The sequence below is a fragment of the Haematobia irritans genome, chromosome 2, assembly GCF_050003625.1.
Source record: "Haematobia irritans isolate KBUSLIRL chromosome 2, ASM5000362v1, whole genome shotgun sequence".
In the NCBI taxonomy this organism is placed as follows: Eukaryota; Metazoa; Arthropoda; class Insecta; order Diptera; family Muscidae; genus Haematobia; species Haematobia irritans.
Genome location: NC_134398.1, coordinates 231,264,683 through 231,386,578, shown reverse-complemented (window position 1 = coordinate 231,386,578; position 121,896 = coordinate 231,264,683). Strand labels below are relative to the sequence as shown.

The window sequence follows — 121,896 nt, the reverse complement described above, 5'->3', positions numbered from 1 at the left end:
CTAAAATAATTTTTAAAAGGTTCTTTTACAGTAAACGAAAAATACGAAAATTTGAGACAATTTTTCTACTATAAATATGTTTCTAGTAAATGAACAATCATACAAAAGCTATAGCTGATACTACTTCGGGTTTTTTTTTGTATTTTTTCTCACACTTTGAAAGATATTATAGGCCAAATAGCGCTTATTTTCGTAAGGGTTAAGAAAATGAAAGTTCGATAAATGAGATCTGTATCCTAATTTTATTTGCTCTAAATTTAAGGCCAGGTAGGTATTATTTATTTTTGACTATTCTTAAGGGAAGGTTAAAATCTTTGGATCGAAGTAAACTTTTCTTGACTGAATCCCAACTATGCCTCATAAGAAATGCTTTTTCTGTTTATCATATTGTCACTATTTTTGCATACTCTTGTTTTCTATTGCGTTCATTTTTCACACTACTGAACCCTAAAACTACACTGAAAAAATATTGACCTATTATGAAAGATTATGCAATCTAAATTTAAGGTCACGCAATTTACACAATATTAAAAACCTATTTCTTTCAGATAAAGTAATTTTAATTAAAATATAGTTTGTAATATTTGATTTAAAAATGCCCTTCATTAAATTTGGGACACGAATCTTTGAAATGCACGTCCTTCTGTCAAAGTTGCATGTCTTTGAATTAAGACAACTTTTCCTTAAAGTAAAGAAAAGCATTTTTGATTTATAGAAATAATCCTTAAATTAACTGATGTATTTAATCTTTGGATTAAAGATAAAAACGCTTAAATATAGGCTAAGACTTATGTTAAGGATTTAGCGTTTTTATTTTAAAGTTTTTTTTTTTTGAAATTAGAAAAACAGTTCTTACTTAGAAGTATATGTTATAGTTTTGATTTTTAAACTGAAATTTATTTGTACATGAATAACTTTATTAATATACATATCCCAAAAAGAAAATGAAAATTTGAAAAATCAGATCTGTATCCTAATTTTAGTTTTATAAAGCCTAGGTTTAACGACAGATAACTCTCTAAAAATTGTCTTTATTAAAAAAAAAAAACAAAAAACAAATCTTTGGCTCGGAATCCATACCAAACTCCTTGAGGGAAGGTCAAAATGTTTGATCCAAGTAAACTTTTTTAAAGTGTACTTTGCCCATTATTACGCACTGATGTTTTGATTCAATTACCTGGATGCTGTATTCAATAAAACCTTTCCTGAAAAGGAAAATTAAAGAGTTTGACTTTAATGGTCTCCTATTACTCTCTCTCCCCCTCTCTTAGTTTTTCCTGACTAAGTACTTTCAAATATTAAAGAACTTTCTTTGGGATCGAGGATTTTTGTCACGTTAACCGCCGCTTTTCGGACTCCTTGGTATTGGGCGCCAAAAATCGAAGGAAAAGAGTAATCGTAAATAGCATCCAAATTTAATTGCCCGTTTTATGTTCCTTCCAAGAAGGAAAAATCCAGTTTATAAAAAATGTCTGCATATTTCTATAGTCCGTGAAAAAAATATTGTCGTGAGGCCAAAGATTTCATGTCCTTAAAATACGAATGCAAAATTATCTTAGCGTAGAAGACACATTTTTCTAATATAAAGTGTTTTTCCTTGTCGAAAACTTTTCAATGAAGTCGTGTTGTCCTTATAATTAAGTGATTTGACTTAAAAATGGGTATCATCACATGAAAGAAAAATTTTTTGGGCTAAGGCTAATAACTCAGAAAAATTCTTTAAAATTAATGAAATTGTCTTTAAATTTGTTGTCTTTTTGCATCTTGACTACAAAGCAAAAAATCGTTCAAAAATAGGACATGTTTTTCAACAGTTTATTTTAAAGACGTCTTTTACTTGAAACACAGCATAATTTCTACTGGAAGTCGTGTCTGAATTTGGTAAATAAAGTTGTTGTTAACTTGTTCTTAAAGGACTTTTATAGCATATGAAGAAAAAAAGCTAAAAAAGCGAAAAATTCAAATTTGCTTCCTAGAGTCAAGTACACAAAACCCAAATGTAAAAGAGAATTGTGTCTTAAAAGTATCTTTACTTGAATTCTCCGCTTCTTTGGCTCGGAATCAATACCAAAACCGTTAAAGTAAAGCCAAAATCTTTGGAACCGGGAATGTTTTTTTTCAGTGCACCTTTAATATGCGGCAAAAATACAAGTCAGATCTGGGTAAAATTTGACCAGTAAATGTTAATGAGAATAATAGGAAATTTCCTCGGGCGATACTCATGCATCACACGGTGAGGCTAAGTAGACACAGCATTACCATTGAGAATATCTAAAAAGTGGCACAAATAGTGTCACTCACAAAATCTTTGATCCAAGTAAACTTTTTTAGAGTGAACTTTGCCCATTATTATCCACTGATGTTTTGATTCAATTACCTGGATGCTGTATTCGATAAAACCTTTCATGACAAGGAAAATTAAAGAGTTTGACTTTAATGGTCACCTATTCCTCTCCCTCTCTCTTAGTTTTTCCTGACAATGTACTTCAACTAATAAAGAACTTTCTTTGCTTTCTATGAATTCAAGAGTTTGCTTCATCTTCAGTTCAATGTTTATGGTCTGAAATCCAAAGCAGATACAATGGACCACACCAACAGCATCTACAATTCCATGGAAATTGAGGATGTTTATAAATTTATTAGGAGGAAGAGGGGAGGGGCAAAATATTGTTATGACAGGTTTCCTTTGGTTATTTGTTTTCTTTTGCTATTTCTCCCTCATTGACGTTTTTTATTTTTTGCTGAAATTTCCACAGGAAAGTTATGAATCGAAAGTCAAATGACCATAGCTGCAGAAGCTATCCATAGCTTTTGCTATTGCCAAACAAGGAAAAATTACTACTCTGTCAAGGCAGACTGGCCAAATCAAAACGCATTCTTCCATAACTTCCATATACAGCATTGCAAGCAACACTCCATCCATTTCTATACACCCAGGTGAGGATGTGCTGGAAGAGTAGAATAACTCGAACGCCGATTTTAGCGCCATACCATGACTGGTGTGGAGGTTTAATCACATCTTTGTCATTCGAGTTCTTCCACTACTTATTTGTGTTCATAAAAGTGAGCTTTAGAGATGCATTCCATTAATTGCTACCATTAGTTGACTGTTTTACCAAGAGGTATGGGATTGTGACCAAAAGTGTTCCTCAGTTGGACAAATCACCATTGATTTCTTCCTAGAAATGGAAATAAGCTTTGTGTGGCGAAAATTTGGTTTGACAAATGATGGCGAAATCGGTTTTAATTTCCTTTTCGATAGTTTTATGAGAAATATGGAATGTAGTTTATTTTTGCATAGTTTATATTAGACTGGTTCCTTATAAAATGTTGGAAGTTGGATGACAAATGTTATAAGAATTAAATTTTCATCGAAAGCCGTACGATCGATAAATCAGAATAAAGAGCGGATGGTCTGGCATAATATCCAACATCAAATTCTCCTGAAGAATTGAAATGTCCAACATCACATTATCCTGAAGAAAGGAAGGAGCAAATTTGACAGCATATACAAGTAGAACTACTCTCAGCACAATGCAGATCGCCAATATACAGAAGGGGCCGATCACTTTAACTTGGGTTTGATAGGAAAAATTAGGATAAACTGAAACTTCTGTACCAATCCTGTAATTGGCCGGTCAGTGGCAATTACCAACAATTTTGACTGGTGGTAGGTTAGGTTAGGTGGCACCTAACCTAACCTAGGGCTGCCACCTAACCTAACCTGGGTTCGGTTGCAGCCCGATGTATCAGGCTCACTTAGACTATTCAGTCCATTGGTGAATTTGTCTCTTATCACTAAGTGCTTCCCGATTCTATGTTAAGCTCAATGAAAAGGACCTCCTTTTTATAGCCGAGTCCAAACGGCGTTCCACATTGCAGTGAAACCACATAGAGAAGCTTTGAAAGCCTCAGAAATGTCACCAGCATTACTGAGGTGGGATAATCCACCGCTGAAAAACTTTTTGGTGTTCGGTCGAAGCAGGAATCGAAACCACGACCTTGTGTGTGCAAGGTGGGCATGCTAACCATTGCACCACGGTGGCTCTCACTGGTGGTAATTGCGTATAGTGTCCTCCGTTGTCGAGGTTAATTTCGGGCCGTGATTCTCAGGCCCACGCGTTTGTGTTTAAAACTCCCTCTCACGACGTGAAAAGCCGTACTTACGCCCACACACGAACATTTCTTAAACACTTACTTTTACCCACAATAGGGGACAATTCACGTGCGTCACGACATTTGCAAATCAGAAATAAGCTAAAGTAACAAAAATAGCATATTGCTCGTCAGTCAAACATCATTAGTAGTGAGCAAGAATTTGAATGAAATTTTATATACACCCACACCCATTGAAGCACATTCACAAGAGTTACATTGAAGTGTCTTCACGGTTCCCATGATTCACGCATGAGTCCCGCATGTCGCGACAACTTCGTGTCATTCCCACAACACTTAAAATACCTACAGTCTCAGTTATCTCTCGTTCCAGTAACTTGTCTGCCAATATGAGATCGAGGATTTTTGTCAAGTTATTCTCCATGGTAGCCGCTTTTCGGACTCCTTGGCGTTGGGCGCCAAAAATCGAAGGAAAAGAGTAACCGTAAATAGCATCCAAATACCCGGTTTATGTACCTTCCAAAAAGCAAAAATCCAAAAAATGTCTGCATATTTCTATAGTCCGCGAACACTCCACCTTTAACACGCGGCAAAAATACAAGTCAAATCTGGGTAATATTTGACCAGTCAATGTTAATGAGAATAATAGGAAATTTCTCTAGCGATATTCATGCATCACACGGTGAGGCTAAGTAGACACAGCATTACCGTTGAGAATATCTAAAAAGTGGCACAAATAGTGTCACTCGCAACCTTTCGAAAAAAACTGACAAAATAGGCATTTTTATCAGCTTTTCTAAACAGAATTATGAAAACACTCTTTTTAAATTACATTTGATTTATCCTAATAATCGTTTTAACTCGTTTTCATCGAATTTATCCATTTGAAAACCTTATGGTATACGAAGGAAAAATGTGATCACAAATATACTATTGGTAGCGTATTTTTGTTAAGGCGCCGATCATATTCGTAAGCATACCCTCTTAATTCAGCGGCACGACTACCTTGCACAGGACATAGATACCAAACTACAGCATTGGTGACATTCATTATCATTTTTTGACTTTAATTGATTTAGTGAAATCCAAGAAAAACAGTTCCCCCAAATACAAACTCCCTCTAAATAACTTCAAAGTCATAAATCTGAAAATTGCCGAAAAACCAAAAGGCAATATTAAATTTTGTTGGGAAAATTATGCTGGTATACGCATTTAAAAATACTCTAAAAAGGTATGACACAGGGAGAGTGTGTCTGCCAATCACTTGTGAGTCCAATGAACTCTCAAATATTTAATGCTTCGTAAGATCAAAGCTGACAATTGACTTGAATTATGATTGGAATTGATTTGAAAACTCATAAAATTGAAAATTAAAAAAAACACACACACACATAATTCAGAAACACCAACCAACTAAACAATTTAGGGGATACAGACAACCCACATTCCCATTTCATATTTCCAATTTACAATGAGACAATTTTTTCTAACGATTCCAAATGTCTATATGTTCACATGCTGCTCCCTGTCCCAAGCATTGCGAGCTAGGATGGTAGTTTGAACTTATTTATATTTCCTCCATGGAAATCATATATGGTCAAATTGTCAATATGTGTCCGACAACGAGTCTCTTGGTCTGCCAAGTGAATTATTTGCTTGAAAACGAAACAAAAGAAGGCCATTTATGGTGGCCCATGGATGGTGCAGTACGCAATGGAAGTTGGCTGATGGCGTTGGAGAAACTGCTGCGGCGCTTGCAACATTCCAAATAAGGTGGACAATCGTTGTATCCAATATAAATAAAATTGAAATGATGACTTCGATGAAAAAGGCAACAAATAAAACGCCAAACATCTATAAAAACCTCTAATAACATAATGTTGGTGGTTACCTGGTTAACTAACGACAAACTTGTTCTGCCTTCGTGGCTACTAATATTCCATGAAGACATCGAGAAAATATGAAGGAAAATTCTAGATTAGTTTGGGGATGTGCGTAGGATATTCATTCTTCAAAATGATTTGATGACCACTGGAAGGTTTGACTAGTACTGGTTGGTTTGATAACCACTGGGAAGTTTCATTACCACTGAATGGTTTGAGGATCAATAAGGGATATAACTACCACTGTAACGATATTCATACTTCAGAATGATTTAGTGATCACTGAAAGGTTTTTGATCACTGGAATGTTTGACTAGCACCGGCTGGTTTGATTACTACTGAATGGTTTGACGACCACTGGGTGGTATAATTACCAAGGGTTTGCATTGACTATGAGGTTATGAGGTTTGACTACCACTATGTTATTTGACACCGCCTCTTTGCGAGGCTCACCGTACCTTCCCCAACTGTTTCTGAAAAATAATGTTTGGTTTTTCTCGGTGTACATTTGCAACTCATATCAATAAATTTTCAATGGAATTATAAAGACTTGCAATTTGTGATGGTACTTGATTTCTGCCCAGGATATTCTAAGACATTTCCCCCCGATTGGATTGGATAGCAGTGCCTGTGTTTCCAGAACAATTGCGCTGTTGCAAAACATTTGTCAAACATTTCAATTATTCTGTCCGAGAAGTAGTAGCTCCACCATTTAATATGAGATTTGAGAAGAAAATATGAAAATTATAGGCTTCCTCCTAGGCACACTCAAGTTGACAGTTAGAAGAAATATAGTGTTGGACATGAAGTCAATAATAATGTGGAGGTACGGCATGAAATTATTTCATAAAAATTCAATTTCCATATTAGCTGGAAGCAGATGTACTGTGCTTAAACACCCAGGACTAAAACAAGCCAATCGAAATAATCATATGAGTGATTTATTCAGTTGAAAAGCAAAACATTGAAACTGACAACCAAACTCTTCAAGATGGCATGCTCTGAAGGAAACCTCATTATTGATGGTTGGATTTGCCTGAGTTCAGTACCATGAATTCGATCGATATTGAGAAAATGGGTAGGGTAATTTCACACAGTTCAGGCAAAGATTCGAGTTGATGTGAATATGACAGGCCCATTTGCCTTCTCACAACAGTAACCAAAATCGTTCAGCTTTTGTTCAACTTAGTCCCCTTTTAAATGCATACACATGGACCAGATATTTTGAAACTTTATCACCGAGGACTTCAAAATAGGTCCGCTATTAATTCAATTGTTCGAAAACGAAACGATTTCTCACTTGTCCAAGTCAGGAGAATGTGGTGGTGTGGGTAGCAATTCGTGCCAAATATGACAGTGAAGTGGCAAAAATTTTGGACTAATTCATTGTCATTTTTATCTCCGCAAGGCCTCAGCCTTAAATTCTGAATAGGAGGGGAAAACATTTTCCCTGTGATCACGAACAGCGTTGCCATTTTGGTCCGATCGGATCAAAATGGATACAAAAGATTTTTAATTTTTAAATTTGGTCCAATGATCCGACCAAATTGAAGTAATATTGAATTTCGACATTTGATGTTAACTAAAATTGACTTTAAAAATTCGACCTTTTCAAAAAGTATACTTTTTCAAAAAAGTTGAGAAGTCAATGTTTTGCTTCCGATGTTAACCCCTAAATCATATCAGTTTAATAAAAGCACTATGTACAACAATAAATAATTTTTTAAGACATTTTTCTTTGAAATTGGAAATTTGGTGCTCTGGAGGGAATTTTAGTCCGATTTTGAAAAAAATTGGTCCAGAATAAAAATTTGGTTGTGGCTACGTTGATCACAATCTTCGATATGCCCATTGTCACTTTATCCTCCGTGATGACGGACCAGGACTTTCCAGTAAAAAGGACTTAGCCAACAATACAATAAAACTTTTTAATTTAAAGGCGAGGTACCGATGTTGAATGTGAACCACACCTAAACGCCAATTTTTGAACCATGGAGAGATACACAATCCAAAAACGTTCCAATATTTCCAAGAAATGGCAACAGTGGATGATCAATTTTCGCAGAAAATCATCTTCAGTGATGAGGCACATTTTCACCTCAGTGGATTCGTCAATAAACAGAATCGCCGCATTTGGGCGAATAAGAATCGAAGAGTGATTGTCGAAAAACCAATGCACCCACAAAGAGTGACTGTTTGGAGCGGTTTATGGACTGGCGGCATCATCGGGCAGTATTTTTTCCAAAATGAGGCCGGTCAGACAGTTACTGTGAATGGTGTTCGCTATCGTGAGATGATAACGAACTTTTTATGGCTCGAATTGAAAGATATGGATGTGGACGATATGTGGTTTCAGCAGGACGGTGCCACTTGCCACACAGCTAACGAAACAATGGCTCTTTTGCGCAACAAATTCAATGGCCGTGTTATCTCACGTACTGGCGATATCAATTGGCCGCCAAGATCATGTGATATGACACCGTTGGACTTTTTTCTCTGGGGTTATTTGTACGTCGATAAGCCAGCAACAATTCAAGAGCTAAAGGATGAGATAATTCGGCATAGACTCCATTATGCCTCAGCGTCATCGAAAATGTGGACCATCGGATGAAGGTGTGCCACCGAGGTCGCGGAGCCCATTTGGCCGATATTTTGTTCCATATAGAATTGAGTAATACCAATATATCATAATAAAATAAAATTACAATAATTTCCTAAATAGTTTGTGTTTAATTCAAAATCAACATCGGCCCTTGAAAATTTAACCACCCTTTAGAACCAGAAATACTTTGTCCAAATTTTCATTTTTTTTTTAAATTTATTTATTTAATCAAACCGATCCATTTTGAACTATATGTTGATAGATGAATAAACATTGTAGAACAATTCAAATATTTAGCGTAAACTATGAAAAATAAATTAATCATAAATAAATTTCGCGCATTTTCTAGATCCTTCTTATTGACTGCCTTTTTTGTCTCATATGTTATTTCTAATTTTATCCTTTTATTAATCGAACTTTTCCGTTGTTCTCTTTATTTTCAATTATTTTTTCGAACATTACCACTTAATGAGCCCGCAAATTATTGGTCATTTATTGTGATAAAAACCAATTGAATTTTTCAGCCAAAGGCCTTTAGATGGTTTTCTTTTGTTATTCAAAATAAATGGAAAAAATGCGAAGACCCTTATTTTCCCTATACCATGTTACTAAAGGGAATGCTACCTATAAAAGACTATCGAAAAACAGTGCAGCCAACCAATAACGATGACGGATTGACTGATGAGCTCTGCTAATTAACTTGGCCATTATTCATGTTGCTAAAGTCTTAACGGCAGGAAATAACGTCACAGCATCACCCAAACGACTAGGCCTCTTTGTTTAGACTGCAGATTTTGTGGCTAAAACAAAAACGCACCCCGTTTTTCTTCTTCACCGAAGCCAAAGCACAACGGTAAGAACTATCGGCAAACACAATAAACCCAAGCATTTTCTTTTGTGTGCCACTTTTGTTTGGTCCTCAATTGAGAAATTTAGATTTATGTTCACCTATTGATCTGAGCGTGGCAAAGCCCAAAGGCACACCGCTGAGCAATATAGCCTACTACTCTCAAACATACACCCGACCAACCATATCCATAATTCCCTTGTTAGTATCATTCAAGGTCAAAATCAGAGGCAGGTACCATAAATATTCATCTCATAATTAGCAACAACAAAAAATAACACACAAAGACGACCACGACAATAGAGGCCATAGAGTGCAACATTTCCAAGCGTACTTAAAATCTGTTCAAACAATGATCCCACACAGGTTACAAAGTGACCCTATTGTTGTGCCAAGTGCAATTGAAATCTGGAACAATGCGGAACACACACACACAAATGCTCGTGGCCACCTAAAATTAATGAAATTTTAATGAATCGGCCCAGACACACAATGATGGACTAGCCTAGTTCAGTTCATTGAAATCCTAAAACCAATAGCCAAAGTGTTTTTCTTATCCGCCGGAAGCAGACCAGTATAGGTGGTTAACGTTATTGTTCTTCCAAAAGAATATCAATATCCATTTTACATTAAAAGCAAATGTTTAAAGTCAATTAAAATATTTGGAAACAATATTATCAATAGATGCTAATTTTGAAAAGACTTTTAAAAATATCAATTGGCCTTAAACCATGACATAGTGGCATCGAAAATAAAATTTTAAAATTTGGGTTTTTGTAAAAGAATTCTTTATTAATTCTGTGGGCTTTCCAAACGATAACGAAGGTGTATCTCATATTCAGAATAAATGGTAGCGCGGTCATAAGGTACTGCTTTGTCAGTGCACGTGATTTCAAATTGTCGTTGCTCACAACAATAATCGTGAGTGATCATCAAGTCAACCTTGTGAGTGGCCGTCATGAAACTGAAAAACTTCGTGCGTGAGCGTGTGACACGAAAAAATCTCTCGGTGAGTGAGCGTGAGTATAATTTTTGGAAAAATAAAAAAATAGTCACACTCACGATAGTAATCAGAAAATCACTCACACTCATGAGTTAAATCACGGCCATGATGTCAGTCACTCACGATTTTAATTACATTCACGATGTCTATTACTATAAAACATAGTCCTCGTATAAACCAATACCGTTCAACTTTTAGAAACCACACAAATATAGCGCCCATATTGACCGTTTCCCATTCAATGCAATTGAAATTAAGGCTGTGCGGATGACACGAGAATTTTCTCTTGAATATGTGCCTTCGACAATTTCCACTCGACTCTAAATTTCCTCCTGAATCGACTCTGAATTACCTCCTCCTCCTCCACCGAATCATCATCATTCTAAAACCAATTCATTAAACAGACTTCAAGTACAAATGCATTAACTCAATCCTCATACCCATGCGGCGTTATTGACAGCCCTATACCTGTCATGCATTGCTTCAATCCGATGGCACAATGGATAGTTAAACCTTTTGTTTGTAATATAGACAAAAGCGGAAACCTGCTGAAATGACGACTATCATAAATAAACAACAGCTCTTTTATCGAATGGCCGAAGGATCATGGTAGACATCTGGATAATTGAGACGAGTCATCTGCATATTTTTTGGCTATTCAGTCTAAATGACTTTGCTATTGTTGAGCGTAGCTTGGCATTGAATATTTGGCATTGCTAAATGACCGAGTACCTAAATCGTGGATGACCTATTCGCAAGGAACAAAAGAACGAGAAAGGCAAATGTTGCACTTCCTGTTTTTGGTAGCATAGCCTTGATGGTACACTTATTACCATCAGCAAAAGTCAGAAAACCTTTTTGTGCACGAGTATTTCATACGTGCTAACTATGGCCAATGCCAATGACCAATGGGTTTCCAGCTTATCTCTGTGAAATTTGTTTCATTTCATTTATGACAACACAAAACAATCATCAGACGCCAATCTGAGGAGCCATTATATTTGAAATTTCAGGCAAATGTTTTATTCTGGAATAGTTTGTTTTTCGAAAGAAACGTGACTCACCTTTGGGCGCTAAGTGAAAGATTTATGGAACACATTTTGGGCTCTTCACATTTTCCAAGAACTGTGTTGGTATCACATCTAAATGCGAGATGCAATTAGCAATTAGAGTGGCATGGAGGGCAATTAAATGTAAACTCCTATGATGATATAAATAAATTTAAGAATTGTTTTTAAATGAATCTTTACCTGAGCAGTTCTTTTTGATTTACACGAAACAGTTTTAAGAAAATTTATAACTTTAACCAAACACTTGTATAGTTAGAAATGTATCAATCTCACGAAAATTCCATTAAACACACTGACCCATATTTTCACAAATTAAAGAAGTTGAATATCCAAAAAAACAACAAAATGTTTTTTCCACTTAACTTGCCACTACTTTCAGTTGGAATACATATAACCCATACGACAGTTTTGCATTTGTGATTATTAAAGCCTTTCTTTAAACTTTAACGAAATTTTCTCCCAACCATATTTTTGCTCGTGAAGTTTTCGTTAGGATTGTTCGATTGTTTACATATCCTCCCATAAGAAACATATGGCAAAACTACCTTAAGCTCAGTAGTTGCATATTTTGCTAAATGTGCAAACGGGTCTTTAAAAGATTGCTAAATCCCTTCATATGCGTAAGTAACTATTTCTACCATAGTTATCAATTTATTTTAATAATCTGTTTTATTTCCTTAGTTTTACTCAAATTTGTCTAATTAAATTAACGGTACTCATTAATGTGTTGCCATTCATTAAAGCCTTGTATATGGCAATGCCATTATCGTTTATAATCTAACTGGCAACACTTCCCAATTCTTCGTTATGTTTACAGCTGACATTTGGTTTATCACAGGGCTGCTTTTCGTACCATACGTTCTGTACAAGTGTTTAAACAACCCTGTGTTAATGTTGTAGGTGGTTTTGGTTTGGAAAACAGCCAATAAAATCTCTCAAGGAGTAATCTGGTAGCCCATATTTGTGATACATTTGTGTGGGAAACGAATTCTGGGTTTGATATCAAGCAGAGCACATTGCAGTGGTAAGCGTTGCTCTTATTCCAGCTGTTATTTTGGACACATATATCGGATCCATTTTAATGAGGGGAATATATTGGAAGATTTTATTTTGGACACATATATCGGATCCACTTTAATGAGGGGAATATATTGGAAGATTTTATTTAATTTGGACAAAAGTGTACATCGACTACATATCCAGAGTTGGCTCATTAGTTTTCCACGTTCGAAATGTGTTTTCAAAGTTTCAGAAGTGATAATTTTAATGTGGAAGACAAAGGATGTCCCGGACAACCGAAGTAGTTTATAGATGCTGAATTGGAATCATTACTCGGTGAGGCCTTGTGTTACACGAGCGAAGCTATTGGTAAATCGTTCGAAATAAATGCCAAGCCAATTGCCATCGATTAAAACTATGGGAAATCTTTTCAATGCCAGGAAATTGGGTGTCGTACGAGTTGAAGCCGAGAGACAATGTTTCACTTGCAAACAGCTGCTCCAAAGGCAACAAAGGAAAGGTTTTTGCATCGAATCCCTATTGGTGATAACAAATTTAATCTACTGCGACAATTGAAAATTTTAAGCGGAAACAATGATATTGTTACCCCGGCCATGCTTCAACATCAAAGACAAAGACGAATATCCTCGACGAAACAACACGTACACTGATGTGGCAGCAGCTGGCCTATGGATGGGGCCCATCGGGTTAATCCGGTACACAGAACCCGCCGCCGTGGGAATGAGGAGGGTACTGTATTCCTGGATTCATGAGGATACTGTAGCTGAAGCGGTGAGAAGCTACAAGAATAATCCAGTCCGACCGCCGCCCATAGCACCGGAGGAGAGAGACCTCCCATGGCAGACCAGTAGTTTTGGCTCAACTACGATCAGGCAAGTGCAGCCGCCTCAATTCATACTTATCAGTGATTGATAGCAGCGTAGCTGACGTGTGTCCCATCTGTAATCAAGGGCCACATGACACTTGTCACCTTTTTGCTTGCCCAGCTAAGCCTACCCGTCTCACTACCAGATCACTCTGGACACACCTCATCCTTGTCGCAGAGTTCCTTGATCTGGCTACAAGCTGAACTAAACAAGCATAGAACAAAATGGATGAAACTACATTAAAAACTGTTACAGCGACAACAACAACGAATATCCTGGAGAGAAACTTATGTTGCATTCTATGAGCCTCTATAACCGAGTAAAACGATCACAGGAGGTGTGTATCGATCTCAGTGAAAGCATTTGAACCGAGCAAAGGTTCGACAATATTATTTTGCAGAACAATAATGATCATGTTGCAAAACATGTAAAAACTTATCTGGAAACACTCGAATGGGAAGTCCGAACCCATCCGCTGTATAGCCAGACATTGCCAATTCTGATTACTACTGTTCAGATCGATGTCGCATTAACTGATGGATCGGCATTTTCGTTCTTATGAGAAAGCCACAAATTGGTTCGATTCGCGAATGGAGTCAAAAGATATGCAGTTTTTTTCTTCACGGTATCCGTGTTTACAGAAAAATGGAAAAAGTAGTGGCTAGGATGGATACTTCGAGACTTTTAGATTTTTTTTCGGAAAATCCTGCATTATAAATTTGCACTCCCAAAATATAATCGACGAATTAATTATTTTTTGTTTCTTAATACAATTTTATTAAATATTTCTTCTGTTTTATAGGGACCCAAATAAATTCATCAAGTTGTTTCTAAAATACTAACCTCTTACCAGTAAAGAGGAATTGGATGTTACAATAAATGTTTTACTGTTAAACTTATATTTAATCAGGTATGTATGCAAACTTTCGTGGTATAATTTTTATTTATATTTTTTTTTTCTTAAAACTTTTGGTTTTGCCAGGTGGACGAAGAAAATGTCGATATTAAGACAATGTGGTTCTATGGTCTCGCAGTTGATGCAGCCTCATCGAGTATTAATTCGTGGATCTTTTGGCCTCTTACCGGCAGCCTTAAAACGTACGAGTTTTCCATCGATGGAGAATACGACTCCTTTCAATACACGAGGGCACAAAAATTTTGGCCATAAAAAACAGATTACGCCAAATATTACTAAAGTGTTCCATTTAATTGTGGGCTCTTTATTTCTTGTATCAATAATGGATTGGAAGAAGTGAGTACGAAATCAATCCTGAGAATCAGGAACGTTGCTTGTAAACTAGAGTATTACCTTCAATATATGAAATAGATTATTTAGAAATTTTTTCTACATACGTAATGTCTTTACTTGAAGTAAATTGGTAAAACACAAACCACTCACACTCAGGTCTCTTGCAGAAAATGTTCAATAATACAAGTATTTGTGTTATAAGAATTATCTAAAAAATAATAAGGCTAATTAACGAGTACCGAAAAGTTAAAATTTCATGCAATTTGTGCCCAAAATTATATGGCAAAAAAGGGCATTTCTGGATATTAAGGAATACATACCCTTAAGGTGCAAAGCCTAAGCCAAATAGGATCAAATTACATATACATCCAAACATATAATGTTACACAATAATACCTCTATTATGTCTCTAGCCTTTTTAATTCAATGTGCAAGATCCATATTTTCGTATAGATGGAGATAGGAATAATGCATGCAGTACAATTTCTCTCTCAAATAGGCCACATACCTGCAATTCAGAAAAATTGTTGCAGGATATCGTATTTTCCGTTGAGCCTCATTTTATCTTAAAATATTTGCGATATTTTGAACTATTTAACCTATATAAATCTGTATTAATCGTTTATAATATTGTGTCCACCCCGATTAGACTAAGAAGGCACTCTTCCCTTTCCAATGAAATTAAAATAGTATAGGGCTGCCTTCCATAATTATATCTAATTTACTTTAAATATCCATTGCAATAGCATATGATCCTTGTTTAATTTTTTAATTTTTTTATTATACTTGAACATAACTGTTTTTCCTTTCAGGGTTAAACGTATGATTCTGCCCAAAGTTGATGCTGATGCTGGTGTTGAACAACCCGATGTTGAAAAGAAATCCCGTAAGAAAGAAAAGAAGGCGAAAGAATCAAAGCCTGCTTCTGAATCGGAAAGTGATAGTGAAAGTGAAGGTGAAAGTAGCGAAGGCAGAGACGATGCACTAGAAGAAAAATCTAAAAGCACTCGAGGGGCCAAGGAGAAAGTTGGATTTCGTGAGAGAAAGGTATAGTAGGAGCCTAACAAAATGTACTTTGTTTTTCTGTTTTCTTAGTTTTATTTTTTTTTTAATTATATGTTTTTATTTATTTTCTGTTATAAAGATTATTGAATATGAAAACCGAATTCGTCAATTTTCCACACCCGATAAAATCTTTCGTTATTTTGCCACAGTCCGTTTAACTACGCCTCAAGGAACAACTGTTTGTATGACTCCCGATGATTTTTTGCGTTCTATATATCCGGGAATGAAACAACCTGATGGTAATTTTCCATTGCATTATCAATTAAGCCTTATATTACTAACAGATGCGTATAAGAATCTAACGAAAAATTGTAAATGGTAAAAATACGGTTCAATATATAGGAGAATCGTTCAAACTAAAATGAAAGAAAGCTATCGTTCGATATACAGAAACAGGGCATTATATTCTTTACATACTTTTATGATATCCAAAAGCCTTATGACCCCATTTTCTAAACGGAACCTTCTGAAAATGCCGATAAGTCCAACAAAAAAATTTCAAATATTTAAATAGTCGAGAAATCGAGATTTATGTGTTGAAAGTAAGGCTTTCCAAATACCTCAGAACTGCTTGTTAACTAGTCATGTTATATATATATATATATATATATATATATATATATATATATATATATATATATATATATATATATATATATATATATATATATATATATATATATATATATATATATATATATATATATATATATATATATATATATATATATATATATATATATATATATATATATATATATATATATATATATATATTTAGCAATTGATTAATACAATTTGGCATAACGTTTGTACAAAACTGCACTAATTGAAATGAGATAAATCCCTCTTTTTTCACCTCTTATGGTTCCATGGAATTTGGACATTTTCGAAAGACCACAAATTAAAAATAAATTCAGAGAAATTAAACTAAAACACGTCAGCAATCGCGCTAAAAATTTGTGTTTTAGTTTTGGTGTTTTAGTTTAATATATATTTGTTTGTTTTTTTTTACTTTGGTAAATATTTTATGTCTCCCTTTCATTTGCTACCACTGTAAATTGTTTACAATTTAAAATTGTATTAAATATAAATTCGTAATTAAATTGACTTGTTCTTTTCACATTGCACCGACAGATTGTTGAATACGAAAATCGTATTAGACAATTTTCTACTCCCGACAAAGTTTTTCGCTATTTCGCTACAATTCAAGTAGCGACATCAGATGATCGTCATGAGATTTTTATGACACCAACAGACTTTTTAACTAGCATGACACCCGGTATGAAACAACCAGAGGGTATGTTAATAGAAATGCTTAATTAACATGATAAGCAAGACACATTTTAGCTAGAAAAACTATTTTAATAATTTGGTTTGGTTTCTTTTACATTTTACAGGTTTGGGTCTTGATCAATACCGGCGCTATGATCCCAAGGTATGTTTATATTTCTTGTAGTTATTATGTAAATAATATTTAAGTAAAACTCCTTAAACCCTTTCACATTTTCTCTTTGTACACTCGCTAACCCTTAAAGCAAGCCTCTGGAAAGGTATTTCCATTTTTGTAAAAACAATCGTATTATTTATTCCCATAAATAATGCAACAATACCCTAACATAGATTAGGTATAGGTAGTTCGCCACAGTGGTGAATTTCTCTCTGACATTGTGAGAGAAGTTCACCACTGTAGTATCTAAATGGTGTGAATAGTCTAAATGAGCCTGAAATAACGGGCTGCCACTATACCTAACCGAATGTAGGGTAATGTAGCATTACCCTAAATACAAAACCAAGTATCACCTATACCAGTTGTTAAAGTTAAAAGTATATATAATTGAAATTTAAAAATTAATTTCAACTGAAGACAATGACTCTTTGTTTTGTATTTACTTTAAACGTAAACTAGACAAACATTTTTATTTGCAACACGTTTTGTACTTTTTCAAATTTCTTTAATATGTTTCATTTTCTTATTTCCTATAGTCTGTTGGTGAAAGTCTGAATTTGAATTTGGAGAAAAATAGCATTTTCTATAAACTGGGATCTTATGGCTTAATTACGTTTTCCGATTACATCTTCCTCTTAACTGTATTATCCAGTAAGTATTAAATAACATTCATTATTATAAATTTTTAATCATTTAATTGTTACGTGGGCGATTTTCTTATTGTACATTTCTCTAAAATACACAAAGAAACAATTCTCTGATTTTTTCCTAAAGTTGTCTATCTATTCGATTTCTGAAATGGTAGCCAACAGTCAACACCACTGAAAAGCATTGGTCTAACCACTACCACATAGTCTATACATGGCATTAGTTAGACCTTTGATGTGATATGTTGTTGTAGTCTGGTGAGAAACAAAATAAAATTAGATTTCAAAGTTCAGAGAATGGAGTTGGTATATCTTAGGCGCATTGATTTGTAAAACGATCAACTGCTACAACGATAATATACAAAAGTCGAATATCCACTTTTTGCCACAAAATCTTAACCTTTTTTTAATCGTCAAATGCGGCAAATAAACTAGATTTTTTTAATATCGAGACTACTCGAGTAATCTAACTTTGTTTTTGGCGAGTAATCTAACTTTGTTTTAGGCTAACCACCGACTGCTGCGGACCTCTCAACGAGATGGCTGACTAGTTAATTATTTATCTAATGGGGCGCCATATTAGATAAATATACGATGAAACTGCCTATCGGAGATTCTTCGGTAAAAATTTTATTCTCTTCGATTTAATCTTTGGATGTCAAAATTTACTACCATTGTCTGTCTGAATGGTGTCACTAGGATAGGTTAGGTGGCAGCCCGATGTATCAGGCTCACTTAGACTATTCAGTCCATTGTGATACCACAGTGGTGAACTTCTCTCTTATCACTGAGTCCTGCCCGATTCCATGTTAAGTTCAATGACAAGGGACCTCCTTTTCATAGCCATATCCGAACGGCGTTCCACTTTGCAGTGAAACCTCTTTGAGAAGCTTTGAATCATTCAGAAATGTCACCAGCATTACTGAGGTGGGATAATCCACAGCTGAAAAACTTTTTGTGTTCGGTCGAAGCAGGAATCGAACCCACGACCTTGTGTATGTAAGGCGGGCATGCTAACCTGACTTATCCTTCTCCTAAAATTTGAAATTCGATTTTGTTCTGATCTCAATATCCTACATTTTATAACAAGGGGAATTCAAAATTCTTCTGTTGAAAGTTTCTTGCTTTTTTAACCCTTTGACTACCGATGTCCCCTACAAAGAAAATTTGAAAACGACACCAAAAACCAACCCACTTTGTTTCGATTTATTTGTCGTTGCTATTTTTAAGTAGAAGCTGTAATCTATCTACGCAATAAATATTTTCAATATTGATGGGCACTAAAATGCACTTTTATAAACTTCTTAATAATCAAGGAAAAATAGGGTAAGTGCAGCAAATGTGGTATACCAATTTGTTTTTCGATAGCCAAAGATAAAATCTTAGATTTTTTTTGTAAAATAAGCAAAATATATATGCAATTGCATACATTTTATGATTATTTAGTACTCATCAGTAATTTACATTCGAAAATTAATATATTGAAAATATACCTTCACACAAAACGAAATGATTAAGAACCACAAAAAAAAAACAATCGAGCACAGTTAAATGTGATTTTTTTTTTTCAACTGGCACAAAGAAAGAGTTGTAAAAATCAAACTGATCTTTGATTGCTTCATTCTCTGACAGTCACAATCTATTCAGTTTGATTTAGTTATTCGTATGTTGTTAGAAAGGGAAAAAGGCTACTATACCACATTACCAGCATGTACCACATTTGGTACACTTATTCTACACAATTTTAAGACGTTTTTTATTGTGCGTTCTAGTTAATGGGCATTCATACAAAAACTATAGTCGATATTATTGTAGATTCGTTTTTTAGTTTTTCGCACCCTTCGATATTATGGCGAAATGACGCTTATTTTCGTAAGGCCATTGATATAGGTCCTCAAAATTACAATTTTTATACCCACCACCATAGAATGGTGACGGGGGTATAATAAGTTTGTCATTCCGTTTGTAACATTTCGAAATATCGATTTCCGACTATATAAAGTATATATATTCTTGATCAGGGAGAAATTCTAAGACGATATAAGCATGTCCGTCTGTCTGTCTGTTGTAATCAAGCTACAGTCTTCAATAATGGCGCTTTCGTCCTGAAATTTGGCACAGATTCGTCTTTTGTCTGCAGACAGGTCAAGTTCGAAGATGGGCTATATCGGATCAAGTTTTTATATAGTCCCCATATAAACCGACCTCCCGATTTGGGGTCTTGGGATTATAAAAAACTGTATTTTTTATCCAATTTCCCTGAAATTGGAAATCTAGAGGTATTTTGAGGACCATCAAAAAGTATACCGAAAATGGTGCCTATCGGTCCATGTTTTGATATAGCCCCCATATGGACCGATTTCCCGATTTTGCTTCTTGGGCGTCTAGAAATTGTATTTTCTATCCGATTTGCCCATGTTTTGATATAGCCCCCATATAAACCGATCTCCCGATTTTACTTCTTGGGCTTCTAGAATCCGTAGGTTTTATCCAATTTACCTGAAATTTGAAATCTGGAGGTACTCTAGGACCCTAAAGACGTGTGTCGAAAATGGTGAGTACCGGTCCATGTTTTGATATAGCCCCCATATAGACCGATCTCCCGATTTTACTTCTTGGGCTTCTAGAATACGTAGGTTTTATCCAATTTGGCTGAAATTTGAAATCTAGAGATATTCTAGGACCATAAAAACGTGTGTCGAAAATGGTGAGAACCGATCCATGTTTTGATATAGCCCCCATATAGACCGATCTCCCGATTTTACTTCTTGGGCTTCTAGAAGCCGTAGTTTTTACGCAATTTGCCTGAAATTGGAAATCTAGAGGTATTCTAGGAAATTAAAGAGATGTGCCAAAAATGGTGATTATCGGTCCATGTTTTGATATAGCCCCCATAAAAACCGATCTCACGATTTTACTTCTTGGACTTTTAGAATGCGTAGTTTTTACCCAATTTGTCTGAAATTGGAAATCTATTCTAGGAAAATAAAGAGATGTGCCAAAAATGGTGAGAACCGGTCCATGTTTTGATATAGCCCCCATATAGACCGATCTCCCGATTTTACTTCTTGGGATTCTAGAATCCGTAGGTTTTATCCAATTTGTCTGAAATTTGAAATCTAGAGATATTCTAGGACCATAAAGAGGTGTGCCGAATATATTGAGTTTAACTCATAGGGTTTCTAGAAATTGTAGTTTTTATCCGATTTGCCACAAATTGAAAATATACTAGCATTTTGGACCCATAAAAAAGTGTATGATTTAGTTTTATCGGTCCATTTGGTAAGGACTCCATATAGACCGATTTCACTTATTGAGGGTATAGAAGGCGCACTGATCATGGAAATTGGTTGAAACTGAATGCAAAATGTCCAGATTTTACTTCTCGTAGTTATGTTATTTAAATAATTGGGATGAAAATTCACAGATTTTAGATTTCAAATCAAGGCGTTATTTCATCATTTTCTTGCACACTTACAAGAGATGTTTATGATTCCTCTAAAACTCAAACAAAAAATGGTTCCTATAAATTCAGAATTTGATCTAGTCTTCATCAGGGATGGAAAATGCAGTACGAAAGTACTTTTTTCAGTACTTTTTCACCGCGGTCAGTACCATAGTACCCCCGCGAATGATTTAGTACCTTTTGTGTAGACATTTTTGAGTCGATATCAGATTTATGGTACAATAGCTTTGACAAAATATTTTAATATTTTGAGAAAGGCTTTATCAACCTTATTTGCTAATAATCTTTTACAAATATGGCAAAACAGACATGTTCATGTGGGAAGAAAATCTCGATTTTGTAAAAGACATAGTCAAAAACTTTTTTTTTTTGAACTTCAAGAATGTTTTAGTCGAAAAAAGAATGCGATTCTATATTATCGATTTTTTATTTCGGTAGAAAATGTTGTCAAAATTTTATTTCTACATATATAGAATTTTTGCAAAATTTTATTTTTATAGAAAATTTTGTCAACATTTTATTTCAATTGAAAAGTTTGTAAAAATTTTATTTCTATACATAAATTTTGCAAAATTTTATTTCTATAGAAAAATTTTTGCAAAATTTTTTTCTATAGAATTTTTTTGCAAAATTTTATTTCTATAGAAAATTTTTGCAAAATTTTATTTCTATAGAAAATTTTTGCAAAATTTTATTTATATAGAAAACTTTGTCAAAATTTTATTTTCTTTAAAATTCAGTCTCTTGACAATAATCTTCCAGTGAAATTTTTGTTGAAATTTAGTAAAAAGTACCTTTCCGCTCAAAAAAATACCTTTTTTATACTTTCTTAAAAATTGTATTTTCCATCCCTGGTCTTCATAGGTAAAATCTTTACATTTATCTGTGAGAAGCGTTCTGGTTGAACTGATCTGCTTGGTTAAATATCTGTCATCAAACCCCCTGAATTTTTCAAAGGAAACTATTATATTTGATTCATGGTTGTGGGTATTTAAGATTCGGCCCGGGTGAACTTTCTGCTGTATATACTTGTTTCTACATGTTGTTAGTACAAGTAAGAAAAGAAAAAAACCAAGAATGTGACCATATTCTTGGAAAATTCTAGGCAAATATTTGACCAAAATCAGTATACAACTTTTTTCCACTGGCATTTACTAATTCCCTGGGTATAGTTTTTTTCCTATCGTGATGCTGTGTATCCGATATGAGCTTAAAATGCTTGGTAGTTCGACGGTGGCGACCAATTATTTTTTTTATTTCTGTCAAATATTTGTCCAGTGTGAACGCATCGTAAACATTTTAACATTAGTTTTAAATCGGTAGTGAAAGGGTTATTGAGGAAATTTATGATTCCGTTATTTCTTACATACTTTCGTAATGAACAAATATCTGATATCTGACCGATTTTGATCAATATTCTGTTTTCTTCTACTTAAATGTTTTCCAACTTGACAATGGTGCGCAGGAAAAAATATTTTCTGTGTTCAATTACGAAATTAATTGACCTAATTATTTTTTAATTGAAACTTCTTCAATCACAGAAACTATAATATCAATCTCCAACGTCAATTAAAAAAAATAATTGATGCTATTGTTGTTATTGTTGTTGTAGCCCTTTCGAGTTGGTATTTTCGAGTTTTTCGGGAAATAAGCATACTCAAAATGGGGGTTTGCAGTCCTTAGACAGGGTTGAAAACCCTGTGTCCGCCCCGGGCCGTAGACCCGACTGCAACGAGGGCGGAATTGATGCTATTACTTTTTGTGATTGGTTTTTGTTTTAATTAAAAAGTTTGCTGAACCAATAATAATGTTTATTGAATATTTTTTGAAATTCAATTAAAATTTTAATTGGAAAAATGTGTATGCTTTTATGATACATGAGGGAGTCATACTTAACTCTGAATCAATACGGCTGACATTTTGCACTTCGAAGAAATATAAAGGATTACCCTTTGTCACATTAAAATTTTAAGGAATAATATCTCTAAATAAATTAGGGTTTTATCATAATGTTTATGAAAATCGGTCGACACATGCATATGGAAGTTATACATAACAGGTTGGCTGATAAGTCCCCGGTTTGACACATAGATGGCGTCGCTAGTGAAGCAACTTTTGTTATTGTGAAAAAAATGGAAAAAAGGAATTTCGTGTTTTGATAAAATACTGTTTTCTGAAGGGAAAAATATGGTGGAAACAAAAACTTGGCTTGATAATGAGTTTCCGGGCTCTGCCCCAGGGAAATCAACAATAATTGATTGGTATGCAAAATTCAAGCGTGGTGAAATGAGCACGGAGGACGGTGAATGCAGTGGACGCCCGAAAGAGGTGGTTACCGACGAATACATCAAAAAAAAAACACAAAATGATTTTGAAATACCGTAAAATGAAGTTGTTCGAGATAGCAGAGGCTCAAAGGAACGTGTTGGTCATATCATTCATCAATATTTGGATATGCGGAAGCTCTGTACAAAATGGGTGCCGCGCGAGCTCACATTTGACCAAAAACAACAACGTGTTGATGATTCTGGGCGGTGTTTGCAGCTGTTAACTCGTAATACACCCGAGTTTTTCCGTCGATATGTGACAATGGATGAAACATGGCTCCATCACTACACTCCTGAGTCCAATCGACAGTCGGCTGAGTGGACAGCGACCGGTGAACCGTCTCCGAAGCGTGGAAAGACTCAAAAGTCCGCTTGCAAAGTAATGGCCTCTGTTTTTTGGGATGCGCATAGAATAATTTTTATACATTATCTTGAGAAGGGAAAAACCATCAACAGTGACGATTACATATTGGAGCGTTTGAAGGTCGAAATCGCGGCAAAACGGCCCCATATGAAGAAGAAAAAAGTGTTGTTCCACCAAGACAACGCACCGTGCCACAAGTCATTGAGAACGATGGGGCTTCGAATTGCTTCCCCACCCGCCGTATTCTCCAGATCTGGCCCCAGCCACTTTTTCTTGTTCTCAGACCTCAAAAGGATGCTCGCAGGGAAAAAACTTGGCTGCAATGAAGAGGTGATCGCCGAAACTGAGACCTATTTTGAGGCAAAACCGAAGGAGTACTACCAAAATGGTATCAAAAAATTGGGAGTTCGTTATAATCATTGTATCGCTCTTGAAGGGAACTATGTTGAATAATAAAAACGAATTTTGACAAAAAAAAATGTGTTTTTCTTTGTTAGACCGGGGACTTATCAGCCAACCTGTTATCTAAATTGGCTGCAGGTTTAAGTTGAACAAAAATTTTATAAAATCGTTCCATAAAATAGAAAGTATAAAAAATAGTATTATATCATTCTAATATTTTTTACAATAAAACTTATTTTATAGAACAAAAATAAAATGTTTTTGAATAAAATTTATTAGAATAACTTTTTTTCCTCTTTGAGGTTAGGTTAGAGTGGCAGCCCGATTAAGATTCAGGCTCACTTAGACTATTCAGTCCATTGTGATATCCTCTTTGAGGTAAAACATTCGAAAAATAAAACTCGATTGCAATTTTTAAACTTAGTAAAAATATTGAGATTTTTATTAATATCATAAAAGTACAATATAAATACTTATCGAAATATGTAGCGTAAATATTTTTCTTTTCTTTTCAAGTATGATACACAAACACACATTTTTTTTTGTAATATATTTTTGTTATGGGTAAAGTTTAGAACATTTGTTAAACATCACATCAACAGTTACATTAAAACAAAGGATAAATTTCCTTCGAATTAAAGAAATAATATAATAACAAAAAACAACATTGATTCAATAGAAAAAGCTCTGATGTATGTTAGAATCATACAATACATGGAAATTAAGTGTACCAATTAATTTGTAAAATATTTTTGTCACAGTTTTTCGTAAATAATATTTCAAATTTACAAGTAAATAAAAAATTAATTTGGTATTTAATTTTGGTTTTCATATTTTTTTTATATTTTTAATATGGATATTTGAAATAATTTCAGTACAATACAATAATAAAAAGTATATATGAGTATATAATTCGAAATTACGTCACATATTCTAACTAAGATTAGTCTTTGGCATTTGGTTTTTTTTTTTTTTTTGTTTGGTTTGGTTTGGTTTAAATTTATATTCGTCTTGTTAATAAAAATTTTCGAGTTTTTGTTTTTTTGTAATATCTGGAAAACATTTTGGGTTTCTTTGGCGTGTTTTGTTTTTTGGTTTGGATTGTTTTTGGATTTTAAGTATATTCATATATATATATGTATGTGTATATATATCATAAAACGTAGTGTAGATTGCTTTGGTACTTTCTAAAATTTTGTAAAGAGGTACTTGGGTGGGAGTTTTTGTTTTTGTTTGGGTGGTTTTTCCGAAAAAAAAAATAAATAAGTTGTTTTGTGGCTTGGTGGTGGGAAAAATCGAAGCAGACGATCACCACGGCAAGCAATAAGAGTTTCGCTTTTACTTTTTTTGTCTGATTTAGAGTTGGATCTAATGTTTTATAATGGGTCCCAGGGTGGCGGATATATCGTTTTCCGATTGTATATCATCGGGCATGACATAGCCATAATATTTGGTGTAATCATAGTCGAATAATTCAAAATCTAATTTGTAAATATCAATGAGTTGGTCTAGAGTTGAGCGTTTAATTTGAGAAAAATATCTAAAAAGAAAAACAAAAAACATTGAATTTATGAATATTGGAGACTCTTGCAAGAATTCTAAGAATTCTACTTACTTTTCCAATGAAGTAAAAGTTTTCATTCCCTTCGATAAATTGCCTATACGTTTCAAAGCACTCTTTGGCAATTTACCCAATAGTAGAGATTCTAGACCGGCTTGTCTTATAATATACTCGGAATCACGATTGAAGGTCTCTACTTTGCCAATAATGGTGAAATTTATACTACACGGTGTACAAAAATTATAAATTGGCGCCCAATGTTCATTGAATGCCTTCTGATTGCCATGTTGATCGATTAGATATTGGACAAATTCATCGAAGGTAGGTCCCTTGGGTCTTCCCGGTGTGGCAGAATGTTTTCGAAATCCCTTGATAATACGATTTGCCAACCATTTGTAGTAGGTATTTTTACCACCTTCCAGTTTATTGCGATACCCCGAGACTATTCGCTCAAAGGGGTCTCGGGCGAAGAGAAATGACAATGAGGAGGGCAAACTATCCAATAGGTCTTGCAAATAGGGTCGGGGAAAACGTTGTCGTGCCAGCTCTATGGGAGGAGTTTCAATTTTTTGTAAATATTTGGGATCATATCCACCTGAAGACAGAAAGTTTTTTTTTCAATTTAACTAGGCATTCGATAGTTGATTTTGATCTTACCCAGAATATTGAAATAATACATCCATGTACTACTGGCAGCTTTGAAGACATTACACCATACCAAATTGTGGCCAGGAGATATGAAGAATTCTTTTGGCATCGGTGGGTAAAATGAATAGAGATTATATTTTTCACAAATCTGATGCAGATGTTGGCGCCTTTGTTTCAAGTCATTTTCTGTAGCACTATGGATTTCCTCGGAATACTCATAAACTGGATTTAAAGTGCTAGAGTAAGCCCATGATGATGATGCAGCGGAAGAGGTTGCAGAAGACATTTGACGTTGGGGGTCAGATCTCTCACCCACCACCGACTTTTGAAGACGTTTCGAAAGGGATGGCACATTTTTTATCTGCAATAGATTTTCCATTGGTTACTACTTAAAATTTCAATTTCAATCGTAAACGAATGTGGGTTTTACCTCTCCTTTGGATGGTGATTGTATGAGTCCTACGGCTACTGCAGCTGCTTCTGCTTTATCCTTATTTTGTTCAAATGCATTCATAGACTCACGAAAAAGAAATCCAAAGTAGAATATTGCCGATAAAACACAAGCAATTAATTTCAGGGAAGTCTGCACACGCCTGCCATAACACAGGCGTATTATCATCTTCACAAATGCTGGAATTTAACTAATTTTCAAATATTTTGAATGTTATGCATTGACAATGGTATCCCTGGTGTGGACCTAGGAAAAAATAGAAAAACACATATTTAGATTACATTAAGTTGACAATGTTCTTGATAGATAGCGAATATGGAATCATAGTGACATAGTGCATCCGATTTCCTCCAACTCTTAATGTATTGCAGAGACACAAAAATAACTCCCACTTAATATAATTTCAATTCTTTTATATGCTCGATTTTATAATTTGATGGCGATGGGCCGATGGTTGAATTACAAAATTTGTACCAACTAAAGAAAAAAAAAACATTGCTTTTAAGATGGGATATGTCAAGAGTGATTCGAGTAGACCTTAACAGCAATAAGGACACGTTAAGTCAATTTCTTTTGGTTTCTATTATGAAGCTTTCATATATGTCAGAGATACGCAAATATTGGTATCATTTGTCTGGGTAGTGCTGCCAGCCATGTAAACAGGACGCCCGAGGTTTTATTTTTCACAGTAATACTGGAGACATTTCTGAATATTTCAAAGATTCTCTAAGTGGTTTCACTGCAATGTGGAATCCCGTTCGCATTCGTCTATAAAAAGGAGGTCCCTTGTCATTAAGCTAAACATAGAATCGGGTAGCACTCAGTGATAAGAGAGAAGTTCACCACTGTGGTATAACAATGGACTGAATAGTCTAAGTGAGCCTGAAATATCGGGTTGCCACTATACCTATCCTAAGTCTACTTGTTTTTGTTGTTGTAACATGTCGGATAATCTTAAGATCTGCCGATGGTGATGGATGGAAAACTTTTTTATCACTGGTCCTGTTATCCAAAGTTTAAATTAGAAGTTCGTGGAATTTTATCACTATTCTCCAATAAAAGAACTATCCTAAAGAAAGTTTGTAAGTTTTTCAAGTCTTGTCTACTTGTAAGATGGAAGAGGCATTGGAACAAGGACCGGCACCTTCGTCATACTAGAGGTAAACACCAGACATCCCTTCTACCGGCTTTTGAGAGGTCCTTTTCACTGTTTCGCAGCTTAACTGAGCCGCCTATCTTACGTTGCTTCAAATGCTCGTTGTCGACAATTTTATTGATCTAAAAATTCATTATGGGTCCAATAGAGATTCCCGACAAATCTCATCGCACCTATTACGAGTCTGCTGCCAAGATAGGTAACCGTTTTTCTCTTTTTCCAAAACAAAACAATTAAGTCAAGATAAAGGACCTCCTAATAACTAAACAAATATCTTGTAAAACACTAATTAAAAAATATTTTGCTCATGCATCTCACTACTACGATATCCTTGACTGTAAGAGGCAACATGAACCGTTTATTTTGTCATTGCTGTCGCCATCTCGAAAGTGCTTCCTTCCCGCCTAAAACCCGCAAAGAAATCATTGCATTGACACTTGTTTGGGGAAAGCCACCTTTGTTTATACATCATCATTGTCCTCAGTGGATATGTATGGATGTGTGTAGCCCTTTTCTGCATAGGCACACACAGACACACTTTAAACGCGCACACACACACAGTTCCTTTTAAAACATTCCCCTTGCTTTAGTGGAAGTAACTATGTTCTTGCCTTCTTTCGTTTAAAGTGCCAAAGGTTACCAACTTGTAGCTCGTTCGCCCTTTAAATCCTTTATGGATTCATGAAAACAACGAACACACACACGAAGCAAAAAAACAAGCACCAACACAAGCACCCTCGCAGACAACATAAATATCCTTTTAAGTGATTTCCCTATCAGTGTCTTTTTGCTTTCAAGAGGATGGGGTACAAAGTTGACCCTTCCTTTTGATTTTTTCTTCCATGATTCTGTAGAAGACTGCTGGATGATATAGCCCAGCAAGAGGGGTCTATGTGTGTAAGTGAAAGTGTGAGGTTTTTCTTGTGTTTGTATTGGGAGGGGGACTAGTGTTGGTCTATTCGTGCCATTAAGTGCCGAAACTGATGTTACTTCTCTTGGCAACACATGCCACTGATGACGCAAAATAGCAAAAAACTAGGGCGTCATGTTGAAAAGAACAAAACACCTTGTTGAATGTCCATTTCTGGGCCTGTTCTATTCCCAATGAGAGTTGGAGTGTGTGTTGGTTGGGGAGGGGGCTACACTACATACGTGTCTATATCGCAAGGAAGGTGTATGTGCATTAATTTCTGTTCTGTTCTGGGTACATATAAATGTACCATAATTATATTTGAAATAATTTTTAAAGTGCTTTATAATGACTTTTTACCCAGGAAAACACTAAAGTGTTAAACATTCAGCCACTAATGGGGGTTTATTTAAAGTTTAGTGTAGCTTAGGATAATTTTCTTTATGATTCCTTTGGGTATAACCCACACACACACACGCACCGATAATAATGTTGATATACACTCATTTTAATGATGGAATAAACTTCTTGCAAAATATTTTGCAACTGCCTGTTTTCGGAATTATCCAAGATTTTTGGATACATTTTCCTCTATTTTTGTATTTGATGTATTCCAAGAAATGAAATTCTAAGCTCTTCTCGATTTTTCAATTGATTTCCACCAAGCACTCACACTTACTTTTCAGCTATAAGAAAACTTCTTCTTTGTCTATTTTTGATGTTTTCCTTTAATCCTTGTATTGACTTTAGCCGTACCGCCACCAGTGTTGTCCTTACACGTTAGATGTTTACTGTTAACTGTTTTGTTGCTTTGTGAATTTTTGTTGCAAATCTCAGAACGTTGTGGCGCGCGTTTTTCATTTCTCCTTCAAAGCGTAAAGCTGGCCGACGAAGTGTAGAGTTTATCCTTTCGACAAAAGTACGCAGGCGTTCTCTTTTTTTGGGGGAGTATGATTTTTGGAGATTATTTTTGTAGTGTTCGTTTTTTCTCCTCTCGACAGTTTGTTTTTATCATTGGCGGCTAGCTGGCAAGTGTATTATTCTTTGGTTTGTTTTGGTTTTTCCACATTTCAAGTGGACGTATGTATTTATCATTGGGTTTGTTTTTATCGCAAGATTTCTTCGTTGTTTTTTCTCTCCACTGTTTGCAGTTTTTTTTTTTTTTTTTTGTGGAGTTGTTAGTATGCGGCAAAAGTGATTGTTTTGTATTCCTCGATATTACTAAGCAATTTGTTTATCTCAGCTTACTTTTTCGAAATTTAGACAACCAAAACTAGAAAAAAAGCAAGTAAGGAAAGCCTAAAGTCGGGCGGGGCCGACTATATTATACCCTGCACTTCTTTGTAGATCTAAATTTTCGATACCATATCACATCCGTCAAATGTGTTGGGGGCTATATATAAAGATTTGTCCCAAATACATACATTTAAATATCACTCGATCTGGACAGAATTGGATAGACTTCTACAAAATCTATAGACTCAAAATTTAAGTCGGCTAATGCACTAGGGTGGAACGCAGTATTAGTAAAAAATATGGGAAACATTTAAATCTAAAGCAATTTTAAGGAAACTTCGCAAAAGTCCCTCGATATATATGTATTAGAAGTTTAGGAAAATTAGAGTCATTTTTATAACTTTTTGACTAAGCAGTGGCGTTTTACAAGGAAAATGTTGGTATTTTGACCATTTTTGTCGAAATCAACCAAATTTGACACGCATAGCTACAATGCTAATTATACTCCCTGTGCAAAATTTCAACTAAATCGGAGCAAAAAATTGGCCTCTGTGGTCATATGAGTGTAAATCGGATGAAAGCTATATATGGGAGCTATATCTAAATCTGAACCGATTTCAACCAAATTTGGCACGCATAGCTACAATGCTAATTCTACTCCCTGTGCAAAATTTCACGTAAATCGGACTACAACTTTGACCTCTGTGGTCATATGACGGAAAATCGGGCGAAAGATATATATGGGAGCTATATCTAAATCTGAACCGATTTCAGTAAAATTTAGCACACTTGACTACACTACTACTTGTACTCCTAATGCAAAATGTCAACCAAATTGGGCTAAAACTCTGGCTTCTGGGGCCATATAAGTCCATATCGGACGAAAGATATCTAAGAGAGCTATATCTCAATCTGAACCGATTTCACTCAAATTTGACTCACCTGACTATAGTACTTATTATTCTCCTGGTGCAAAATTTCAAGCAAATTAGGGTAAAACTCTGGCTTCTGGGGCCACATAAGTCCATATCGGGCGAAAGATATATATGGGAGCTATATCTAACTTTGAACCGATTTCAATCAAATTTTGCACACTTGGCTATACGACCAAGAGTTATGTTTGTGCAAAATTTCAAGTAAATCAGGGTAAAACTCAGGCTTCTGGGTCCATATAAGTGCATATCGGGCGAAAGATATATAGGGGAGCTATATCTAAATCTGAACCGATTTCTTTCAAAATCAATAGGGTTCTATTCTGACCCAAAACAAGAACTTGTGCCAAATTTGAAGGCGATTGGACTTAAACTGCGACCTAGACTTTGATCACAAAAATGTGTTCACAGACAGACGGACGGACATGGCTAGATCGACTCAGGGACCCACTCCGAGCATTATTGCCAAAGACACCATGTGTCTATCTCGTCTCCTTCTGGGTGTTGCAAACATATGCACTAACTTATAATACCCTGTTCCACAGTGTGGCGCAGGGTATAAACATTTACTTTTGGAAAAACCGACTTAATTAGAAAATCTCAATACAAATTAGCCGCTTTAATTTTTTGGATTCGTTTATAAATTCCATTTGATTTTAATTTGTAGCCGGAGACAAATTTTCTCGATTCCAATCCCAAATTGTTTTTAATATCGACTCTGCACTCAGAGAAGGAATATGATAACCCCAAACATGTTTCAAGAGCAAAATGTTATTTTTGGACTGTGAACATGGAACATGTTTGTCACAAACATGTTATTTTCTCGAATATTATGTACCTGATTTTGGCAACCATTATGTTTGTTTGCCGAGAAAACAACATTTTTGCGACAAAATTGTTCCATGTTCACCATCCACAAATAATTTTTGCTCATTCATGAAGCTGGTTTGGTGTGACCATATTCCTTCTCTTTTAAGGACCAGAAACTAATCCTCGTTTTCTAATATTCAAAAATGTCCCAAGTTGATTTTTTTACTCTCTTTAAACGGACATTCGATATACTCGAAGAAATTTGTTAGTAGATACAGCAGAAAAGTCTGCCGAAAAAGGAAAAGCAGTCACTGTTTGTTGAAATAGGAAATATTGTCTGCTATTTTTTAAACTTGATCACCCTTAAATATGTTTTAGTTTGGCTGAAACCACCAACGAAATTGTTAAATTTGTTGTCATCGTAACACAATAAAACCAAGATATTAAGAATATGTCTCTTAAAAATCTGTATATTTCTCAAATTAAGGCAAAACAGCACAAAAAATTTTCGCTGATCGTATTTAGAAGCATATTATACGCCTGGAATATACAAGAAATAATTTCTGTTCTTTAAAATATTTTGGGTAAAATTGTAGAAGATAATCACTTTACGAATTGTTGTCCACTATATACTGCAAAAAACACAAATATAACAGCAAACACCGACTACTGTTCTTAATTGACTTTTCTATGAGTATAAGAATCGAAATCGGTTTTTGTGTCCTAAAAACTTCGTTTTTGTTTTTTGTTTTTTGTTTTTTTTTTTTTTATTAAACAAAAAGGTCTCAAATCGACTTTTTCACTCTCTTTAAACTAGCTTTCTATACACTCGAAGAAAGTTGTTTTGCAGACTATTTTCTATTTAGCCTAGGGGATATGGATCAACCCGAGGAGCGGTACAGGTACTACTCCCTGGTGTATGGTTAGGTTAGGTTATGGAGGATGAGACCAGCCCATAGCAAAAACATGGGCTGGCTCCCACTTATACCATTCCATTGTGTTTCCTCATATTTGTTCTTCTTCGTCCTCATCAATCATTTCAGTTTGCAGGCGAGTTCCAAAGAAAGGTTACCTAGGTCTTCCATCCCGAGGCCTTGATGTATGTATGTATGGAAGAGACCGGTCACTTTAACATGGTTTTTGTCATTGAGGGTGTGAATTTACATTTTAGAACACGACTTGGACTCATACAAAAGGACGTTCTGGGACAATTTACAGTTCTTTGTACATAAGAGAGAATAATGGTACTAATCTAATACTTGTTCTCTGTTAATGCTGGCTTAGTAGCCGCTTCTGATAATGAGGACCTATGCCTATTCCTCAAAAATTTTTTTTTCTTGTGAGCATCGTATTTTTTATGAAATTTGAAAATAATGAAGATCATATAAACATTTCTCAGGAGTTCTATACAGTCTCAACTTCAGTTTATCCTTCGTTCAATTGACTTTCTTACATTTTTGGTAGACAATTATTGATTTTTTACACGTATTTCTATGTTCTTCTAGCTTCTCGCCGTCATTTCGAAATTGCTTTCCAAATGTTCGACTTAAACGGAGACGGTGATGTTGATTGTGAAGAATTTGAAATGGTGGCCACTTTAGTCCGCCAACAGACCAGTATTGGTAGTCGCCATAGAGATCATGCCAACACCGGCAATACATTTAAGGTAAGACATTTTTTCCAGAAAACCAGATTTAACCATCTCAAGTCAAAAAACAAAAAAATCTCAATGCTGTTGTACATTTGTAAAATAAATGGATATCAAATACTAACCCTCCCTGACGAAAGTTAATAAAGAAAATTCTGATCCAAGCTATATAGATATTTAATTGTCTACCATTGTTTACTTTCTAATTTACTCTCAATTCTTTTGTAATATAAAACTCCTACATTTTGCTAAAAGTCTAAGGTATTTAATTGTGAAAAAAACAAACAACTTTAGTTTTCTTCTCTTCACTTTTTCTTTAATTCTAGAGATCACCAGTTTTCCTTCCTTAAAACACTAGAACTCACTTTCAATATGCACTTATGTATATAGAGACACCATTTCCAAAAAAAAAAACATTTCTTTCGATGCACGTCAATCTCTCTTCTACACTACACTAAACATCTAAATGTCCAGTGTCATACAACTTTTTATAACATTTTTCTGTCTGTATTATTTTTACAATGTCTCTCTTGCTTTCTGTTGAGCTTTATTCTATGTTATGTGATGTAATGTTAGTGTTTATTGCTTTTAAATTGTTATTTTAGATAGCGATAAATTTGTGATATTAAAAATATTTCTTTTATTTGTTTTTCAAAACGCCTACATATACTCTATAGGGCGTTAATTCAGCTTTGACAACATTCTTCTTTGGTCCCAACTTGGATAAGAAATTAACCATACAAAAATTTTTGGACTTTCAACATCAATTGCAACGTGAAATTCTCTCTTTGGAATTCGAACGTAAACACCCTGATGAAAATGGCCTTATAACTGAAGCTGACTTTGGTGAATTGCTTTTGGCCTATGCCGGATATCCCATAAAGAAGAAGCAAAAGAAATTGAAGCGTGTAAAGAGACGTTTCCGTGACCACGGTATTGGTATATCGAAAAAAGATTATTTGGACTTTTTCCATTTCCTCAATAATATCAATGATGTCGATACGGCCTTGACATTTTACCATATTGCTGGGGCATCTATTGATCAGGCCACACTGAAGCATGTGGCCAAAACTGTGGCTATGGTGGAATTATCCGATCATGTTATTGATGTTGTCTTTACCATCTTTGATGATAACAGTAAGTATTAGCAGAAACTCTTGTAATTTATAGCTCACATGTAAATAAAATCGTATTAAATACTGTTTGTTTTTTGGAGAGGCAAATTCAACTTGTTTTGCAAAGTTCCAATTCTACCAAAAATGATAGATTTTTTACTGTTTGGTAGATTGGTGGAATTTTTGCCGTTTTTGGTAGACTTATCAAAATATTCTCCTCCGACGAAAATAACAGGTTGGCTGATAAGTCCCCGGTCTAACAAAGAAAAACACATTTTTTTTGTCAAAATTCGTTTTTATTACTCAACATAGTTCCCTTCAAAAGCGATACAACGATTATAACGACCTTCCAATTTTTTGATACCATTTTGGTAGTACTCCTTCGGTTTTGCCTCAAAATAGGCCTCAGTTTCGGCGATCACCTCTTCATTGCAGCCAAATTTTTCCCTGCGAGCATCCTTTTGAGGTCTGAGAACAAGAAATAGTCGCTGGGGGCCAGATCTGGTGAATACGGTGGGTGGGGAAACAATTCGAAGCCCAATTCATGAATTTTTGCCATCGTTCTCAATGACTTGTTGCACGGTGCGTTGTCTTGGTGGTTGGTTTTTCTTCTTCATATGGGGCCGTTTTGCCACGATTTCGACCTTCAAACGCTCCAATAACGCCATATAATAGTCACTGTTGATGATTTTTCCCTTCTCAAGATAATCGATAAAAATTATTCCATGCGCATCCCAAAAAACAGAGGCCATTACTTTGCCAGCGGACTTTTGAGTCTTGCCACGCTTCGGAGACGGTTCACCGGTCGCTGTCCACTCAGCCGACTGTCGATTGGACTCAGGAGTGTAGTGATGGAGCCATGTTTCATCCATTGTCACATATCGACGGAAATACTCGGGTGTATTACGAGTTAACAGCTGCAAACACCGCTCAGAATCATCAACACGTTGTTGTTTTTGGTCAAATGTGAGCTCGCGCGGCACCCATTTTGCACAGAGCTTCCGCATATCCAAATATTGATAAATGATATGACCAACACGTTCCTTTGATATCTTTAAGGCCTCTGCTATCTCGATCAACTTCATTTTACGGTCATTCTTTCGGGCGTCCATTGCGTTCACCGTCCTCCGTGCTCATTTCACCACGCTTGAATTTTGCATACCAATCAATTATTGTTGATTTCCCTGGGTCAGATTCCGGAAACTCATTATCAAGCCAAGTTTTTGCTTCCACCGTATTTTTTCCCTTCAGAAAACAGTATTTTATCAAAACACGAAATTCCTTTTTTCCATTTTTTTTTCACAATAACAAAAGTTGCTTCACAAAAGACGCTCTATCTCACAAACTAATTGACTCACAGACGTCAAATTTTAACAGGAATCATTTGAAGGTTGGTACTATATAAAAATAATATGCATTTAATACTAGCGACGCCATCTATGTGTCAGACCGGGGACTTATCAGCCAACCTGTTAAACTTGAATTACTCTTCTATTATCTTTATTTTTGACGAAATCCAGAACAGAGATTATTCCATTTGTGTTTATACTGCACTTTCAACTATATTTGTATGGATATTTTAAAGGGGATTTTTTTGGGGCTACAAAGGCTGCCTTTTATTTCGGAATATTTTAGATTATTTTTACCATCTTTTGATGCACACACAGACTATCAAAGTCCATTGCATTTAAAGTTAAAATGTGATATGAAAACAAAATATTTCTATGCTAGAAAAATGTTTGTTGGGTATGAACACCACGAAAGTTTGATCAAAAACAAAAATGAGATTTTTTGTCTTGGTAGATTTTTGGTAGAATTTTCATAAAATATTTTTTTACTCGAGTGGCAACCGTGCACACAACTCACTCTATTCTGACGTGTTCTTTGCAATCTTTCTACTGACTGATGAATATTTTTTCTTGTATTCATTATAGTGTCAGCGTTCCATGACATCTTTAATTCTTATAGTTAATCACATACTACATCACATACTGATGACATTTTGTACATTTTAATCCATTTGCGTACTGCGTCACTTGTTTAAGACTCAATTCTATATAAACTACCCAGCAAAAAAAGCGTCGCAAAAAAAGTAATGAAAATGTTCTTTTTGGATCCTGAAGTGGTGCAAAATTGACGCAGAAGCGATGAATTTAACATGGGCTTGTCACAGGACGGAAGTCTTCCATTTCAACAGCCGGTTCACTGAATTTGCATCACTTCTTTAGGTGTGACCCGATTTCAATGTTTTGTAATGTAAATTAAAAAATTCTGTGATATTTTGTCAAATAAATAATTTGTAGAATTTTTTATAATTTTTAATGGATTCTAACGCTTGTCTGAAACGTTTGACCTCAAAAAATTTCATAAATGCACAATTTGTTCAGATTGGATTTAGCATTTTTTTCGACAAAATTTAAGTAATTCGTACCATTTTATGAATTCTTTAACTGTTTTTAACCAATTTGAAACAAAAAAAGTACAAATTACCCATTAAAAATATATCGGGAATACAAAGACAATGTAGAAGGTTAGGTTAGGTGGCAGCCCGATGTATCAGGCTCACTTAGACTATTCAGTCCATACCACATTGGTGAACTTCTCTCTTTCAATGTAGAAGACGTAGCCTGGTTCTCTGAAAGAGAGAGAAAACAAATATTAAGGTATAGAGAGTTATGAGAAAAAAAATGCTTTATATACCATTTTTTCCAAGACAGCTCTCTGCAAAAATAAACTAAAACAGCAATATTCTCAAAAACCCACAAATAATATTCGCATTAACACATACCTTCTATTTTTCTATCTATTGCTTTTGTGATTTTTAATTCAGAAATTTATCAAAATCACAAATGTTATTGATATTTTCCGGCGAAAACGCCGGAACATTTAAGAGACACATCGACGCAAACTTCATGATATTATGTTGGCAGAGACCTCTTGTGCTTCAGTTTTGCTATGATAAAACTGCATTTTCTTCTACATTGTCTTTGGGGAATATCAATCCAGTGTTGCCAGTATTTCTCTCTAGCTCTTCGTCCCCAAATTAGGACTATTTCGTCCCCAAATTTAAACGAAAATTTCTCACAAAAATCCGGAATACATTTTTGGCAAGTTTTTTTTTTTGAAAAATCTGATAAATATTTAAATATATAAAATTTTTGTCATACCATCTTGGGTGCTGCAATAAGACGAAGATTTCGGAACACAACTCCATGAAACCGGCGATCGCCTTCTAAATTCTCGAACATTGAAAATGGGAGTACATGTATTTATGAACGAATATTTACAGGGTGGTGGATCAGTATAAAGGTGAACCATCGTCATCATTTTTTTATTTATGGCATATATTGGCCTAATCAGTGATGAACACTGATGAGGCAGCAACATTTACGCCCGAGAACTCATGAAATGATGTCACATTTGTAGAAAAATATCTTATACATGCCGAGTAAAATTATAAATGAGCGCCCCAAAATAAAATCCTGTGGCGATTTCTATTCCAAATGCTCCATTTACCCTCTTTTGTATGAGTGCAAATGCAAATTTTATGGAAATTCCCCTACCGAATCCCCAACTCGCCATCCACGAAAAAAAATATCCCCAATTTGGGGAAAATACCCTATCTGACAACTCTGTATTAACCCTTTCACTACCGATGTCCACTTAGAAGGACATTCGAAAAAGACACTAAATTCTATTTTCCCACTTAGATTCGATTTACTTCTCGATGTTATTTTAAAGTATTGGCTTTAATGTAAATAAGCTATAAATATTTCCCATATTGGTGAGCACTAAAATATATTTTTATAAACTTCTTTAACAATAAACGAAAAATACGAAAATTTGAGACAATTTTTCTATTGTATGTTTCTAGTAAATGGACATTCATACAAAAACTATAGCTGATACTTTTTCCGGTTCTTTTTTATATTTTATCTCACAATTTGAAATATATCCTAGGCCGAATAACGCTTCTTTTCATTTGGTCATTTGGTCACAAATCAAGCATTAAGTTTCCAGAACAAGCTCATATAGTTCTTGAAGTAATTGAGGTAGGATCTCAAAATGACAATTTTTGTTTTACATGCCACCGTGGTGCAATGGTTAGCATGCCCGCCTTGCATACACAAGGCCGTGGGTTCGATTCCTGCTTCGACCGAACACCAAAAAGTTTTTCAGCGGTGGATTATCCCACCTCAGTAATGCTGGTGACATTTCTGAGGGTTTCAAAGCTTCTCTAAGTGGTTTCACTGCAATGTGGAACGCCGTTCAGACTCGGCTATAAAAAGGAGGTCCCTTGTCATTGAGCTTAACATGGAATCGGGCAGCACTCAGTGATAAGAGAGAAGTTCACCAATGTTGTATCACAATGGACTGAATAGTCTAAGTGAGCCTGATACATCGGGCTGCCACCTAACCTAACCTAGTACTAGTAACAACAGAAGAAAAATTAAAGTTTTTAACATTAGGTTTATTTCGGTAGTGAAGGGGTTAGGTTAGGTTAGGTTATGTGGCAGCCCGATGTATCAGGCTCACTTAAACTATTCAGTCCATTGTGATACCACAGTGGTGAACTTCTCTCTTATCACTGAGTGCTGCCCGATTCCATGTTAAGCTCAATGACAAGGGACCTCCTTTTTATAGCCGAGTCCGAACGGCGTTACACATTGCAGTGAAACCACTTAGAGAAGCTTTGTAACCCTCAGAAATGTCACCAGCATTACTGAGGTGGGATAATCCACCGCTGAAAAACTTTTTGGTGTTCGGTCGTAGCAGGAATCGAACCCACGACCTTGTGTATGCAAGGCGGGCATGCTAACCATTGCACCACGGTGAAGGGGTTAATCCCACCGGTTTGATAATATATTCCCTCTCGCAATTGGCAGTCGAACGATACAAAATATTCCTTTATGATACCTTAGATTAAGATATAGCTTTCCAATTTGATCGATATTTGGGACAATATATTCCCTTAAAAATATCAAAAAAAAGTACGTAGCTAAACTAACGCTAGTTTTAACTTTATTGCAAACAAATTATTTGTTTGCAGTTAAATTTTATTATTTTCTACAGTCCAATGAAATATTCTACTTTTTAAGTACAGTCGACTCTCGATAATTTGACACTCGTTAATTTGAATCTCTTGATTATTTGAAGTCTTTTACCGGTCCCTTGAAAAAACTCGATAAATTGAAAACAACATTACGAGTTTGACACTTTGATAATTTGAAGCCGTAGAAATTTGAATTTCTGTTATTTACTCTCTCTATTTTGATGTCGGTGATTCCTCAATTAACGATGAGATGAAAAAGGAAAAAACGCAAAATCTTATTGTTTTTGTGCTCGATAAGACCTGGAAAAATGTCAACTCTTAAAAACTGTTTCAAAAAGTGCGGGATAATGAGCCATAGTTATCAGTACTATCAATATTTTCGAGTACGGACCCTGGGTGGGGACTTCTGGAGCTTTAACTTTTGAGGACTTGGTTCAAGTTGATAATGACATCTGTGTTTATGGAGTTCTTACTGATGCTGAACTTTTCGATTTGGATAAAAACAAGGAGGAAAATGAAGAAGACCAACCGCTGAATCCAGTCACTCTGAGCGAGACAAGGAAAACTATTAATAACCTACGCTCCTACGCCTTTAGAACTGACACAAGTGGCTAAGTAGATAATGATAGATCGCTAACTCAGAAGAAAATAACACATTTTTCTTTTTTCAAAATAATAAATTTCCCTGATTTATTAATACTCTTGTTTATTTGAAATTTTTCGCTGTTCTCTCTCGATAATTTGAACTTTTATTATTTTGAAACACTTGGTAATTTGAACTGTTTCTCTTGTCCCTTGAGTTTCAAATTATTGAGTGTCGACTGTATGTCTCAAACATTCTCTGAACTAAATGTGGGTATAAAGTTCAATGACAACAAAAGCAGAAAAAAAAATTTTCGTACGATTCCCAAAAATAGTAAGAATGTACTACTGTAGGGTTAAAATGGCCATGGTTTGGCGCCAATGATTTTTCTTTACTTTTAGTTCATTTGTTCTTCTATGAGAGGATGTAATTTCGTAAATTGCAGTTAAAAAGTAAATTGTTAAAAATTGTTGAAATCTCAACATGTGGAGTATAATTTAGTTCAATTTTTGTACGACATTGTTGAATTATCCTATAAAGCAGTTTACTTTTTTCGGTGTACACAAATCCCTATATTTCCCCATTTTTGAAATTACAATATTCATACAATCCTTATGTCATTCCAAAGGACACACTCGGCAACTATAGCACTGCCTCTTTTTATAACCTCCTCAAAAGTAATTCAGTGTAGTTGGCGTAGGGTATCATATGGTCGGCTCTCGACTAATTTGGCTCTATGTGTGATGAAGTCAACTGCAGTTAAAAATGCCTCCCACACAAAATTTGTTTCTTCGCATATCTGCTTAATGCATCATATAACGATCTATGAAACAGTGAATTATTATTTTTTACAAAAGTAGTTTTTTTCCACAATATGATAAGTGAACAAGCAAAGTTTCATTGCAAAAGAGTCAGTTTTGTTTTTGGCCGACCATTGCAATTTGTGTGGAATTCTTGTAAATTTGGTACTTGCATTTACAATAGTATTTCGATAATTATTTAATTTTCTATGTCATCCTTGTTTAATCATCAAATCTTTTTGTACTTTTTGAAACTTAATTAAAAAAAAAAATCTTGTTCATTTGGAATATCGTATTAAGGGATCGCTAACTCAGAGACATTTCCAAAGTGAATAATTTTTATTAACTTTGAAAGAGCTAGAAACAACAATTTGGGTTTTAAACCTTTGAAAAATAGACTGTCGAATTATTCATTATTATAAATAATAAAAGGGTAACTGAATTTAATTTAATTCCAAAACACTTTGCCAATTTTCGTCAATATTCTTCCTCTAAATTAGATTCTAACGTGCAATTTTATTATTTATTTTCATAAATCCCGAATCAAGCCGATCGTGATCCATTGCAGATGGAATTAATTTAAATGGTGGACTGTGATGAATAGAACTATGTACTTCCTTCTTGAGTAAAATGGAATTTGTTCTGAATGTCTCACTCCTTATAAAAAGAATCGATTGTAGAAACAGAATGTCAACTAGTGCCAAGAAATTTAGTTGATTCATTTTGGAGTTTTTTGCTGAGTAATGGCTTCATTTCGAATCGGGTATTTTAAAACCAAAAGCATTGTTACATACAAAAAAAAATTCAAATTCAATCAAGTAATTAATTGATCCAATGATTTTTTTAATTAAAATGCCATCAATGACGAAAATGATAGTATCAATCACAGTTTTAATTGGGCAAATTAGTTGATTTGAAAATTTCAATTAAGTTTTTAATTGATTCAATTAAAAATTTAATAGATGTTGATTGCAAAACTGAGTTCATTTTTTGAATTAAAAATCGTAACTATTTTCAATTTTGTGTTTTTAGTTTGATTAAAAAATTGCTTCTTTGAAATAAATTTTTATTTAAAAATGTCCCATCACGTTTTTTTTATATGACGTAGTCTTCCGAGTTTGATTAAAAAGTTAATTTTATCAACTTTTTAATTAAAAATTTAAAAATATTCAATCATTGACTTAATTAACTTAATGCTTCTATCTTGATTAAAAAGTGTATCAATTACTTTTTTTCTTTTTATTTTATATTTTGGTAATATTTTTTGTGTAGGTATAGTGGCAGCCCGATATTTCAGGCTTACTTTGACTATTCAGTCTATTGTGATACCTACCACAGTGGTGAACTTCTCTCTTATCACTAAGTGCTGCACGATTCTATGTTTAGCTCAATGACAAGGGGCCTACTTTTTATAGCCGAGTCCGAACGGCGCTCCACTTAGAGAAGCTTTGAAACACTCAGAAATGTCACCAGCATTACTGAGAGGGGAAAATCTGAAAAAAAACTTTTTGGTGTTCGGTCGAAACTGGGCTGGAACCCACGACCCTGTGTATGCAGGGCGGACATGCTAACCATTGCACCATGATGGCTTCCTTCTAGGTTCATATCAAAATCCGATTATTCGAGTTAAACAAAAATTAAAAGTTTTATTCTCCATCAAAAGTATTCAATTTTAGCCTTTTCTTATGGGCTAAAATCGAATACTTTTGATGGAGAATAAAAATTTTAATTTTTGTCCACATTGAAATGTTTATCATTACTGAGATGGGATAATTCACCACTGAGAACCCCATGACCTTTTATATATTTATTTATTTATTATATATTATTTTTTTATTTATGCTAATTTATGTTTTTTAATCATAACACCAAATCAAATTGAAAACTAATCTTTTTTTTATTTTCAGATGACAACCAATTGAGTAATCGTGAATTCATATCGGTTATGAAGAATCGTGTCCAAAGAGGTTTGGAAAAACCCAAAGATACTGGATTTATAAAATTGATGCGTTCTATGCTGAAATGTGCCAAGGAGACCAAACCTGTTCTACTCGACCTATAAAAAGCAATCAGCTCAAAGCCCATTGAATGCCATAGCATATATAGGATAAATTAACATATATACTTTGCTCTACCATTCTAATTCATTCATGTTTGCCTAGACCTCTTATGAACCTTTAACAAACTAAACTTGTTTTTGCGAAACTAACCAAAATATTTCAACATTATATTTCCTTATTGCTTCCTGTGTATTACACTAATATTTATCTATTTATCACTATTATTATTGTTTTAATTTTATTGCCTATTGATGTAAAACAACGAGTGCTAAGGAAATTCATTATGATAACCATATTTGCATTGTGGTTTGATGGGTTTTCCTTTTTCTAGTTATTAGTATAAGATTTTCATAATTCTTCGATCTATAGTGAATAATGTTTGTTTTTGTATTCCTATTTATCCTAAATATAAAAGTTGATATAACGAATATTTTATATTTTTAAAATTGTTTAAATAAAAATAAAATATTTATTTATATGTTTTTCAATGACTAAACATAATTTTCTTGTACTAAATATAAATAAATAGAAGTCTATTTGATAGACATACAGTCAAGAGATAATCTTTGTGGTTGAAATATGATACCGAAAAGAAATATGATATAAAACAGTTTTTGCTTTATTTCTGCCGACTACACTGGCCTATGAAAGGCTTTATATTAGTGAATTGTTTTATAAAAAAGGGAATAGGAAAAATGTTGAGCTTCCCTATAATTAATTTTATGGGACCAGAATACTTCATTTTCAAAAGCAATGCAATTTGGCCCACTTTTCATTTGAAATAACAAAAAATGTTAAAAAATATTTTTTCTCAACAAACTTATTATATGTAAATATTAATGTTGCTATTATTATTGTTGTACACCGAAAAAATCCGTAGATAAACAACGTTAAATTTATTTTATTTTTATTGCAAAAACAAAAACTTTGTCTACAGTTACAGTTTTTATTATTTTTTTTCGAAATTTTCCACAGTCCAATGAAATTTTCCCTTTTTAAGTACATTTTATGAATTAAACGTGGGTATAAAGTTCAATGACCCAGCAAAAAAAGAGCTTCCAAAAAAGTAGTTTGGATCCCCAATCTGTGATCCGGAAGTAGTGCAAACTTGGATCACCTCCAATGAATTTTACATGGGCTTGTCATAAGACGGAAGTACTCCCTTTTTGGATCCTTTGCATTGCTTTAGAAGTTGTGCCCTGGAAGTTAATTTGAGTGAAGAAATTTAAAAAGCGAAAAAAAATTCAACCAATTTCACTTTTTTCATCAATATGTTTTATTACACAATTATTTTCCTATTATCTAATTTTTACAATTTGAAAAACTTTTTCGCTCCGACCAGGGGTTGAACCTGGGTTTGCTGGCACCATAACAGAACGTCTTAGCACACTCAGCCACAAACGCTATTGAACATAAAGCGTCGAAAGGTCAATTCAAATGTTTGTGATATGATCGTAATACGACACTAAGGGTCCGGTCACACTAGTCAAATATTTGCCCTAAATGAGTGTCAAACTTTTTTCCAAGTGCCCTTTCGAAATATTTGGATACCGTTTTTGGAAAATATTCCTATCGTGATGTAACATATCCAATATGAGATAAAAATGTTTGCTGGTTTAACTGTGGCGACAAATTCTTTTTTGATTTCTGTCAAATATTTGCCTAGTGTGAACGTACATTAAGGAATAACATTCTAATTGCTTCTCGAGATGTTCTTTATTAGTATGAACGAAAAAATAAGAAACGCAGGTTCAAATCTCACCAGTGGCAATTTTTTTATCAAATATTTTTCTAAAAAATTATTTTTTTATGTCATGCATCGTTTTATATTTTTTATTTTCGGCATATATTTTCGTATAAATATATTTTTTCCATTAAAAATCAACAAAAAATTAAAAATTCTCGTAATTTGCAAAACCTTCTCAAAAGAACTTCCATGGAAGCGAAAAAGTCAAAAGGCACATTTTCAAATCCCAGCGGGGATGAAATTTATTTTTTTTTTAAATATTTTTTTACTTTTTTTATTAATTTCTATTTTTTTTAGTTTTTTATTAGTTTTCTATTTTTTTTTTTTTCTTTTTTTTTGTAAAATTTAATTATACAAAATTTGCACTTAAAATAGCCTGATTGCGTTCTTTCCAATACTTATCCACAAGGACTGCATCGGAAGTAGAAAAAAATCATTGGGGGATCCCAAGATGCGCTTTAGAAGAAATGTTTGTGCACTGTCCAAAAGGACTGCATCGGAAGTGGAAAAAAATATTGGGGGATCCCACGATGCGCTTTAGAAGAAATGTTTGTGGACTTGTCCAAAAGGACTGCATCGGAAGTTGATAAAACTCGATTGGGGATTCTGGGATGGGCTTTAAAAGAAATGTTTGTGGAACAACTTCCAATTTTTTTTGCTGGGGACCGTACACATAAGTTCAATATGAGCTAAAGAAAAAGGAAATTTTCGTACGATTCCCAGAAATAGTAAGAACGAACTACAGTATAGTTAAAATGGTGGAAAATAAGCAAGTATAAATTAAACTCCATCTATGAGTATACGTATTGCATAGTATTCCAAGTGAAATTAGAATTTCGACCCCTCTATAGTAACGCACCCGGAATAAGGGAGATTGCCTCCCTTTTCGTTGGTAACATTTGATTTTGATAAGAAATATCGATATATCATGTTTGAAGATATTAGATTGATTGTAAATTTTTTTTTGCCGCAAATTTTCAATTTCCGCCCATAGTGCTAAGTTTAAAATGGTTATGATTTGCGCCAATGATTTTTCCTTTACTTTTAGTTCATTTTTTCTTCGTGAGTTGTAGTTAAAAATTACATCGCTTCTGCGCCAATTTTGCACCACTTCCGGATCCAAAAAGAATATTTGCTTTATTTTTTTCCGACGTTTTTTTTTTGCTGGGTTTGGGAATTCTACTGCTCTGCGTCATTATTGATTTACGAAAAATCTGTATTTGAAATCAACACATTGTAAGAAGTGGTTCAATTAGTAGCAAAGTTTGGTTGTATAATCGAAAAATGTAGTCCAAAGTGTTGAGAAGACGCCTGCTTCAAATTGCCATCAGTTGTCATTGTTGGCAGTGTTGCTAGTATTTTTGTAGCTTTTGTCCCCAAACCAGGACGCTTTCGTTCTCAAACATATCCTATTTAAATTTAATTCCTCACAAACAAAAACCCCAAAAAATGTTTTATGAAAAAAATAATGAAATAGGCTCTACTGTAGAAAATCAGCTTTGCTGCAAGCTACAATAAGATCAAGATAATACAACACCAGGGGGACCGTTGATTGTTTTCCAAATCCTTGAAAGCTTAAATTAGGAGTTTGATCACCATGTATTTCTGAACGAAAAATTACTTTTAAGTACTGAAATAATAAAATTGGGTGATAGATCAATATGAAGGTGAATCATTTCCATCATTTTAATATTATTGGGATATATTGTCCAAATCAGTGATGAATACTGATGTGGGTACAGCATTTAGGCCAAAGTCCTCACGAAAAGATTTCACAGTTATAGAAAAAATTATAAATTAACACTTTGACCTAAAAAATAAAATCCTGTGTCCGTTTCTAGACCAAATGCTCCATTTCCATACTATTGTATGCGTTGTTATAAACCTGATTTTTATAATGAACCGATTTCGAAAAATTCCCAAAGTTATGGAAATTCCCCACAAAAACTTCGTCCCCAACAAAAAAAATCCCCAATTTGGGAAAAATTCCCAATTCTGGCAACACTATTTGTTGGACAAATTATAAAATATATTGGCTTCAAAAGCCAATAAAATTTACAAAAAATAAGGTAGAATCGTTTTTATTTCTCAAATACATCCTTAAGAGTGTATTGACATTGAAAGTCGATTTACTGGAGATTTGTCTAATGCCATGCAATTCCTTGGCCGAGAGCTACCCCTTTTCATTGCTTTTTTCTTGGGTTTTCGTGCTCTATCTGACTTGGTAACTGACTATAACAGCTACTTACTCAAAAGGCTGTAATTCAGAAGCTAATGATCCCAGAGCTGCCAAATTTATACACACGTCTTTTGAAGGTAAGGCTAACTCAGGTCTGGGACTTTTAAATTTAGCCGTTAACAAATAGAATTTATTATTTCAACTTGGATGTTAAAATAGACAATTTTAATCTTAAAAACTAGATTTAAAAAATTTCCAATTGTTGGTCTTAGTTGTGCGCCCAAAAAATTGTCATTATTTAAATCCCATATATTTTCCCTTGAACCAAAACAAAAAAAAAAGATAGTCTTTTAATTTTTTAAATAATTTTTTTTAATGAAAACATTGCTGATTATATATAATTTATATATAAATATAACATTTAAAACTTTCATCTGTCATCCAGGTTTTTGTTGTTTTTTCTTGATTTTTTCCTTAAAAACTACAAACTATTTTACATACAAATATCGCAAATGATTTGGGTCATTTGGATCATTCATAAAATATATATAATATTTGTTTTTAACATTTATAAACATTTAGTATAAGATAAAAATACTTTTGTCTCTCTTTGCACAACATCAACATTAAATGTTTTAATAAAGTTGTCATCTTTTTTACTTTTTTTTTTTTTTGTTTTATAGTAGTAGTAAATCAAGAACTACAAAAATATATTTATATGAGTTTATGTGGATGATAGAATAAAGGGTGGGGCGGAAATAGCAAAAAATTGAACAATATGATCTTAATAAACAAGGAATTTATTTTCTGGGGGTAAACCTTAATAATCTTAGTTATGCGTATATCTCTATAATGTTGGCGAATGAATAAAAACAATTATTTTTTTATAAAAAATATATTCATATCACCAACTTTTCAACATTGTTGAAGTAAAATAGTTTTTTGTTTGTATTTATTTTAACATAATATTGTTTTATTTTAGTTTATTTACATATATCTAAATAAGGAAACTTTTTTTTCTTTTTTCAATATTCTATACATCATAGTATTCTTTGAATTTGTTTCAAAATTGCATGAGAAACTTAAAAATTATTTGTAAGGATTATAATTCCATTCCTCAAAATGATAAAAACTAAACGAATAGAGATAAAAATTTATAATTCTTATTCAAAATATTTATAGGAATTTCATTCATTTTCTTTTAATTTTAATAAATATTAAACTTACTTATTAATATTTTTACATTCAGAAAAACTTATGGAAACAACCGCAAAATGTAGTGGTTGCTGCATAAATAACACAAAATAATTGTAATTATCCACATCATCATCAATATTAAATTATTTTTATCTCCATTTGAATGTTTCCTGCATTTATATGTAAAAGCAAGTAAAACAAATAAAAATTTGTAAAACAGTTGGTTTTAATTTTCCTTTATGTATTAAAAAAACAATTATGAATTCAAATTAATAATAAGAATTATAATTTATATATAGTAATACATAAGTATAGATAAATTCTAATTTTTCTTTTTTATTTTATTTTTTTTTTAATATCTGTATATCCATATACGAAGGGAATGTACCATTTTCTGTAATGGAATTCCCACAAAAATATTTTTGTTTTGTTTTTTGTTTTAATCATAATTTAGTTTTCACAACAACATATAATAAAAAATAACATAAATAAATTTTTGTATAATTTATGAAATGTTGTTAATACCATTTGTGTTTTATTTCTTTGTTTCAAAATGATCTACAAAATTCAAAAGTCAAGTTGATCACTCTCTTTCTCTTAGTAAACATTGAGATCTGGTGTAGGCTTTGATATTGGAAATCGCAAAGCCTACTCCATTTGTTTTTTTTTGTTTTATAATAAAAATTCTGCTCCTTTTGTTGAAAAATTTAACAATGCTTTTTTCGTAAGCTTTATAACAACAGAATAGGAAAAAAAATTAAGTTTCCACAATCTTGCATTCTCTTAACAATCTGTGCTACTACTGTTTGCCATGTTATTGCCTAGCTCTAGCATAACATGTCTAATTATTGTCTATCCTCTCTCTCCTTGAAAATAAAAAGAATATTGTGGCGAAGAGGTGAATAAAGATTTCCAATGTGGAAATTCACCACCCTTAAGATTTGGCTGTAAAATCCTCGCTCCGTAAAAATGTTAACAGTAAAGAACTTTCTCTCTCTCTCTCTGAATCTCTCCGAGTCTCTTTATGTACAGCATTTTGATCGGCTATACAAATCATTCTTAATGGTAGCCACTTCCGATTCCAAACGGGCCAATTTCGATTTCAATATATGCTCTCTTTCCGAAGGGGTCACTGTTACCACAGCATTCGCTGTGCAGCTTTCTTTGCCCGCTACCAAAACGTTGCGCTGAAATTGTGGTGTCCATTCAGGGCTGGGTATTGAGATTCCCGAATCTCTTTCATCACTCGAATTATCTCCCGAGTTATCGGCCCATGCTGGTGGGGAGGCTCTATTGCTTATGGGCTCCTGTTTGATGTGTTGCAGGGCCAATAATGCTGTGGCCGCTGCATCCTTATCGCCCAAATGAGATTTGTGTCTTAACTTTAGGGGCAAGCAATTATTAGAGTCATTACTATGGGGACTGGTGGTGGTACTGGCGAGATTATGTTCACTGGCCTCTTCGGCCATTTCGTTGTCAGCCTCATGGTCATCGTCACCGGACACGGCCCCCGAGGAGGAGGCCGAGGACATGGACGAAGATAGCCGTGATGAGGATGTGGTCGACGAAAGCATATGCTCATAGGCTGTGGGTGTGCTTGCTCGCCTAGACAGATTCAAGACACTGGCTGTGCCCCTTGGCGACGACGAGCTCACAGAATCGGCTGCTGTGGAACTTACAATGGGACCTTCCATAGCCGGCAAATAGCTATGCTCTTCCTTGGAGAATTTTGTGTATAGGGGACTAACATGTTGTGAGGCTCCCACATAGAGGGCCGCCGCAGTTACCGCTGAGGGAGGACTTGCATACAGGCTACTGACTGTGGATGGTAAATCGCCAGCATTACCAGCCACTGCAGCAGCAGCCACCACTTTGCGGATATTCTCAAAGTCACAGCCCCTATTCAAGGCCTGTAGTACATGAAGATTCTGCAGATTTGTGGCATTGGGCTGTTGTGTGGGGACGGCAACGGTTGTTGTGGTAGCTGCAGCAGCTACTACAGCTGCATGATGCTGGTGATGATGGATGTGGTGGGAAGGTGTATTGGGCGTTAGACTGTCATTTAAGTTAGCGGGCACATAGCCAGCATTGGGTGCTGATGCAGGTGGAGCATAGAGAGCTTGAGTGGTTGGTAAACCATTACTGCCATTGCTGCTAGGAACCATAGATTGTTGGACCCCTGTAGGCGATGACTGTAAATGGATAGCAGGAATAGAGGAAACACCAGCAGAACTATTTGGTGGTTTAATAACACTTGGAGTTGTGGTTTTGTCATTATTGGAACTGGACAGGATATCAAGAGGGGCTTTTGGTTGGGGCCCATTGCCCGAGGAACCATATATCAGAGCATTGCCACCATTGGCATTGCCGGTGAAATTGTTTGCAGGAGTGGATATTTTCGATCTTTTAGTGGTACTCAAGACCTGTTCACTGGTGGGTAGAGAGGCCAATATTTGCTCAACACTCACTAAGTTTTCGCCAGAGATATTGAATTTGTCCTTAATGGCATCCAATTGGGCTTTCAATACATGATTCTCCTTGGTCAGTTCCACCACTCTCTGCTCCAATACCATATCGTTATAGCGTCTCTTCTCGCGACTGCGCTTGGCTGCCTCATTGTTGCGTCTGCGTCTATCCCAATAGCTGTCATCTTTCTTACAATCTGGAGTGAATTCACGCTGTTTGCGTTGCGAGAACAATTCCTTGGCAGCATTAACCTGTTGCTTGGTCATGCCCGAGAAGTCACCATTATAGTTCATATAATTTCCATGTTGCATATCGGACATACTATGACCGGAATCGCTGGATTGAGGGCTAACGGGGCCGTTGTACATAGAGAGGCTGTGTACTGTGGAAGATAACAAAAAAACAAAACAGAGGAAGAGGTTAATAATCTCTCGCAAGAGTCTCAAGAAGTGTCAAACCTACCATTTGTGGCCTCATTAGAACTACCGTTCATGGAGAGTGTAGGTGACATGGTGGACATGCGTACCGCTGTATTCATAGCCATGGCCGCCGCTGTGGCTGGTGTCACCAGTGATGCACTGGTATTATTGTGATATTTTGTAGAGCCGTTTGTAAGATTATTGGCTGTCTGTAGGACTTCGGGCATATTTGCGGCAGCGGTTAATAAAAGTTGATGTTGTTGTTGTTGTTGCTGGTGGTGGTATTGCTGTTGTTGTTGCTGCTGCTGCTGTTGATGCAATTGTATTAATTCAGCCGTAGGTGCCAAGGCAGAATTTTGACGTCCAAATTCAGTCAAACGATTTTTGTATTCTTGATTTTTCACCGAATGACCAGGGGTTAAAGCTAAAACGATAATAAAGAGAGAAAAAATAAGTTTTTTTTTTATTCTACTGAAGTAATTGCAAATATATAAATAAATTAGTATCAGTTTGGAATGAATGACGATGCTATTAAAGTTGAGTTCATTACTCCGACAATAATTGCAGATCATTGCTCCCTAAAACAATGCACTTATTTCAGTCTACCAAACCACAGACCATGTTTACCCTGTATGAGTGACTAACTAAGCTAGTGGTTTAATTTCATATCAATTAATATTTGGAAATTCGTATAGTGGAGCGAATACGTAATGGTAATTATAGTGGATTCGTAGTATACGTGTGCGTATACATAATGAAATAAATATTATGTATACGCACCATCGGCTATTTAAAAAAAAACGGCTTCTAAAACGATTTCTTAATAAATTACTATGTGTGTGCGTGTGTGTATGTGCACAATAATAGAAAGCGAATGACTCAATATTTACGATGAATTTGCAGATTATTTTCTTAAAATTATTTGTTTCAGGCTAAGTGAGTGTTTGCTGTATTTTTATCCATTTATAGCTAATTCATTGGCATATTGTTTTCTTAATCAGTATGAAATGATATACAGCAATTAGATTTTTAGTTCAAAGAAATCACCTAACACCTGTTCGAATAGAAAACTTGACTGGTCACAAGTATGCATTTAAAAAAGGCAATCAGAAGAATCAGAAAATGCTTATACGTTATCTATGGCGATTCAGATTTCCCATAAATCAAAGAGTGCTGTTCATTGATACTTCTGCATTTTCTTAGTGTAGCCAAATCCCAAGAACGTGCCATATATACTTTGGAAAAAATTGTTTTTCTAATAACTTCCAAAAAAATTTACAAATGCATTACTATCATAATAACATGTATTTTCTTAAAACTTTTTTTACTTAAAGCTATTGTAAATACTATTAACTTGTTGCTATTAATAACAACAAAATTAAATAAGTCAGTTCTTATCATGAGGAAAATAAAAAAAAAATATAAAGGGAAACACTCTATGTAAAATAAGGAAGAGAGCGAGAGAGAGAGAGAGAGAGTGTGGTTATATGTACGGGTATTTATTGTTTGTTTGATTTCTGTTTTTTTTTTTTCTTATCTCTCTTTGTATGAATATGTTTATGACTACCCCTGTCCTTACTCAACAAATACGAGTATTGTTGGCCAAAGTTAACAGGGGGCTGGGTTGTGTTGTTAACTTTGTGGATTTCAAGGCTATTGTTGGTATGACAAATATAAATATTGAATTATTTGTAAGACAATTATTAGCAAATATAATGTAATCATCAATATCAGAGTTATATCATTGGAAACAACTATATCCAGGTCGATTCAAAGCGGTGTATTAGGTGATACACCATTTGAGGAAATCTCTTATCATTTCGCTTAAAGTAGAATCGGATAGCGTTCTTTTGTTTGTGAGAAGTTTACCATTTGCAAATGAATTCTAAAGATTTACTAAATTAGAATTTCCCACAAAATAGTTCAGAATATCTCAAAATGCGGCCATTTTCAACTTCGTATGTTTTTAAAGAAATGATTGTAATTTTGAACTCTAATTTAGTTTATTCAACACGAAAAAATTTATTAAACCTAATAAATTTTCTTAGATTTGTGAGAAAATATTTACTTATTATTGTGATATCGCCATTTGCAATACAGTTTAGTTAAAATTTTTTAAAATAAACTAATTTTTCTTCTCGGTCGGCTCACTTTTTTTGAGTGTAAAACTGTTTGGCATGTCACTCGTCCTCGGCCATTAGAATTATTTTTATTATTGAGATCAGAAAAGTTCCCATCTTTCCACTCATAATCTTATTTGTTTCTATAAATTTTTGGTTTTGGTTTAAGTTGTAAATACTATTTTTATTATTTATTTTATTTTTTAATAAAACAAAACATATGTAAGTTTTACTTAGTTTTCCAATTTTAGCGGTTTCTTTTCTTCTATTCAGTTGTCGATACTGTATCTTACGTTGAATACTCAAAATACCACTCATTACTACCGTCATTATTCTTTGATCTTTTATCACTCTCTTAGCCTCTCTCATTAACACTTAAAACCCCACATGTACTAATAAAGCCGCAAAAACAAATCACATTAAATAATTATCAAACATATCAAAGAATATAACAAAACTACTGTTTTGGTGAATATAAATGAATGGGAATGAAAATCAAGGATCTATTTTTTTATATTGCTCACAGAAACATGTTTTTTCAATAATTAATTTACTACAGAAATTTAGAAATATTTAGGTTTTATTGATCACGGAAATAGTGTTTTGTTTTCAATAATTATTTTACTACAATTTTGTAATAATTATAGTTTTAGAAATGTTTTTATTGATATACTGATGGAAGTGTCAGTAAAATTGTGTTAACGAAACAAATATGTAAATATACGGGAATGTCATTATTATAAGGCAAAATATTTCGACTAAATATTTCGTACGGTTAATAAAAGTTTTCATTATCACAATTAAAACATTTCGTTATATCAATGAACAACTGTCATGTAGAATTCAGACAGGGATGTGATGACATGACTAAATCGTATCATAAATTCGAATATAAATATGATTTTATAATTGGAAAAAATTAGACCAATTTAAAAGAAAATTTCCAAAAATATATTTATTTTTATTTTTGTTTTTGGAGATGGTAAATTGTAAATATATTAGTTTTGAAAATTGTAAAGTTTATATTGTATATTTATGATTCCAATTTTATTTATTAAATTAGGTTTAAACACGAAAATTTTGTTCAACATATTTATTATCGGTTAAAAATTGGTTTTAATTTTAGATAAGGGAAATGTTTAATTAAATTTAAATTCTATTACCAGTAAAAGTTATGATGAGAGTAATTTTATTTTAATATGACTTTTTATACTTTGTAGGCAAAATTTTATATAAATTTTACAGTTATATTAAAAAAAAACTTAAAATTAAAAATAACAATGTTATAAAAAAATTCCACTTTTTTAATTTAATACAAACTTTAATACTAATATTCTTAATAACATAAATTCTTGGAAATTTCTAAAACATTGGTAAAAATTAATATTTAACACACATTGCCATATATACGTACATTTGTCTTTTAAGGCAATATTTGCCGATGAAGAATTTTTAATATCCGTTAGTAATTTGCCAGAATTAGGCAAAGATGTTGTTGTTGCCGTTTGTTGTTGAATGGACGTTGCTGGAGAATTGGGATTGTTGTTGATATTATTTTTCAAAATAAGTAAATTTTTGGTAGCCACAGGACCTTTAAATAAATTCACTTTTTGTTCCAAAGTGCAGACAATCGACATTGTAGAATTGATTTGCTGCAACTTGGAATTGTTGTTGTTTTTATTTCTTTGTGACTAACTCAAGTTTATATCATCTCTTCTTAATGTTTTTTTTGTAAATTGAATTAATTGTTTTTTCCAAATTTTTAATTATTGCGCATTTTTTTGTTGGGATCTTTTTTTTTTTTTTTGATTAATCAAAGCCTCCACACTTGAATTCAATTTGTATTGTTTTTGTATTTGTTGTTATATTTTTGATTATTTGAAATGTGCTCACAACAAAAAAGTCACATTTTCTAAAGTTCTTTGCACTTTCGAATCAAAAATTCTAAATTTCTCAGCTACTGCAGCTGCTGCTTTTGACTGTTGTCTGCACTCAAATATGAGATTATGGAATATTATTATTATTGCTCTTGCTGCTGTTTTTGTTCTGGATTTAACACAAATAATATTAATAATAATTGTGTGAAATGTGAAAACATATATTTTGTATTTCTTTGTTATTGCAATACACTTTTTAGGTTCTCTATCTCTCTCTGTCTATCTCTTTTGGGTAATGTTAATAGGAATTTGGGATTTTCCTTGTTTGTTTTTATACACGATTTTTTTGGCTTTTATAAACACTCATCATTTATATTATCAATTACTTAGTTGTTATTGTTATTTTTGACAGAATTTACGTTTTAGGCATTCATTGGTATTGCACCATAGTCACCATTCATTTTCTGGGAATTACTCAAATTTAAATATAAATCGTTTCAATTCTAAGAAAAGCTAAACTCTGTTATGCATTCTCGAATCTCTGTCTGTTCTAAATCCATTCATATAAACACTGTAACACGGTGTATGATTATTAGTTGTTTTTTTTTTTTAATTATTGTTATTTCACCGTTCACACTTAAACATTTTTTGAGAATGTTTGGATTTGTTCTATGTTTTAGTTAAATATTTTTTGTGGATTAATCCCGTCTACCACGACAACGATTGATGTTTGTTTTTATTTCTAGATTTCTCTTCTTTTGATATTTCTTCCGCTGTTCAGTTTTGAACACAACCGAACCGTTAGACAGTCAGCAATTGATTGAATAGAAAAGCTTTCTCGGCATCAGCTCTTTCACTTTGGCCAATACTGTTCGAGTTCTTGCCGTATGGCTGTGGTCACGTTGCAGCAACACGTATTTGTGTGTGCAATGACGTTAATGCTGCCCCGTCATCTTCACATACACCGCTGCTATCCAACACACCACCATAATCATTATCGAACTGTATGACAACACCGCTTAATCTTGGTTGGTTGGCGAGAAAGTTAGTTCGAATGGTTGATGCCAACATGTTCGATGAGAACAAAGAAACCAGTTCTCATTGTAGTGGTATGTTTATTCTGTAGGTCATTGAATAAAACAAAGTTTCGTAAACCAAAAGAAAAAAATTAAACAAATTCTATGAAAGCAGAGTAAGAAATGTTGAGGCAGCAACGCCGGCAGCAGTTCTTATTAACACACATACATTGTTGAGTAAACCTAAATGTGAGGGGAGGGTGTTTGTTTGCTTTTAAGACAGACAGTGGTCTGGGATACCGTTTCAGTTATAACGTGACAAATTAGATGAACTAATGTATAAGTAACTCTATCAACAAAATAATAATAAGAAGAAGAATATCGATTAGAGCAAATAAATCGATTTTGTGGCAATGATAAGAATTGTATCGGAAGAGGGTGACTTTCCCACATGCCGGAAAATCGCCATTTCCAACTTTTTACAGTCAAAATTGTCTATGAATAATAACGAATAACATATAATGCAGCTCTCCCTATAAGAAATTGATTTTTATACTTTATTCAAAGACTTTTTACTATCATTGATTTTGTATTATCACAAAACTACTGTGGCCGGCATAGGTTCTTTCTCGTTGTTGCTTTTATTTATCGGATTTTCTAGATTTCAAAATAACATCCATCTTTCGTCTTTCTTTTTATGTGTGTTGTCATTAGTAAACCGCTGCCAGCAAACATATCGAGCCAAATGGTTGCAACCCATATTTTCGGTAAAAGTGAAATTTTCTGCGGCTTGAGTTTGATAATATTGCATACATATACTTACACATTCGCTCACACAAACACACTAAAAAATTCTGCCGGATATAAGAATTTCTTTGTTTGAAAACAACCGTTGTTCGGTTGGTTGGTCTGAATGCATAGTGAAGTTCGAGAGACTGAGAGGGAGAATAAGGAGAATTTTGTTAGCTCGTATGGGGGGCTGTGTGTCATTCATTGAATAAAGAAAGAATCACAAAAACAACAAAATCAACGACATCCAGCGATCACATTGCAGAAACGGCTGTTGAGTAATCACTTGTAACGTATTCCTCCATGTGAATTGGTTGTTATGTGTGTGTGTGTGTGCATGTGTGTTTAGAGCCATATTCGCAAGAATAGATTTTTCTGGTTGTACTCTTAAACTGTATTTTGGGTTATGTTTGCCACCGAGTCACTTCCCCTTTCTCCATCCCTATATAATGATTATAATTTAGCATTATTCTAGGTATGAGGATGCACGAACAAAATAATAAGTTAAGTACAAGTTAATCATAATGACGATTTCTAAAATGTTATGGTACATTCTTTGTTGTCACTAACAGGAATGCTAGCTGCACTCATTGAGTAAATTTCGAAGGTGACATTTAGTCATTATTGCAATGAGAATAACTCTAGCTTTAAAACATAATTTATTCCCTTAGTTTACTGTAATTTTAAAAGGTTAAATAAAATTTTTGGTTTCAAAAAAATTCGGAAAAGTGCTGATTAGTCTATTATTGACACATATTAGGGCATGCCAAACATGTTTAGTTGGAGCAATCACACAAACTTTCATGCCACTTTAATGATCCATCCATTGTTGTAAAGCAAAACGTGATTTTCTTCATCACCATGAAGAGAGTAAGTGTATGAGTGTGATTTATGTGAGTCAAAAATGAGGTGAAATGCGCTATGGTGGGTAATGTGTGGAGGGGGCAGGGGGTGTATGTTTATGATGGTCTCAACCAATGACGCAAACTTAAGAATGGTGTTTTACATTCAAGCTTTGTTGGTTTTTAGAAAATTCTTTTTTTTCTTTAAGTTGTGTTGTTGTTATTTGTGTAAAGTTTGTTTTTCTGCTTAGGTGATGTGTTGTTCACCAAATTTCAATTTCTTAAGTTTATAGCTTTTTTGTGATACAACTAGCTTGATGGTTGGAATTGTTATTGTTAATTGTGTTACTAGCGATCATGATCGTTTTATTAATGTTAATTATTATCATGACTTTCTTTTTAAGTTATAGAACTCCATGATGAGGTTTTGATTGTGTATGTGTGTTCACTTGAAGTCATTTTGTATTTGGGTTAAAATGTTGTTTTTTTTTCAAAGCAAATAAAAGAAAGAGAATAACAAAAACAACACAATATCGTAAATTCACTATTAGCCCACTTTTCCCTCACTACACACTCTACACTCTCGATGGTAATGTGTTTATTGAAGTTGTGCTTTACTCCATTCTGTTTGTCTACTACGCCATTCAATTTCAATTTTCTTCGAGACATAGTGTGTGTGTATGTGAACAACATTATAAAGTTGTGAAGTTCTTATATTTTGAAATTGCCTAGATTTCTATTTCACATTCATGTACAAAGATTACACTCTAAAGACTAACCAACATTCACTTGAATTCAATTCGTGACCCCACGGAGCATTTTATTGTTGATTTTTTTTGCTTAAATAGTATAATTTTGTTTTATTATTGAATTGTTTTTTAGCTTTCCAAAAGCCCGTTATTGAAATTAAAATGCATATAGAGGTCATTGGCTTTATATAAACATTTATGGAATGCAAATTCATACAAAAACACATCACTACAATAACAAAAAAAAAAAATAATAAAAAAATAAACAAATTAATCTAAAACCTTTTCTTTATATAATATTTGTATTTATAAAAAAAAGTCTAGCTAAGTGAATGTATAGCGTATAAGTGTGTGTGTGGGTATGTGAATTGCTGATAATAATAAAAAAATTATTTAAAATTATGCACCTTCTTCTCATTCCTGGTAAATAAAGAACCTTCCAAGTCTTTATGTCTATACGAGGTTTTGTTGATAGAAACACCCTCATACGTTGCAGAAACGTGAGTTAGCACCTGAGTATTCAACGGGTGAGAGCGGAAGGGAGAGAAAGAGAATTGCAATATCAGTTTATAACTGTTGATAATACAAAGAGTAAATACTTAAAGGCTAGACTACAACAACACTAGTTTAAGAGTTTATGTAATGTTCTCAGAACATTTGGGAATATTTTGAGAAAGTGAGAAGGGAAATTATCAGTTCCGCAAAATGTTGCTATTAATATTCAATTACTAACTGGAAACCATCGCTAAAAATCCCAGTTTTATTGCTAATTGTCAAATATTCATATGTAATTATTTATGGAAATCCACTATAAGAACAAATTGAAGACAAACATTAAAATTTCTAAAACCACGAATAAACTAAAATGTTACAAATTCAATTCCAAGATTATTTATAATTAACAATTAAGCTTTGCATCATTAACTTTTCGGAGTGTTTCAAACTCGACTTTGATATGCATTTCAAATACAAATAGTGATTGCAAGTAGTTTTTATTCTTAATATTTTTATTGATTTAATTAAATTACTTGAATTAATTGTAGACCAATTATCATCCTAATAGAGTTCTAGTTCAAAGCTTAGAATTGATTCGATTAAGTCAAGTTCAAATAGGAAATAGGGAATTCTAGTAAATCCCCAGCCGTAAACGTGACTAGCGGTAATAACAATCAAAGTCTAATACAAACTTCATTACTTACAACATTTTTGTTTTTATTCTGGCCGACAATTACCAGATACTACAATAATAATAGTGCTAATAATATTTGTATATTTTTTATCTATTCAACAAGTAATTTATTGTAATGGATGGTGGATGCTTGTCACGTGTACCACCTGCTTATGGCAATGGCAACCCTAGAATTTGTGTAACACGAACCCCATGGTTATGGTTCGGCGTTTGTCTAGATTCACGTGGTGCCGACAGTTGTTGCATCACTTTTGTCAATCATATTTGTACACAGAAATTGTTTCGTAATAAATGCAATGAAAATAATAAAATACGTCAACAAACCCTGAGACTTAGTGATATTAAAATGGGTCGAAATAGTGTAGCCAAAGGAAATACACAGATTTCAGTATTTGATTCAAGATTTTATGGTTGTCGCTAGATTATTAGAAGAAAATGTTTTCCTCTCTCAATAAGTCTATTAATTTTCCTTAATATGAGGTGTATTTGCATTCAAACTAGTTTCCTACAATAATAATTAATGCAAATAGCTTCATATTCATTTCGAATCACATTTAATATAACAATTGCAATGTTTTTGTTTTTAAGATATGTGATAAATACACCATACTACACATAATGGAAATAGTCAAAATGTGAAAAGAGAATAACCTATCGCGAATGTATTCATGAGATGTTAATATTTTTAATGTTGTTGTTTTTTGTATTATATTTATACCCTAAACCACATAGTGGTCAGGGTATAATAAGTTTGATCGGCCAAAAAATGTGCCTACCAGAAATATTGATTTTAGACCCCATAAAATCAGAATCACCTCCTGAGTCGATCTATCGCTTGGTGTCCGTCCGTCTGTCCATGTATTTATTGTTCACAGGATACCGGTCGCAATTATTAACCGATTTTGATGAAATTTGGTACAGGGAGTTTTTTGGGCACAAGGACGAACGCTATTGAATTCGGAAGAAATCGGACCAAATTTAGATATAGCTACCATATATATGTATCGCCCGATTTCGACAAATGGGGTTACGTGAAGCTTTTTTACAAACGGATCGTCACCAAATTTGGCAAAAAATAATCTTTTTCATCGCCTTTCAAGTCTGCAAAATTTCATATAACTCGGTTCAGATATATATATAAGTCTCATATATATATATATATATATATATATATATATATATATATATATATATATATATATATATATATATATATATATATATATATATATATATATATATATATATATATATATATATATATATATATATATATATATATATATATATATATATATATATATATATATATATATATATATATATATATATATATATATATATATATATATATATATATATATATATATATATATATATATATATATATATATATATATATATGTGTACCGCCCAATTTTTCTAAATCACTATTTATCAACCGATCTTACTCAAAGTTGCCTAAATGTAATCTTATATAGCACTAACTATGTGTGCAAAAAATCATCGAAATCGGTTCAGATTTAGCTATAGCTCCCATATATATGTACCGCCCGATTTTGAAAAATTTGCCCCTAATAACTTTATGTTTGACCATAGAGGTCCTATTTCTTAACTGATCTTACTCAAATTTTGCACAAGGTAACCTTTTGTGGTATTAATCAAACCTGCAAAATATTATGCAAATTGGTTCAGATTTACATATAGCTTCCTTATATATGCATCGCTCGATTTTCCCAAATTTGGCCATAGTACTCTTATTTATTAACCAATGTTACTCGAATTTCAAATTTTGATACCGATCGTATTTTTACGTACTTGTAGCTCTTACATAAGAATATTGCTCGATTTTTACAAATTTGTATTTATTACCCACACTAATTGAGGGATTTTCTCTCCTTTAATAATGGGCTCAATATTAGTGGCATACTAACTCCGTAGGTGCAATATCAACTACAGCCAGTGTTACTAGAAGTAGGGGAAATTCCCTATATGTACACGCAAAAAAATAATTCTTTCCTCCCAAACGAAATTTTGGACAAACAAAGTTCGTTTCTCATTTGCTTTTCGCTGTAAGGAAGTGTATTTGGAAGAAAAGTATATACTTTTTGTGATAAACGTTTATTCTTTTCCAGGATGTAAAAACAATTTCATAAAGACTAGCCCAAAAAAAACATTATTTTTTTGCTAATTGCATTGTCCCTCACATCTTTCTCACATCCACGAGGATTTTTAGTTCTTAACACCTTTTCCTGTAATACCAACAATGTAGAAGAAATTATACGATTTTATAAATTTTTAAAATTTTTTTACCTTTTGCCTGGACGGAGAATCGAACCGCGGACCATGCACATTGTAAGCCAACACACTAACCACTGAGCTATGTACCTGTTATGGTCATCAATAGATAAATATCCATATAAGTTATATTTATATAGCATAGCTTGCGGCGCCCACGAACCGAATAAACAAAGTTTATTTAACAGAAACAAACATTTAGTTTGGCACCGTGGAGCAGTGGTAGCTACGTCCGACTCTCATGCCAAGGGTCGTGGGTTCGATCCCTGCTTCGGCCAAATTTTTTTTTTTTGCTTTTGTTTTTTTACATATATTCCAGATATATTCGGAAGATTCCGAAAAAATGTTCAACATTACATTGTACTATATTAAATTTTGAACTGTAAAATGTGTCTTATTAAAGACCTAAAGTCAGAAAAGAACAGTGTTTGATATAAACGAAATGGACTGTGTCGTTATTTCAAAAATAACTTTTTTATTGAAAAAATAAAAATTTTGTAACAAACGAATTTTTTTGGTGATAAAAGTTTAAAAGTTTCGAAGCAATTCAAAAAACTCTAACAAAAGAAAAACGTTTTCGGTACACGTTTTCCAAACGTTTTTTTTCTTTGCGTGTAGGTTTTTTTCTAATATTTAGCGTCTTGTAGGGACGTAGGGCTCCAATGTAGGGACATTTTCACTCAACGCAATTTGTAATAATTTTTACATTTTGGTGGCTCTAAAGGAGGAAATTAGAAGCCGGTAAGGCTTGATCTTTAACAATGTGTGGTAAAAACAGTTACCACTCGTGCCAAAAAATCTAAAAAAATTTGAAGATTACCACAAATGTACCAAACAAATATTTCTAGAAAATTTTTTGTCAAAACTTTATTCCTGTAGAAAATTTTGTCAACATTTTATTTCTATAGAAAATTTTGTCAAAATTGTATTTCTATAAAAATTTTTCTCAAAATGTTATTTCTATGGAATTTTTTTCTCAAAATTTTATTTCTATAGAATTTATTATCAAAATTTTATTTCTATAGAAAAATTTCTCAAACAAAATTGTTTATAGAAACTTTTTCCAAAACTTTATTTCTATAGAGATTTAACAAAAAAAAAATTACTATTTTTTGTAGAATTCTACCAACTCTTGCAAACGTGTGGTGGTAATACAAATTTATTTTCTAGGTTATATACGTTGCATTTTCATGTTTTAAGATAATAAGGTACTTAGAACCATTTTTGTTTTGTAAAATTTGTTTAAATTTAACGAAAAATATTGTTTGGGAATGTATGGGAAGGTAGGGAACTTTTTTTTGGCTTGTAGGGTAAACCGAACAACTTCCCTGGCAACACTGACTAAGAGCTATAGTCAGATTGAGACAAAACACCCACAAACATGTACCCCTTAATTTTCTTAAATATGCAACTGCGGTTTATCTCCCATACCTATATCAATGTTACCCCAGAAATGGTTATGATTACTAATTCAGTAAGGGTGGTTTAGGGTATAATATAGTCGGCCCCGCCCGACTTTCTACTTACTTACTTGTTTTAGTCTGTTATTTAACAGTATAGTTTTTTTTTCTACGATGCTCTCAGAGAGCATAACATAATATGTTGTACAGAATGTACATGAGAGAGAACCTGTACTCGTAACGAACATGTAATGAATAAGAAATATCATCAGCATTACTGAGAGGGGATAAACCACCGCTCAACAACTTTTTGGTATTTGGCCTATGTATGCAAGGGTAATGGGTTCACGGTGGCTTAGTTCAAGTTCATACAATTCTTAAAAATAGTAAGAACGAACTACGGCGTGGATAATATGGCGCCGATGATTTATTCTTTTTTTTTTGGTAATTTTTGTTTTCATGTTGTTTTCAAAGGTAAGAAAACCTCAAAAAACATCATTTTGTTTTCGCATTATTGAAATCTCAAAATAAAAAATTATAAAATTAAGTTTACAAATTGACCTCAGTCCAATAAAATTTTCTTTTATATGAAGTTACCCATTTTAAAGACATATCTCCCAACTCTAAGGACAATACTTCTTTATTGGAAAGTCTGTCGACTATTTTTTCAAAAAACACTTTGTATTAAAAGCATGCTAAGCTTTCCAATGCTAAGCAAAACTAGCATTCTTATTTTGTGGACAAGAAATCTTTTTATTAACGAAAATATTTTTCGGTGCATATTCTCTTTTGCTCGATGGTCATGATGCGGGGTATATCGCATTTTGTTCAACTTTTTTTACACTTATTTTCCAAATTTGCAGAATTTTCAAAGTATCTTAGACGTATGTATGCCAGTGTAATAAATCTTAAGAAAATTAATCCTCCAATCAAAACATATTCTCTCACGTTTAACAACCAATTGTTGATGAAATCCAATTCGCAATATGTCTCGTATGAGCTGTAATATGTCTGTTTGTCAAAACCCAGCCAATACATTTGTCGTGTGTCCGTCCATTTATCCATGTGATTGTTTGGCAACTGTATTGGTTCTAAGCTAACGTCTAACATTGTAGCGAAATTTCCATGTATAAAATTATAGAGGTCTGGTAAAAACAAAACACAATAAAAAAACAATGTAAATATGAGAATATGTAAATATTCTCGTAAACTGCAGAAGCAACAACAACAATAACAACAAAACCGGTATCATAGAGAGAATGTTACGAAACTTTTAATCGATTCAAAAGCAGCATCGGAAAGTATGGACGATTGTAGAACCATGGCAAACACGTAATAGAATCACTTATTCTCCAGAGTAAAGCTACAAGCACAGCCCCATACAATTGCCTTCCCTTCGTCCTCCCTCATCTCTCTCTCTCAGTTGCTGTTAACTCAAAGCTACAGTTCAATCCATTTAAAATACCTAGGAAAGCTGCGACAGAGTTATTTTTATACGACCCAAAATGCCACCAACAGAAACAAATGCATTGACTTGGAATGAAACTATGACTACGACAACAAGCCAGCAGCTGACTCACGTGTAGGCAAATGTGCTCGTTGTTGAAGTCCAGTGCAACGATCTCAGTACTTTTCAACTCACATGTTTAGAACGGACGTGTGGTATATGTCGCCATAGAAAGGGTGGTAAACTTTTGTAATATAGTGGTCTCTCATTGATGGATGGGGACTGAAGGCATTGGGATGGATGGATAGGTAAACAATTTAGGGTTGATTGCCCAATCAGCTGTGTCATGATGAGTTGGTGTATACGTAACACGTTGCATAGTCGGCCAAAACAAATGAACCACGAATACGTAAAAACCTCATCGGTATAGTGGCAGATTGTTAATGTGTATCGAGGCAAATTAAAAAATAATTAATTAATTAAATAATATTGAGAATACTTTGGAAATATTGCATAAGGCCCTTCGATGATATATTCAAGGATGTTATATGATATACGGTATAGCCTACGTAAGTTTTCAATTTTTATTGAATGCTATGTATATGTAAAGTAATCAACAATTATGGCTATTTAACCATTCAATATTTGTTAAGGATCGTATAGACTTTTTCAATCATTCAAATTCGTTAGGAAATTGCTTTTGCAATATTCTTAGCGGCAAGGGTTAGTACTCATTGGATCATGTTTGGTACACATATTGGATCAATCGGAAAATATGTTAATACACATTTTAAATAAACATGACTCTTTTGATTTTCGAAATGAATGTCGCTCTCTCCCTTTCTGACTTTTATTTATATATGATCTTAAGCACGATGGATTATCACTTCCAGTACTAATTCGTACATAAATTCATTAATATGTTTGAGATTGGGGAAAATACAGAGTAATGTAATAGAAGTCAACAACAAAGGTCTCAAGGTTCTTACCTTACATATGTAAGGGTTAAAAATAAGATAGAAGAAAAATAAAATTCACGAATGGTCCTTTAAGTTACACTTGATCCAGCGATTTTCAAGTTTTTTTTTTGCAGTGTAAAAGATACGACTCATGTAATATTTGACTGACACACCGTTGGCATCATCTTTCTGGCCATTGAAGAATTCGCCTTCTTCTCACGATAATAACTATACGTGAATCAATAGAATATTCGTGACTTACGAGAGATTTTGTGAGTCTCAACAATTTCTTATCATTTGTATTTGAGCGAATTCTTATTATCATAAGTGTTGGGACTAAAATGTATCCGATCATTTACGGCTTAATATGCTTTTCACATAGAGGAGTTTTCAAGCATTCAAATTCGTTAGGAAATTGCTTTTGCAATATTCTTAGCGGCAAGGGTTAGTACTCATTGGATCATGTTTGGTACACATATTGGATCAATCGGAAAATATGTTGATACAAAGGTTATCGCTATGCCAGAAAAAAGTGTCATATTCAACTGTGCCTCGAAAGGACACATTTTAAATAAACATGACTCTTTTGATTTTCGAAATGAATGTCGCTCTCTCCCTTTCTGAAGAAAATTTTTAAATTAAAATTTCTACATAAGAAACTTTAACTGCAAATATTTTCAATATTTTATATAAAATAGTTCATTGTAGAGTTTTCTATGATATATGGCATATGGCATGGCATCAAAGCGTTCATGGTTGCGTATACGTATCATTGTGAGCATAGAGAGCATACGTATATGTATTGCAAGGGAAACCGTTATTCATCATACGCACCAGAGAACAATTCACCATAGAAAAAACACTCACTTTCATAGCTGTAGCTACTAACTCTAAACCACAAAGCTATTGTTTAAAATCAGTTTTCTGCGCAGACAACAATCAAAAACTTGTTGTTTGGGTTTTTATTATGTCAATTGCATATATGTTTTTTACATACATTTTTATTTATGTAAAAATATGATGTAGATCATATTTTACGAGAAAAAAAAAATAGATCTTCTTTTTATACCCTGCGCCACACTGTGGAACAGGGTATTATAAGTTAGTGCATATGTTTGTAACACCCGGAAGGAGACGAAATAGACACACGGTGTCTTTGGCAATAATGCTTACAAACATAACACTTAGTCGTATAGTCAAGTGTGCAAAATTTAATTGAAATCGGTTCAGATTTAGATATAGCTCCCATATATATATTTCGCCAGATATGGACTTATATGGCCCCAAAGGCCAGATTTTTGGCCGAATTTGGTTGAAATTTTGCCCTAAAAACCAGAGTTTTGGCCCAATTTGGTTGAAATTTTGCACAGGGAGTAGATTTAGCATTGTAGCTATGCGTGCTAAATTTGGTTGAAATCGATTCAGATTTAGATATAGCTCCCATATATATGTTTTTCTGATTTCGACAAAAATGGTCAAAATACCAATATTTTCCTTGTTAAATCGAAAAGTTGTAAAAATGACTCTAATTTTCCTAAACATCTAATACATATATATCGAGCGATAAATCATAAATAAACTTTTGCGAAGTTTCCTTAAAATTTCTTCAGATTTAAATGTTTCCCATATTTTTTACTAAAATTGTGTTCCACACACAAAAAAATTTTTTTCTGATTCAATCACGAAATTAATTGATCCAATTAATTTTTTAATTGAAATGTCTTCAATCACAGAAATGATAGTATCAATTAAAAAATTAATTGAAGGTCAATTAAAAAATTAATTGATCCAATTAAAAAATTAATTGATACTATTAATTTTTGTGATTGATTTTTGTTTCAATTAAAAAATTTGTTGATTCAATTAAATTTTTAATTGAATATTTTTTAAAACTCAATTAAAATTTTATTTGGAAAATTTTTCGTGAAATTTTTTTCTGTGCACCCTAGTGCATTAGCCAACTTAAATTTTGAGTCTATAGATTTTGTAAAAGTCTATCAAATTCTGTCCAAATCAAGTGATATTTAAATGTATGTATTTTGGACAAACCTTTATATATAGCACCCAACACATTTGACGGATGTGATATGGTATCGAAAATTTAGATCTAAAAAGTGGTGCAGGGTATAATATAGTCGGCCCCGCCCGACTTTAGACTTTCCTTACTTGTTTTATAATGTTTCTCCATTTTTTATATTTGTTTAAAATTAATAAGCTATGTTTTTTGTGCTATTGCAATAGAACTGATGTTAATGATTAGTTACGCAATTATACCGTCGTTTGTATAAACAATTTTTGTAATAGATAACCTTAAAGATACACAATCCCTCTCAACTGAAGTCGGATAAAAAATTTTAATTTTGGTTTTTCATTTGAATGTTTGTGTGTACGATAGTCACCAAATCTTATTTAACAAACATTATTTTCCCAAAATTATGCACTATACACGCAAAAAAATAATTCTTTCCTCCCAAACGAAATTTTAGACAAACAAAGTTCGTTTCTCATTTGCTTTTCGCTGTAAGGAAGTGTATTTGGAAGAAAAGTATATACTTTTTGTGATAAACGTTTATTCTTTTCCAGGATGTAAAAACAATTTCATAAAGACTAGCTCAAAACAAAAAAAAACATTATTTTCTTGCTAATTGCATTGTCCCTCACATCTTTCTCACATCCACGAGGATTTTTAGTTCTTAACACCTTTTCCTGTAATACCAACAATGTAGAAGAAATTATACGATTTTATAAATTTTTAAAATTTTTTTTTACCTTTCGCCTGGACGGAGAATCGAACCGCGGACCATGCACATTGTAAGCCAACACACTAACCACTGAGCTATGTACCTGTTATGGTCATCAATAGATAAATATCCATATAAGTTATATTTATATAGCATAGCTTGCGGCGCCCACGAACCGAATAAACAAAGTTTATTTAACAGAAACAAACATTTAGTTTGGCACCGTGGAGCAGTGGTAGCTACGTCCGACTCTCATGCCAAGGGTCGTGGGTTCGATCCCTGCTTCGGCCAAAGTTTTTTTTTTTTGCTTTTGTTTTTTTACATATATTCCAGATATATTCGGAAGATGCCGAAAAAATGTTCAACATTACATTGTACTATATTAAATTTTGAACTGTAAAATGTGTCTTATTAAAGACCTTAAGTCCGAAAAGAACAGTGTTTGATATAAACGAAATGGACTGTGTTGTTATTTCAAAAATAACTTTTTTTATTGAAAAAATAAAAATTTTGTAACAAACGATTTTTTTTGGTGATAAAAGTTTAAAATTTTCGAAGCAATGCAAAAAACTCTAACAAAAGAAAAACGTTTTCGGTACACGTTTTCCAAACGTTTTTTTTCTTTGCGTGTATAAGCATATAATCTCAGGTATTGCAATTTATAAAATAAACCAGTGCAATAGACATGTGACTGTGAGATAACTTAAAAATTTACATCATTTAAAAAAGGGAAATCTTCATTGTGATCACGTTTTAATAGCTGATGGATTATAAAAACCCTTTAAGCTTTGGGAAGATGCAGCTGCAACTATAAATAAAAACACTGGCATATTATATCAACAGCTACAACAGCAGGGGAAAATCCAGCGACTATCAATAACTATCCAGCAAAAAAAATTGGAAGTTGTTCCACAGACATTTCTTTTACAGCCCATCCCAGAATCCCCCATAGAGTTTTTTCAACTTCCGATGCAGTCCTTTTGGACAAGTCCACAAACATTTCTTCTAAAGCGCATCGTGGGATCCCCCAATGATTTTTTCCACTTCCGATGCAGTCCTTTTGCACAAGAGCACAAACATTTCTTCTAAAGCGAATCTTGGGATCCCCCAATGTTTTTTCTACTTCCGATGTAGTCCTTGCGGACAAGTATTAGAAAGAACGCAATCAGGCTATTTAAGGTGCAAATTTTGGACAATTAAATTTTACAAAAAAAATAGAAAACTAATAAAAATTATAAAAAATTTAAAAAATGATAATAAATTTTTTTTTTCATGCCCGGTGGGATTTGAACCTGTGCCGTTTGACTTTTTCGCTTCCATGGAAGTTCTTTTGAGAAGGTTTTGCAAATTAAGAGAACTTTTAATATTTTTTTGATTTTCAATGCATAACATAAAAAAATAATTTTTTAGAAAAATATTTGATAAAAAAATTGCCGCTGGTGAGATTTGAACCTGCGTTTCTTATTTTTTCGTTCATACTAATAAAGAACATCTCGAGAAGCAATTAGAATGTTATTCCTTGGTGTCGTATAACGATCATATCACAAACATTTGAATTGACATTTCGACGCTTTATGTTCAATGGCGCTTATGGCGGAGTGTGCTAAGGTGTTCTGTTATGGTGCCATCAAACCCAGGTTCAACCCCTGGTCAGAGCGAAAGAGTTTTTCAAATTGTAAAAAAGATAATAGGAAAATAATAGTGTAATAAAAAATATGGTTTAAAAAATGAAATTGGTTAAAATTTTTTTTTCGCTTTTTAAATTTCTTCATTCAAATTAACTTCCAGGGAACAACTTCTAAAGCAATGCAAAGGATCCAAAAAGGGAGTACTTCCGTCCTATGACAAGCCCATGTAAAATTCATTGGAGATAATCCAAGTTTCCACTACTTCCGGATCACAGATTGGGGATCCAAACAACATTTTTGGAAGCTCTTTTTTTGCTGGGTAGACTTAATAAAAGGAATAAATAAAGGAAGCTAAAGTATTGACCAAACTGTCAATATTTTTGAAGAATATATTAAATAGCTACATTTATTCCTAATTCATTGTCATGATAAATACCAATCGGTTCAGAATCATCTACTTCTAAGTACTCTAACTAATCCTGAATTTGCGTCCATCTGGTTTTCTATTTGTTGCACATAATTTTGATTGGAATGCTGCTTAAAACTAAGTTCAATGCTATTGCATTCGAAAAATCACAATGTGTGTTAAACCACACAGAAAAAAATACCACCAAAATATTTCCTATTAACCCTTTCACTACCGATGTCCACTTAGAAGGACATTCGAAAAAGACACCAAATTCTATTTTCCCACTTAGTTTCGATTTATTTGTCGATGCCCTTTTAAAGTAGAGGCTTTAATCTAAATAAGCTATAAATATTATCCATATTGGTGAGGTCTAAAATACATTTTTATAAACTTCTTTAACAATAAACGAAAAATACGAAATTTTAAGACAATTTTTGTACTGTATGTTCCTAGTAAATGGAGTTTTATACAAAAAGTATAGTTGATACTTTTACGGGTTCTTTTTTGTATTTTTTCTCACACTTTGAACGAAATTATAGGCTAAATAGCGTTTATTTTTGTAAAGCTATTTTGTCACAATTCAAGAATCAAGTTTTCAGAACAAGCTCATATAGCTCTTGAAGTAATTGAAGTACGTTTTCACAATGACAACTTTTATTCTACATGCTGTTAGTACAAGTAAAAACAGAAAAAAAATAAAAGTTTTTATCATTAGGTTTTTTTTCCGGTAGTGAAAGGGTTAAAAAGTTGATTGAAGCTGATAACTTTTTCATTTAAAAATTTAATCAATAGAATAAACATTTTAATAAAACTAAAAACATACAAATCAATTGTGTCAATGATTGAACATTTTTAAATTAAAAAAAAAAATTAATTGATACAATTACTTTTTAATCAAACTCGAAAGGCTAATAGGTCTATTAAGAAAGTGATTGAAAATAAATATTAAAAATTACTTGAATTTTGCAATCAACATCAATCAAATTTTTTAACTAATTAAAACTGTGATTGATGCTATCATGTTCGTAATTGAAGACATTTCAATTTGAAAAATTAATTGGATCGTGATTGAATCAGAAAAAAATGACTGTGCACTTTACTTTGAAACAATCACCTACATAAATGGGAAGAAATAAACCACAAGCCAATTCTTTTTGGTTTTCGATCAAAATTGCAACATAATCAATAATTATTTTTGTGCAAGGCAGACCTACTACACTAATAGCAACAATTACATTCCACATTCGTGAACTGACGGTGACAAAATGAAACTGAAACGTTCACCAAAAATTCAAAACGGAATGTTCACGATATCGTCCATGGAATGGCTTTCGTTTTTTTGGCCATGAAAAGTCGTAAAATAATAGATAGACGTTGTTATGGCAACTCAACCGGTCGTTCAATGTGCTAAAGTGACTAATAACGCACGCGTATGGTGCTGACAACACAGGTTCCAGACATTGTAGCGCGATTTTTTTTTTAATTCGTAACCATTACATTTTTAGACCATGAACGCTGTTTGTTGTTTTGACAAGGCATGGTGTCATTTAATAGTTTTCAGATTGACACCGTCTGTTTTCCGTTTGACACCAAAGGTGTGTTGATTCACTTTCATGAACGGATCGTTTTGAAATGAGCACGCCGTTCATGATTTTTTCTATGAGTGTAATCATTGCACCACGGTGAACCTCTTTAAGCAGGAAAGCGACTAATACAGGAATTTTGCACAAAAAAATGGCTTTGGTTGTTGAACTCGGATCACCGATAAAGGTCTTTCTTTTAAATATTCCTAAAACTTGAATAAAAATTACTGCAATTTTTCATTACATTTTTTTTTTGTATTTAGTGTAACAATAATAATTGACCTATCGAATTGTAAAGATAATTTTCATTTATTCGCAGAATAGGATTTATTAAAAATTTAAATAAATAGATTATTACATACCTGCCTCACCTTAAGCCCTCTCCCTGGTGTAAATGTCACACTTTCATTCAATCCATCTATAATGCACTTACGAAGATGATAATTTGTTAACAACAAGTTCATCGAATGCAATTGCAACGTGATATACAAAGTCATTGAAAATAGCAATTGTTACGCACAAATTATATATAACAGTTATCAAAGCTGCATACAAGAAGCTGGGTTACCGGCATAAGCGTAGGAAGGCCTCTGGGGAGGGGGCTTAGACCCCCCCAGAAAAATTTTAACCCCCCCCCAGAATTTGAAACCCTATTTACGATTTTACATTTTTATAAAAATTAAACAAGTATATACTCGTACAACGCACAAAGTTTCACTAAAGACTTTCATGCACAATCGAATTACTTGGGTTGTGGTAGAAGTCTGATATTTATGAAATAAAGCTGTGGTTGAAGTTATGATTTAGTTGAATAAAAAATAGTAATTGATATTAAAACTATTCTTTCATAAATTAATATCTTAATAATGCTGCAAAAAAGCGTCGCCAAAAAAGAAGTGAAAATGTTCTTTTTGGGTCTGGAAGTGGTACAAAATTGGCGGAGAAGGCATGAATGTAATATGAACTTGTCATAGAACGAATGTCCACCGTTTCAACAACCGTTGCAAAGAATTTGCATCACTTCTTAAGGTGTGATCTGAATATTTTTCCAAATAAATAATTTTTACACTTTTTTATGATTTTTAATGCATTCTAACGCTTGTTTGCAACGTTTCTTCAAATATTATCGATTTTTATATAATGGATTTAGCATTTTTGTGGCAAAATTTGAATAGTTTGTACCATTTTATTTATTCCTACTCTTTTTTTAAACTATTTGAAAAAAGAAAACAAAAAATTACGCATTAAAATATAAAAAAAATGAACTAAAAAACTTCATGTGTAGTTAAAATAGTTAACTTCTTTGTGAGGACATTTTTGGAAGTGCTTCTAAAGTTGTGCCTTTAGAACAACTCCCAATTTTTTGCTGGGAAAAGTGTGGAACTACCCTACGGGAAATGGATCAACCACAGAACTGGTACAGGACTAGTCCCTGGTGTGTATGGACCAGTCCCAGTTCTGATCAAAACGTATGGAAGGGACCGTCCACTTTAACATGGGTTTGTCGTTGACGGAGTAAGCTTATATTTTAGGACGCGTCTTGGACTCATCCCAAAGGACACGTCCTGGGACAATTTAGCAGGAGCAACCCATAAACAGGTCCTCAGGAACCAGTCTCGGACAAACCCTTAGAAATCTCTTTCAATTTGGGCTCCTAATCGAACCCGAAATGAAAAAAAAACTTTTGAAATATGTCGAACAAAAGGTTATTCTGATAATTTTATTTCACTAAATGTGAAAATTGCAACTAACGGGAGCACAGGTATCAGTTCTGTGATAGGTCCGTCAGTGGCAATTTGCACCTATTTCCCGTAGGGTACTTTTAGTTGCTTTATTATAAATTGATTGTCGAGTTATTTTGATGTCTATTTTTTATTCAATTTTTGAAATAAAACATTAGTTGAACCTATAAGTTCAGTCTATAAAGTTTTAGCTAGCCCCCCTAGAAAAATTGTCTAGCTACGCTAATGGTTACTGGTCATAAAAAACTTAATATTTGCAGCATTACGGGTGATTTAAAAATAATAAGTTGCGTCTGTATACCAAAATTCATTCCTTTTGTTGTTACCAGTAGTCAAAATTGTACTACTTTCAGCATTACCAAAGTTTTAAAAATAAGTATCGGTTACCAGTCGCCAACTAGACATACTCAAAAAAAATTGAATCTCATATTTGACTAAAACCACTTTAACTCTATTTTAGTTCATGAAATTATTATGTTTTGAGAAATTTGTCTTGACTTTAATAATTTTTTGCGTACGTTAGTTAAATTAACTCAAAAAGCGACAAATTATACAAAAATGAAGAATAAAGATTTAACAGGTTGGCTGATAAGTCCCCGGCCTCACACATAGATAGCGTCGCTAGTATTAAATGCATATTATTTTTATATAGTACCAACCTTTAAATGATTTGTGTCAAAATTTGACGTCAATTAGTTTGCGAGATAGAGCGTCTTTTGTGAAGCAACTTTTGTTGTTGTGAAAAAAATGGAAAAAAGGATAAAATACTGTTTTCTGAAGGGAAAAAATACGGTGGAAGCAAAAACTTGGCTTGATAATGAGTTTCCGGACTCTGTCCCAGGGAAATAAACAATAATTGATTGGTATGCAAAATTCAAGCGTGGTGAAACGAGCACGAAAGAGGTGGTTACCGACGAAAACATCAAAAAAATCCACAAAATGATTTTGAATGACCATAAAATGAAGTTGATCGAGATAGCAGAGGCCTTAAAGATATCAAAGGAACGTGTCAATATTTGGATATGCGGAAGCTCTGTGCAAAATGGGTGCCGCGCGAGCTCACATTTGACCAAAAACAACAACGTGTTGATTCTGAGCGGTGTTTGCAGATGTTAACTCGTAATACACCCGAGTTTTTCCGTCGATATTGATAATGGATGAATCATGGCTCCATCACTAAACTCCTGAGACCAATCGACAGTCGGCTGAGTGGATAGCGACCGGTGAACTGTCTCCGAAGCGTGGAAAGACTCAAAAGTCCGCCGGCATTGTAATGGCCTCTGTTTTTTGGGATGCGCATGGAATAATTTTTATACATTATCTTGAGAAGGGAAAAACCATCAACAGTGACTATTATATGGTGTTATTGGAGCGTTTGAAGGTCGAAATCGCGGCAAAACGGCCCCATATGAAGAAAAAAAAAGTGTTGTTCCACCAAGACAACGCAACGTGCCACAAGTCATTGAGAACGATGGCAAAAATTCATTAATTGGGCTTCGAATTACTTCCCCACCCACCATATTCTCCAGATTTGGCCCCTAGCGACTTTTTCTTGTTCTCAGACCTCAAAAGGATGCTCGCAGGAAAAAAATTTGGCTGCAATGAAGAGGTGATCGCCGAAACTGAGGCCTATTTTGAGGCAAAACCGAAGGAGTACTACCAAAATGGTATCAAAAAATTTGAAGGTCGTTATAATCGTTGTATCGCTCTTGAAGGGAACTATGTTGAATAAACAAAAAAATGTGTTTTTCTTTGTTAGACCGGGGACTTATCAGCCAACCTGTTACTAAATTCGTGTCTCCCACAAAATAGTTCAGAATTTCTTAAAATTTGTAAATTTTACGAATAATGCGTCCATATGACCAATTGTGAAATCCAATTTTTTCCTTCACACTAAGAAAGTTTCGTTTGCAAGTGAAATAAATACGTCTAAAAATTTTCTAAAATTAACTAAAATTTGGATTATAGAACAATGGTCTGAGTTCGATTACTCCTGGCGTCAAACAGATTTTTAAAATACAAATAATATCATAAATATAAACAGTGAGAGAAAGGTAAAAGAAGACACGAAGGCCTATCTTTCTGCCAGGGTAATAAGATGTAGCATTGCTGAGCCAAGTGAATCGAGTTCAAATGAAATATTTCTTAGTAATGAGATACAAATTTTTATTTTTCCAATCTTTGTTATATACATATATATGTTTTTTTATTTGTAAAATGATAAAAATTCATAATGATTCTTGAGTTATTGTACATGGAATGCCTCTTAGACAAATGTCAGATATTTTAATTTCTAACATTATCACTTCTAAATTGTTGATGTTATATTTATTGGTTTATTATAATAATTAAGATTATACCAAACATTATATACATTAAAACACAGCAACTATTCACTCTGCATTTATATTTTAATTAAAGAAACGTGATAAGCTGCTATGGTCCGAGATATACCTATGAAGACATGTTGAACACGTGCACATATGAATGAATTCAGCAGCACAAGCAAATTCCACTTGTTTTCTTGAGGTAATGTCATTGCCTATGAAAAGGTTAAAAAATTTCTTAAATTCATAATCACGTTTTTGCAATGATGACTTTGTGTGCAAATTGTCGCATACATAAAGAATCGTAGTACATTGTAAGCTCTTTAATATCATTGAAGTATTGTGTGATGAGTAGAGATCTTAGTAGGTGTAATGCCATCAGATATCTAATAGAATTGATACAATGAATTTAATAATATTTTCATCATCTTGAAAACATGATTATTCAAAGTGCTTATGGTAACTACCTTGGGCCTTTCATATTCATTTTACCACTGAAGAAATCCAAAATGTATGAAGATTTGCTATTTAATTTCCAATAATATCACATTTCCCAATATATGTTTCCCTATAAATCGGTTTCGATATATTCCAAGAAAATCGGAATATCCACAAACGAAGCCATTACTATAGATGTTAACTCACCATACTATTAACATGAAAAGAAAGTGTTTGCAGTGTCGAAATATAGAACACGAATAACAGTGTGGGTGAGATAATATATCCTGTAAGTAGTGAGTGAGAGTATCTCTTACTCTGTTCCTCTCACTCACACTCTCTTCGATATACGGTTACCTTATTAATAGAATGATTATTAACCTATTCACGTTATTATCTCAGTCCCACTCACCATCATAACCATCAAAGTCATTAATTAAACTGTCCTCCACCTTTGTGAGAGTATCAATTCCTCAATGCCCAGTACCCCTAGTAACTCTTCCATCTTGTCGCCCATCAAAAGAATGCCTAATTTCTAAAGTACACAAGGCACACACACGCGCACACAATAATTTTCGAAATTAATTTAATTGAAAAAGCCAACAAATAAAAAAAGTCAAAATGAAAATAACAGCGGTAATACCACAAAAAAAACACAACACTCAGCTACAAGAACAACAGCACTGCCTACAACAATAACAACGGCGGTGATGATGATGATGATGACGGTAACGACGCTATAAAAATCGAGTGCAAATGTGAATGAACTTGGGCCGGGAATGGGCAGCAGTAGAAACGATGAAATACCACCAGTGGCACACATATGCCATTGTATTATAGACTCTTTTGCTGGGCCATAAAAGTAACTGAGTAACCCCCTCCCAAAACAAAAAAAAAGCTTAGCATACCATAAAGGTAGCAGAGACTGACGTAGAGGCGGTCAAAGCAACAGGCAAGCAAGCAATCGGTGGTGGCTACTATTTTTGGCTGAAATTCTGGTTCAATGCGAGTGAGTGCGACTCAAATAACTTTCACGCTCAAAATTACGTGACTGCAGTTTTAAGAAAGGCCGAGAAGAAGAAAACAAAGACTACCAAAACAACTGTTGTCACTTTTGGTTTTTACACACACACACCAACAAACACACAACTGATGTGTGTGAATGTGTATGCGCATATATGAATCTTATTTACGTACATACATCCATGGAGCTTAATTCAATTGCTTGGAAAAAAGTAAAATCTTCAGAAATTTCATTTTTATTTAGTTTCTTCAATGACTAACGAATGAAAATTAAGATCACATAGAGTTATCGCAATCACTGCCACGGGGGCAAAAAAACAGGTACTTACAATAGATTATAATTGTTTTCTATTAGTTCAACATAAAAGTCTTCCACATTTTATCAGTGTTCTTTTTTAATTTTTAAGATTTTAGTTAAGATATATATTTATAGACTTAATTTTCGCCATAAATACATAATATTATTACTTTCTATGCCAGGATTAAGATAATTTTTCTCTGGAAACAACACAGAATTTTCATCTGTCGGGTGGATTCATTTAGTTTAGCCCTCATCGAAAGGCCTACTAGACCTAACCTTAGTTATATTTAATAAATTTTATTTGAACACGTATGGTAATTTACCCGCCACATACACTGTCCTGTATGTCCGTCTTTTCAATTATTGTTGGATGACCTCAAGAAGTCAAATCCGGAGATCGATCTATATGGGCTCTATAGCGATTTGTGGTCCTAAAATACCTCCATATTTCCACTTTCAGGCAAATCAGATAAAAACTACGGGTTCTACAAGCCGAAGAAGTCAAATCGTCAGATCAGTCGATATAGAGGCTATAACAAAACATGGACCGACACGCACCATATTCGGTACACCTATTTGTGGTACTCAAATGCCTCTAGATATTGATGTTCAGGAAAATCTGAAGAAAATTGGGATTTCTAGAAGCCAAAGAAGTCAAATCGGGAGATCCGTCTATATGGGGGCTATACCAAAACATGGACCGACACCTGCCATATTCGGCACACCTATTTGTGGTCCTCAAATGCCTCTAGATATCGATGTTCAGGAAAATCTGAAGAAAATTGGGATTTCTAGAAGTCAAAGAAGTAAAATCGGGAGATCCGTCTATATGGGGGCTATACCAAAACATGGACCGATACGCATCATATTCAGCAAACCATTTTTGGTCTTTCAATATCTCTAGATTTCCAATTTCATGCAAATCGGATGAAAACAACAAGCCCAAGAACCCAAATCGGTGAGGCCGATATACCCATCTTCGAACTTGACATTCCTGCAAACAAAAAGCGAAACTGTGCCAAATTTCAGGATAGATATTTTGCAAAATAAAACAATTTAAAACAGGGTCAACTCTTTTCACAAAAAATAATTGAAATTTTGAACAATCACTTATTGCATCTGCAATACATGGTAGTCATTCTTATAAAGAATAAATCAATTGTTCCATGTCAGCATATTCTGCTACACGTCCAATATCCTATCACAATGGACTGAATAGTCTAAGTGAGTCTGAAACTAAATCGGGTTGCCACTTTAGCCTAATATCCTGACATTCTTCCAATTTACCGGTTTTCAGTTATAATTATTGAAGAATCACTTGCATTTTCGTGACATATTTAGCCTTTTTTTGCTATAAATATTTTAGAAAAAAGAAACGAAATTCAAATTAAAAAATTAATTGATCCAATTAATTTTTGTGATTTTGTTGAACCAATTAAATTTTTAATTGAATATTTTTCAAAAATTCAATTAAGTTTTTGATTTGAAAAATGTTGGTGATATTTTTTTCTGTGTATTCACCTCAAAGAAAATTTTCGCTACCCGTAAGAAACTCGTTGGTATTTTTGTTATCCAAAATTGCATGAGGGATTTTTATCGATATTTTGCATTTTACTCTAATATGTACATGGAATACATGGCAAAATTATATTATTGGCATACAAACGGAATTTTCGTAAGAGCTCCACACAGGAGTACTTCTTTATCCAAAAAATCTGTTTCGCAGAGAAAAATGTTATTTCCTGCCGTTTCTTAGTCTTTTTTTATACTATCACATTAAAGTGCACAAAATGTATGCAACCGTGAGTGTCCACTTGTGAGAAGTTTCACTGCTCACCCATTTATAAAATTCGAATCTTCTGTAGAATGTTCCACAAATACACGAAAATAGAAAATCGTAATACTCAGATTTCTAACACTGTCAGCAGTTCGATCAGTGTAAGAGCACAACACAGTCCAGCGTAAATAACCAAAAGGGAATAGTATATCATAGAAAGAAGAAAGCTTTATTGTTTATTTCATTTTCGTTTGTTTGTTCAGCTAAAGGGCTTATTATGCTTTCCATAAGCGTTTTTTTTTATTTCTTCATTACTTATTTTTATCGTTTACGTTCTTCACAGAGTCAGTAAGTCAGAGTCAACTTCACTCTTATTACAAATTCGATAAAAGTAACCGAAATTACCACAAGCAAAAGTAATGTGCCGCTATTCAAACAGAAAGAGGGGGACAGACCATATCGTATACTACAATGTTGCCCACTAAAAACGATAATAACTCTTCTCCAACAAATAACAGCAATAACAACAACAAAATCGTAAACAAAATTTGGGTCTCGCTCCAGTTTTCACAACCAAAGTTCATTGCACTGCGCTTGAGCAAAGTTTTTGTTTCAGCAATGAACTTCGTATGGCTGATACGAACACTCTCTCATTGATAGTCTCGAGTGTGTGTGTGAGTACGAGTAGTTATACGGGCCGTATTGTTCTTCTTTTTTCGGCAAGTTTGTTTGCTGACGAAAACTTCATGCTTTCATTTTGTAGATGTTTTGGACTATTGTATGTGGGGCTCGCCTCTCATCATCACTCACAACATAACCGTTATCTTGGATATTCGTTATCACTGTTTTATGTTGCTGCTATTACTCTTTATGTAGTGGTTTGATAAATTGGAGTTTAATTTTTTTTTTTTTGAATAAATTATTAGTGTAATTTATTTCTCTTTAAAAAAAAACAGTTGATGTAATTTTTCACCTACCCTCACACACACACGAGCACACAAAAATTATAAAATGAGCACAAGAGGTCGTTGATATGACACAACATAAGCTATTGTGCCTACTAAGAGGTGGGCCTGATGTAATAAAATTCAAACAAAAAACTTTCGAAAACACAACGCTTGGAAGATTTTTGATTCATTTGTCTATGGAATTACGAAATCGAATTTAGAATTTACATTTAGAGAATGTGTCCATCAGGAAACTTCATTTTTGTAAATGGTATCGACCGTATTTAGCTTAACAAAAAATAGTGGGTTAATTACTTCAGAAGGCAAGTGCCTAAATCCACGTTAGGAAATGTTCTATAATTCTGTATTGTTTTCTTTCCTAGAAATACTATTCCTATAAAGAGAGATTTACCACAAATTATGTGCAACATTACACATAAGATCTAGGTTCAACTCGGAAACTCTAATGTGTGGTCAAGAGAGACACAATTTAAGTAAAATTTACTTAATTTACTTTAATTTCAAAAACCAATGAACAATTTTGTATGAATTTCGAATTTAATAAAAATTGTTTCTCATATTTAGTTAAAAATACTTCAAATAAGACTAATTTTCTTCTAAACTACACTAATTTTGATAAGCTAAAATAATCACTTTGGGTTTTATATGCTAACTTCTTATGGAAATTAATACGAGAATTATTCGTTCTGGTTGTTTGAAAAATATTAATTATTTTTAAAGATTTTCTGGTATTCATATCAAGTTTACATACTAATATATTGCTATCGCCCAAAGTGTATTGATTCAAAATATCACCTGTCATGTTATTGCAATTAAACGGCATTCAATCTTAAATCAACTATAGGCTATAAAAAATCAATAAACAATTCTAATCGATGTTCCTGAATTTGCGGAAATTTCAAATTGGTTCCTCCATGACATTGAATAGTTGTAAACAAATTTATAAATAAATAATAATAAATACTGAAGATGGGGTCTATAGTCACCAACCTCTAGGGTAAAAAAAATCATTGGAGAACAAGATAGTGTGTCTGATCATAAACAAAGGCAAAAGAAACAAAAAAACAACAACAAAGGAATGAACTTAAGATTAAAAATACATAATCTTAAATTCAAATAGATTGTAACCTCTCATTGAAAATAAACAAAAATTATTTAAATTAGATTATACTAAATATATATAATTTAAATGAAATGAATTAGATTAAACGAAAAATAAAATGAAAGGAAACTTTAGCAAAAAAAAATATATATAAAACTATGAAACCTATGGTTTTGCAAGATAATTAATAGTACCCACTACGTATCTTACCTATCAGGATAAAAAAAATAGTGTGACAAGAGCCCACAAATTATTTTCTAGAAATAAATCCATTATTTTGCGTTAAGTCCATATTTTTAAAATGTTTATAATTAATTACTCATTTTTGTTTAGTTTTTATGTGCACTTAATAATTTATCATTAGTGTCAGGGCTGCCAACAAAATTTCAAGAAAAATCGTCACTTTTATCGATAAAAATCGTCATGATCGGCACTTGTATTTTAAAAATCGTCAAAAAATCGGCAATCTAAGTAATATTAAAATTAAATATATTTTTTGGATAAACACAACACAAAAGTATTTATTTCATATACAAAACAGAAAATTAATGTACACAACTATGCATTTCAATAAAAAAATATATAAAGAAATTAGTTTTGTATACAGATAACATTACCATAAAAATCATTTTCTGGTTAAACAAAAATATTTTTGTATAAAAAATATATTTTTCTAAAATATTGTTATTAATTGAGTAACATTTTTATTTAAAAATTAAATATTTTGAAACTAAAGAAAAAGTGCCTGTGTTCCAAAACAGGTAATTTTTATGGTGTTTCCGATATATGTGGTTATTTTTTATACTATACTAGAATTTTATCATAATTAGTAAAAGTTTCTATTGCACATTCTGAGTAAATCATTATCAATTTTGGTATTAAAACAACTTGAGTTATTTCATTTTAGGTTATTTTTTGAAACGAATATTCCATCTGATGAATAATTTTCCAGCTATCATCTAATTTTAGTTTTTTGCTTGAAAATTTATACTTTGCTATGGAGTTTGAAAGAATCATGATTATTTGTACGAATGTTGGCCAAACTCGAAAAGCCAAAGTATTCCACGTTTTGTTTCCGAATTTTCCCAAAATTTTTTAAATTTATTTTAATATTTTCAAAAATTTCTTCAAAATGTAAAAACTTTAACTGCCTAAACTATGTGTCTAAAGAACGTAGTTAATATCGTTAAAATCGGAAAAAGCGGAATTGTCCATTTTGTGAGTAAAAATCGTCAAAATACCGATAAATCGGCAAAATTGGCAGCCCTGAGCAGTGTCGTCTTACTGGTTGATCACTAATTGTCTCTCTCTCTCTCTCTCTTAATAACTCATTGCATTGTAATATCACTCAATTATTCCTTAGTGCAAAAAAACTAAAACTATTTTGTAGCAACAAAATTACTCTACTGTTATTTGTATCACTGCCGTTAGGTTTATGTTCTTTAAAATAAGAAAATAAGTGCGTTTGAATAAGAAAGGATAACGCTAACAATGAAATATAAAAAAATGAACAAAATCATCACAACAACAGGAGTTGAACAACAGTCAAAATTTCGAAAAGTAGACTTTTTGATGTTTCTATATTTTCTATACATACATACCCCTTGAAAAAATATTATATCGTCTGTACATACTTCCAGATTTACTATAGAAATATTTACATGGTATTTCTATTTTAATCAAAATTCGAAAAAAAATTAAAGTTGTTCAGTCGAATTTTGGCCAACTTCAAAATATGTTTAGTTGATTTTCAACTATAAAAAGCCTACTTCGACTTTACCAATTTTTTGACAAAAAGTCGATAACTTAAGAAGTGGATTTTCGTAGCCTAATAGATATGGCGAATATTGTCATTCCTTCTCCAAAGATAATCAACAAGCGGGTTAATATCAACACTACTCTGGAATACTCAACTGGGCCTCCGAAAACCTTTTCCAGCCTAATCATATATTATACATACATAGTATGTTATTCTGTTTTTTTTACTATTACTACATTTATTGTTATTCATTTGATAACCAGAAATAGAATCAAGCCCACACATTCATATGAACTCATATAGAAAAAAACAAACAAAACAAAATAATAAAACAAAGTCTCCTTGGAATCTTATGTAACTCAATCAAGTAATATGTAATTATGCATTTATTAATAACGATAATAATTGTTTAGAACTATCGCTTAGCCTTAAGAATAGAAAAGGGGTTTCGAGAAAAAAACCGATGGCGGTGGTCGGGAGGAGAAACAAATGAATGATAACGCCATTATCAGTGTGTTAGGTAAGGGAAACAACGGCTTAGTTGTATTTTTAGAATGATTTATGCGGGGGCCTGTACTCTTCACATGTATGCATAGACATGTGTATGCCCTGCGTTTGGTATATGTTCGATTGTGTGTTTGTTTCTAGATTATATTGCATTCATTGTTGCTGCTATTGCTGTAATTTCCTTTGTTGTCTTCTTATCATATGAAATGTATTCGTCTAGCAGACGAACGAACAATAAAGTCTCTTTATCAATTCCTTGGAATTGGCCCAAAGATTAGAGGTAAATTACAAAAAATATTTACCTTACATTTTTCATTTCGATTTTCTAAAATTTTTGCTCCTAAATGAAAGAACTCTTCCTTCCAATGTGTACACCTTTTCCTTGGTAGATGACATAACAAAGGAAGTACATATATCTGCCAATTATTTGATTTATCATAAAAGTTTAGTGGTGATTTCATATGTCTTTGAGCTACATACGATCATCAACCTGATCACCTTCAAATATTTACAGCACCAAATGCAACAAAACTTAATTGTGCTAGTAGTAATGAAAAAACATCACTTCACCCCTTCCCACTTCTTCGTGTCATAAGAAACAAATTATGACATTAATTTAGCACTACTCTCTACTAAATCCATACTCTCACAATTCTCACAATAATCATTTATAGCCATACACACACACACACCTATACACAAACACTATCGTAATCATATAGCCCGATTGTGCATTGTACATGGCTTGTGCAGAGAAATCACCAACGATTACATATTGTACTAAGCAGTGTTCAATTCAATTCAAACACCAAGTAACTAACATTACGACCTCCCCCACTACTTATTCATATCGTATGGAATGCAACGTAAGTTCAGCAGTCAGACCTCAGTCAACAGCACACATCACGTTGAGTCACGTTTAGTTGTTCACATTTCACACATTGCCATTTGTTCGGGCTCACGTGTCGACCATACATCGTCAGCGTCGATGACAACGACCAACAAACGAAACAATCTAACGCATGCATTTGTATGACCGTACTTATATAGAGCTTACGCCATGATTACGGTACTTGTATGTCAAATACCCAAGAGGACAAATTGTCAGTGGTAAAAAATAAGAGTGCAAGCAAAAAATTTACTGTTCTATGTGTAGAGTTTAACTTTAGTTGACTAAAACATCTGAATACTAGAGGTCTGGGATATAGAAAAAATATGAATTCTCGAAAATCATTTGGGTAAAATTGGAACAGCCAAAAACTTTAGAAATTCGTTAGACTAGGTTAGGTTAGGTTAGGTGGCTGCCCGATGTTACACACGCAAAGAAAAAAACGTTTGGAAAACGTTTTTCTTTTGTTAGAGTTTTTTTGAATTGCTTCGAAAATTTTAAACTTTTATCACCAAAAAAATTCGTTTGTTACAAAATTTTTATTTTTTCAATAAAAAAAGTTATTTTTGAAATAACAACACAGTCCATTTCGTTTATATCAAACACTGTTCTTTTCTGACTTTAGGTCTTTAATAAGACACATTTTACAGTTCAAAATTTAATATAGTACAATGTAATGTTGAACATTTTTGCGGAATCTTCCGAATATATCTGGAATATATGTAAAAAAAACAAAAGCAAAAAAACTTTGGCCGAAGCAGGGATCGAACCCACGACCCTTGGCATGAGAGTCGGACGTAGCTACCACTGCTCCACGGTGCCAAACTAAATGTTTGTTTCTGTTAAATAAACTTTGTTTATTCGGTTCGTGGGCGCCGCAAGCTATGCTATATAAATATAACTTATATGGATATTTATCTATTGATGACCATAACAGGTACATAGCTCAGTGGTTAGTGTGTTGGCTTACAATGTGCATGGTCCGCGGTTCGATTCTCCGTCCAGGCGAAAGGTAAAAAAAATTTTAAAAATTTATAAAATCGTATAATTTCTTCTACATTGTTGGTATTACAGGAAAAGGTGTTAAGAACTAAAAAAACCTCGTGGATGTGAGAAAGATGTGAGGGACAATGCAATTATCAAGAAAATAATGTTTTTTTTTTTGAGCTAGTCTTTATGAAATTGCTTTTACATCCTGGAAAAGAATAAACGTTTATCACAAAAAGTATATACTTTTCTTCCAAATACACTTCCTTACAGCGAAAAGCAAATGGGAAACGAACTTTGTTTGTCTAAAATTTCGTTTGGGAGGAAAGAATTATTTTTTTGCGTGCAGGCTCACTTAGACTATTCAGTCCTTTGTGATACCATATTGGTGAACTTCTCTCTTATCTCTGAGTGCTGCCCGATTCCATGTTAAGCTCCTTTTTATAGCCGAGTCCGAACGGCGTCCCACATTGCAGTGAAACCACTTAGAGAAGCTTTGAAACCCTCAGAAATGTCACCATTTCTGAGGGTTTCGTTAGACTAAGAATTGTATGTAACAACATATATCGATTGCTGGTTTTTACAGACTTCTTCCATGAGTGTATTGTAAAACAGACTTTATAACTTTATCATCCTTGATGGTCGTTTTTAAGGACATGGTTCTTCAAACACCCCGATGTGACAAAGCAATATTTCACGGAAGTATAGACGAATAGAAGACTATCGTAATTCTCTCAATGATCAATTAATCACCTATCAGATTAAGCTAACCTAAATTTGAGGATTTAATTCACCTAAGCTATAAGTAAATATCGATGTCTCCATTCCAAAGTATGCTAAGTCTAAAAAGTGAGTTTTACAGGAAACATGTTCAAAGTTTTTGTTTTTGGAATTTTTCAAAAACCTTAAAAGATATAAATTCACTTTTTTCGGTCTTAAAAGCATGTTTATTGTAGATTTTTTTTAAATATGTACGAGTTCAATATAGTGATAGTAGAACATGGCTAAAATGACTTAGACCACTTTAGACGGAACAAAGCTTTTTGCCCTTTTTGGATTGGAAATTTTTAAAACTTTAGTCACAGGCTACGTAAAATATTAACCATTAAATTTTGCGAGAAGTGTCCAATAAATTCAAACTTTTGACAGGACGCAATTCACATCAATCCGAATAAAAAACAAGGAACTCCATCAAAAAAGGCTAAGTCGACTTAGCGTACTCTGGAATGAGGACATCGATATGTTCCGAGAAAATTTCTTAAATTGTGCGAAAATTTGCTCCAATGGGTCTATGATTTTTTATACACATATTTGTTATCATCTAACAGTCAAGCAACTAGTTTCTAAGAGCAAAACATTATGACATCTAAGAATTGCATAGTGCCTCCAATCGCCTTTCCTAATTCCGAACCAACAACAAGCAAAACACACAAGACCTCGACAAATGACCAGACAACGTGCTTCTACTTCCACTTGAAGGTGATTACAATCAAACGAGGTATGTTCAGAGTTTTTGCCCTTAAATATAGTTGTTTATTCAAAGATTAACCAAGTAATTGGCATGTATAAATAACCATGTAACAGCTATACTAACTTCAAATGTACTAACCATGTATATTGAAATGAATATTAATTAAAAATAGTTAAATATTAGAGGACTATATATCAATAGTAAAAAAATAAAATATTTTTTTATATTACGAAATTTTTCGCTGTTAATAATGAAAAATTCTGTTATATTTACGAATTTGTTTCGTTGGCTCAATAATAATAAGAAAGATTTTTCTGCCAGTGTATTCAAATCCGAAACAGGTCCTTTCTCGTTGATTTGTTTTGTTGTTTCTTTTTCCATAAAAATAATAACAACAATGATAAACCGTTTTTCCCATATTCGGTTACAGAGGCACGTTTCTTGTCTACCTGTTGTCCTATGTGCCTTGCATGCATAGTCTTGACCTCGTCATAGATAATAGAAGCCTTAATGTTTGATATTCTTTCTATGTAGTTATTTCGTGAAAATCAAAATTAAAGTTGACTTTTCAACAGTAAAGTCAATATGCAAAGAAATGTTTTAAAAATTTTAGGAATACATAGGAAAGGAACTCGTAGTTCCACAGAACACAAAGTTGATTAATTTCACAACCATAATCTCAATTGAGTAACTCGTAAGCTGCCAAATTAATCTTGTTTGTTTAAATTGAGCCTGTCGATGGGTATCCCGATAATTTTTACAACAAAACTATTTTGGATACTACTTTGGAGATATAGGCACCTAAAAATTTCTATCACAATGGACAGAATAGTCTAAGCGAGCCTGATACATCGAGCTGTCACCTAACCTAGCATAACCTACACATTTCTATCGAAGACTATGGACGCACCAACAAGAACAGCACATGTCTAAAAATTGATGTTCCGCCCACAAACACCCAGAAAAGGAAGATGATCACCTCCTAGAGTAACATGTTTTTTTGGACATGTTTGTCGCAACACACGATAACATTTTAATATTTAGCGGGAAAACAACATTTTTGCGACAGAAATGTTGTTTTCTCCCCCATCCAAAAATAATACTTTGCTGTCAACTATCCTGTATACGACTCGAAATTATGAAATGAAGTTATGAAATGAATTTCATCCATTCATGCCGAGACTCATAAAAAACAAATCGTCAACATAGTCACACCAACAAGCGTTTTTAGCTCATATTGGATATATAATAATCCAAAGGAGGTTTTTCCAAAAACTCTATCCAAATATTTCAAAAAGAAGTTTGACACTTATTTTGGTATGACCATGCGCTTATTCTTTTTGCCTAAAATGAAATGTACTTTCTAACGTCGTCATAGAGCAGATGCTCTATACAACTGTGCTATATAAGAAAAACTGAAGTTATATTTATTTCACAAGGCAAAATTTGGATCCATGTATGAGAAACTTAATTTCTGTATGCTTATGTTAAATAAAGCCGAGATGCATCATTATAAAAACAAAACTCTTCTGAAATGAAATCAATAACAAAAATAGGACACGTAATCAAAATTTATTATAACATCTGGTTGACATTTCATGCAATGTAAAGTAGGCGATTTTGCTGTTCAGCTTAAAAAATGAAACGTTCGTGGTTAAACCATATCCAACAACCAAGTACAACAACTCATTTTTAAAGAAAGAAAAAAAGAAAAGTAAGAACAATAATTTCTAGGGTGAAATCTAATGAGAATAAAATAAAGCCGTCACCTTAACCTAACATGAATAAGAGATTGCTAAGTTAAGAACGTAGGCATAAGGGCAGCACTCCAGCCTGGTTCGTGGTTCGCTGCTATGACGTAAATATTAAACCATAGAATTCAGAAAATACAATTTCTAACAATTCTTTTTTTGTATGTTGAACATTCATCAAGTATCACGAAATGTAGGTTAAAGTACGGTTAAAACTTAACTTGATTTGTTTTAACAACAATAACAACAATCACGATAATTGATATGAAGTAAGTGAGTGCCTCTGTCAAAAATATTCAAAATACAAACATGCATGCGCACACACTAACCCAGTGACCAGGCAACATTGTATAAAGCACCCATAAGAAAGGGTCTATCAGCTCAAGCAGAAATTGAAGCCGAATTTCGTTGAGAGAGCTTATGTAATCCCCAACACAAGCCATTATTACAATCAACTTTGCCAACAACAAACAATAAATATTTCATGAGTAGAACACGAAGAAAGCCGTAGCCGAGCTGCTAAGCTCAACAAACAACCGCAAAGCTCTGTATGTACAAACATTTCGTCAGTGTATGGGTATATATGTGTGTGTGCGTGCATTTGGGTTTATTCGATCTTAGAGTTCTTACTTTCCCCATCGTAACATACAACAACAACAACAAGACCATAAACAACAAAACCCGCCTTAAGAATCACAAAGAGAAGAACATTAAGTGTGTCGATCACCATGAAAGCGAAGCAACAACACCAACAGACACAAACCAGTCAAAAACGGGGTCTCCGCAAGCATACCAACAATTTCATTCCCTGTGAAATTCTTTCCGAAAATGATTATGAAACTTTCTTCGCGTTTTTTGTTTTTTTTTATTCTCTTTCATTCTTTCCTTTGTTTGTTCTGAATTTAATTTGACTGTTGCTGTTGGTGTAAAATTTGTGGTTAACGTAACATTTGACGCTGGCTGGTTTACTTGTCTGTTTGTCCAACTGCCCTGTTCGTTATCTGTCTGTCCATCTGTTGGCGCTTTCAATATAGAATTGGGTCAAATAACGGATTTCTTGTTTCGTTAAATAAGATCAGTAACGAATAATCATGACACCAACGACAACAACACAACCCTGTACAATAAATACAAATGAAAATTCAATGACACACATTCACTTGTAAGAAGGCACAGTGTTTATTTCTCTGGTTGGATTGTGAAATGTTACAAATGTTGTAACCACGCAGTCTATTTCTTCATTGACTTGTTATGCTATGCCAGGATTTATGTGTATATGGAGTCGAGTATAAATAACTTATTATAACTTAATTATATTTAAATGTTTTACTCCATAGTTTTACGGAGCATTTTTACCACAGGGTGGCTCTCCAATTCGCCAGGTGATAATCCGTAGGACTTTTCTATTTTGGTCATTTTAGAGACCAAAAGGTAAGAGATGCACTAAAGAAATACGTTAAGCAGAAAGATTACATTCGTGCAAGGCAAAACATGGCCATATCGAGCAAAAATTAAAAAATTCTGAAATTAAATTTCATCCAACTTATACTGAGATTCACATGAAATGTACTTTCTTCTGCATCTCTTGCTCAAACTTTCATTTCTAAACCACTGTGCAATGTAAGAAAAACTGGAAAGCAAATCGTATTTGTTTGGTTGTGCCAAAAGAATACAAAGAGAGGGGAAATTAACATCTTCAAACATTTTAATGTAACACATTCATTATTAATGAGAGTGTATGGGAGAGGTGGGTTTATTAAACGACCCCAATTAAACAAGAACCAGTTACCCGGGTATATACCAGAATACTTTTAAACTATCCAATCTATGCCTCTCACTCTCTTAATTTCCATTCCCCTCCCTGTAACCAGTGTTGCCAACTCCCCAAGGCCAAAAAGCACCAAAAATATATTATAAATTCTAACATACCACCTTCCACCACAAAATCGAAAATTAAATGCTCTACTAAAAAAAAAAAAAAAAAAAAAAAAAAAAAAAAAAAAAAAAACTTCCGAAGATGTATAATGAATTGAATTTTAAGAAGTTGCGATTACTTTTCTTTAATAATTCATTTTAAGGAATACAAACTTTGTGAAAATTTGCTTTTGGCTATTCCCCATTATAATAAAATTTGCAGCAAATATGCATAATTGTATACCGTTGTTACTGATATAGTTTTCACTTTTGCGGCAAAACTCGAACTTAGTACTCACCATTATGAACCGCTATTTAAGTATACACTTTGATCAGTTTTAATGCTTTCGTCCAATCAGTCATGTTTTTTGATCAGTCATGTTTTTCAACTTTCAAAATATTAATATATGGAAGAAGTCTATTGCTTATTCCAATTCTGCGTGCTTTTGTGAATTTAATACAACGTTTTTAATGACTTCTTTACCAAATTCAGAAATTCGGCACTCAACGTTCGACTTTCCTACAGAATACCCTAAATAACAATATTAATTAAAAAATAATCAATACCAACTTCATAACAATCAAATTCTATATTTGGCAATAAATTTGACTTTCTTCGGCTCTTGAAAGTCTAATCAAAATTTTTGTATCAATTGAACTTAATACTGTTCAAAATAAAAAAAAGCACCAAAAGCACTAAATGAAAATGCCAGAAAGCACCAAGTTGATGCTTTTTTTGAAAAGGCACCAAAAAGGCAATTTGGTGCTTTTTAGAAATCAAAAAGCACTAAATTTGGTGCTAAAAGCACCAAATTGGCAACACTGCCTGTAACTTTAGAACCGTGCGTTTGTGTGTGTGGGACACCAGTTGTTCAGAACATCTTTTCGGTAATATCGAAAGTAGTTTCTGTCGTCACATCATTTATTTAATCACCCTCTTCTTACCGTTGGTCATTCTGAAATTCGGTCATAAAAACAAAAATGAGAATAAGAAGCAAGTAAAGTAAAAACAAAATAATATGAAGACGCCTGCTACGTCGTATTCTGGGCTGGTCTGCCGCGCAGTCGCACAAATGTTGTTTTCATTCGGACGACATCTGAGAAATTGGAGAAAGTGTTACACCGGCGGTTGTTTTTTTTTTTTTTTTTGGTTACGGTACGGCTTAGTTCTGTTTTCTGGTTCTTCCCCTTGGCCATGGGTTAACTGTTCCATTCGCTCTCGTTGGCTTTCAGTGTCACTTGGCCAAATTTTAATCGCAGGGTGTTCGCAGCCAATTGGTATTCTTACAAAGTTGCAAACAACAACGCATGAGGCATACATAATCGTTAAGCGGTATGGAACAACAATTGCCATTGTGGTTATGTTGGATGGATGGTAAGACTTCTATCGTTGATATTGTACTGCGTTCGTTTGGTATGCTTATGGCCTAGTACAAAAGCAATTCTGACTTTCATTTCGCCAGGCACCATCAACACAAAATCAAAGATCGCCATTAAATGATGATGGTGTTATTGATTTCATTTTTATTTTTTTGTAAATTCGATACAACGACCGTTAAAGAAAGAACGCAATTTCATTTTCAATTTGAAAATTTATTAGATTTGTAAACTTGGTGATGTTGCTGCTGTTGTTGTTGTCATTGATGCAGTCATTATATATTTTTTAAATTTTGTTTTTTTTTCGATTTTATTATACCAATACACCTACATCCCCCATCTTCAAATTGGAGACGTAGGAAAGAGAAAAAACCTAAAATTTCAAAATTCTTTTGTCCATTGACGGCGGCGTGTGTGTAACAAAACAAAATGTGTTTCATTTGCTAGGGTTATTGAACTTGGTTTAAAACAACAAAAATTTCATTTTGAATCTCCACACAGTCCCATACTCTCTCACACATATGAAAGTGGTGCGCATACCTATGCACGGCTATACCAAAGTGTTGTGTGATGTGTTGTTTGCAATGAATTTCTCTTCGCTTTGCGATAATTGCAAAATGTCAAACAATTGCCAATACGATATACGTTTTTTTTCTTTCGATTTCAACAAAAAGAAGTGAAATTTTAAAAAAGCAATATTTTGTAATTACGGTCGCAAAAGTTCTCAAGAAAAATGGATTAAATTGAGAAAGTGTTGATTGATATCTAATATGCAATACATGGTGAAACGTTATATTACCCAAATACTCCCTCTCGTGGAGAGCGACAGAGAGAGTTGAGGTTATCATTGAGCTAAAAGTAACGTGAATAAAGTTAATAAACAGATTATGTAACCTATATCTTGAGACACTAAAATTTACACTCTCATGACAAAATATCTTTATAATACAGATCTACTTTACAAATGGTAACAAATTTACACCCATTTTCATGACGATTCATGAATGTATGGTTGGAAGAAATCTGAATCTTACTCTTTTGGAACAGACAGTTAGAAGGGATTTACACGAAAATTAGTGTTGTCAAGTGTCTTTTTTCCTTGCTATATCTGCCTTTTTTAAAGTCTTTTGGCGGAAAAAGTTCATTCCATGGCTTTTTAGGGTTTTTAACCCTAAATTTTATATTTTCAACAGTTTTCTATTGAAATATGGACAAAACTGCGTTTTATCTGACCTTTGCTGACAGAATAAGGTCTTCCACATATTTCAAAGGTCCATCCAAACATTAATAATAATTCCCGCCCTGACTTTTAGTTGAAAAATATTTAGCGTTGTTTTTTCTGGCGTTTTTTTTTAGCTTTTTGGGGAGAAAATTTTACGCTTTTTGGTTAAACAATTCATACGACATAGATGAAAATAGTTCTTATTATGTTAAATTTTAACAAACCCGTTCAATAAATGAGTTTAGTGCAAATAGAGTGAAACAAGGCGAGGAAAGGCGGACGAGCAGATAGGATTAAATGAAATCAAAAGATGATTTTGAGTCAATTATGTTTTTTTTTTAATAGATCTCTACATAAAATTTTTTTGCTGATTCAATCACGAAATTAATTGATCCAATTAATTTTTAAATTAAAATGTCATCAATGATAGTACAATTTAAAAAATTAATTGAAAGTCAATTAGAAAATTAATTGATCCAATTAAAAATTAATTAATACTATAAATTTTTGTGATTGAATATTTTTTAAGACTCAATTAAGACTTTAATTGGAAAAAAGTTGTGAAATTGTTTTCTGTGTACCCTTAACCATTTGTCCATGCGTCTGCTTAAAGCTTAGTACAAAAACTTTTTTTATTGCAGTAGGTAGCCGGATATTGATAATGGAGTGTACCGCACTATTATAGACATAGTACCGCCTGAAATTCGGTAAGAAACAGTAAAATTCACCGTTCAACATACGCAAAAGAAGAAAGATAAGTATTAAATTTGTAATTTAGATTGCAACAAGTCTTCTTTTTAATAAATGTTTATATCAATAAGTAGTATATTTTTTTCCAAAAAGTAGTGGTAAGTTTATTAGAGATTTTACTGGAGAATTTGGGTTTAAATTAGAGCAAATTTTTAGCAACGAAAGCGTTCAGATTTGGCGAAACTATTGTTGGAAACTTAGAATTTTAATATACTTTGTGGAGTAATTATTACATCATCATTCGCAATTTTTATCTTGTGCTTTAAGACCGCATTTACCTTTAATTTGTGTAATATCCTATCTTCAATTAAACTTAGAACATGATCGCTATCGTTATTTATTTTTGTTAGTCTATCTACGTGACAATTGAGCCGATTTAGCTGTACACCTTACCGATTTGAATGTATTTGTTGTTCCTTCTCAGACTGAGCAATAAAATAAAAATAAAAAAAATGTTTGATTTAAACAAAGAAATATTGCACCTCTTCCTTCATGAAACAATAAAACAATGAACAACGCCATCAATATGTGTGTCACACTGTTGATGTTATTAAATAATATCATCAATATACAATAAAATAAATGAATATTGTATATGAGCCGTTTTATATATAGGTATGAATGCATGCATATATATTTGTTTATAAATACTGCAACTGCAGACAGTTAATAATATATATATTTATATATTAGGGTGTCTCTGAATTATAGATTGTAAATTGAAGAAAATAACATTTTGACGAGCAATTATTTATTTTTGCATGATATTGGTGGAAATTTGAGGTTGCTGGTGAGGAATGTGGTAACTCCGAAACGACCGACCATGCATCCAACCATCTTGCAGTCAATAGGACTTTGCCCAAATAAATTTGACAAATATATTTTTCCTCTGTTGGTGTAGCTTAACCAACAGAGGATAGTCAACTCATGGTTTTAAGCGGAAATCAAAGCAACCCTATATGCACTGAAAAAAATATTGTCGTGAGGTCAAAGATTTCATGTCTTTAAACTACGAATACAAATTTTGCTTAGCATAGAAGACGCATTTCTCTAAAATAAAGTTATTTTCCTTGTCCAAAAGTCAATAAACTTTTCAATGAAGTCATATTGTCCTTATAATTAAGTGATTTGACTTAAAAATGGGTATCTTAACATGAAAGAAAAAATTTATAGGCTAAGGTCAACTTGACTTCAGCCTATAATTCAGAATAATTCTTTAAATTTAATGAAATTGTCTTTAAATTTGTTGTCTTTTTGCATCTTGACTACAAAGCAAAAAATCGTTCAAATATGGGACATGTTTTCCAAAACTTTAATTTAAAGAAGTTTTTTAGTTCAAACATAGCATAATTTCTACTGGAAGTCGAGTCCTAATTTGGAAAATAAAGTTGCCGTTAACTCGTTTTTAAAGGACTTTGATAGCATATGAAAAAAAAAAGCTGAGAAAGCGAAAAATTAAAATTTGCTTCCTAGAAGCAAGTACACAAAACCTAAATTTAAAAGAGAATTGTGTCTTAAAAGTATCCTTACTTGTATTCTCCGCTTCTTTGGCTCGGAATCAATACCAAATTTTTTAAAGTAAAGACAAAATCTTTGGAACCGAGTATGCTTTTTTTTCAGTGTTATTGAAGGACAAACCAACAATAACAAAACCGAACAAATTTGGAATACCTTACATGTAGTATTAAAATTAGGAACGAACAGCACGCTAGTTTTGTATCATTAATTTACTGTAATTATATATTCCGTTCATAAACCATTGCTTTTAAATCCACCAATAGTTCTATGTATGACAATTAACTAACTCATTCTTAAGAAATCAATATATACCTTTAATTCGAATTCTTAAGTCAAAAAAGATATTTACAGAGATAAAGAGTGTGATTAAGTTGAGTAGAGAATAAGTTTGAGAGAGAGTGTTGGTCAAATTGAATTCACAATTAATAAAACAGAGAGGAGAGACAGCGAGGAATAAAACAAAAGCATAGATTATAGAATATAGATAGATGATCCATCGGCGTCAAACGATGTTTGACAGTTCCAAAAATTAATGGCGTTTTCTTTTCTTGTAAAAAATTCGCACTTTTTGTGCATTTTGCCCGGAAAATGTACTTTTTAGGTACTTTTCTAAAAAAAAAACAGGCAAAAGTGCGAAAAGGCTTCGAATTCTGTTGTGAAAATAGCGCCACGCATAGAGGAAAATTACGTGCATTTTCAGCACTGCCAACAAACGAGAGTGCTGCGATTGCCCTGTTTCCTTCTTTGAATTCTTTTCTGCACGCTGAAATGATAGCATTTTTTTAGGTTGCTGGTAACATTTTAAAAATGCGCATTCTGTACAGACATAATGAAGGCAAAGCACTTTTTTCAGAAAAGAAAACACCATAAGAATAAAGGAAGAAAATAAGAGCACACTTATGGTGTTTTCTTTTCTGAAAAAGTGCTTTGCCGTCATTTTGTCTGTACAGAATGCGCATTTTTAAAATGTTACCAGCAACCTAAAAAAATGCTATCAATTCAGCGGGCAGAAAAGAATTCAAAGAAGGAAACAGGGCAATCGCAGCACTCTCGTTTGTTGGCAGTGCTGAAAATGCCCGTAATTTGCCTCTATGCGTGGCACTATTTTCACAACAGAATTCGAAGCCTTTTCGCACTTTTGCCTGTTTTTTTAGAAAAGAACCTAAAAAGTAAATTTTCCGGCCAAAATGCAAAAAAAGTGCGCATTTTTCATAAGAAAAGAAAACGCCATTACATTCTCTTTCGATTTCCTTTTTGTAGTTAGTCGAGAAAAGGCGAGCATATCCACCAACGACGAACAAGCAGACGACGTTACAGATATGTCGAGGAAGAAAAACTTTTTCCTAAATCCCAGACTGAGACCATGGTGGAAAATGTAGAGAATAGGACGAAAAACACTCTACACAAGGTACGGGAAAGCCATGGATGTAGCAGTAATCTATGATCCTGCACTCGAAGATGATATTCTACAGGGCCGTGGCAATCATTTCTAAGAATCCAATTCAACTTTTTTTGAACATTAAAAGGACCATCACCTACCAATACGCCCTAATATTACAAATCGCCCTCATTATATCTTTATTTCAATAAAAAAAATAAATAAAAAAGTGACAGAATAAGAACAGCAGCAATCGCAATATTCACACCATGCAATCGAACAACATTCCATTTTGTGTTCTTGCTGTTGTTGTCTTAGTGATAATTAGTTCATTAACATTAAATACGAGTAAGACACAATGGTTGACGTTTTTTCTTCATTCTTCATTCTTTTTTTTTTTTTGTCAAATAGCAAATCAAGTGGTGTGCTAATACATTCTCCCCAGGGGAACAAAAATGATAACGAATCAATTTCGAGACACTCTGCTATACGATTAGGCATATATTGAATATTTTTTTTTTTTGATTTTTTAATACAAATTTGTTTGACTGATTACATGTGGCGAAATAAACCCTTATCGCAATAAGTGATTCAAGGTCGTGCATTTTGCAAACACATTTAAATTCTCATTGTCTTGCTAACAAGTCTCGTTATCCCAAATATTGGGAATATGTTATGGAATTATCATAAGAAATTTTAGAAGTTCGAAAATGTTACAAAATCTTAATTTTAATGGCTTTTTATACTGGTAAACATTGAATCGAGCAGCACTCAGTGAACCTGAAATATCGGGCGGTCTGTATACCTAACCTAACCTACACTGCAGGTCATCAATTTGATATAAAGCTTTTGTAAGATTGGTTTTTCGAATGTTTCCATAAAAAATATTTTCTTAATATGAGGGAAACATTTATTCAAGGTTCCAATATCTGCAAAATAAAGCTTAAGATTAGGTTTATTGCTTTCATTAATACAAAGATACAATATTTTAATCTCCTTCATATCTTAAATTGTTTTAATATCCTTACTTCAAGGATACAAGACTTTAATCAGCATGCAAACTTCAAACATAATTATCCCAAATTTTAAAACAAAGATTATTACCTACATTTAATGTTTCTTTATTTTAAAGAAAATTGTCATTAATATTATGTAAATTTCCTTAATATTAAAATGCACAATCCTTCATATTACACAGTAAAAAATTTTCATTAAACTTTTTGCATTAGCACTATGACAATTTTCATTTATAAAGCGAAATTTTTTGTTATTTATTTGAAAATTCATTAACGAAACGAAAAATTTCATTGTATATATGAAAATATTTAATAGCAAATTTGGTTAATATTACGCAGTTTTCTCCTCTAGTGTAGACCATTTTCAGTGCAGTTTTCTATCCAGTATCTAATTTAGGTGCGGTTGCTTTTATTTATTTGCAACTAATACCAAACAATTTTAAATGAAGATCAAAAATCTTTGAATCCAGGCAAGCTTTCTTTTGCGGCGTTACATACTCTTCCCTCCATCCTGTGGTAGAGAGTATAGATTTTATTTGCCAATAACAATTAAAAATTAAATACATTTTTTTTGTACTTAGAACATATGTAATAAAAACCAATCATTTGTTCTTTATTTATATTTACCCATAAAGATTTATAAACAATGTCAACGCCATCTTTCAATTGTTGTCATTATCGTCATTAACTGTAACAACAGCAACAACAACAAACATATCATTATCGCCTTGCACTACGACTTTGTCTTCATTGCCTTAGTCTGACACGTCTGATGGTTGTAGGTTCGTTCATACTTTCCATTGGACTCCCATTTAAAAATAATTTGAGAGAAAAAAAAACCGAAACGGAAAAATAAAAATAAGTTTGTTTGCTTTTTGCTGTGGTTTGATCAACAACACCGAAGATATACAAAATATGTACATATGTCTGTCTGCATCAGTGTTGTTGCAAAATATAACAACAAACACAACAACAATTTTATTCTCATTCAGAGTGCACAGACCTTTTTGCAACAGAAAAAAAATGCGCCAGCAGCAGCGACAGCGAAAAGCAGAGGCAACCATGTGGATGGTAAAGCCATCATAATCAACACAACACAACTGCAGTAGCAGCAATTGCTGTTGCTGAACAACAAAGCAGCCATAAGAACAATACGCACACACGTACACCCATACAAAACACCAAAGTACACAATGAAAAGAAGTGACCTTGTACTGTGCCATTGCCATGCCTTCATTGCCTTGCCATCTTTAACTGTATTCCCCCATTTACACTCACTAACACTCATACACAGGGACAAGCCTAAAGACAAAAAGTCCCCCACAAAGGCATTCGCCAAAACACATACACAATGAGAGGAGCCTCCCGTCTATCCGCATGCCATGTGACGTTTTATTTGGGGATTTATAAATTGCTCCTGCTTTAGCATTAATAATATGGCAAAATTCTTATTTTCCACATATGACCAATTTGTATTATATAAAATTAGCCATTCGGTAATGCGCTTCATTCTGGTTTCCTTTCAATATTTTGTTGTGTTTGTTTTTTCTTGTGAATATCCTGCCTTCCTTTTGCCTTTATTGTGAATAGCTACAATTTACAACTTGCAATGGTTTAGTAGATTTCTGTATAAAACAAGAAAAAAAAAAACATAAAATTACAGACACACCTCTTACTTCAAAGAATCATTGTATGACTCATAGAGAAATCTTTGGAATATTAGCGAATACATTTCCATGAATAAATTGATGAGGATAATGATGATACTTAAATGGAAGTAAGAAAAATTAAATTTTTTTTAAATACGATGGGTAACAATCTTAGATACACTGTAAGGGGGCTCGTAGACAAGAAACTTTCCTGGGGGTAAAATATTCATTGGCACTAAACAATGGAGACTTGGCTGCACTGAAAAAAAATTTACCTGAAATAAGAGAATATGCACTCTAATTTTAGGAAACAAAATTTATACATTTAAAATACAAAAAAAAAATCAATAATTAATTCATATTTTTTTTTTTTAAATTCTCTTCTTTGCAATTTGTTTTCGACCATTTGAAGTCGTATGATTGTATTTTTAGTGTAAAGAACTTCTCTCTTAGTACTCACTGAAAAAAGAGAAATTCACCACTTGTGGTATCACTATGGACTGTATAGTCTAAGAGAACCTAAAATAAGGGACTGTCCCTATACATAACCTTAACTAACCTTGACGTATAGAAACTAAACTTTGCATTAAAGGTGAGTATTAAGTTCGAGTTTAGCCGCTAAAATCGCTAAAATGAAAACTAAATCATGAAAACTAAAGCATGAAATTATACATATTTGTTGCAAAATTTTATTATAACTTGATGGGGAAAAGCCCAAAGCAAATGTTAACAAAGTTTGTATTCCTTAAAATTGATGATTAAAGAAAAGTAATCGTGAAAAAATGACGTTTTTAGCGGCTAAACTCGAACTTAATACCCACCTTAAAGATAAAATTTTTCAAATATAGGCTAAGATTGGAATGTGGTAACTTCACAAGCTAAGTCTTAGCGGGGTCTAGGACCAATATTTCTGGTGGGTTATTGCAACAGGATTATCAATCAGGCCTAATAGCAAAAACAAATTGCCTCTTATGCAGAATTACAATAAGGTGGTATCTCGAAATTTCTTAACAAAAGTAAACGAAATTCCACATTCTTTGTCTTTGGGTCTAGCATTTTCTTTATATTCATATGAATGTCTACATGGAAACTTATTTCATTTCATTTCCCTTTTTATAATTTTATGGTTATGGTGAAATGAGGACATTCATCCACTCGTTCTTATTTTTCTATAGCTTACCACACCGATTGAGTAGAAGATGATGTAGTATTCCTACTTCAGAACAAAGGAACATTGACAAGATGGTAAACGGAGTGCCGATGACGGCAATGCATTCATGCATATAGGGGCAGGGTAAGCAGCATATGACCAAGCATATGCTGATGTGTGGAGGACTACTACATAGTCCTCCACACATCATAATATAGCACTACAGGAACAAATTATATAAAACGCAATTACATACATTATTGCAAATCTGTTGTTGTTGTTGTTTTTTGTGCTTTCGTATAGCTAGTATACGTATATTATATAATCGCTCCCACATTACCAAACGACTGTAAACAGAATGATCATGCCTTTGTCTGGCTACCTACGAACACGTATGGATGGATGAATGGACACTCATGCACGAATACACCATCAAAGTTAAGAATTTCACAATCTTAAGACACAGGCGTAGTGAAAAATAGATAAAAAAAGGAGAGATATATGAGCAATATTAACCTTTTTCGACGCTTTTTACCTTTAATCCAAAGATTCAATATCTCCATTAATTTCATGATTAAATCTTTAAATCAAAAATGTTTTTCTTCACTATAAGGGAACTTTGCTTTACTTCAAAGACATAGTAAATTTAAAGAAAACAATTCTTAAAGCAAATATTGTGAATTTTCTTTTAATTACATCTTTATTTATTTTAAAGAAATGTGTCTAAAATTTAGGTTGCATAATCATTCATATTAACTCAATATTTTTTCAGTGTATAATTCAAACAGGAAATACACATGGCAAGCAATTATTTTTATTTATTTTTTTTTATTATTTCTTTTTTCTAATGTTCAGGAAATGTTATTTTAAACTGTTTCCATGAAATTTGCTTCAATATACAATTGTTAAATATCTATTTTGTCCAAATAACCCCAATATATGTTTAGCTTCATTATCCCCATTGGGCTAAATGTCATTTTCTCGTCTTAAAGAAAACGAACTCCCACTAATAGCCACCACACTGAGAAGTGCTTGTGGTGTGATGTGAGATATTTTGCAATAGGCCTGTGTTCTGTATGCGCTAACAGCCAATAATTCCTACAATCGTTCTACATCTCCCTCACACTCTCCCTCTCTCGCACACATACCCAGAATATAGCGCGCGCGATCACTGTACTCTTGCACCATCATCGTCACATGTGTTTCGGCTATGCTGTTGTGGTTGTTGTTTTTGTTATTAACTCGTATATGGTAATAAAATGTATTATGAAATTTTTGTATACAAACAAAGAACCAGAAAACAAAATAGAACATTTGCCCATTTCGTTATTACGTGCTATTTCTCTTTTATTCATGTTCTCTTTCACATGGTAATTCCTTTTATAGAAGACCGATCACAACAACAAACCAGACGACAACAGTGCACAATGTTAAGCTAAAGGATGCCGGTTGCGATGACGATGTTGAGTTATTTTTGTCTTTGCATTGCAAATATTTTTGACTATGGAAGAGAGAGTGAGCGCCAATTTTTAGGCGCGGAGGGAATGGAAAAGTTTGATCAATTCTGTGTTTGTTACTGACCAAAACCAAGCAAGGAGGTTTGTGATTGCTGTCATAGTTTTTTGTTACTACTCAGGGAACTTTCTATGAATTCTAAAATTAGTCAAAAAAGCTTAGTTTTGTATGCCTAACATTTATACATAGAAATGATCAAATACGGGGCGGAGCAGTGGAATTGATCTACTATGTAATGATTCCCTCGTATTTCATCCAAATAGGTTGATTGGTCATTGTTATTCCTAAACGAAACTGCCAAAGCTTATTGCACTGCCCTCACTACGTTCTACATCTGCTCAAACAAAGGCAGACAGACACATGGGTTTATATATTTGAAACAAAAATACTAAAGCCAATGACCGTAATGATTTAAATGCATTGGGTCATTATACGAAGCTACCTACGTGCATCCTAGAACATCTCAAAAATTTTGATAGCAAACACAAAAAATTGTTTGCACAGTAAACACAATTAATTATTTCAAATATATGAATAATATAAACATTGTTTGTATTGATTTTAATATATATTTATAATAAATCAATATGTATTATTTTGTATATTCTAAGAATGTTAAGCATTTGAACCTAATACATAATGATTAGGGTCATGCCGATTATGGTGCCGACTATTGACAAACAGGATACACCCCTCCGAACATCGAATGTGGAAAAAGATGGTACTTTTATTATATCAATGTGAACAACACGATTCCAAATAGTTGACCTCCCTTTTATAGCCCAGCCCGTATGGCATTTTCAACAAAAATATTCAAAAATATAAAAAATAAGGAATTCTACCGAGTAGATATAGAAAGAAAATCAGGGAATATCCATTAACACTTAACACACAAAGAGAATATAAAGAAAAATGCTCATCATTTTGCGCAGTTGGAAATCCTCAATGACATATTATGTGGCTGTTATTTTTGGTTCACTGTCGACGTTCAGCCGTCAGACAATGATGTAATGCAAGTACCACCAAAGGACCATCGTATAACCACGTAAATATTCACCAGCACAATCACACGCGGATAAATAATGGTGTCTAGAACAAAGAATTCTCCTTGTAGTGATTTCGTGTGCTCCGGTGTGTGTTTGAATGAGTATGTCACTCTTCTGGTATTTAATCTCATACCAAAATACCCGGCAAGTAATTAACATGCTTTTCGGAGTTTGTTTTCAATTTTTTTTGGTTTTTTTCCTTCCAGACAAAAGACAAGAGACAACAATTTTGTTGTGCAATAACCAGAACATATTCAAGCACACCCCCCATTAAATTCGAGACAAGTCAATAAACATCGAATTTTGTCCCTTATGAACGAAGAAGAAGGGAAGGGTTCAGTTGTTTGAGCTAGACATCGTTTAGTATTAACTGTAAAAAAACTTCGGATTTCTTTGTCTGCATATTTCGTAGTATGTATTCATATCGATAAAAAAAAAACCAACCAGTCATCCAAACACTAACAAATTCAGTTTGCCGGTATGAGAGACTGGTGGGAGTATGTGTGTGTACCACTAAGCATTTTTGAGAGGATACCCTTACTTTAGAACGTTTACTTACGACTAAATGAGTGAGACACACACACTGTCGTCCCTCTTTCCTTGCAACTTACTTCTTTTTCTACAATTCCTATTGTTAAAGTCATTGGCTTTTTGTATGCGACACGAAGGACTTGTTTGATACGCGCCATGTGTTTAATGGCTGGCTGGTAGTTTTCTGTTTCTTTGTTTTGATAACACAGCCCTGTTCTAAAACCACACAACACCGTCAATGGCCACGAATATCTTGGAAATAAGAATAAAAAGTGAACGGAAATTTCGCTTTCATTGTCTTTAGTAGACAGTGTTGTACCTACTTTTGGTTTTATTCTCTTTAAGCATTAATTCCAGGGCTGTGCAAAAGTTCTTTTGCAAATGACCCTCTATACGAAGAATTTTAAATACAATACATACAAAGAAAATTTCATTAATATTGAACCAACGACATTTTCATTCATTGATACCACGCAAAATTTTCATTAAAACGACGACAACTTTCATTAATAGTACCAAACGTTTCGTTGTTTGACTGAAAATTCGTTATAGTAATGCAAAAAATCGTTTTACGAATTTGTTACGTTGGTTCAATTTTAATGACACATTTCATTGATACACTGAAAAAACAGTGAACCCACCAGGAAGAAAACTTTTGATTCATTTTAGAAAATTTTGAATATTTTTAGAAATTTTTAACTAAACAGTATTACAAGCGCTGGCATCGCGCCGATATCACAAAAATAAGTAAATAGTTTTCGACAAATTCAAGAAAATTTATTAGACATAAATAATTTTTTTCACTTTTTAAAGAAAATTTTGTAGTTTGAAGGAAAAAATTGGAGTTCAAAATTGCAAGAATGTCTTTAGTGACATACGAAATTCACAATGGACGCTTTTTTTGTAGTAAAATTTACAAATTTGAGGAAATAATGAACTATTTTATGACATATACGAATTTAGTAAATCTCTGTCCTTAACTTGTGTATAGTTTTTTCCCGTCTTTTAGTTCATTTAACTAACGTACGCAAAAAATTATTAGAGTAAATGAATCTTTCACCAAATATAATAAGTTCATGAACTAAAATATAGTTAATTTGGCTTTAGTGAAATAGTGAGTTCACTTTTTTTTGAGTGAATAATTAAGCTTATTTATTTAAATTATACTAAACTTATAGTAAATTTAATATGAGTATGGGAATAATAGAGGAAAGCTTCAGCAGCTGAGGCCTTCGGCTGGTAATTAAGCTTATTCTATCAGTGTAGTTTTACTTTAACCAATTAACTCTCAAAACGAAACTGCCGGACAAAAATTGATTTTATGGGTTTTTATTAACTTAGTAACGACTAAACAAAAAGATTTAATTAAAAAAAACTGACACTTTATAGAAAAATGTGGCAGATTAAGTATGAAATTCTCCAAAAATTTCCATTACTTGGTAGTACAATAAAAATTTTTTTATTACAATAAACAGGTGTCCTCACATGGGGACAGAGGACGGTAATGGGTTAAAAATTTTTGTCAAGTATTATAAATATATATTTATTCTGATTTATTAAATTTTTTCGACATATTCATAGTTGGCAATTTCTAGAAAAAAATCGATCACATTAGGGAAGAAATGTAGATTAATTTTATTATTTTATCATTGAACTAACGTACCCAACAAATTATTACAGTGAAAGAAACTCTCTCATATGAGGGACATTTTAACTAAAATGTAATAATTTCCACGAACTAAAATAAAGTTAATTTGGCTTTGGTGAAAAAAAAATCTAATTCAATAACGATATTAAGTGATGCATTTAGATCAAATAATTATTTATTGTATATTTTTTATAATTATTTTTCCTTTAGGTGAAAAGAAATTCATTTAATTTTCCACGAGTTTATACAAAGAAAAAAACAATGAATCTACCAGAGAGAAAAATTTTGGTAAATTTTAGAAAATTTATATCATTTCTAGAAAATTTTAACTAAACAGTATTACAAACGCGGACATCACACCGATATCACTAAAATAAGTAAATATTTTTCGACAAATTCATGCAAATTTATTAGACATAATTAATTTTTTTCACTTCTTAAATAAAAATTTGTAGTTTGAAGGAAAAAATTGGAGTTTGTAGTAAAATTTTCAAATTTAAAGAATGGACTATTTTGAGAGAAGTGCGAATTTAGTAAATCTAGTAAGCTTGATTTTTGTATAATTTTTCCCATTTTTAGTTAATTTAACTCACGTACGCAAAAAATTATTAGAGTAAAGGAAACTTTCTCCAAACATAATAATTCCATGAACTAAAATAAAGTTAAATTGGCTTTAGTGAAATAGAGGGTTCACTTTTTTTGAGTGTTCCGATTATAATTATAGTTGAATTTTTGAGTTAAAATTTAATGACCCAGTGAATGGTATGAAACTAATTATTTCCGAATGTTCCCTTATATTTACACTGAAAAAACAGTGAACCCACCATGAAGAAAACTTGTGGTTAATTTTAGAAAATTTTGAATATTTTTGGAAAATTTTAACTAAACAGTATTACAAACGCTGGCATCACGCCGATATCACAAAAATAAGTAAATATTTTTCGACAAATTCAAGAAAATTTATTAGACATAATTAAGTTTTTTTACATGTTAAAGAAAATTTGTAGATTGAAGGAAAAAATTGGAGTTGAAAATTGCAAGAATGTCTTTAGTGACATACGAACTTCATGATGAACGCATTTCTAGTAAAATTTAAAAATTTAAAGAAATAATGAACTATGTTGTGAGAAATACGAATTTAGTAAATCTTTATGCTTAATTTGTGTATAATTTTTTCCCGTTTTTTAGTTAATTTAACTAACGTACGCAAAAAATTATTAGAGTAAAGGAAACTTTCTCCAAACATAATAATTTCATGAAGTAAAATAAAGTTAAATTGGCTTTAGTGAAATATAGAGCTCACTTTTTTTTTTTTGAGTTGGAAATATTTTTATTATGGTTAAAGTGTCAGCCCGATTAAGATTTAGGCTCACTTAGATTATTAAGTCCATTGTGATATTATGTTAATTGGGATAATTAATGTTTTAACTAAAAATATAAAAATTATCAATCATTTTCTTAATTGACTTTTAATATTAATAAAAAGTTAAATGCATCCGCTAATTAATTAATTGATTGTGTTTTCAACTTCAATCAACGTTTTAATTGGAAATATCGTGGATACATTTTTTTCTGTGTAGTATGTCTATTCGCTACACTCCATGTTATTCAACTATCCTTTGTAATAATGTCACATGTAACGACTAAATTATAAAGTTAACCAAAGTTCGAGAACAAAGACAGTTCAAGAGTCTTATTTGGTAAAGGCCTTGAACTTGTGTAGGTCGTTGGTGTTTCACTCACAAATAAATTCTAACGTGGTTTATTTTTATTTTTTATTGCTATTATCTGCTACTATGGGTGTATGTGTGTGATTTCGTATTTGCCATTGTTTGCTGGCGTCTTTATTTACACCATAACACCAAATATTCCTCATATAGGCAAGCAAATATGGTTTAGCTACTTACGTATGTATACGTGGGTTCCTTCAATGTATCCCATTGAAATGGATTTTCAATAGAGGTGTGCGCGTGACACGAAATTCTCGTGACTTAATTCATACTCGTATGTTAACTGAAATTAGGGAGCCCGCCATGCATACACAAGGTTGTGGGTTCGATTCCTGCTTCGACCGAACACCAACAAGTTTTTCAGCGGTGGATTATCCCACCTCAGTAATGCTGGTGACATTTCTGAGGGTTTCAAAGCTTCTCTAAGTGGTTTCACTGCAATGTGGAACGCCGTTCGGACTCGACTATAAAAAGGAGGTCCCTCGTCATTGAGCTTAACATGGAATCGGGCAGCACTCAGTGATAAGAGAGAAGTTCACCAATGTGGTATCACAATGGACTGAATAGTCTAAGTGAGCCTGATACATCGGGCTGCCACCTAACCTAACCTAACTGAAATTAATTTAGCTCTAGAACTGTATTCCATTTTTGAATTTTGTTACCTTTGCTGATTTCTGTTTGGAAAATGTCGTGAATCACGTGAATTGTCGGGAATCGTGCGTGAGTGTGAGTCTTTAAAAGTAGTTCGTGCGTGAGTACTTGTTTTCATTTCGTGAATGTGCGTGAGTGGGATTGGCTACCACATGTATCACACGCACACCTCTAATTTTCAATACAAACTCAACCCTTAGATGGAATATATTTTTCTGTTTTTGTGACCGGACGTATGCTTAATTGTGAGTCAATTCAATTGAAGTGATTTCATACATATTTCACCACCACATATAGTTTTCATGAGTATAGTGTTAGTTTTTCACGGGGAACGTGTAACATGTTTCTGGCAACCATGTTATTTTCTCTGAAATTATGTATCTGATTTCAGCAAGACTTTATATGTTTGACAAGAAAACAATACTTCTATTTCCAAAATATTTGGACGCCAGTTTTCTTATTCTCCCATTAGTGTCTAACCAGGGAATGAACCAATGGAATGTAATAAGTAAAGGAAAATAAAGGTATTGTGAACGTAATATAATCTTGGTTAGTGAGATTTCCATTGGAAATCTCTAAATTCCTCGAAAAGTCAACTATGACCAATATCATTACAAAGTTGAAGAATAAAACATCATATGTTTTTAGAACAGTTACGCGTACTTGTTCTTTTTGTGGCGGTTAAGTAGATTCCATTGGTGTGGATGGCCTGCAATGCAAATATATGTTTGCATGTAGATATGTGTGTCCATTTGTTACTTTGCTACGAGTGTTGAATAAACGGGAGACAATAAACAACAGCGACTGATTTGTTCAGCCTTGAACTTCTACTGGGGTGCATTAACTCTAAAGAATCGTTCACACACATATACACATTCGTAAACAGCGCTCCATACACGCACTTTAATATACTCAAACACACCCCAACTCTGCTCAGTGTCGTCAGCCTGCTGTTGCATTGTGGTAGACAGTTTTGTGAGCAATATTGTATTTAGATGAACGTGTGTTTGTCTGTTTCTTATAGGTTTGAGGTAATGTGCAAACTTAACGAGCGAAAACTGCCGCCTATTACGAATATTTTCTGTCTGTCGGATTCTTAAAAATGGCACAATCGCACTTACACACTCACATACTTATTCCGACTCTCACGCATTTACATACATACAAGTGAACGTCTGAGCTCAACAAGTACTACAGTGGGTGTTTGTTGGTCTTCTACCCTAAAGAGAAAAGGAGAGTCTATAGCATTGTGTGTGTGTTCGAATGTTTTTGTGAGGACTTACTCAAATCAAATAATTCGTTCTTACACATAGGTCAGTATAGCGAATGATTGTATAAATATCGATAAATTTAAATCGAAACAAAAAATTGTAAAAAAAAGATTGAAAACAAATACAAGACAATATAAACACAACAGAGAAATTGATTAATAAGGTGGCCGTTTTTGTTGTTCTAATTACGTATATCTTGAATACGGGACGGAATAACTGACGTACAGTTCCACATATATACGAATATTGATAATAAAAATTAATATATATATATATCGATACTTTTGTATATGTACACATGTAATTTCTTGTTTTATTGCCAGCATTCGTATATCGTAGGTGTGACATATTTACATACATACTCGCACAATATTGTCTTAAATTACGTTACTTGGATTCTCCACATTTATAATCGTCAATCGTCGTTAATTATCTTTTTTTCTCCAGAACTCTTTTTCTGGCTTATACTTTTTGTTTTCATTTTCGAGTTGCTTTTATGTTACGAAAATGGATTTGTTTTTGTATGCGTGTGTTTTAATTTACTTATTGACTTACATAATTGCAATACCCCACAATGATAATATGGCGATGATGTAATTCTTGATATTACTTCAGAGTTTTTTTGTAATTTTTTAAAATATCAGCCAAAAACTGCGAAAGGAAGGAATACGAATTGTATTAAGTATGGATGCATATTTCGAATTTACATATTAATTGTCCTTCATAATATTTTGGCAAATTTATCGCTCGTGGAACTTGGTTTATAAACATTAGTCAGCTAGATCAACACCGGGGGACTAATTTAATTTCAAATTATTACATTTAAATTAACATAGTAACATAATATAATAACTTTAAGTAAAATTAAATTCATTTAGTTTATTTAATGCTTTCGTGCAGAACAAGACAACATCTTATTATATAGTACATAATATAGTACATGATTCTCATCATATACAATTTTAAATGTACATATTTTCGAAATCAAAATCCCTACTTCAACTTTTTTGTAAACAAATCGGAATTTTCGAACATTTATAGTAATCATATAGATAAACTATTTCACATCGATGTCAACCTTCGCTGTAATAGCTAAAATAAACTCCTGTCATTGTTTTAATCCATTATCATATTTCCTATTAGCAACTCGAAATGCTAATAGGTTGATATATCACCCAAGTCACCGTGATTAATTCGCACCTTGAATAATCTTCCCAGAACTCTATAACCTCTACAAAAATTGCACATGCTAATAGAAAATAAAATTACTGTTCATGCATTCAAACAAATCAAGAAATATAACAGATAGACATTTTTTATTTGTAATTCTCTGAATTTTCAAAAAAAAAAAAAATTACATCATCGTTCTGTATAGACAAATTGCATACTTTGTAACTTTTTTGTTGTAGTTGAAAGATAAGGCAAATGAAGCACAGTGGGAGAGTTTTAGAATGGTAACCATAAATTAAACTATAAAAAATAAGTAAGGATTATATCGACTTAATTATATCGAAGATGTATCTGACTTTTATTTAATTACACTGATTTGAAATTAATTAAATTTCATATCATTAAATTTTTTACACAAGTGACAAACATCACATCTTGCGACAATAAAATAAAATATTAGATTAAAATCGTATGCAAACCACTGTGACATATTATTTTATAACGGCCAAGTCAACGAATTATTAAGAGTTTGAGTGAGAGTGAGAGGGAGGTATTGGTGCACTCACTAAGTGCATGTCATAATAAAGGAACGTAAATAATCACCATTACAAATCATATGCTGTAATAATAAAAATAAACAATAGCAACAACACTGAGAATCGTTCTGCTTTTAGCAGAACTATAAGTTTAGAGTGAGAAGGATGATGTAGTAGCAGTAGTATTATGCCCCACAACTCACTATCAAGTTTTTTGTGCACAGAGTAGCAACAGTTGTTGGTGGGGGTCAGTTGAATTTTTGTATGTAAATAACAACTAAATGATTGCATTTAGACTCATTGTGGAATATATGCAAAAAATGGGCACTGAAACAAATAATCTAAAAAATGCATGTCCAGAAATTACAAATGAAAGTCGGCATTTTTAATTTTTGTATTAAAGAAATTCATATTAAAATTAACTAAAAGTTTGTTAAAACCACGTAAAGGCTTTTTACGTATGGGCTCCCATGAAGGGAAAACCATCCCCTCTCTCTCTGTTTGCTTGAAAAAGAGAATGCTTAATGCCTAAACACATCCATAACGGTTGTCGGTAGGTGATATTCAATTTCGTTTATTGTGGTAAATTGGGTGAAAATTGCGCCCTCTACACTGTTAAGAAATCAAATCTGAAGATCTACTCTGCGATACTTCGTAGTTGCTTATAAGATACAATATGCCTGCAAACGTTTGGTGGGTTGTTTTTTCGCCAGGAAATTTTCTGGTAGTAATATCTCAAGCACAAAAACAATGAAGCCACTAACATTTAGAAACCAATTGGGCTATAACGATGAAAGTCATAGATTTTACTTCCGAGGACACTATCGCCTAGTGGGACATTTGCTCCCAACACTTGTCTTAAACGTTTCTCATAAATAAATGTTATCAGCATATTTAAGAGGAGAATACAGGTCGGGCATAATAACCATTTGTCTCTTTCCAGCTGCAGTTTGACATGTCTTTTTTATTCAGCCACCCGGTAACCTGACAAATAAATTTCTTGAACTGCCTATATACGTCACTTGACCGAAAACTTATATTCTCTTGTGACGAAAGATTGTAATTTTCTACGGGACGAACTTTGGATGGTAGTCCTATACTAGAATCGGTTTAACTCAGATGATAATATTTATACCATTTTTGTTTCAAATCAATATAATTGAATGATTTTGCTTGAAACTTCCTCAAGTGAAAATAAGGCACCTCACTTGGTGATATCTGATTTCTTATTCTGATCCATAGTTTCTGTATGAGTTCCTGTTCTAGATTAGGGAGCCACCGTGGTGCAATGTTAGCATACCCGCCTTGCATACACAGGGTCGTGGGTTCGAACCCAGTTTCGACCAAACACCAAAAAGTTTTTCAGCATTGGATTATCCCACGTCAGTAATGCTAGTGACATTTCTGAGTGTTTCAAAGCTTATCTAAGTGGTTTCACTGCAATGTGGAACACCGTTCGGACTCGGCTATAAAAAGGAGCTTAACATAGAATCGGCACTCAGCACTTAGTGATAAGAGATAAATTCACCACTGTGCTACCACAATGGACTGAATAGTCTAAGTGAGCCTGAAATATCGGGCTGTCACCGAACCTAACCTATTCTAGATTAGATAGGTTATCATTTCGCGTACAAGTTAACTATACGAAGTGTATTGGGCCAGTATTATATATTTCTGATAAAAGTTTTCTGATCAAAAAGACTTTCCAAAGGCATACAAAAGTCGATAATGGTCTATTCACCTAATCGACTTTCTGTCAAAAACATTGAAATCCGCTATAACATTTAAATTCGAGTAATCGAATACAATACGAATCAATGCGCATATTTTGATCTTACAAAGTTTAACGTTTAATTACAGTTTTTTTTTTCAGTATATGTAATATACATGTTACTAATATTGAATGATGTAAGTACTTACCTTCGCGATATTACTGTCAATGCGTTTAGATTGAAGGTCGCTTTATTATTTAATTGCTTAAAGGTGATGTCTTTACATTTGTCATAACAAAGAAATATTAGCTGATTATTAAAGGCGTAGAGAATGTTTTGTTTTTCACTGCGATATTATGATGACGATAAAATAAAAGCAAATCGTAGGCGTTTTATTTTCTATAGCATTGTTGTTTTATTGTGAAATTTCTGTCTATGATAATTATTCAATAAAATTTCCGCATATATAATCACAAATATTCAAAAGAACTTCCGTTAAATCTATTTATAATAATGAATAATGATGATATTAGATGGAGAATGTATGGTGCATTGATAGTAATTTAACTGTACATTTTGTTCTCATCATTTGCAATACTCTTCAAAAATGTCTTGCCTAGCTCTCTTTAGCCTTATGTGTTACTATGTTTGAGAGTAGGATGCTTTCGTTTTGATTTTTGTTAGGTACTTTATGAATGAAATGCTTGTTTTTGTTGAATTGATTTTTTTGCCATTCCCACATAGATTTTTTTGTTGTTGTTTTCGTATAAAATGGGGTCTGACAGTGGGTGTCTAATACAAACACACTCACGCACATCCAAAGGGGGAAACACTCCTAAATGAACTCGCAATTACTGGCCTTTCTCCCAATAACAATGAATGCCGTGAAGAAGACTCTCTTTTTCTCTTTACTTTCTTGTTAGTTATGAGAATCTAATGCAGTTATCTCAATCCATAGACACACACACACAAATTAAATGCCGGCAGTATGTCAATACATATGATAGCGCAAAAACACTATTAATGCATGTTGTTAGCGCTGCTGCTGTTGTTGTTGTACATACTTTGTTGTCTTTCTTCCACTTAAAACATTAGTTTTATTTTTATAGTACTACCACGTTTTTTCGGCAAACTGACTGACGTACATATTGGACAACCGATTAGAATCTTATTATTGTTTTGTCTTTAATTGAAAACGGTGAATCCATTTTCAAAACAAATACACACATAACGTTTTCTTTTTTTTCTCACTAAAAACAATTTGTTAATTTTGAAATTTATTTAAGGCGCATTAATTTCTGTTTATCAGTTCAAAAGAAGAAGGCCAAAGGTATTTTTAGAAGCATCAACATCATCCCGACATTCATTCAATTCAAATGAAACAATATTTGCGCCTTAAAAAGGCATATCACCCACTGGTAAGAGAGGGTGTTGGTATTATTCCGTGAATACGTTATTTGAATTTTCAAAATATCTCGAAATTGTGAAATGTTTTCGTCGAACTTCTGTCAAAATTGTTCTATGCGGTAATACCGAATATATTTTTTATCTCATGTTTTGAAGCGTTGTTGTTTGTTGCACACTCAATAGTTCTACATTGACAATACTGTTGCGTTTTTTATTGTAGCTTATGATGAAATTCAATTTTGCATTCTCATATCCTCTCTCCCCACTCATTCTGCCGCTCAGAGTTATGTAGATATTCTGCAACAAATATGTATACTCTGTTAGCTAGCAGCGGTTGCAATATGTGCTAATAATAAATATATAGGGATGCCAATTGTGACAATTACGATAATTAAAAAATTACAATTTTATTCGCCAGATTGGACATAGACATTGAAACATTGGTTTTCAACACCACTCTATAGGAAGAAGGAAGAAATAACAACGCTAAACAAGACTTTAATGTTGGCCATGTTTTTTAAAAATGGAAACCTACCGTAAAAGATGAAGATGAACTGTGAGTGTTGAAGAAAATTTTCCATTTGTGGTTAGGTTAGGCATAGTGGCAGCCCGTATTTCAGGCTCATTTTGACAATTTAGTTCACTATGATGTTTTCTTATCACTCTTATCACTGAGTGCTACCCGATTTCATGTTGAGCTCAATGACATGGCACTTCCTTGCGATAACCGAGTCCGAACGGTGAATGCATCGATTATGTGAATGCATTGATTATATAGCAAATTTCGACTTTTATAATATTAGGTCTGTTCACGTACTTTTCCAGTCAAAAATATCCAGCAAAAACTAGCAAGAGAGTAAGAGTGTATTTTACTCTCTTTGATTAAAATTGCTGAAAAGTATGTGAACGACATCCAGTAACTATTTGCACAAGTTCTAAAACATTAAAAACAAAAAACGAATCATTTTTTTTATCTCCCAATTGAAGTTGCGGAACTTTGTTTGTTATCAACAACCAGAAAACGTATGCTATGGTTTGCAAGATTTTAGTGGGGAAAAATCTATAGCAAAAACGTGCAATAACTGTCAAATATAGTCTCTCTGCGGCTCTCTTTTGCTTTGTAAACGAATGACTTACAGTAAAAATTTGTGAAAACTATCAAAAATTATCGGGTTCTCGAACGGAGCTATTGTAAACAGGAAAAGTATAGAATATTTACCTTGGTTTCGAATATAGAATTTTTACTTAGATTGGTGTCAATTCATTTCTTCTTAAATCCCGTAAACGTGCATCCCTAATTTAAATTTTGCTATGGCTGTATTTTGCAATGAGATGACTCTTTATTGTCGTATAATATGCACACTGAGTCACCATGCACTTCAACTCAACATTGTGAGAACTAAACAACATAATGCATTCACTCACCACTCCCTCTAAGAACTATTCTTAATGAGAACACTCTCATTCTCATCTTTGGTGCTCTCCTACTACATTACGCTCAGCAATAAACAACAAAGTTAAACAAAGGAGGGATTGTATGTTAATATTTTTTTGATCTCAATTTTTGTTGATGTTTGATGGTCCTCCTCCCCTTTCCCCATTGTATTTAATCGATCGATCATATTTGCCATGGCTTTTGGAGCTTCCATTCATTCCCGCCATTATCATTAGTATGACAAAAATTCTAACATGCAATGTGAACGAATATCTGTTTCATTGTTGTTGTCGATGTCTCAAATCACATTTGTGTCAACGTGATTAAGTTCATGGGGCTGTTGTTATGCCAACCGCTAGTGCGGACTGGGGAATATGTATGGAGCGTAATATCAGACATTCTCAGCTAATTGTGAATGTTGGTATATGTATGAGTCGAGGTGTGTTGTTATTCTTTTACCACACCCAATAGGAAAATTACCGAAAATTTTAATCATGCTATACGTAAATGTCTAAGTGAGAAAGATTGCGGGCAGGACTTATTCTAAAAACTCCGGTAAAAAAATATTCAAAAATTTTAAGAATAAGGAGATATAAATGTATATTAAACAAGAAGGTCGGAGTATTTGGGGATATATTATAAGACGATCCACCATAAACCGTATCGTATCTGTATATATGGAAACTATATCGAAATCTGGACCGATAAAAGAAAACTATATCGAAATCATGACCGACAAAGAAAACAAATGACTATACCCAAAGGGCCCTCCATACGTATGATCGATATTTTTATGTATTGCAACAATCGAAATTACTTATACGCCAAAAGTATAAAAGTCAATTTTTCGTTATACCCAACAGCACCACATCCTAGCCAAACTGGTAACCTTGTACAGAATTGGCAAGCAAAAATATATGGTTAAAAACGAGAAATAAATAAAAGCAATTATCACATTATTTTATGATGAAACGATTACTAAAATACTTTCATGCCCCCAAAAATGCCTACAAAATAATTCCGTAAAATTTTGACCGTTATATAATATTTTTAAGGTTATTTTCCCTAAAAATTATTTTGTCTCCTCAAAATTATGCATTTTTATTTGTTTCGTAACCAAACCGTAAAATAACCGGCTTTACTAAAGCCTATTTCCTATAGGGTCCTTTAATTCTTCATGTTAAAATATCTCACGCCAATATCGAGAGAGTGAGAGAAGTATGCCCCCAACAAGTAAGCAACACAGCATAAAACTGAAATAACAACAAAATTAAGCCCACCGACAGATAGACACAACATACATATGAACACTCAACCCACATATTTAGACGAAGACAAGATACAATGCAATGCACAACCATACAAAAACAAGTTCAATGTTCAAGTTCGAGGAGAATTGAATGCTTCGAACAAGGCGCATTCATATATATACAGGATGAGTATTTGTATATGTGGGCTTTTATTTAACTCAAAGCAGAGTTGTGTTTGGTGGTGAGAGCGCAGTAACTGCGCTGCTGTCTGAGATATAGCGAAATACAGTGATGAGACTCAAACATGTTGCGCTAAAAAACACTTGATCGAATCAAACACCAATCATGTTTGAAACCCTTACGTTTTATAGGGAAATATTCGCTGTTCATAAGTTCTAGTTCTCTCTCTCTTTCCCATCCCATACCCTCTCACCAACCACCTCATCATATAATTAAAACTCTCTGCAATTTGCAGCGATCATATCTCAAATGTGGTGGTAATTTGTTAACAATATTAAAAGTTAAATAAAATAATTGATTCGAAATCAAAACAAACTGCCACCGGAATGTTATTTGAGGCGATTACTAATTGGAAGTGAAATGTCAGCCAAAACAATGTGCTTTTTTTCCAAAAACAATTGAATAAATAAACCATTAGACAATCTACAAAGTGGTTGCATACATCTGAGTTTCGAAAGTTCTTTATTAGGTCATAGCCCAATGTTTTTCCAAACACTATCTATGTTCATTCGATTATCATGAAAGCTTATTTAATTTTAATGAATTTGACATTAACACAGATTTACGTGGCGATAATGGTGAAGGGTTCTGAATGGGTAATTTTCATAACCAAGAGAATAAGCTTGATAATTTAAAAAATTTAGTACTTGAGTATGTGGAATTTTGGTTTTAGGTTGTTTTAAATTTTAGGGAATTTTTGACCCATAAAATAACTTTTTGAGGACCTAAAATAAGAATTGATGGTCAAAATTAGCATGAAGCACCAAGAACATGTATTTTACTATCGTAAAAGTAAGGTTAGCTTAGTAATATGGTTGGCTGTTTTTGTGTATAGGGAGGATCGCTTTCTCAATGTTTTATTTTGTAAGAGTATCGAAATCGACAGTGATATTACACCATGAACTTCTCACTAATTAAAGAGTGTTGATAAATTCTGAAGTTAGTTCAATGATAAGCCCACTTCTACCAGACAAGCCCAAGAGTTTGTCACAATAAGAACCCTTTCCTCAATCTCAGATTATTATTTATCGTGATTATTTAGGATACTTTTTTTGAGTGCTAGGAATTAGTCATTTGTAACATCCGACATGGTAAAAAATCTCTACTTATGTTATGTTCAAAGGCAATGCTCTACTACTGCTTTTGAACATTTGGGATATTTTATCGACAAATTGTCGCGAATTTTCTTTTGGAGTTTTGAGCTTCACATAAGAAAAAATTGAGAAATTAAATGAAATGAAATACACGCCAACAGCTGTTCGACAGTCGCTATGGTTGTGTTTACACAACTTTATTTTGGCATATGTGTCGCTAGCGATCGACCCAGTTTATATTGCTGTTCATGCTCATTGGCAATTGTAGGTCTTGTTTTTTTTCGTTGACTTAGTGCTATTGCCGGCTGGTATTATTTTCTTTGGCTTGTTTTCCTTCATCGCTGTTTGTGCTAGTTGTTTGAGCAAAACATCAATATTGCTGGCGGTTGTTGGTGGTGCTCTATGTTTCGACGAAATATTCTTAACGTTTAGAAAAGTCGCTTTCTCTTTTTATTATTGATCAACATAACAACATACACGCACATACATACACACTCACATACAAGAACAACAACGACTAAACTTGGCAATTGGATTGAGTCAAGTTCTGGCTTTGAATACTAATTCCCAGAGCATAAGAAACAATGTCTGCAATGATTGATCTATGCAATGAACACCTAAACGAGCACTCATTACGATCGTTACAGAATAAAACGAGCAACACTACAAAAAACATGTTAGGGCCAATGAGAAAGAGAGAGAGAGAGAGCAATAGAGATAGAGTAGTTTAGTAATTCTCTTGAAAATAGACATGTATCGTATTGGTCTTGTATTGGATTTATTAGTTTTTGTTCTTGTTTTGCATAATTATTACCAAATGTCTCCATTATAGTAGAAATTATTAAATCAGTGGTGATTTATGTTGTTTTTGTTTTCGTAATATTGCGATTTTAACTTAGCACATTATGGATTTAACAACTAATAGGTTGGGGATATCTAAAGAGTGTATCCTTACAGGCAGGAGGCTTTGAACTGATATGAAATTTTCGTACCATGAAGGAGACTTTTTTTCCTAGAATTTTTTACATTGGAGATATTTTGTGTTAAGAGTTAGGCAATTCGACCTGCCTTGCCTTTACATGGAAAAACTTCTGTTGAGGTGAAGGCAATTTGTCTTCAATAAATCTCAATAACAAAAACTTTCAAAGTTTGTTAATATGCGCTTATTGGACGAAGGAAATCATGTGTGCGCTTTTACCACGTAACGCACGGGCTCACACTGCCACACTGAAAAAAAAGCATACTCGGTTCCAAAGATTTTGTCTTTACTTTAAAAAAATTGGTATTGATTCCGAGCCAAAGAAGCGGAGAATACAAGTAAGGATACTTTTAAGACACAATTCTCTTTTAAATTTAGGTTTTGTGTACTTGCTTCTAGGAAGCAAATTTTAATTTTTCGCTTTCTCAGCTTTTTTTCTTCATATGCTATCAAAGTCCTTTAAAAACGAGTTAACGGCAACTTTATTTTCCAAATTAGGACTCGACTTCCAGTAGAAATTATGCTATGTTTGAAGTAAAAAACTTCTTTAAAATTAAGTTTTGAAAAACATGTCATATATTTGAACGATGTTTTGCTTTGTAGGCAAGATGCAAAAAGCCAACAAATTTAAAGACAATTCCATTAAATTTAAAGAATTTTTCTGAATTATTAAAGTCAAGTTGACCTTAGCCTAAACATTTTTTCTTTCATGTTAAGATACCCATTTTTAAGTCAAATCACCTAATTATAAGGACAATACGCCTTCATTGAAAAGTTTATCGACTTTTGGACAAGGAAAATAACTTTATTTTAGAGAAATGCGTCTTCTATGCTAAGCAAAATTTGTATTCGTATTTTAAAGACATGAAATCTTTGACCTCACGACAATATTTTTTTCAGTGCAGTCTCGCCACTATCGAACTGGTGTGCAAACTGCTTCCCCATACATTTTTGATAAAATCTCTATACATAGAAATAAAAAGTTGACAACATTTTCTTTACAAGTAACATTTTTTTTAAAACAATTTCTATAGAAATAAAATTTTGACAAAATTTTCTATAGAAATAAAATGTTGACAAAATTTTCTATAGAAATAAAATTTTGACAAAATTTTCTATAGGAATAAAATATTGACGGCATTTTCTATAGAAATAAAATTTTGACAAAATTTTCTATAGAAATAAAATTTTGACAAAATTTTCTGTAGAAATAAAATTTTATTTCTATACTCTATTACTACAATTCTCTACAGATATGAGAACTATTGAAGCTGATTAGATCTGTCATTATTTATTCATTTACTTTTATCCACGGAGACAAATAAAAGCATTACACTTATCTACATTTCACTCGAAGGTTGTTAATCTTAAAAATACCTTGAGAAAATTCTTCTCACCTCTCACCAAAGAAGAAAAATAGTGTTTTTCAGTGTTTCATGCAACACGCGTACCACATTTGCCATAAAACAACCAAGCAATTTAGACAATGATGATAAAATTGCTCTCATTTTGAGATTCTTATGAAATTCTAGACAATTCCAAGTTTAAAATTCGAATAACGAAAGAAAAAAACAACAATAAAACCACCAACGAAAAATATTCTCATGCACACACACCAATACACTGGGTACACTCACAATAACACTTAGGGCTATCTAAAGGACGAATGAATGAACTTTGCAATATAGCATGGAAAAAATTCTATGGAAATGCTGATGATGAAAATAAATAAAATGAACTACCTCCTACACAACAGGATAGAAAAATCGCAGGACCCAACACCCAGAGTCAATGCTCCATTTAAAGTGATATTGAACTTTCCCAGACTCCTGTGTGTATGGGGGCTATTACGTTAAGTTCAATGTACAATAAAAAGGACGAATAACCTTCAAAAGTTTACACCATATCTGCAAAGATTGCAATAACAATCTGACTGCTGACACCCCTAATAACAAAGGACAACGACTGTGAGAAAGGAAAATTCGCCAACAATACTTAGCGATGAAAACAACATTGTAGTATATGTCTGGCTACAGTCTAATAACCTTTCACTTTCGCCATTTGCCTTTCCCTTTCGTAGAATACGGATTCCGAAGTCAACACCACCTTAGCCTTAAGACGATTACGATGGCGGCAAAGGAACCACATGGAAAGTGTAACGACCGAAAATTATACAGACGCCCACGCAAACATCCGACGCCCCTCACTCTCTCTCCCTCTCGCAAAATCTACTATAGCTCGAAATGTGCATGTGCCAATGTGAAAGAGTT

At 33.1% G+C, this 121,896-nt stretch overlaps 3 protein-coding genes and 1 long non-coding RNA gene across 9 annotated transcripts; 1 reads left to right on the top strand and 3 right to left on the bottom strand.

Moving 5' to 3' along the window:
* Window positions 1-12,386: 12,386 nt before the first annotated feature.
* On the top strand, window positions 12,387-43,841 carry MICU1 (Mitochondrial calcium uptake 1). 4 transcript variants are annotated; one of them, XM_075297847.1, is made up of 11 exons: window positions 12,387-12,546; window positions 14,212-14,317; window positions 14,390-14,659; window positions 15,469-15,703; window positions 16,859-17,021; window positions 17,122-17,159; window positions 17,260-17,274; window positions 17,708-17,822; window positions 33,587-33,747; window positions 34,407-34,866; window positions 43,188-43,841. In XM_075297847.1, exons 3-11 carry the CDS (start codon window positions 14,403-14,405, stop codon window positions 43,340-43,342), a joined length of 1,599 nt encoding a protein of 532 aa, XP_075153962.1. In that variant the 5' UTR covers window positions 12,387-12,546; window positions 14,212-14,317; window positions 14,390-14,402; the 3' UTR covers window positions 43,343-43,841. The 4 variants fall into 4 exon arrangements, with proteins under 4 accessions (XP_075153962.1, XP_075153964.1, XP_075153963.1 ...); XM_075297848.1 differs by lacking the exon at window positions 16,859-17,021 and adding an exon at window positions 15,801-15,960 and having other exon boundaries at window positions 12,388-12,545; window positions 14,210-14,317; XM_075297849.1 differs by lacking the exon at window positions 17,260-17,274 and having other exon boundaries at window positions 12,387-12,545; window positions 14,210-14,317.
* Window positions 24,789-36,739, bottom strand: LOC142227361 (carbohydrate sulfotransferase 11). 2 transcript variants are annotated; one of them, XM_075297852.1, is made up of 5 exons: window positions 36,711-36,739; window positions 27,017-27,283; window positions 26,596-26,947; window positions 25,993-26,533; window positions 24,789-25,917 (listed from the first exon to the last, which is right to left on the bottom strand). In XM_075297852.1, exons 2-5 carry the CDS (start codon window positions 27,203-27,205, stop codon window positions 25,746-25,748), a joined length of 1,254 nt encoding a protein of 417 aa, XP_075153967.1. In that variant the 5' UTR covers window positions 27,206-27,283; window positions 36,711-36,739; the 3' UTR covers window positions 24,789-25,745. The 2 variants fall into 2 exon arrangements, with proteins under 2 accessions (XP_075153967.1, XP_075153966.1); XM_075297851.1 differs by lacking the exon at window positions 36,711-36,739 and adding an exon at window positions 29,783-29,921.
* Window positions 43,842-47,614: 3,773 nt separating the features above from the next.
* vri (nuclear factor interleukin-3-regulated vrille) lies at window positions 47,615-113,666 on the bottom strand. 2 transcript variants are annotated; one of them, XM_075297846.1, is made up of 3 exons: window positions 113,430-113,666; window positions 51,392-51,772; window positions 47,615-51,311 (listed from the first exon to the last, which is right to left on the bottom strand). In XM_075297846.1, exons 2-3 carry the CDS (start codon window positions 51,573-51,575, stop codon window positions 49,486-49,488), a joined length of 2,010 nt encoding a protein of 669 aa, XP_075153961.1. In that variant the 5' UTR covers window positions 51,576-51,772; window positions 113,430-113,666; the 3' UTR covers window positions 47,615-49,485. The 2 variants fall into 2 exon arrangements, with proteins under 2 accessions (XP_075153961.1, XP_075153960.1); XM_075297845.1 differs by lacking the exon at window positions 113,430-113,666 and adding an exon at window positions 54,883-56,202.
* Window positions 98,853-99,485, bottom strand: LOC142225382 (uncharacterized). The gene is made up of 2 exons (XR_012719250.1): window positions 99,240-99,485; window positions 98,853-99,123 (listed from the first exon to the last, which is right to left on the bottom strand). It is a non-coding gene; the product is annotated as an uncharacterized LOC142225382 (long non-coding RNA).
* Window positions 113,667-121,896: the final 8,230 nt, after the last annotated feature.

What these genes read in the sequence shown, in the direction of transcription:
- LOC142227361 (XM_075297852.1), bottom strand. Translation starts at nt 27,205, where the DNA reads ATGATAATACGCCTGTGTTATGGCAGGCGTGTGCAGACTTCCCTGAAA. An exon ending in AATCACCATCCAAAGGAGAG is followed by an intron (nt 26,948 to 27,016) that starts GTAAAACCCACA and finishes AATCTATTGCAG; the next exon opens with ATAAAAAATGTGCCATCCCT. An exon ending in ACTTTTACTTCATTGGAAAA is followed by an intron (nt 25,918 to 25,992) that starts GTAAGTAGAATT and finishes TTTTCTTTTTAG; the next exon opens with ATATTTTTCTCAAATTAAAC.
- vri (XM_075297845.1), bottom strand. Translation starts at nt 55,105, where the DNA reads ATGTCGATTGTCTGCACTTTGGAACAAAAAGTGAATTTATTTAAAGGT. An exon ending in TATTGCCTTAAAAGACAAAT is followed by an intron (nt 51,773 to 54,882) that starts GTACGTATATAT and finishes TTATCGTTTTAG; the next exon opens with CTTTAACCCCTGGTCATTCG. An exon ending in TTCTAATGAGGCCACAAATG is followed by an intron (nt 51,312 to 51,391) that starts GTAGGTTTGACA and finishes TATCTTCCACAG; the next exon opens with TACACAGCCTCTCTATGTAC.
- MICU1 (XM_075297847.1), top strand. Translation starts at nt 14,403, where the DNA reads ATGTCGATATTAAGACAATGTGGTTCTATGGTCTCGCAGTTGATGCAG. An exon ending in CGGTATGAAACAACCAGAGG is followed by an intron (nt 17,022 to 17,121) that starts GTATGTTAATAG and finishes TACATTTTACAG; the next exon opens with GTTTGGGTCTTGATCAATAC. An exon ending in TACCATCTTTGATGATAACA is followed by an intron (nt 34,867 to 43,187) that starts GTAAGTATTAGC and finishes TTTTATTTTCAG; the next exon opens with ATGACAACCAATTGAGTAAT.